The following is a 140774-nucleotide window of genomic DNA, read 5'->3' on the forward strand; positions in this document are numbered from 1 at the left end:
TGTAACATTTTAATCCTAAAGACAGAATGGACAGGAATACAAATACTGAAGTGGGTTTAACAGAAGCATTGCAAAATACTGATGCAGATAGAAAGTTGTGTGTCCCAAACATTGTCAGCAATTACAAATTGTCAGCAAAGTAATTTCAATCAGTAGATCAAAATACGCTCTGACCAACAGAAACCGATCAGTCTGCAGCAGGTGAAGTTTAGGCTGAGACATGCGCCCATGTTATGCTTTGAGCATATTTTATGAGCATGCAGCTTATTCTGGAAAATAATCTGGACAGAATGCAACATTGTTTTGGATAGTTGCAATAATAATAACATACCTTTGCACAAAGCAAGCATATTTGTTCACTTCCAAGTTAATAAGAACATTAAATACTACACAGAACTTTTTAAAATTTTTTAAAAATGAAAATCAGACTAAGATGGCCGCTGCATACAGTGATCCCAGCCATCTCTGCTCTGGTACAAGGCGGCAGGCTACATGGAAGGAAGGAAGACATAGATGATTTAGTCATGCTATAGACATTCGGATGATTCACAGCTGGCCCATGGTGCACTGACTTCTCTGTCTCATGATTTCTGAGAAGGCACTACGGGTCAGCTGGGTTACTGCAAAGGAGGGGAGAGACCAAAACAGGAACATGTTTTGTTGTAACTCTGACTCTCAGGTGGACAATAAAGCCTTCCTTTCATCTTCTCAGATCCATCATGACATTTAGCTGAGGGTGCTCTACCCTGTGGACTGAGCCAGTGAAGAGACATTCATATATTGGGAATAATGGCTGATTGTGAAACGGTTGCAAGAGGATACTGCTTGACTCTCAGTTTGTGATTATTTGAGAATGAAGCACATGGTCTCATGATGCCTTCCTGCTTGCCGCTTGTCCTCCCTTCTCCATCCCCATTTGCCCTTGGGCTTTTATTTGGGTTTTGCATATCAAGGCACACTAACCCCTGTCCCTGTAACCCATTTTTTCCTGCTTATATAACAAAGAAAGACCTCTGTTTTCAACAACAATATGTTTCTAATGCTTTCTAATGCTGTGTAATGCTTTCTAATACAGCATAGCTGCCTTTTTAGGGCCTTTAAACCCAGTCAGGTTAGCATACTGCTGGAATGCTAAACACAGCTGTGAGGAAATTGTGAGGATCAAAATTAACCCTGTGGGAATTAAGTGTATTTTGGACTTTGATAGGTTAAACTGAAAAGAGTGACAGGATCTCATGTGTCAAGAGCATCTGTAACCCCTTCCATGCTTGACCCTCTGTGCAATCATTCAATGTCTGCAAATACACACACGCACACACACACACAACCACACACACTGCATGTGAGTCTAGGGTTGCAACATGTTCCATCCTCTTCCCTTCTCCCAGAACTCTCTAACAAACAAACACATCCTTCCTCCCCGCATGTGTGTTGTGTATTTTCACTTTATGTACACTATGATGTGTGTGTGTATCTATTTGTGTGTATTTGCAAACAACACAGCCCTCTGGCAGTTGAAGGACCCACAGAATAACTGTCCCGTGATGCAGAGTTCTGGCTGATATTAAGAGGATCAAATTCTGGGTCTGCACTTACACAACAAGAGCATTAGGTAAACCACAGTTCTTGCACTAAGGCCCCCAACCCCCATCCTTCCTTTCTGTGCAGGTTATACAGGTTGTGTTACTTCTTGGGGTCCCACATCATTTGTGTGGCAATTCAGAGTTAAAAAAAATCATCATTATTAGCTTCAAATCAAATGACCTTATTTCAGGCCACTGTGAGCAGGATATTACATGTTTACACATTGTAGTACATGTCAATAAACATGTCTGCTACAGACAAATGAAACAACATTCAGTGAAACTTACTTACATAAACATGCAAAACAAAATATTTTAACAAACACTGGTAGGCCACTAAATCAGAGCGTAAACATGAGTCTGTAGCAATTACTGAGCTGACTGACCAGCTGCTACATGAAGGATAACAGAGGAACCAAAAACTTCGCCGACTGGGGCAGAAAATGGTCAGCACAACAAAGTGTAACTGAATGCCCATCCCTTGCAAAACAACACAGATTTCACTGTACCAACTGATTCTATTAACAATCTATGTCTCCTCAGTAATCTTAGCAAGCTACTTCTAGCATAAAATGTAACTGCATAGCTTTCTGATTTATCCTTATTCCACTGTAACACAAGCAAGGAACAGTTGTCAGATTAATTTTTCCTCTTAAAAATGCTGTTTTAGATGTTATTCTGAAAGGTTAGTTTTTAATTAGCTTGCATGTTGTCGCTAAAGAAACAAATTAGTGGAAATGCATGGCTCATTGCCGAGCTTCATGTACACTCTATGATGAAAATACAGACACAGCCAGATTACACCCCTGGAGACTAAGAGAAACAAATAAAATCATGTTAGGGACCTCGCTTCTATGAGCTCTGAGCTTAAAACAAATTAGTGTAGTGCCAATTTGGATAATAATCCTGGAATTGGTGTATATTGAGACACACATAAGAACATCAACACGTTAAATCCCAGGCCAGAGCCTTTTTGTGGTGATCTCTAAAATCATTTTGATAAGAACTAAAGTACAGTAAGAACCGAAGTTTCCCAATATGTTCTCCGAGGGCCATGCAAGCGAAGAACATCTACATTCTGATTGGTTGTCAATGCAGAAATGTGTCATAGCTAATTTGCTATCTATAAACTGTCTTCAACTTGTTTTAGTAGCTCTAGTCGCTCAAATTTCCTGGTCAAGTTTTTCTATTGCAAACCCTGAATTAAAAAGGCTAAGACGGCATCACCAAATTGTTGGCTTGTGCCTACACCATTCAGAGACTGAATACCAACACTATTACTGAAACAATAACAGCATAATATGCACAATAGTACCACATTTTATTAGCAACAAAACAGTCAAACATAACATAAACATCCAGAACACAAATCAATTAAATATAAACACAGCACAGCTTTTAAAAAAACAGTTAAAAAAATGCAACTGGGCTCGTAAATCATGAGGCTCATAAGTCAAATTAACATAAACATCTATATCATAAAAGAAAATACAGACACACAAGCACAGTGCATGATGATGTGTGCCAAGTAATAGATTTTTCACCAGAAAAAACAGCATGTTTACTTTTTCCGGCTTGAGCAGGGTACGTTGTGGACTGACAACGGTACCTGCAGTGCTAAAAACCTGCTCTGATGGTGAGCATGAGGCACAGACGCACAGGTACTTTCGGGCCGGTTGCAACATCTGTGGAAAACACATGGCAGCACATTTACACCAGAGAAGTGGGTCCTTGTCCCCTTGAATAACAGGCTCCAAACAGTAGGCTTTGGCTCAGTTCTGTAAACTGCACTAACCATCTTTCTCATGTCTCTCTTCTTCGCACTGTCACGTAAGGACGTCACTATCATAAACTTTATTGAACATCTCCAAAAGTTAAACATCTCCAAAGGTTAAACATTATACTGCTAAAGGAAAACTGAAAATTCAACCACACAAGGCATTAAATAAACGTTGTTTAATATTTAATCCTTATCTCCTATAATGAGGGCTTTGCATTGTTTTTTTACTGAAGGTATCGAAACTGATACCTTTGCTATTTTTAAGACACGCTATATCTTATTACCGCCAAAACGACCAGCAACCCAAAGAAAACTCATCACAGTACCGGTACTTGTGTCACATTCCTGCCATGTGTGAGACAGACTGGTTAAATACACACATACTTTGTTTAGCAACAACAACAACAAAAGTCAATAATGTCTGTATGCCACACTTGGTACTTTGAATTAATGCAGTATGTTATTTAGAACCTGATTTGAGTATTGTACAAATTGTGTTAATGCATAACTGTGTTCATTCCTTAATCTGTGCATTAGAGTGGATTTTCATAGAGAAACCATTTTGAATTCCTAAAGTCCAGAGTATTTAGTCAGTGTTTGAATCCAGCAGGGGAATAGGATTCCAATAAATTATTATTTGAGCCTAATCGTTTTTCCCTTTTGCCATACTGGTAATAGATGTTCCAGATTGAGTGTCTTCTGTTCTGATACTTCTGACACTGGTACAGTAAGCTGCTCTGAAACCAGGAAATACAGCAAAACCTGTTCAACAACAGATCAGACAACAGCCGTCACAGACAGAATTATCTGCACATAATCTCTTTTTTCAGGCTCTAGAATCTGCTTTATTTATAGACAGGAGTCATTTTAACAAAAAATGTAGTCTCTAAAATGGACTAAACTCTTTATGTTTTAGTCTCTTTTTTTAGTTGCTGCAAACAGCTCATGCAGGTGTGATTTACCGGAACAGATCCGGAAGAACACAGTAACGACAACATTAAACCGACACCTCACTGCAAATATGCTGTTGGTCAAGTTAACAGGTAAAGGAGGAAACTGCCTTAAACTAAGAGTTAGTGTGTAATTATTCAGTGCGCAGGTTTATTTTCAGCAAACATGAAGAAAGCAAGAGGTGAGTCCTTAAAAAAGACTGACACGGTTAATAAGTGATGTCTGCTGTTCTGTATATTCATGTTATTGTCTCTTGTGTCTCTCAGAGTTGAATGTGGTGCTTCTGGGATCAAAAAGCTCACAGAAATGTCATGTGGGAAACATCATTTTTAGAGAACAGATGTTTGATTCAAGAGATGTCAGATCAGACTGTGAGAGAGGAGAGGGAGAAGTGTGTGGTAGAAAAGTCACGATGGTCAGAACCCCCGGGTGGTATCGAGGATATCCTCTCTGTGATACACCAGAACTTTTCAAGACAGCAGTGATCCTCAGCGTTACAGAGTGTCCACCTCCACTACATGCTTTTATCATGGTGATTAATGCTGAAATGACTTTCAAAGACAAATACAAGAAGGCAACACAGGAGCACATGCAGCACTGTTTTGGTGAGAAGGTGTGGGCTCACACTATAGTGGTCTTCAGCCACAGTGGCTGTCTAGGACATAAAACCATTGAGGATTACATCAAGGAAGAAGGGGGGCCACTGCAGTGGGTTCTGAAGGCCTGTGGTAACAGATACCATACTCTTTGTATTGATGGGACAGAAAACAGTGAGAAAGTCAAAGAGCTGTTTGACAAGATTGACGCCATGGTGGCAGAAAACAGCCATTATGAACCTGACATGACGCTGGTGCAGAATGCGGAGGCAAAATGGAAAGAGGTGGAGAAAAAAGCGGAGGAGCTGCGTCTGCTGTCACAGCAACAAAGACAGAAACTCAGAGGTCTCCTGACAGGTCAGCTGAGTTCCTTTGATTCCATAATGATATGGTAGGAGCTGTATGAACAAGTTTATTATGGTAATTTGATTTAAACATTTAAGACTACTAATTTGGGTTTTGATATTATTTAAGTAAGAAGTAAGCAATGTACATGATTATAATTTAGTCAAAATAATATGATTGTTGTTATTTACATGGTCAGAAGAAAATAGAGCGTGTAGGTTTACGGGAGGAAGGAGGGGCAGATGGCGTAGGAGTTGGGGAGATTCAGGTGGGAGAGGTGTGGCTATAGGAGCCGAGAGGAGCACACGGTTTCTGACCGTGTGATGGGATGTGATACCGTGAGGTGAATGTGAGAAAGTGGGGGATAAGACAAGCCAAGTTAAGTTTACGTTACATTTTTGTGGAGCTGGCAAGCAGCAAGTTATTTTTGGTTTTGTTGGATCCGTGTTTTTGTTCACGAGTTCAATAAAAACAAGGGAAGAAATCACTGTGGAGGACACATGCTTTTTTTTTGTACACGCGCCAGCCATAAGCTCCAGAGGAAGGTTTTACTGGAAAACCTAAACAGATATGTTGAATCTTAAATCTGGAGTTCTTCTTATTGTTGGCTGGAGTCTGAAAGTGTATTCTTGACTTTTTCAGAAATCAAAGCTTTTAAGTTACATAGTAAATGCCTGTTAATAGTTATAATGTAAGAATTAGCAAACCATTAACTTTACTTATTTGCAAATGATTGCCTTATAAAACTTTTTAAACAGAAATTAAAGGTTATATAGACAAGCATTGTACCATGACACCATTTATTATACAGCATTATATTAAATACACTGCTCAAAAAAATAAAGGGAACACTTCAACGCAATGTAACTCCAAGTCAGTCACACTGGCTTGGAGTTACAAGCCAGTAACTGGCCTGCCAGTTCCCCAGACCTGAATCCAATCCAGCACATCTGGCACATCATGTTTCGTTCGATCCACCAACACCACGTTGCACCACAGACTGTCTAGGAGTTGACCGATGCTTTAATCCAGGTCTGGGAGGAGATCCCTAAGAACTACATCCGCCGCCTCATCAGGAGCATGCCCAGGCGTTGTAGGCAGGTCATACAGGCACATGGAGGCCACACACACTACTGAGCCTCATTCTGACTTGTCTTGAGGAACTTCCACTCAAGTTGGATCAGCCTGTAATGTGATTTTAAACTTTCATTTTGACTATGGTTCCAAATCCAGACCTCTATGGGTTAATAATTTTGATTTACATTGATCATTTTTATGTTATTTTGTTCTCAACGTATTCCACTATTTAATGAATGAAGATTTTCAGCTTGAATATTTTTCTTATTGTAACCTAGGATGTGTTATTTTAGTGTTCCCATTATTTTTTTGAGCAGTGTATATAATGTATCCTAAAACACATTAGCTCATAAAATTACCATAGCAAGCTGGTATCACTGAGCAGGACACTCAAGAGCATAAAAATCACTTGGATTTGTATTGAAATTGGAGGTCACCATTGAGTGGAAATAGATCACCAAGAACAAAACTTTAATGTAATAAAATGATTTGGGTGTTATCTTGTTGTCAATCCAGGTGGTGAACAGGCTGTGAACTTTTTAACCCTTTGTCTTGTTTTGCAGACCCTATGCCCAGTCTGAGAGTCCTGATGGTGGGCTGGGTGTTTTCTGGGAAGAGTGCCACTGGAAACCATATTTTGAGTGGGGATGCGTTTCAGTCTGGTGAGAGAACGGTGAAAGCTTTAAAGAAAAGTGGCATGGTGGCTGGAAGACAGGTTGTCCTGGTGGACACTCCCGGATGGTGGAAATTCTTCCCCCCATCATTTAACCCTTCATCTTTGAAGTCTGAGATCATGAGAGGGGTGTCTCTCTGCTCTCCATCACCAAATGTCATTTTACTGATAATACCGTGTGCCACATCATTTACTGTAGGGCAAAGAAGAATCACAGAGAGCAACATGAAGCTCTTTGGAGAAGAAGTGTGGAGACATGTGATTGTGTTGTTTACAGATGCAGATGTTTTGCAAACCAAAACTATTGAGCAATACATTGTAAGTGAGGGAGAGCCTCTTAGCTGGCTTATTGAGAAATGTGGTAACAGGTATCATGTCCTCGACATTATTAACAAATCTGAAGGTCCAGTAACAGAGCTGCTGGAGAAGATGGATGAGATGGTGGCAGGAAACCTTTTTTTTAACGTCAGTGACCACCATGAAACAAAAGATCTACAGCCTGTGGACAGAAGTGATCCATTAACAGAAAAAGATGAGAACACAAAGAAGGAGATCACTGAACAACTCATCCTGGAATGGGATCGTAGGAACTGGGAAAAACGACACATTTTTAAAACGGACAGCAGTATGAAAACACTACTTACTTGTAAGTATCCAGGCAAGGGTCTAATTCTTGTGTCTGACTACTCAGTGCCTTCAATGACCTAAAATGAGCCATTGGTGGTCCACTGGAACATTTATCATGTATTATTTATCAAAGTTGAGTATTTAAGATGTCAATGCCCTGTTGTAGTGTGTGTAAATTATATATCCTTTAAAAGGAGAAGAAAAAAAACATGTCAATTAAAAGTTTTATCTATTGAACAAAAACATTTTTTTCTGTTTAGTTAAAGGAGTCGGGAAGGCTTTATCTTCAGATGAAGATGAAGGAATTAAGCCTGATGATGACCAGTCTGACTGTTTTGGTCCTGAAATGATGAACGAGGATCAAACAGGAGCCGAATATCAGAAGTTATGTATGAGACTTCTGGAGAGAGAGTGGGCCAGACGAGAGGCCACCATGGAAGAGGCAGGCTGGACACTGTTCTACAGTGGAACACCTGCAGGTGACTATTCAGTATGTGTAATTCACTTCTATCTAGTATTTGTGCTGGTTTCCACATTCTGTTTTCTTTCTTCACAGGTGAGAGAGCAATGTCTGAACCAGATAGAGATCAAGTGCTGCAATCAAGACAGAAAGTATCACAGTGGCTGAAAAAACTAGCAACCAGTTCAGACTATAGCAGCGAGTAATCAGAGTAATAGATCATAGCTACTCCTTCTGACTTCCCTTTAATTAGCCCATGACAATAAAAATATTCTCTTTTGCATGTTACAACACAGAATGAGGGAAATTACCAGAGGGTCAGCTGTGTAGCCTTACACAGGAGATATTGTGTATATATGTGGTATATATAGTATTCATGATACATGGATTATTGTTTCTAGATTCGTTTGAACATAGTATTGTTTATGTTTTTGGTGTACTACTGTTACATGGCTAGAAACTGAAAATATTTTTGGGAATGACAATAATGATAATTTCTGAGATTTATGGTTTATATAGCATATAGAGATGTATGATTAATCAGCTAATAGGACAAACTAATTTATACTAGTTTTATATAGTGTACAGCTGAATTAGTCTCTATACAACATAACACTGTTGAACTCTGTACACCCTTTAATTTACTTCAGTCTTAGTGAAAATGTGTGTAGATGAATGCTGTGGCAGATGTGCATGTTAAACACTGAGTTCTTTGTCACCAACAAATTTGACTTACAGTTAATATAATCTTTATTGAAGAACTTGAAGCAAGGTACCTGCACTTGTGTTTCCTGCTTCAAGCTCTTGGATGAAAATGACCTGCATAACTAAGAAGCTTCATCAGTATATATTTTTTATATTTGTCAATGATTTTATGTTTATATGGGTTTTATGCCTTATCATGTGTTACAATATATCAAAGACACTGTGTAAGAATTAACACTGTGTAAGAATTAACATGACTGCAAATAAGATGTCCGACTTCCTCAGTTACAACCAACATAAGCTATTTTGTGGTTGTGTGTTACTAAATAAACTGGCAGAGGCGGAAACTGATAAAGCTGACAGAAACAAATTGATTTGATACATTTCATACATCCCTTTATCGCAGCCTCAAACTTAGCCTTTGTATGTCAGAAAAAACAAGCATCTGTTCTCTGGGCAGCAAGTGTCCTAAGCTGTTATATGCATTTACACTTAGAAGAAAGAAGAATCACAGACAGCAACATGAAGCTCTTTGTAAAAGAAGTGTGAGGACATGTGATTGTGTTGTTTACAGATGGAGACACTTTGGGAACCAAAATTATCAGGGTTTCCCATACATAGACCAATTTGTGGCAGGGGGCTACACAATCAAATTGATTATGTGTTTTTTTTTTTTTATTTCCCCCAACGCGATTTTAAAATATAGCTATCCTCCCGTTCATTCAACTCCGCACATATGAGCACACATGAATGCACATATACCGACAGCTGATTCATCCGCTCCTCATCCATGTGCAATGCCTGATGTCTATACACTACTGAAGGAAAACCTGAATCAGCGGATATTTGCACAGAGAAGATTGTCAGTGATATCTGGAGTTTAGTTAACATTGATAATGGATGGAATGAGAATGGACCTCAGTGACCGCCATGAAACGAAAGATCCACAGCCTGTGGACAGAGGTGATCCATTAGTAGAAAGAATATTTGAGGACACAAAGAAGGAGATTCATGGACAACTAGTCCTGGAATGGGATCTTAGGAACTGGCAAAAACATTTTTAAAACAGACAGCAGCCTTGAGGTACCACAGGTGAGAGAGCAACCAGATAGAGATCAAGTGCTGGAATCAAGAGAGAAAGTGGCATCACAGTGGCTGAAAAAACTTGCTTAACTCACTGTATTGGTAAATCATCAAATTAAGGCTATGTTGTTTTATATTGAGCTGTAGCATACCAGCAGAACCAAATGAAATTAATGGAACAAAGTCATATAAAAGTAAGATGGAAAGTGACGAAAAATGTTGTCATGGCAGTTCAAAACTTATCTGATTTTGGTCATCAAAGGTCACAGACATGGATAAAAACTGTCCAAATCACCAAATTGCTGCCTTATTCTTGTTTGCCTCTGCCTCCATTCATGTATCCCAAGACTATCAGAACATAGTATTTTAATTTTTTTACAATTACACTGTGCTGCTTGCACTTCATTTTATTGTATTAGTTGGGTAGAATTCTGTCAAATATAAAGAAAAGTCCCTGAAACTTTTCTAGATATTTCATATTTACAGGTTAAATCATGAGCAGAAAATTCTTTTCTGAGGTCCCAGTGACCTTACACCTTCTGCAGTCTGCACTGTAAAGTGCTATTATGTTCAGAGCATGCTCATGTATGCCAGCACAAAGGCATAAAAACATTATTTGCACAGAGATGTGCAGGCAGGAGGAAGATTGCAGAGAATGTCTTTTGTAGAAAGTAGGTGTTGACTTGCAGGGTGACGATGAATGAAACGGACGACATGACTTAACGACAACAAAACAGCCAGTGCATGTAAATTTGATGGTAGTCATTAAGAAAAAGACATCTGTCAGTCCTGTGCACTCTTCACATAAAAAGAAAACATATTAAATTAAAATGGCTACAAATCAAAATGACACAGTGGGGAGTAAGATGAGATAAGAGGGCATGTCAAAACTGACAAACAGCAAGCTGGACTCTTGTCAGCATGTATACAAAAGGATGAAAAGAAGAGATTAGGTGATAGTGACTGAATGAGGTTAAAGGAAAAAAATAATAATCACCAGGTTTTTGGGGAAATAACAAAAGTAAAAACTGACTTTGCTGGAGAAGGCAGTGTCAGATAAGCCTTTCTGTTCTCAGTTGACCCTGGAGGTGAAACATGTAGAGTTGGACTACATTGTGATTTAGAAAAGCATACTGGTGGAGCAGATCATGGCTGAAAGCACAGCCACATCCAAACATTAGTTTTAAAACAGAGCAGCTATTTTTTTCTTATTTAACAAACAAGACAGTATTTTTTTTCAATCTTAATCATAGAATCATATGGAATTAAACTGATTAGTTATTCAACTTAAAAAAATAAATACAGCATGTTCCAAAATTCCATTTTGTCCAGACTTAAGTTTTCAGACCATATTTGTCTTTTAAATGCCTTCAAACGTTTTGACAAGTGTTGTGTAATCAATCTATTACATAACATGAATATTTAATTAAATTTGTGCTTTAGAAAAACCCAAATATGTTATCATCTTGTTGTGCATGTATCTAGCAATTGCGTGGGCTGGTTTAAAGTTAGTTAGTTGTGCTTTGTTGCACAATTATACAATATCCAATGTGGAGTCTTGCCAACACATCAAAAAGGAAGCATGGGAAGACTGATAAGAAAGGAATCTATCTCTATGGAGATCATGTAGCGTTTGAATGTAAATATCACACTGAGCCTGTTTAATCTGGTTAACAAGATGCCAAGCTTGCATCCTGAATGTCAACAAACATGTTTTTAGCCAACTTACATTTGGCCATTTTTGTATTGCATGCTTGTAATGCATACTATACACACACACACACAAGACCCAATCTGGATAGTTCCTACTGTTCATCCAATTATGCCTGTGCCAAAGGGGATGGGGGTGAAGACAATTCAGCTGGTTAGCAAAGAAATTGATCCAATCCAATTCATCAATCATCAATCAATAGCATTTACTGGCTTTTCCATGAATGTATGTCAGCAGTCAGAATGATCGAATGTCATTCTAGTGGAAGAATGTTGTTCTAGCATTACTAGCCAACAAACACCTCGCCACTTAAGAGATAAAGCACGAATACCATGGTGCCATCCATTTTGGAAAAAATATTGTAAATGTCTTATTATTTTAATCCTACATAATATATTACACAGTTGTTTAGAGGGAGTCAGTGTTTCATGTGCCAACAAGCTTTATTAGAATAGCTACTGGCAGGGTATATGACTGATACACGTCTTTATGAAACAACATTGTCAGTTCTAGCTACCTTCTGTAGTCTGAAACCAGTCATTTTGCAGTTCTCTGCACCTGGTCAATTAAAAAAAAATTTGGCCTGGTTCTTAGCTTCTGTATGAATACACAGTAGTTTGTGTTATACAACTTAAGTCTGCCAAGAGTCCACTTCTCATACATTCACAATGCACAGCATCAGCTCTTTCTGGTCCATTTTCCCCCCACATTGTCTTGTATATTTGAATGTATGTTGCAAGGTGACGTTGGCACTATACATATAACTTGCCAATCAATGTGACCCTCACCTGACTTGGTTGCTTTTTTTTTATATTAAAAAGGACTTTTTTCCCCTTCAGGTAATGTCTCAATCGATTGGCTTCAGTGTCTTATTCATAAAATGTCCTCTGGCTGAGACTGCCGTGTGAGTGACAGCTGGGAACAGTTAAGCCACTTGACTTAGAGGGATGAAGTGAAGAGATATGAGGTGTTGGAGGGAAAAGACAGAGGATGTAAAAAGGGGGAACAGGACAATTTGGAAGCATTGTAAATGCCTAGAAAAAACGTCTGAGAGATAAAGAGAAAGGCTGACACCAGAGGCAAAGATGAATAAGTGACAAGTAAATGTAGTGAAAGATTGCAGGAATTGTGATAAAAACCCATACAGAGGTGAGATATTGATTTGCAGCCACTCTGTTACCACTGTCACCTCTGATGCCACAGTCCTTTCCATTAAAACTAATGTCAATACTACACCAGGATAAGGGGAATGGAGGTAGTGGGAAGATACAAAAGACATGATGGAACAAGGGAGTCAAAAATAGGGTGGAAGAAGAAAGGAAGTGCTCCATTATGCGTGGAGAGTGGATGGCCTTGGCATTGAGCATTACTGTGACAGATTAAGGGTTATTGTCTAACTGGGGGTTCCTAATAGAGTGGAATACTTCCATCATGCACACACAGAGGGGACCGAGCAAGCTGCCGAGGACTGAAATCAAAACCAGCAATTCTGATGATAATAATTTCAGTGATTTCTACTTGTTCACATATCGCCAGCCATTATTCCTGCTGTTTGATTTTTTTTTCCTAGCCAACTGTGCATTAATCACTTCAATCTCTGTCAGCAAGCAGCACTGTGGAGGGAAGAAAAAACACTCCCACACTTGGAATTACAGATAGACTGCTGCAGAAAATGTCATCAAAACTCCTGATGGGAGCTTTGACTTATTTTGTAAGGCTGGGGTTTGTGTGTGTAGTTGTGTGGCTGTCTTTGTGAAGACCTGTTTGAGTTTTAGACCTACAAAATAAGCATCTGGTGGAAGTTTAAGGCATACACTTCATTTCCACTGTCACATTTTGAATGGAAATAAACAATATAAACTAGTTGTTTTTCTCCCTATGTTCTGGTAACAGTAAAGAACATCTGTCACATAACAAGCACTGTGTAACTGTGAGCGGTGACATAAAATTAAAAATGCAAGCGACTGAAAATTACTGTTGCATTGAATAACAACATCTGCCTTGAAATCATACGAATGGTGTTGACCTCTGTTGTGATCTGGCGCATAAAGAAAATAAAGATTATAAAGGCACTGGGGGTGGAGGGGGAGTTGATTACTTGCCAACTCAGTGACCAATGATGAGATGAGCCTGACTATTATTAGATTGCCCAAGTGGTACATAGCAAATTGTACTTTCTAAGATTTGAAATAAATGACAATGAATATTGCATATAGGGCATTATATATATATTGGTATCTTTTTTTTATTTTTTTATTTTAGATACTGTATTAATCCCAGAGGGGAAATTCGTTACGGCTGCTGCACAAGCAGTGTCATACAATGACTAGCAAGGCGCGCCACAGGCTAGGGTGAAGTGTCTTGCCCAAGAACACACAACAGTGACTAGGGAGGAGTTGGGATCGAACCCTGGGATCGAACCCTGGACAACCCTGCTATCCCACTGCGCCACTGTTGCCCCTATCATTTCCCCATCACATCGAATCGTAGCATACTGAACTGTATCGAAGTACAAATTGTAACATGGTCCATGTATCGAGGTATGTACTGTACAATACCCAGCCCTAACTGTTACAGGTAAAAAAAAACCTGTTCTGTAAATGACATCTTCACTTTTACCCTTTGAATCAATAGACTCAAGACCTACCATTCATCTAGCCAATGGGCTGAGCAGTAAAAACAACAACAACATGTGACACAGTTACAGGACTGCTCAGTTAATGGGCTTGATTATTAATCATTGCGACCTCACTCCTAGTAAACCAGTTATAAGTCTGGAGAGGTTGTGTAAGATGTAATGTTGTACTGTCCATTTTTTATATAATATAAAGCAAATAATGACTGAATTTTTTCAGACTGTATGAAACTCCAGGCAGGCTATTTGAGCATAGTTTGAATTTATTTAAAGGTAGGGTAGGAGATTTTGAAAACTCAGTGAGAGTCAGCCAGAATTCGAAAGTAAACACACGCCCCTTTCTCTTGGAGCTCACCCCTGAGCCACGCCTCCCAATCACATGGACGCGCATTACCTGAAAATGAGCTGTGGTCTGTGACTTCGGCCATCATGCACGTACCTCTCTGGTGCACACAGAGCAGGAAGAGTGTGACAACCAGCCAATACTCCGCGCAGGGTCGTCCTGGAGGATTGGCTGATGATTTTAGCGTTTTATAGCTTCCACAGATGATTAATATTCTTCATTTTAATGCGAAACTGCCAAACTAATTGGTTGCTATCAGATTGTAAAGAGAAGTTACACTAATTTAACAAGTGCATCAGAATGAAATCTCCTACCCTACCTTTAACAAACTGTTCTCTGTAATCACCTATTCTGTGTTGTATTGAGACTAATTTGCCATTTTGGAGATCTCGTTTACAAATTCCACTGTTTCTGTGTTTAGACAATGCACTGCGTACCTTGATTTGGAAGTTAGGAAAAATTTATACACACACTGTCATCAAAGATGAGTAGAGAAAAGAAAAAGCATCAATGAATGAATGGAGAAAATGAATGACCAACTCCATGTAAAAAACATAATGGATATGGTTGCTATAGTAACAGTGCTGTCTCTAAGGAATATATACTCTATACTATAACTATGTTAAGCTCCTTCACAAACATTCATTCACAATCATATTGGCTTTGGTGTGAATTAGCAAGTGGTGATGTGTTAACATGTTTGGCTCAAATGCTAACATTAACAGCACTGAGTCATAAATTTTAGAACTTGTTAGGGGTTGTAGTCAGGGAGGTTGCACACAGATAAAAATAGATTAATAAATGAAAAAAGGGATGAAGAAGAAGTCACGACCGAGACACAGCAGTGGGGATGCATGAGGTAAAAATATCTCCAATGTTTCTACTTTTTAGTGCTGTAGTCTTCTCCACCTCCTCTCCCTCCTCTGCCAGTATGCTATTTTTAGCTTGCAAAGACTCGCAACTGACGAGAGCGTGAGTGCCCGTCTGCCACCACACTGCACGTGTGGAGGATTCACGTGCAGTTCCTTCTGTGACAGGCAGCTTGGGCGACAGACACAACCCCGCTCTGCTGCAGCCACCGATGGCAGCAGCAGAGCAGAAAAGATGGAAGAAAGACAAAAGACAGATGGCTGCCTCTACTTAGCAAAGAATACTCATGTATATAAATATTAAGTAAAATGTAAATGACCAAAAATGAAAATATGGATGTCCATGAAAGTGGTGTTTCATGGACAAATATTAGTAATAAAAATATGTAGTACTGATTAAAAAGGTTCAATATGCAAGAACTTGAAGAATAAATTGAGAGCATTTAAAACCATTTTCAGGGCTCTAGACCAACTTTTTTTCCCACTGCATCACACAATACCACAGTTTTTTGTTTTGTTTTTTTAAATTTGCTGTCCATATATTTTCAGACAGACCAGGCCTTAACTTAACATCCATCTTAACAAAAAAATTCTTTTCACCTTTTCTAATTATTTGGACCTTGTTTATTGAACACAAAACATATTTGAAATCTACTCATAGCACATTTCATAGTACAAACTATTGGCAAACTAGTCAGCATGTCTACATGTCAGAAATCCTGCTGGCATCAGTACTGTTAGCTTAGTGTAGTCAATGGAGTTCAGTCTATGCAACTACCACATCATGAGCTATCTGCTGCTGGGAGCGTGCTCACCTGTATGTGTGAGCCCCCCTTAATATAATGGTATGGGAAACACTAAATACATTACATTAAGGATGAACCGATTTGAATTGTGGCAAAAGTATCCTTGTGTTGATGTATTGCTGGTTTCTGGCTGACAGCTTCTTTGAAAAGAAGGAACATTTCCATGGACAGGTTACAGAAATTAAAGAAAGCTTCTAATGCTTTTCAAATTGTCTAGTTTTACCACATGTATATGTTTTTTCATATGTTGCATGTTAATATCCTCTCAATGCATTTTTCCAGCTGTGTTGTGGTGGTCTAAGAGCTTGATTGATGTAGACGACATTTGTAAGACAGACTTCCACTTCTCCTAGCAACATCTCATTACCTAATTAAATAAGGCATGACTAGGATTTCCTGCCCCTGGACACATCTCGGACACATGGCTTCAAAAACACAATGTTCTGTTTTCTAAGTGTTACAACTAGTGCTCGTTTCCACTGTGGCATTACACAAATGCTGTACTGTGAAAGATGACAAAACTGTAGAAGAGGAAGACCAGAGCAGCTGAGGGGCATTGACAGAGGCCCTTTGCTGAGTTCACTGAGGCACAAGCACACACATGTACACATCAGCTGAAAATTTCTCCACATCGTTATAGAAACAAGCCTGAGATTTTTAAAGGAAGCACACGTATATTCACCTCACCACACATTTTAAACACCCACAGGGAAAGTGTGTATGTGCCGCTTTTACACATGACTTAAAAACTGAAAAAAAGGAAAATTCAAACACTTAAAAAGAGTAGTCATAATTTAGGTTACAAATGAGACAAAATCATTTTCTTTAGCAGGCAAATTAAATTAGAGCCAATGTTTACATGATATTCCTCACTTTACATTCTTTCCAGACTTTTTCTAGAACAAAGAGGCAGTGGTTTGATTCCTGGAGCTAGCTGATAACATGGTACATATGCACCCTGACCTACACACACTTTGAATAAGTGTAAACAAACTCATACGCATGTCAACTGATCACCTGTTTATTCAGCGTAAAAAGCATATTATGTTTTTGTTTTTGCATTTGCAGACCAAATATTACCAATACTGTAAACTGAATGCATGCAAAACAGAAGACTGGACCATTAAAAATGTATTGATTGCAAATTTAGGGGATAGTAAAAACTATAAACACACACACATACATAAAAACACAATTAAATGTACTCTCTTTGTACCAGAGAGAGGTGTATGTCAAATGGCTATTGATTTCATGTTTTTCTCCGGTCTGCTCTGCAGGGATTTCCCCTTTTTCTTTCTCCTGTTTCCTCAAAAAAAGCTTTTTGAGCACCACTATAAAAGATTTACTTTGACAACAAAAGGCTCTCTGGGTATCTAAAATGGTTTTACTATGTATGTGAAGCTGTGCCAAGAGTGATGACAGGGTGTCAAAATATGGTACTGCATGGACACATGGCAGGCCAGTGAAACACCGCTTACATCTAGTGGCACCTGAACAAACTGCATTGCCTTCTTCTTTCTTACTGTACACTGCATTAGATGGAGTGTGTATCTCACCTGTTGGGTGAGGCTGTTGGCGGTCCAGCGTTGTAGGTGTCCACCACTTAGCCATGGTCCATCAGCCACCAGTATGTGTCGAGGTTGAAGGAGTTGTTTCATCATCCTATGAAGTTTTAAAGGAAAATTAGAGGTAAATTCCCATCAAAACCCAAATATGTTCTAACTGGTAGGCTAGCTTACTATTAAGCGGGGACATTTTCTATAAATTCTATTTTTATAAAAAATACATTCTTATTTTTTTATACCACTTCAACACTGTGCCATTTGCTTCTTGTTTGAATTAAATGTTCAAGTTGTTGTCATTGGTTGCTTAATTTTCATTGTAACAGCTTAGCTTAGTGTTAAGTGTTAAAATGTTAACTGCTGCATGCTAGTTGTCGTAAATGCACATGACTAACTTAATAATGTAGTTTTTGCTTTGCTGCTCAGAATACTGTACCTTCTCTCGGGCCAAAGTATGGCTCACTCACACACGGCCTATGAAAACTACACTTTAACTATAGAAGTGTAAAAACAGGTGTTTTGTTTTATACATATTTTTTTCTGCGCTAAATTGCATATGCCTAGCAGTGAGTAAAAGCATTTCCACTGACTGAATACTGAGAATTACCTAAATAAGAGACATACGCTTGCTTATTATTGTAACTTACCTAAACCAGAGCGGAAAAGACAGCTCTGACCTAAACAGCTGCCGACATAACCGGACATTTTCACACCTTAACCCCCTTTGGGAAATGTTTGCTACTATAAGCTAACAGCTTGCACAGGCCGACATACACACCTTAGAGCTGTTAGGTCAAATGACGCGTCACTGTATTTCCTGATGAAACCCTCGCGCCCAAAATATCCCAGGATTCATTGCGCACAGGTGACTGTCCTAGAGCCATAGCTCTGGACTGTCCAAAAGATAACACTTAATTTTGTTGGATTACTAAAAACATGAAATAAATACAACTTAATACATCTGCATTTAAATCATCAAATCATAAACAATGATCTAGATTCGTAGGGTAATTGTGAAGAAAAAGTATTTATTTGTTGTTATTCTTATTGTCTTATGTAATTTTTTAATAAAACACACGTCTCACTTTTAACAATCATTTTATTAGCAGTCCCAAGAGGCAATGAAAAAGGAACAGAAATTAAGATTACAGTCGAGACGGTGGGTCAATCAAAGTCCATGAAGGTAGATGGAACAGAGGGCTGCACACACACACACACCAAACACAAAATCACATTGTTTAAAAAAGGAACAGAAAGTGATTAAATGAAGACTCAGTTTAATCTCATGGGTAGTATGTGTGTGTTGGCTGATCCCTCTGTTCCTCATGAGAAATTCACCAGGACCGTCCCCACATTCACACACACACAGAGCTACCTCACACTCTCACATACATATCAAAAAAAGCCCATCTTCCTCTGTTCAGTAAAAGTCATGATTTTAATATTTCGGCTATTTGTGACAGAAAAACAAACCACAGCTGTTCAGGCAGATCTTTTAAAATTGTTATCTTCTATGATTCTGTACAGATTATATATTTTATTTACACACTGAAATTGAACTTTTCAGTGCTGAGACAACTCATTTACTATTCTGTGCTCATTTCTGTCTTCCTCTTTTGGACATCTACACTTTTGGATTATTAATATAAAGTCTGCAGCACTACACGTCACAATCATTCACAGGAGGCTGAAATGAAAATCTTTAGTCGTCTCCAGTATTCTCAGCGCTGCATAGACTTTAATGAGAGCATCCTCACGCAACAGTAATCCGTCTTGATTTCTAATCTTAGGGCTTTGCACCTGGGAAAACACCTGGGTGATGGGCAGCTAATCCTCTCACACACACATATTATGGATGATTGGAGCAGCATGGGGAGGGGGTACTAAGGCCATGATTAAAGTGGGTAAGAGAAGAGAAAGAACAGCATTTTCCATGTGTAGATTTCCTCCACACCAACGGGATCCAATCATATAAAAAGTGTTTGCTCTCTGCCTTTCAGTGCCATTAATACAGACCGACTACAGACAAAATCAGCCATCACTCCCTCAGTCGGTTGCATACATTAAATGTTCACTTGTGTGTATATACATTACCCTCCCTCGTCAGTTATTTTGCTCCTGCTGTGTTGGAGCAGCAGATTTTGAGGCAGAGTAAAGCTTTCTCTCTCTCTCTCTCTCTCTCTCTCACACACACACACACACACACATACACAGTCACTCTGTGTGTGTCTGCCAGCTGGTCTCTGGATCTCAGCAGACAGACAGCAAAGGAGAGCTTTAGTTTATTAGGTTAAAAAACCGGGATAAAGCGTTTTCTTTCACATGGAGGGGTGAAAGGTGACCAGGTGGAGGCGGGGAGTGGCTCATACAGGTAAAGGTGTAAGAACTAGCTAAGAAGCTGGCGGATCTCCTTGTGCATGTGACACAAGAAGTCCACATATGATGCTCCCCCGCTGGTGCTCTTATCCTCCACCAAGAAGTGCCGGAATATCAGCTCGGCTCTGTCTTCCTGTTTGACCACCATCAGCTGCGTAAAGGAGGATGAGGAGGGAGAAGGTGAGACAGGCGCATCAGGTTGCAGCTTTGATCAATCAAAAGCTGTTGAGAAGAGCTGTTGAGTGTTTGCAGTAATAAAAGTGGCAAAGCCTTTGGTGAAAACGAGGTCTGAGGAAATAATCTGACCAACACGTAATAAAATCTTAAAAAAAAAAAACTTTAAAAAAAAAATACTAAAAACATAACATACAAAGTTACGATTGTTTTTGGCAAGTAAAATGTATTGCCTCCCTTGGATGAAAAGCCACTTGCTGGGTGAAACACCTGCACTGAATTTAGAGGAGCTAAACAAATTGTATGGATTTAGCATAGTTTTGTGTAAAAGGAAGAAAGGTGGAACAGCAGCAGAGCATTTTGTTGCTGTATTGAGCGCTATGAGAAAGAGCAAGCAGACAAAGCAGGCAGGGCCCACCTCTGATTGCAGACACTCTTTGAAAGTGTGCACTGGGGCGGCATTTGACATTTGTGAATGAGCAAAGGGGCAATAAGGAGGGTGTCTTCAGAGATTTACAGTGCCATCTTTGTGTGAACATGGCTTTTAAGAAACACCCTTCAGTTGCAGGACAGAAAAATAACATGAGGGTGAAAAGGGAAAAAGAGGAGACTTGCCTTCATGTATCGTGACCGCTGAGCTCTGAAAGAGTCGATCATCTCTCTTAATCTCTGAGAGAATGGGTTTTCCAGAACTGGCAGACTTGTCTGAAACAGAATGCAATGGATGCATAATTTTGTAACCATGTGCATCACGTTTGGAAAATGTGTCCAAAATCTAAGTAATATTGTGTATTTCCCAACCATCACTTTATCACTAAAAATTTTGCATCAACAAAATTTTGTGAAAAACGACTAATTCTGCACTCCTCATTTCACCTAGAAAACCAAGATTGTCAGACTTGTGACCAGCAGTCAGGTGAAAAATTTCAGCATCTGATCAGTAGGCATTCGATTTGCATACTGGTTCAAAATACTGCTTTGTAAACACTGCAAAAATGCAAGCAGTTAAATATCTGTGATCACTGACCTTTGGCAGTAGGTCAGTCAGTCACTTAAACATAATATTTATCCATTCCTCTCACCATGCTTGAGTCGATCTGGCTGAAACTCGGCGTGCCAAAGATGTTGTGCAGCAACTCCTGCTGAACGCTGGCTCCCACCCACAGGAAGAGGTGGAGTCCCGTCTCCATGAGGTAAACGCCACCTTTTGACAACCTTTCCTCCGAGTCCCTCACTGCCACCGGCAACGAGCCGCTCTCCAACTTCATCTGGAACATTGAAGAGATTTGAGTTCATTGAAAGAATAACATTTTTGACACACAGAATTTGTCATCCACACAATTCACAATTCAGAGCAGGAGGTACATCATCTGAGCTGCTACTCTTACATCACTAAAATATGTAACGAACTTTGTGTTGCAGCCCTAGTAGCCTCACCAGTGGCAGCAAGCGGGGGTAGAAGAAGACATGGGTCTCTGCTACATCCATGCAGCTGATCATTTGCCTAAGGTATGCCCGGTCATCCAACGAAACGTCTGCTCCCGGCAGCAACACATCACTCTTCAGCACACAGTTCAAATAAACCGGGAGCAGCTTCATGCACTCTGGGAGAATCAGCTGGAAAACACAGAGTAAGGGTTTTAAAATATATAGAAATAAATCCAAAAAAACTGTAATGAAATTTTGTTTGCATTTAAGGACTCTTGTTTTGATTTTGATGGTTTTTGTTAGATGAGTCTTGTGGTAGAAGATGTTTTGCTGCTGGCTCATCCACAGCAGTTTATCTTTAACTTAATATTAAGACAATCTAGATCATGGCAACACAGAACTAAAAAAGCATTGAAGCTGTATAGTACCTGCCCAGCAGATGACGGACTGGCACAGTTTTTCCGGTAGCAGGCCAGAATTTGAGCACACTGGTTGACGAGAGTGTCTCTCACTGCTTTCGTAGGGTTGTTCAGGACACCACGGAAAGCTGTGCAACACGAAAACACATTCACAGATATATTACATGTAGGACCTTCAGCTTTCTCCTTCTTGCTCAAAAACCTGAGGGATTGTGAGCTAATAATACCGTATAGTAGGATGACACTGAGATACTTTGCTGAAAGTGTGTCAGACTCACCATATTTGGAAAAGAAGTTGATGATTGTGTCTGTCTCGCAGTTGCGGTAGAGGTCAGCCAGCTGAGAGCAGCAGTTGACCGCCATGTTGTGGATGCGGAGACGTCGCTGGCCACTACAGCTGGTGTACAGCACAGCACACTGCAGCAAAACAAGCAGGACAGAGATACAAATGAGTTGGCTTTGTTTACACAGTATGTATAAATACTAGCAGAGGGTGGAATGCCCAATCAGCAAGAATCAGTCAATGAGCTTAAGTGAATCATAGTTAGACCAGTCAAACACAAACAACTGTTTTACACACCTGTATGAGTGCCCCTGTCTCTTCACTGAGCTTGTCATCATGTTTGAACTCGACAGTGATGGCTTTGTCACAATCCAGGCCTGCCAGCTCCACATCTGTGGTGTTACTCATGAAAAAGGAGCCAAAGAAGTCTGTTGCTCGGATACCTGAAGGACAGAAAGCAAAGACTCATCAGGTCAATGTTTACATGCTACATCTTTAAACCTTCTTGTCAACATCTGAAATGCTGAAGTCTCACCTGTGCTTGTTCGCACCCTCATAACAGCATCGAACCCTACGAGTTTCTGAACGTCTCGTCTGAGGTCGTTGAGGAATCGCTCTTGATCTGACTGAGCCTGGAAGAAAAGGAAACACACATGGGTTAAGTGCAAATACATATAACTCATATTTATAGATTGGAGGTAGCTTAGCTTGTTGCTACGAACAACTAACAACTGATAAGAGCCACGGAAATAGAATTATGATTTGTAGTTTGTTTAACAAATTGGGATCTCTGTGTGCATGGGAGATAGATCCACAGCAGACATATAAACATGGAGGAAATTTAGAATGAGACTCACCTGGAAGTAGGTGTATTTGTAGATCGAACCTCCAGTGGAAACAGGAACCACGCCTAATGTAGCAACATCCACATACTGATTGGGAAAGAGGAAAAGATCCACACAGCAGCCCTGAGCCACACACTCCTTAGCCAGGGTGTTGTAGAAGCTAACCTGTGGCTGAAAAAGAGACTGCGGACATGTGGAGAGTGAGCGTGGGAGTCATCTATTAGAACACTAACTAACTTGTTATGTTTACCTTCTCCTTGTCTGTCCCGATCAGTTTCTTGTCTTCTCTGTTCTTTAGTTTTCCGGGAGCTTCTGCGATAGGCAGAGAGGTGTGGAAAACAAACAGCTTCCCTGCACAGTCAGCAGCCTGACAAAATAAAACAGCACTAATTAACTAGCAGCACTACATGCTTATGCCACATGAACCTGTAAAAAAAAAAACCTGTCACCTTCAGTGCCTCCAGTCCAGCCTGGATGACGGGTCCAAACACTGTCTCCGTCTCTCTAGTGTCTGCAAACATCTCTGGAATCTGATCAAGCAAACTGAGCAACACAAGCAGAGCTTCGTTTATCAGCTCGATCTGTCTGTAGGTGTTAAAATGTACGAAAGTAGTCTTTGCTGTTCACCCACCTCTCAATGACCTGCCGGCTTTCATTTACATTGACCAAGAAACCGTCGAGCAGCGGTACAAACATGTCTGACACATCCGACACCACTAACATCTGCGGCTGGGCCAGGCTCGACTTGACATTGTAGAAATGCAAAACCTTGTTGTAAGTGACAAAACCCACCCTCACCACAGAGTCCATCTCTGGGTTTTCCCTGAAGCAGAAAATAAGGAAGGAAAATGTGAGTGTGCAAAATAACGCAGCACTGATTTTCCATTTCATCCACCCTTTTTATCAGTTATCAGACCTGGGCAGGTAGTCCAGCAGGGTCTTGAGCTCCTGGCAGACGATGCTGACCATGCCGCTCTTCACTGCGTTGTAGGACACATCGATAAGAAAGATGAAGGCTGGAGGCTGAGGAATCTTGTTGTTCTGTGTAAACAACAGCACCATATAAGCTTACGTATGAGTGCAAGGAAAAAGTACATTGAGGAAAAATCCCAGATCCTCACCTTACAGTAGTCAACAGTGGCCAGGAACTCATAGCTGCCCAGCGAAAGCTCCGGCCTGTCATAACAGTCCACCCTCTTACCAGTGTGGTCCAGATGTTGGAAGTAATGTGGAGGCACTGTGGCATTGGATAAGGATTTAGAAATACAGCATCCTATATGCTTTCACACCTTAACAAATATATCACTCACCCTCTGTGACACAGCTGCAGAAGCCACACTGGAAGCGGCGACCTCCTTCTATAAACTGCATGTATGGGCACATGTATGCCTTGCAGCGATTACAGCGGATAGGACCGCCCTCACCGTGGTCCACCAGGTATGGAGGGGTCTAAAAGAAGAGGGCATACCATTAGGCCAGCCGCGATTATTCGACGTAATCGACGTCATCAACATTAATATTTTTAATCGACGCGTTTTATTTATATTACTGTAAGGGAACGGCTGTTTTCCTCCGCATCACTAGTGTGCGCTACTATCTTGACGTCAGCCACATTTGGCTCCAGTCGGCCCTGTCTAAACCTTTTTCAAAGTAATGGCAGCTAGAGGAGATGAGTTGTGCTCGGCGTCTGACGAGTGTCCTAATAAACGTTTCCAAAGACCGAAGGGTTCTAAAGTGTGGCAGTATTTCAGGTTAGCCGATAATAAAAAAGTGGTTAGCACTCTTTGTAAGGTGTCGCTAGCATACCATAGCAGTACAACCGCAATGCATGAGCACCTGAAGAGGAAACACACGGGAGCAATTCAGGATGATGAGCCGCCTGAAAAGGCACCGTAAGTGAATCACCTTTCGTAGTCAAACCGCTATTTTTTAAGCTGCTAAATACACTTCGAAGCTGGGAATGTTCTCTGTCAGTGAATAAATGTAGGAAACATTTAGGGTAGAACCTATCTTCAAGGCCAAAATAAAATTAACTAAATTAAATGTCCCTCCCAGGGGGGGGGTGCGAAAAATGAATCGTTTAGATTATTCGATTAATTGATAAATTAGTCGATAGATTAATCGATATAAAAATAATAATTAGTGGCAGCCCTACATACCATATAAAAATCAAAGACGGAAAAATGTCACCCACTTTTCTCCACAGTTTTTTCCTGCAACAAAAATCTAATCCATTCCAAATGAAAGACAGAATGAAAGGTCAACACAGCCACTCCCACATGTGCATGTCTGAGAGATTATCCCACTGACATTCCAGGCATCCTCTGATAATATCCACGCATCGGGCATTTTTATAAAAACTAATCTCTTGTTCAAATCCTAGTGAAAACTGTCCACCTGTTACAGCTGCTGTGTGTAAAATTCAGGCTAAATTTCTACTATCCTTCAGCACTTTCAAAATACATCAATCACAACACAGAGGAGGCACACGGGAGTGGTAAAATGTGGCATCATTGCTCACCTCGTCTTGTGGCAGTGTGGCAAGAGGCTTGATAACAGCAGCCAGTGGCACCTGAGACTGCTTGGCCATGTCGGCTGTGCAAGGCATGTTGTAGGCCGTACAGCGAACAAACCTGGGACTGGCATTTCCTAAACAAACAGGCAGTTCTCCATAAGTTGTCAGAAGAAAAATACATTTTAAAAAACTTTTCTAGGAAAGAGCTGGGGAACAGAATTGGTCTTAAAGTGACAGTCCACCCCAAGACCCTGTGGCCTGTCGTGCTGTATATCCATCTATGTATGAGGTACTAGGCTTGATGTGCTGAAAGTGTCAAAAAATACTTCTTTGACCACAGGAGAGTGTAATTTGATTGTTTTTGGGGTGAACTGTGTCTTTAAAAACATTTGAAGGTTTAACTGGATGTAGCAGGACTGACCTTGGTCTTTGACCTGGAAGTTGGTGGTGACCAGTGGCGGGGCCTGACCCCTGACCCCTGTTGTGAATGGCTCGGTGCACTTAGCCTTGTCATCTTCTATTACTTGGATCTAAAAAAAAAGGAGACAGTAACGTGTGATCCCTGACTTTTATGGCATCACAACAAAGCATGCAGTGCCCAGGTCTTATGTCTACAAGATGAACATTAAACACCCATGCAGGAGAGGACTATCACACAACTCTCACAAGCACCAATAAAACCATGTGGATAGATTGTTTCACAGCGAAGGTGAGATATGGTACAAACTGTTGCTCGAGCAGCAGTTTATTATTATTCACAAATAATATTACAACTACATGGAATCAGGCATGCTTTTAACACAAGGAGCTGTAGGCAAGTCAAAACGTTGCAGGTTAGCATGCAGGTCATGGAAAAGGATTACGGTGGAGCAGGCTGACTGTCTAAACTTCCCACAAGATTTTCTTAAACAGACAAGCTGGGCTGCATGAAAATCGTGATTCGACACACAAACTGAAGTGGGAATGGGATCCAGTGAGGAAGTTGCATAATTAGTAGGTTTTTTTTAACTATATTAAATCATTCATTGTGGTCTAAAACTTGTGATACTCCTAAAAACATATTTCAAAAAATTACTTTTTTCTACTTGCCTCAATTGAAAATGTGGAAAAAATAAATCAGTGTACTGACTGAAAACACCATGGACAGTAAAAAGCTGGTTTATGGAGGTTGTAAAGGTTTTTTTTCTCCAAAATTGATAACGCTTAAAAATTGCTGTTTGCAGTTTATTCTAATTTTTGTAAATCAATAAGAAATTCAGCTTGTTTTTCTCTGATTTATGTCTTTATATTTTTTTCCTGTCTTTGAATCTGTGCTATCAAAAACAAAGGCATGTTTAAGTTCTTATTACTTATAGCCATATTTGTTTCCATAGAGCTGCAGGACTTAATACTACAGTCAAACATGAACCCACTGTGACTTAAAATGTGACAACCCAACAGATATTTGAGTTATCACCAGTATATATTAAAAACCAAAATGCATATGCCATGTACACCCCCGGAGCCCAGCTTTCACTTTATCGCTGAAGTTAAGGGGGTTACGGGAAAAGGACAGGAGGCGGGTTAGTGCAAGCAGAGGACGAGGCAGGCACACAGGAAACTTACTGGGCTGGGGATAGCATCAGGATCTATTCTATGTCTTGATTTCTGCACAGCCGGCATGTCAGACGCTTGCTTTACATTCAAATTTTGTCCAGCAATTTGTGCAAAACAGGACAAAATGAATAATTACAAAGATTGAAAAAAAGGACGAGAGGAGCGTGAGAGGAGAAATCTCTGTGCGGAACGGCAGACAGAACTCTTGTTAATAAAACAAAAACTGATCAGTAGTATTATAGATCATAGATTAGTAGCATTGATGACTTTGATAGTCAAGTGCAAGTACATTTAAAAGTAATGTGTGCCAAACATGCTAAGCATTGTGTTGTAAACCCAAACATTTTGAGTGAAGCTGTGTGTACATTTTTTTTGTCTTCTTACCGGACTAGGAATGGCATCAGGGTCCAGTCTTTTCTGTGCAGGTGGAGCAGGGGCTGGTGCAGGAGCTCCATAGTTGGGTTGCCCAGGATAAGGACCTGCATAGCCAGGTTGTGGGCCTCTTACCTGTCCAAATGCACCTGCAGAGAAAAAAAAAGGATGAATGATAGCAAGTGTCTTTAACTTCCAATCATCTACTGGCTACTCACCATTCTGCTGAGGAGGGTAACCAGGCTGCATGCCAGGCTGTGGTGGAGGCTGCTGCAGGGCCCCAGGAGGGCCTGGTGGGCCCTGTGGTCCTGGAGGCAGGTGGTTGCTCTGGGCCATTGAGGTGAGAGGCATCTGAGCTCTGGGAGGCGGGGGCCCTGAGTGATAGGGGGATGGCTGGGATGGAGGGGGTTGCTGTTGCGGTGGCATGGGACCCGGGTACTGACAAGAAGGTGCTGAGGTGGGAGGAGGACCGGGGGGAGGAAAAGACCCAGGCTGAGAGGAAGGAGGAGGTGCCCGGGGTGGGAAGGAACCTTGGGCAGGAGGAGGCGGGCCAGAGGAGAAGGCAGGCTGACTGAGAGGTGGAGGTGCTGAGGAGAAAGGAGGCTGAGGTGGAGGGAAGGACTGCTGTGGCTGGGAAACTGGGGGAGGAGGAGCTTGACTGGGTGGAGGCACAGGACCTGAGTAGGAAGAGGGAGGTAAGGTTTGCTGAGAAGCAGGAGGAGGCGGTACAGAAGAGGTGAACTGCTGTTGAGAGGTAGGGGGAAGAGAAGAGTTGAATGGCTGTTGAGAAGGAGGTGGTGGGCCTCCATAGTATTGCTGAGAAGTGGCAGGGGCACTGGGAGGCGGTGGCTGAGTAGGAGCAGAGGACACAGGAAGAGGGGCTTGGGTGTAGGAAGGCGCAGGTGCGGCAGAGTAGGGAGTACTGACAGGAGGCTGGGAGCTGTGAGGGGGAGCTAAACAGACAACAGTGTGATTAATCCAATGATAAACATTGAACATATTCAAGTTTGGTACACATCAACTTATATTTACCATATCCCGGTCCCGCGGGGGTCGGTGGTCCAGAGGTGATCTGCATCCCTGTCATCTGGTTGGTGACCTGTTGCATTGTGGGTGGTGGCCCATAGTGTTGGGGATAGGAGGGTTGCGACAGGTTCATAGCTCCTGGGTTGTATGGCTGAGAAACAGCAGGCCTGGAAACATATGTTTTGGTGTGGTCACATGAATTTTGAACCCCCTTTTGTACCATTAGAAGGCGAGTAGTATCAAATCAAACCCTCACACAGCCCCTTTTAAGTTTGAAATAAAATATACATTGACCATTCTCACAATGACCAGTTTTGTTCAAAACCCACAACCTCTGGCAGTGGCATTTAAAAATCATGTGTTCTTTCCGACTCACTTATGCCCTTCAGTTTTATGATTTATGTCTTTATGACTGTGTTATACTGCACAAAGGCATGTTTGAGTTCTCTCTACTCCTAGCCATGATTGACCTCAAAGGAAATCCTAACGAATTAGACTTTAAAAAGTCATAAACAAATGTGTAATTACCTGGGAGGTGCCTGTGTCATTGGTGGGGGTCCATTCTGCATGTCCCCTTGACTGTGACTGTACTGATTATACTGCAGAGGTGCTGAAGCAGGAGGGGGTCCAGAAGCAGGGGGACCTCTGGCGGGACCTGAAACACACAAATAAACTATCACACAACTGACCACACAAAAAAAGACAAACCTGCCTTAAAAGGTATCTAAAATTAAATGTGATAAAATGAGCGTGGCTAAACCTGGCTACAGGCAGCAGCGGCCAACACACATTTTTAGAACTAACTGATTACTTTCCCAGATTTTGTCTCTGGGGTTAGAATCACATCCAGCATTGCAATGACTGTCTGCTCTGAGTGTCAGTCATAGATAAATGTTCAGGTCAAGGCTGGAAATAAACATTGGACAATTTTAGAATGATGCATACTGAGCTTAAATTCTCCCGTTACCTTATGTGGCTGAGTACATAAAAGTGTAACTTTCTTTTCACTGATATTACTACACATTGAGAAAACAGCAGGGCTGCAGAGGTTTTGATGATTTCAGGGCATGTGGAGTGTGAAATGAGCAAGAAACAGAGATGAGGTAGTTACCTAAGTCAAGAGGAGAGGAGAGGTCAGAGACTGGGTTAGCTGCCACAGCCTTAGAGGGAAAGCTTGTGAAAGGAGAATAACCTGAAATACAAGATGATGTAGAGAAGTGTGTGAAGCCAAATGAAGGAATGAAAAGGCAGTTGAGATCAGCAGGTTGGGCTTTGAATACTTAAAAGAGCATCACGAGTGAGTTGCTTCGCACACATGTTGAGAAGCTGCTCTTTACCTTGCTGTGGAACTCCAGATTGATAAGCTGAAGCAGGGCCGTTGTAAGGTGCATAAGGAGTCGGGTAGCCCCCATCCAGGGGAGCATAAGTGGGCTGGCCATAGCCAGGTTGGGGCTGGCCATACGGAGAGGCCATTGGAGTGTGCTGGTTTACATTCATCTTCAGTTCATCCCTAAATCTGAAAAAAATGGGACATGTTCATAAACATTTTTATTATGTTATTTAAAACTGAACTCAATTAACCTCTAGGCGTGGGAAACAAATCATAGGACAGTAGCAAGGTTAAATCCTCTGAAGCTAGGATGGTAACAAAGTGAAAGGAGCTGAAACGAGTCTGTGCCTTCCTGGTCTTCTGTGCTGTGGGTGCCAAAGAGGAAATATGGTCCAAAAAATGTGTGTGATTTAATGTTTTCCAAATTGTCATTGACGTCTTTTTTTGTTTCTTGCCCCTCAATTAGGTCTGCACCTGACCTAACAAACGACTGAATTAATTCCCCTCTGGAATTGATAAATATTTCTGATTTCAAACACTGTCAGCTGTGAACATTTCTGCACAAGTCTGTGACATTAATATTTCCTGGTTTGGTGACAAACATCTTTATTGGCTTTTCATGTTTGAGTTGGACACACCCTCAGATTGCATTATTATTTCAAACAATGACTACTACACATGGAAAAACTTCTACAGAGACCAGATCAACCGTTTGGAGCCTCTCCAGGTGAGATCCACTACAGACATTAGTTGGTCAATCAACTTTATGAGGATGATTACTCCCAAACATCACTTGTCAACCTTGCCAACAGTTGGAATGAGTGATGTTACTTATTTACATGGTTTCTGGAGACTGGCCTGAACTATATGACGGAGTATCATCTAACAGACAAACACGGGCTAAACGAGCGGGGCCTTTGAATAATTGAGCAGTGCAGGTGCCACAACGAGAAATACAATCGCCGGAGCCGTGCAGCTATTTAGTAAGTCAGGCCTACCGACTGACCCACATCGGCTCCCTTGGAGTTGCACACTAACAGAACTCGGTTAGCAATTTCTGTTAAACACCGTAAAACAATCCAAAACTCACAAAATGAGTCACTGAATAAAAAACACATATTAGGAAAAAATATCACAGACCAAGTAAGCATAAAAGCTAAGCCGAGTGTGCCGCATAATTATTAGCTCGCAAGCTAGCTGACATTAGCAAGATAACATGTCAACTAAAACCTTCAACACACACCATGGTTGACACATGACAAAGCTAACAGCTACGAGTCAAACTAATACTATAAACCGCTACTAAGTCCATTTCATCAACTTCCAATGCGTGTTAGCTAACTTAGCATGCTAATGTTAGCAACCGGACAACTTGAATCATGATGACAGCAGCAGTGGTTGAATCAGCTGTGACCAAATCGCCACCGCTAGAGCTAACAAATGTTAGCCGACCTAGCTAAGCTAGTAACCTCCAGCTACATTTCGCATAGCGCTGCTAGCAGTTCCTTTTAGCATCAGCTAGCATTAGCAAGCGTAGCGAAATCCAAGACCCCCTCTCAGGCCGGGTAAAGATGTCAGCCGTGAACTGCTCTCAAATAGAAACCTACCTCCCAGGTGGTGTGAATTGTAAGGCTATCTTTTGTTCGTGGTAAACGGTGAAACCCGGCGGCCGACAAACTAAGAAGCCGATCGTCCCAGGGTGTCGCTCACTAATCCCTTCTTGGTATCAGAAGCGGACATTCAGCGGAACTACTGCAGCGCTATGCCACGTCCACATCCGGACACCGCAGAGCGACTTCCTCCGCCTTCTGTGCTGGATAGAGAGCACCACGCCGGCTGCCGAGCCGTCCAAGGCAGAGGATGAGAGGCTTGAAAGCAGACGTTTATTTAAAGATTTCCTCTGTAGCTTCAGAGAGGAACTACATCAAAGTTTTATTAGTCAACTATTCAACTATTAGTCTACCTAGTTGTAGAAAACTGCATCCAAAATGAATCCATGCAGGCAGTGGCGTATTAACCATAAAAAATGTGTGTGTGTGTGTGTGGGGGGGGGGGGGGGGGGGGGGGTGAAAAAAAGTAAATTAGTATATTATGAAATATAATATAATGATATGAAGTAATTGCAATTTCCTGCAATTACTTCATATTATATCATACTATTTTACCTACAGAAGTAAACACTTAACTCAATGACTATTTCAAAGAAAGACTCAAACTCAAAACAAAAACTCATTGATTTTAAAACACAGTGACATACAGAAACTAATTCCAAGTAAAGTGTCAACCATACTGGTGGCACTACACTAACAGATTATACAAAACCTCCATATCTGCCACCTTCTCTCATTTACAGAGACAAAAGACTGGCAAATCTCCCTGCCCACCTGATTGAGTTTTCCCCATCATCATGATGGCCCTGCCTCTGACTCACTCTCAGAATCAACCTCAGATACAACTCAGGGATTTAAATGCTATCTAGGTATTTAGATATATTTAGAACTTACAACCAATATAGCTTCCTCCCAACTTTTCTAAGTTGATTTAACATCAATTTACCATCACCACAAAACAGTAAGGCTTTAGCATGAGTTGGACTTTGTGGGATGACACTGACGTTACCTCCTCCAGCTTCGAGCAGCACTGACGGTTCTCTTTGCAGTGTTTTACGCTCTCTTGTTTGTTAGCTCCGTTACTATAGTAATGGTATTGCAGCGCTGTGGTAACCAGGAGTGGAGTGGATTTTAAGCTGGATCCATACTCCGCGAGACAAAGACATTTTTCCCCCCTGCAGACGTTACGCCCACAAAATGACGTCATTTTTTGTCTCTGACCGCCCGCTGATCCGCACTCCTGTGCACAGGGTCCGGGCCGAACTTTGTCTTTCAAGGCTGTGCGGCAACCATGCTGTGATTGGTCGGAATTTATTGTGGGCGTGATGAAAGTGGAGAAGCGCAAGAGCCTCTCCAGGTATATAGGTAGGTGTATAAACAGCGCTGATTCAACAGATTTAGATAAGACCATACCGGTTTTGCATGATGAGCAATAAAAGAAAGAAAGAAAGGCAAGTCAGGGTGATTTGTCACCAATAACTCCAGACAGCCGTTCACACATACCAGATGGTGACTGTTATTACCATTCTATATACTCCTACATACCCGGGCATAACAGGCTCGTTAACAATGTCTGTATATCTTTGCTATTGTTACTTTTAATGTCGCATCTTCACAGCTCATCACCGGACAGTTTGAAGTATCGCAGGCACATTGGAACACAGTAGATGTGCAAATGTGGTCATAAAGGCACAAACACTGAATCTTTGCTATTGTTACTTTTAATGTCGCATTTTCACAACTCATCGCCGGACATCTCACGCTGTTGCAGGCACCCTCTCTGTATAATGCCCTCTTGCCATGGCACAAGTCCTTGTGGTGTGTTAAAAAACTCAGTAAAGTCTTTCCTTATAGTTTAGTGGGCGGGCCGTATGAGGAGTTCTGCACACACGCGTCTCGCGGAGTATGGTACCTCAGTGCGGAAAAGACCTTTTTTTGTATCTCTTACCACCCGTGGAGCGCGTTCTCCGCTCTTTGTCTCGCGGAGTATGGATCCAGCTTTAGCGACGGGTCATTTTAAAATTGGGGGGGGGGCTCCGTCCCCCTCTGATATACTGGTGGCTACGCCTATGCATGCAGGGGTGTCATGTAGCTGGACTCACGTACCTTTCTGTCTTTCTTCTTTTTGAAGTGGGTATAGTGTAATGAGGGTGCTATCCAATCCAGTGCAATTTTCTTCTCACATAAAAAAAAACATTAAGGTCATTCATCATAAATAAAACAATGTTTAATGTACAATGGTCCAAGGTGTACTCAAATAATGTTGATTGTGTCAGATGGATGAGATGGAAATCATTAAAAAAAGGTTTTAAAGTATTTTCTTGATTTGGTATTTTACCAGAGAGTGATTAGTCCACAAACATATTTTCCTGTGAGGCACTGGAGTACCGGCAGGGAAACAGTTGTGCAGTTGTTGTGCAGTTAGTGAACTCTTGGAAGTTGGGGTGCTTTGTGGTGGCTGCTGGCCAGTCTGTCTGTGTTGGGGGTCAAAGAGGGAGTGGTGCCGATGGTTATTTCTGGAGGGTATATCAGCAAGCATCCTGTCCTGTACAGGGTGCTTGAGAGTGACATGGCAAGTGTTGAATACAAGGGGATGAACACACACACACACACTTTTTCCCCCTTGTCACCATTCTGAGCACCCACCCTCTGACACAGCATTCCACTATAAGCAGATGAAAGCCAACCCTAACCCTTACCCCCACCACACACACACACACACTTCCATCTCATGGGTGGAGTGAGTGGCACGTAGAGCAGTGAGATGACTGCTCACTCATTGATTCTCGCAGAAGAACCGAAGAACGTTCACAGCAGGCTGTGACCTGGCGGCGGGCATGGTGGCAGAGGAGATAGCAGTCTCCCTCTCTGGAGGAGCTCCATGGGGGTTCAGACTGCAGGGGGGAGCAGAGCAGCAAAAACCTCTACAGGTGGCAAAGGTATGGTGGAAAAGTGCGTGCATGAAAGAAAGATAACATGAGTAAGAACTCAGGAGGCTGCAGCTGTTAATCGTGATCTCAAGAGTTCATGGCTGAATCTTTATAGTCAAAATAAAATGTGAATAAACTTGTGACACTAGGTGTACTTGTGAATACATTATAAAGTACAAGATACTTGTACTTTGTTCTGAACCAATATAAATATGACCTGTAAAAGTAATATTGAAATGTTTAATGGTTCATTCACACAACGTACCTGCATATAGAGTGCTCATTTCACCTGTTGTGATAGAGTTTGTGTGTCAACACGTTTGTTTGGAGTGGGGGTTGGATTTGACTGCAGTTCGTTCATTGATTCCTGATGACGGATTGGGATTGGGATTTGCGGAAATATTTAGTATGGACACTTTTAAAATGTTCTATAGAATTTATAGATGCAAAAACTCACATATACTGAATTTGAAAACAGCACCAACATAGCTAGAAGTAGAAAGATTTCAAATATTTTCTTTTAGATTAAACAGTCACAATGCAATCCATGCATAAATAACATAACATAAAATGTTTTAATTATTAATCTGGATCTTGTGTTACAGACATTTTACCATTTGTATTTTCACATCAGTTATAAACCAGTTTTACTTTACTTCTAATTCTACAGACCAGGCTAAAACACACAGAATTGTTGTTGAATTGTTGGGTGTTTTTCTAAACACAATCCTGTCAGTGAAAATGGCTTATTTTGGTACATTTTAAATCAGGTTTGGAGTGATTTTGATTTGGTTCGTAGGAAAACAGATAAACTTCTTAAACTTGGATAAATGTGGTAATTTTGGCCATTTTTAACATGCTTAGCTTGCTAACCTTTTGCAATGCTAACAAGCTGATCTAATAGCTGATCAGCTTGTAGGTTTTGCAAGCAGTGAGCTTGCTAAGTAGCAGTTTGGCCAGCAAGTGATCCCTTTATGTAATTTCTTGGTTTTAAGAATGTCACTGTAACTGTCACAATAGTAACTTTATAACTTCAGATTTTACACCAAAGACCTGTCTGGCATCCGTATTGGAAGTTTGTAAGTCTGTTCTTCCTGTAGTTGCTTTATGTGTGTGTGTGTGTGTGTGGTTGGGCATACCACAGATAAGCCCATTTGGGAATGTAGCGCAAACTGGAGGATCAGAATAGCTCATCTAAGAGGAGCTGGAAGCGTACCATGGAAAAAAGGCCGACCTCTTGTTCACACACAGAAACACACACACACAATCAGTTTCTCTGTTAATTCTCATACTGTGTGTGTGTTTAGCGTTTGCCATCACAGTAGCGCCTGTCTTTCTCCGTCTGTCTAGGAATGCGGTTGATTTTCCTGCAAGGTTTTATTTCGGGTATGTGGGGAACATATGGTGAATGACAGGCATGCCCTCTGGTCCAGACTGGTGATGCAGCTGTTCAAACCCCCCCGCTTTCATGATGCTCACTTGTGTGTGTGTGTATGTGTGGGTACATTTTTCCCAGTGGGACAGAGAGGTGGCTTGCCCTTGCCCTGTGTGTATGACCATAGAGTGGGTTTATTGGGTCAAGAGGCACTGATAAAAGCACATACTTCAAGTAGATGCTTGAACACACTCAACATTGTTAGTGATAATGTGTCTGTGTGTGATGGGAGGGCCTTATCTAATTCTTTTAGAGCCAACTGTAATCTCGTGTACAAGAATACTCACCTTGCCATCTCTCGGCCTCACCCCCACAGACATGCTTCCTGGAGGATCCTATGACATCATCTCATAGCGACCTCCAGCAGCAGCTGCATGACTTCATTAGTTATTTTGATGACCCAAGGCTGTTTAAACCTCACTTTATGTGAGTGCCAATGCTCATATAGCTCCTTACAACCTGCAGCCCTTTACAGGCAGTACACTGAGGTATTAGTGTCTTTTCTGTCGAAGTTTTAAAGTAATGCTTGAGTCTTTTGACTGTCTTGAAAGGGGCAGGGACCCAAAAAGACATGCAGGACATGACATTTGTCATAAGTATATGTACATATTTACATAATACCCAATCTCTCACACACTGAGGAGGCCAAACTGAGCTTTATAGATGGAAGGATGGATGGAAAAATGGAAAAAAAATAATGTGAAATATTGCTCATGCAGATTAAAATTATTCTAAAAAGTCAGAAAATAATTAACCCCTTTCTTCTCTTTAGGTACGCAGGCGAAGCAAAGCATGCCGAGCTGGACTGAAGGAGCATGATGAGCTGGTTGCTATTGGTGACCAAATGTGTGCAGAGCTCAGTCATGCTCAAGCCATGGACCTCATAGATACACAGAGCACTACTCTCAACCTGAGGGTCAAAAGGTCAGTGCATGGACATGCACACATATTACACTGCCTTTGACCTCTGTGACTCATCAGACAAGCTGATACGTCTTTTGCATTTTCACAACTTGTGTGTTTGTAGGACCCCCTCTGGATTTCACTCCTCATCTAGTCGCTCTGCATCGCCACGCTCCTCCATTAGGGTCCTGTCTCCTCCCACAGCCTCCTTTAACTCCAAGGTCCTCTCCTCCACTGAGATACCTCGGGGCATTACGTCTCCTCCTGACAGCGAGGCTTACTATGGAGAAACAGACAGTGATGCAGACACTCAATCACGAACGCATCGGCGCCATCGTCGCACACCTCCTCATGCCCGCTCACCTGCACGCTATGACAACCAAGATGAAGAGACCTCAGAGATGAGTGGGTAAGAGATGTGATGCATGACTGCCACAAAATGGCACAAAACAACAACATAAACTTGCCAAACTACCACACTAACACAACAAGAAACAACTGCCACAGAGACAAAAGAAAAACCACAAAGACTCACCAAATGACCAGCAAGAAACAAACTCTAGAACAGACACGGTCCTTTAAAGTGTTAAAGCCTGTTAAATCTTTTTTGTATCATCTTTGTTGTAAGGTATGAGAGTGCTACAGATGCAGGAATCACCGTGCAGTGGGATGGTCAGTGTCTCCCTGGTGTCCCTCGCAGAGAGCTCATCTACAAGCCACTCCAGACAGAGTGGACCACTCCAGCACACACACCACACACTCTGACCCCTCACACCCTCACCCCAACTCCTGACCAGGGCTTGGTGGAGGCAGAAGGAGAAGGGGACAGTGGCTTCCAGGAAGCAGGGGGCTGCATCGGGCTGACCTGCCCACCCTTAGTATCTCCAGAACGGGCCAAAGAGGCGCTGATGCTGGGCTCTGGTAAACACCTGGTGCCCATGGTGGGACCACAGCAGATGCCTGTAAGCGAAGAACTCTCCACCACCTACATGGACAAAGCACGGCAGGCCAGTGAGTATATCAGTTAATACAAAGCACTTTAGGTGCTGTCCACATCGATTTGTAGTCTTAATCTTCAGCTACACCACCCCCTTGTGGTTATTTCCTCCTACTGCAGTATCTGGTTACACTCCCAGGCTGGTGGTGATGGGTGAGATATACCAGATACAGACGAGGTATTTCACCTCCCCCTCTCCAGCCGTCTAGCTGTTCTGTCAGTATTCTGGGCATCTTCCCTCACAGGCTGTATTTATAGGTATTGAAACTTCTGATGGACAGTGTGGACACAATTCTGACTTACATGCAAGCTACAACTATGTGCTACATGAGTGTTGTGTTCATTCGTTGGTATGAATGTGTATCAATACATCAAAATAACTGATTGATCAATCAGTATATTTGGAGGTCTGAGGGGCTACCCTTGTTTTTTAGTTGTGATGGGCATTTCCCAATATTTTCTGACATTTGTATAGGTTAAACAATGATTTTGTTGTTTTTATTCTTTATAAACATAAACTGCAGTGCCCTCTCTGCATTGGAAACTACTTTGTAAGTTTTTCCACCCTTTGTGCTAAGCTAAAGCTAACTTTTGTCTGGCCCGTTCTCAACAAGGCGGTAATGGCAGCTAATTAAACTATTACACACTCACGCTGTAGAAGGGACTGAATGACTTTACTGCAGGATGACAGCTTTGCTACAGGACAAATGATGACTGTGGTGTCCAGGGACCTGCCCTTTCTCAGGTTACCAACAAACACACAGATGCTGTGGATAAGGGATTGTTGTAGGTGCGAGGTGTTAGCAACAGAGTGCAGCACACCAGCACAGAGTTATGACCTCACTATTTCTCTTATAACCTATAAATCTATAACCTATAGTTGTCTAGTGAACTCACACACACTCAGTGACACTGCTGTGAGGGGTCTTCATATCTTTGTGTGTGTATGAGACAGAGACTGGACAGGTGTTTGATGCCTGTCAGACAGACAGGAATAGAGGGGTGACATCATGTATTGGTTTGGGTTGCTGGACACAGACAAAGGTCTTTACATGGGCTGTGCACTGGAGGCTGGACGACACACTAAATGATTCCCCACTGTGTGCGTGTGGGAGGGACTGGGGGAGGTAAAGAACAGACTCTTTGCAGACTATGTGAGATGAGGGACTTCACATCTCCTTCAGGTTCAGACGTAGGTGGTCACACAGTGGTGTTCGCAGGTAAGACACATTTACCCTTTGGATACACACTGAATTCACATTAGACAAACATTAGAGTTTATGAAGAAAGTGATTTGCCATTGTTTATCAGGCTGAACTGAGTTGTGTTGACAGATCTGTTCCTACTCTGGATGTTTAATACAAATTATGAATAGAAAAGTTTTGGATGATTTATTTTTAGCCTCTCTGAGATGGCCAGCGGATGGATTTGTATGTCAGTTTAGTCCAGACTGAAAAAAATTCAACAGCTAATTTTGAACAGATGTTTATGATCCACCATGTTGACAATCACTTGACTTTACTTGTAACAGCACTCTGATTGTCATTTTGTTTTTACATGTCATTTATGTGACACCTCGCGTATGAATCGGCATGAAATTCGCAACACATGCTTACCTGACTGATGGTCACGGTTGTGCCAGTATGACACATTTGACGTAATCTTTCTATAGGGTGATGGTCGTAAACACCACCAAAATCAGCAGATGATGCTTCAGACCTTTGCATGTTTGCAATTGTAAACATTTTGCTACATGTAAAACATTTTTTGCTACCATGGTTAAGTCCTATCCCCAAATAACACATTACTCAAAGTGATACGGCCACAGGTGGCTTCCTATAGTGCACAGTGATCATTTCAACACTTTTCATGTTTTTGTAGGCTGACAGGCTGGAAATTAGTGCAGCCATTCATGTTCCTAATGGTCTGAGTGACATAATTTGGTTTTACAGTGTATCTGACTTGCTCAGCACAGAGACATTAATTGGTGTCAGGTTTTTTGTCTATTCCACACAGCATGTTGTTGCATAAAAAGAACAAATTCCACTTTGTGCCACAAGATACGATAGTGAATTAATGGACAGGGAGTCAATGAATGAAGTTATATTAATAGTAATGTCCTGTATCAGTCTATAGTTATGCAGTAAGCATATTTATGTGAGCTGAGCCAAGACAGTAAAAAGACCAAGACTTGGACTAAGTAGAGGACACATTCACACACACAGTGGTGTTTCCATCACTTCACAGGAAGTTATACTGACTTATCCTGCACTTAACCCTCAGAAACCTGGGTAAAGCCACTGTATGAGGATTAAACCTTTGTAATTAGGTTAATGCCTGCATAATATGAGTAATACCACACACACACAGCTGATTTTTATGCAGCAGAGACACTGTAATCTAACCTTCCCAGAGTGTGTATGTGACTCAGCTCTGAAGAGCACCAGGAATTCTTTGTTCTAATTCCATGACACACACTCCTGTCTATCACTGTGATAATGGCGTGTGTTACTCACAGCAGTCAGTTAACTGTCATTGTTCCTGCTCTTATTTAACACATTTATTTTAGTGTCTCTTTGTGTCTTGCAGAGTTGCAGCGTGGGGAGAGTTTGGTGGAGAAACAGGTGAAAGAAGCTCGCACCAAATGTCGCTCCATTGCCTCTCTGCTGACTGATGCTCCCAACCCCAACTCCAAAGGGGTGCTTATGTTCAAGAAACGCCGGCAAAGAGCCAAGAAGTACACACTTACCTGCTTTGGCAAAGCTGAGGGAGAAGGAGGGGGGGAGACAGAGGGAGAGACAGGAGGAGAGACCGAGGAGGAAGGAGGGAGCTCCATACCAAGTGGCTCAGAAGTTGATGAAGAGGGATTCTTAGCATCATTTGACCCAACGTGGGATACTGGTTATCTGGACCTGCTGGACAGGAGGAGCTCTGCCTGCCCATCAACCACACCAACAACTCCGACAACACCAACAGTCAATCACACCCCAGGACTGGACACATCAATTTATCAGACTCCAGGACCAGTTACTTCTGCTAATCAAAGTCTAGGATTGGAGGTTTCAGGGCTGGAGAGCTTGGCCTATCAGGGCTCAAGGCTGGAGAGCAGTATCTCAAAGCAGCAAATAACTAACCATTCTGCACCCATGTCTCCTCCAGCTGTAGTGTTGACCAATGGGGGGTCAGTAGCAGTCAGTCGGGCTAGTGTTGTCCTAAGCCCGCCCTCTCAAACACCCCTTCAGAGTCAAAATGACAATGACCTCAGCCCAAGTCCAGTCACAGACTCACACTCCAGTGTGCTAAACCGCACTGCACGTCCCTTCACCCCTGGCCAGACTCCTTCTCGACCCACTGTAACCTCTGTCATGTTCCGTCCTCCCCAACCCAAACCCACTTCTATAACCATGGCGACCAATCCCATGGCAGCTGTCTCCATGGTGACTATACCACCTCCTCAACATCTATCAGGACCAGATGCGAGGAGAGCAGTGTCTAGCACCTCTCTGTATATCCCTCCAAGAAATAACAACAGCAACACTCCCCTCTCTGTTAACTCTCCCCCATCAGTTTTCTCACCTCCCCCCTCTCTGCCTTCTACACCCTTTTCTCCACCTCCCCCTGCTAATTCACAAACCTTTTCTCCTCAGCCTGCAGTGCATGCCTCCCCTCCAACCCGTTTTGCTGCTCAACCCTTTTCCCCTCCAGGGCCTCCACCTTACCTCTCCACTCCTTCTCCTACCTATCCACCACCCTCCTTCCCCACCCCACTCACCAGCCCTCCTGCTCCTCTTGTGGCTCAACCTCCTCCATTAACATCTACCCATCCCTACAGTAATATGATGGGTGCAGTGACTCCGGGCCCCCAAACTCCCCAAGCCGGCGCTGCTGATTCTCTGGTGACACGTGAGCAGCGCATCTCTGTCCCAGCTGCTCGCACTGGCATCCTGCATGATTCCCGTCATCGAAGCAACAAAAAGCCTATGTTCAGTGCAGTCCAAAAAAAAGATGTTTCTCCAAACCCTGACTTGCTGTCAATGGTGCAGAACATGGATGATCGCTTTGTGAGAACCCCGGGTACTGAATCTGGACTGGCACCCAGTGGAGAGGCTGGGCATGAATCAGGACCTGAAGAAGACTGGCTGAGGCTTGGGGCAGAGGCCTGCAACTTTATGCAGGCTCAGCGTGGACCCAGACCACCCCCTGTAGCCCCCAAACCGCAGGCCCCTCAGGTGCTACAGCTGGCAGGGAAGGGAGGTCAGCTGTTTGCCCGCAGACAGAACAGGATGGATCGATATGTTGTGGAGAGATCTCCATCTGTTGCTGCAGCCCCTTACTCTCCTGCCCAAACGAGGGAGCCATCACCCACACCTTCCCTCCCGGCCACTTGGAAGTACTCATCAAACATTCGTGCTCCACCACCCATCAGCTACAATCCACTCCTCTCTCCCTCCTGCCCTCTTAAGGCCCAGAAGAAATCTGAGGTGATAAAGCCTGGAACAGCTGTGTCCAAGGGGCAGAAAGCAGGCATGAAGCCTGTGGACATTATGAACCACCAGCCTCACCAGCTCAACTCTTCTCTGTTCAGCTATACAGGCGGGGTTCCCCAGGACACCACCTATCAGCAGCAGCTGAGAGGGATGGCAGGTGGCCCTCAGAAGACAGCAAGAGTTTACGAGGTGAAGCGTTTTTCTACACCCCCTCCAACTGCCACGGGCCCCGCCCTCAAAGTTATTGCACCTCGATCAGCTACCACACTTGGAGAACCAATGTGGCGCTCTGATGTCATGTCTCCTCCGCCTGCTCCCTACAGTGAGGCTCCGCCTCAACCTTACCAGCCTCAGTGGGCCTCCTCCCCTCTGTCTCCACCACCGCCTCCTGCTCCTACTGCCCCACTCCCTCAGCTTCCTACTTTCTCTTCTGCACCAATCCCAGCCCAGCCACCCAAATGTTCCCATCCACAGCCCTCCAACACTGCACAGGTCAACAGGCAGTTTAAGAGTGCCCCAAATCTAAGTCCTGTGGGTCCCACCTGTGCTACTCAGCAGACACCCAACAGCGCTCCATCCTCCAGGGTCCCTAGGCCGAGGTTCAGCACTTCCAACCTGGGTCTGCAGCCCTGCGTATGGCGTCCTGGATCCACTGCACTTTGAACAGATTCTAGTCTCATCTCTATGGAAACATAAGGCAACGATGGCTCAACTATAAGTTTTATTCGACATTACAAGATCTGCATGGATCAACCACACAGTTACTCTTGTTGACTTATTTTATCCTATGCAATGTCATGTAATTTTAAAGGGACAGTTACCCCAAAATCAAATATTCATCTTTTCTCTTTGGTCCAAAGAGGTTAAGTGAGTTTTCTGCCTTCTCTCCGAAGAAATTTACTAGGTGAACTAGGTGGCACTTGGCATGTGGGGCACTTTCCAATAATATTGTGGGCAATTTCATTTAGGAAATATTTACCACAAACATTATGGCTTAGAAGGAATGCTGCTTTCTGTGAAGCCACATGTTGTTGAGTATAGTTCAGCATGGGCACTATGAAACTGTCACGTTGTTTGAAATCTCCACCATTACAATGCTACAGGTTAAATATGTATGTTTGATTTTGGAAGCTGAGGTGTAGTTTGGAAATCTCAAGGTTTAAGATATGGAACAACAGGCTGAAAAGGCAGAAAGAAATGTTGGGGAAATGAAATTCTGTAAATATCCTGCTGATATTTGATGAAATGAAATAATAAAAAAGAAGAATCGAGGATGTGTATGATAAGACTTCAGAGATGTGGAAGAGGTTGAGAAAAAGATGGAAATTTGTCAGTGTACTCCTCCCTCCTGTTGTATAACCTAGGGATTTATATTTTAATGATTGATGTGTGTTTTTGTAGCTACACAGTGTGTGCTTTGTTTTCCATAGTTTCTTCTGTGCGAGTCTTTTATATTAGACGTGATATTTCATCTGTTGATGTGAAACAAGAGAGGTATAACATGTCTGTTTAGCTGTGAGACATGAAGAGGATGAATAAAAATAGACATGAGTCACCTCAGCTGTCAATGTTTCTTCCTGTGTCATCTACGTCACCACCCACTCCCACACTGAAGCCTGGGATCTCCTCATTCCTTTTGTGTTTTTATTCTCTTCCAAGCCTTCACCTCAGAATTCTTATTGTTCTCTCGGGTTGTTGGATATTACAGATACTTTAGTTTCTTTAATAGTAGTTTGTAGCTTTCACCACATGGAGGCGCTGTAGGATTTGTCACCCAGACTCTCAGCACATTGTCTCTGATTTTACATTGCTTAAAAACCACAAACACTTAATGCACCTCTTTAATAGATTTATTGTATTACATCTAGCTAAGAGATATACATTTTTTAAATGCACAAAATGCCTTAAAAGATTGTCCTATTATTATTATAATTATTATTATTTGCTCCTGTGTTAGACAATGCTGTGGCCTACAGCGCTGTTTGACAGCAGCCTGATGGCCTTGAAGCTGTTGAAACCCAACCATGGCCTAACCTTTGACCCCTGACTGGTATCAGTTGACAGACAGAGGCTAACTTTAGCTGCTAAGTTTAGTCCTGTTCAGGTTTTGCTGCCATGCAATACTGGAAGGGAAAATACACACAACATCCTTGCAGTACTTTATTTAACCACACCTGCACCATTAATCTAACAAACAGCACATTTCACCTATTTTTAGAGCTGGTAATCTCCAGCTATTTGGCCTGCTGCTAAATCCTGATGGCTTTTTTTTAACAATGTGATTAGAAGGGAAGCACTACCTCACATTATGCCCCATTTCATCTTGAGCTCTGAGGCTTTTTACTTCTATATCTGTGTTTCTGGGTCAGCAAAGTCATGTGCTTGGGGTCACGGGTCAAGGTTTAGTGGCAGGTCGGATCATTCTTGGTCTTGTGCAGATCAATCATTGCACTGTTTTATAATTCTTTAATAAGTGATTTGGCTGAGTAGAAGAGTAGTCCCAGGGGTAAGTCTGTGATAGGAAACTCTAACTGAAACTGAGATCCCCTGATTGATTTACAGCCCAGCCCAGCCACGCACACATGTCTGTGTCAAGGCCAATAGACCTGGGCATTCTGTTGGGTAGGTTCACTCACCACAGTGGTTCAGAATGAAATATTCAGACACCTTGTTCTACAACAGAAACTACTTTGATTAATACCACCGGCTGCCATCTAAACTCGCAGTTTGTAATTTGAAACTGCAGCTCCTCTAATGGCCACTTGAGGCTTCAAACGTAAAGCAATCCCCACAGACCTCCATGTTTATAGACTGGTAAAACAAATATCAACAGTGTGAATTCTTTGAGTGACAGGTGGGTGCCAACCTAGATTACAAGGCTTCCAACTTTCACCTCAGCCCTGCCCACTTCACCTCTTTGCCTGTATTTGGAGCAACCAAGAGTCAGGTGGAGTCTGAAGAAGCCAGAACCTCCCATTTCAGCATCATGAAAGGTTCATATTAGTCTGTCCCAAACTGATGGCTACATTGACTCACTAGGTCATCTAGTGGTACAAAGTAGAATTAGTTGGTTAGTATGCTCTCTTGGACTTGAATATGGACTAGTATAAAGGTTAATATTGTTCAACAGTTTTTTTATATCCATCCATCCAGCTGATATTGGTGGCCTACAGCTGCCAACATCTGCAACACCGTGCTGCCATCTTTGCTACCATGTTTCATATTGTCATAATCAATCAATAAAAATCAATACTTCTACTGTCAGTCAGATTTACCATTACCACACCCTCCTCCCTCTATAACCCTACTAAATTCAACCCCCACCCCTCGCCATTCCCACCCCCCAGGCCTGGTCCATAGTGCAGCAGCCCTGCTGATAGGGTTTCACTCTCTGCAGGGCGACGAGGAGGCAGGCAGTACAATACAAGCTCTGGGATACAAATCTACCTGGGAATCTAGATTTTTTTCCCCCTTGGAATCCTTGTCTTCCTCCGTAGGTAAGACATTAGAGAGGTGAAATTATGTCAGAGTGTTGATAAAACCCAAAGAAATCTGTCTCACACGTGCCTTGAATGTTTGTGGATTATCTGGAATTGCTATGGAAATAATTTGGGATCATGTTTGAGTTCAAGAGGGCAATTTGAGTTCTAGAGAGCCCTTATGTGTTTCCTGTGGAGACCGAATGAACTAACGAAGGCCAAAATCAATAGCAGATGCTCAACAGTGTGCTGCCGACTGTTTGTTGTGTTTTATATTTATTCAGAATTCAATATTTGACATTTAAATCTGTAAATTTTTTATCAGTTTAGTCAAGTATGAATTATGGGATCCAGTTGGTGTACAGATTGCTCCTCTTCCACCTTCCAGCTCTTACCTAACAGTACGGTTGGCAAGGAATGTGGCCCTCTGTGGTGGAGTTTTTAGTTCGCAAGGATGTATGTGTGTATTCGGGAATGTGCTGACTGATGCCCTTCCTTCCCAGCTGTCCCCTCGAGATTTATCTGGAGCTAAAACAGGCTGGTTGTGAGGGACAGGAGCGCCTCCTCACTTAGAGAAGCAGTAACAGGACCCAGGCCCTTCACACACAGCTCCTGAAGTCAGCGCAACAGTTCAGCTCCATCTTGCATTTCCTAGAACATCCAAAACACCTGTAATCCCCAGTTTTTAATCCAGTCTCACATTAATCGCACGGGAAAAGCTATTTTGTGTGCACATCTATGTGTGTGTTTGTGTGTGTGTGTCTGTACATGCGGTTCATGTATGTTTCGTGCTGATGACAGTCCCACTCACAGGAGTGCTATAGAACACTGGCTCATAAAAATAGCTCACACAGGACTGAATCCCCGGCTAGGAAATGAGCTTCAATTACAGTGGATGAAAAGCAATTACATTAACTGTCTCCCTGTAGACGGGCCCTCCTGCTTTTTATTCTTGTGCTGGGACTCACCTCCAGCTTTACATAATTGCTTTCGACCTGTGCAATTGACAGCAACATACTGCCAGACCCTGTCTGAGCAGTTAGTCAAGACAGACACAAGTTGCCACTGAGAATTAGTGTCCTGAAGGCGGGGGTTACACACAGTGTTTAAAGTGTGCTTAACTTCATTAGGAAACCCAGTGATGTTGAGTGAGCCGGATTTGGAATCATGTGACTAGTCCCCTACAGGGTGAGAAGTTTTCTATTAGTTTTCAACATGAATGGTAGTCTGATGGACCTTCATGATAGTGTTTTAGCAGCAGGAACAAACGCCATGAGACTGTCAGTGTCTCTACAGCATGCAGACAGTGCACATTTAAGTCCCGCCCACAAGAAAGATATGGGTGGGGTTTAATTGAAATCTGTGTGTGTCATCACTAAGCGGCAACCTTCGGGGCTGAAGCCCATGCGGAAGTATCAAAACTTGTAGTTCACTCCGCAACCACTGGGGGCTGGCTCCAGAAGCGAGTAATTTCCCATAGACTCCCATGTTAAAATGGTCACAGCAGAAATAAACATGTTTACAGCCTGGTACAAAAAAACCATTCTGGTCTCAAATGATAGGTTCTCTTTTAGTGTTAATTGTACGGGGGGGGTTGGGGGGGGGGTTTATAACTCACTTGTTTTAATCATATTCGGACTTAAAATTACGCATAGTTATGGGCGTTGCCGCTTTGAGCGACAGGCGGTCGTATCACAGCGCGAGTTTCCTGCTTCTGCGATTGCCCGACCTCCTAAACTCCGCTCGTGCTCCCCCTCTTTGTCCGTATTTGAAGTTTTCATGGACTGTGTCAGAGCGTCCCGGAGCCTCCCACCGAGCTTAAAAACGGCTCTTCAGAAACAAACGGGTGACGTCACAGAAGCTCTGTCCATAGTTTTTACTGTCAATGGTCGTCACCCTCAGTGGGGTATAGTATGCTCTGGGTCATCTTGACAGAGTCCAGAGTAACTCCTCATTATTCCATGAAGAAAGCATGGAGTCTAAGTAGAACTAAGACGGAAAAGACAGCAGCCACCTGTCACTCAACTAGATACAAAAAGCCAAATGGCTCAAAGTGGTGACCAGCCCTCTGTGTGTCACCTGATAGTATTGGTTGGAATTAGGGATGATGTAAGCAGCGCTCATTCAAGGAAGTGTACAGAAATACTTCTCTGGGCAGCATTACTTCCTCTTCTTTTTGGATTAAGATGCTGCTAACACTCTTTAGCCCATCTAGTGGTACAAAGTGGTATTACAAAATTGTGCAGTTCTGGCAGTAGGAGGTTAGCATGTTCAACACAATTTTTAAAAATTATACCATTGTACATACCAAAACGTTTCTTGTCTGAGAACTGATTCCATTTTTTTACTGGCAAACCTTGAAATTCTTAGACTGTATTTTTGTTTGAGAAGTTTGAATGGTTAATGGTGATTATTATTATGAAGACATGATTTGCCTTTTCTATCTTTCAGCCATGCCTCTCACAACTGCTGCACCTTCTAACAAGAGGAAGAAGGCCAACAAGATCATCACTGACTTGTCTAACGTCAGCCAGAATGGTAAAATCACACAGCACATTCAGATACATAAGTCCCCACTGTATCTCCCATGTGATCTCATTATTCAGTCCGGTAAATGTCACATCTTTAGTGTCTGTCTGCTAAATGTGTGCAGAATTGAACTGTGTGGGTGTAAATCACTGCACAAGGTTGTATGTTACCACAATTAAATAGAGACACACTCATTCCAAGCATATCGAACATGCATGTGGCATCTCCTGGAGGGATGCAGGGGTCATTATCAGATGGCAGTTCAGCCACAAATCTGTCACCATTAAACTGTAGGGACAACATGGAATCACGGATGGTGACTCAGCTATCACTGTATTTCTATGATGCTTTGTGCAAGCCGCAGCTAAATTGGAATCAATGTTGTCTGTGAAAATGTGGGAGATCATGTCATGACATTAAACTCTTAAATACAAAACTGAATTTCAGAAGTTCAGTGGTCATCACTGAGCTCTAATTATGTGCTGCTTGTTTGATATTCTGTCACTTTATTTATACTGTTCCTTATATTATTGCATCCAAAAATCACTTCCTGTGCATCAAAGATTTGAAAAACTGTAGGAAGCACCTAGTCTTTGCCAGACCCACCAGTTGGTCCATCTGTTCAGACTGTCGCTGTGCCACTTAAAATGAACTTTATTTCTTATTATAGGTGAGATCCCAAAGTTTACAAAAATATCAGAAGTAATAGGAGCTAATATGTAGTTTTTGGTTCACTGTCAAGCTGTTAGCGCAACTGACTAACTATCAGACAGAAGAACAGACTTTCAGATTCCTCTCATGAATTTTTGTGCAGTATTCTTATCAGGTCATCTTCATTTGTTTAGTAGCTTTTGGGGTACCAGCACAACTAAAGGTATTCCTTAAAGCGCTGGATAAAGCTAATCAGCAAACATTTGCCTGCTAATAATATGGGTATAATAATAATACCCATTGTACAGCTTAATAAATATTCTTTCAATTAATCCCAGTCAGTATTTGTCAGTAAAGTTTGATAGCTCCTAGCAGGTAGACATGTTCCTGCTAGTACTGCTAACAAGGCAGCTGAACAACATCAGTCATCAGACATCTCAGTCATTATAAGACCAGAAAACATTCTGTAGCTTCTATAGTTATGCTGTCACCAAGGCACTTCCAGATGCTTTACAAACATACTTTGCAAACATGTGCTGGAAAAAAGCTCAACCACAGCTGAATTAAAAGGTGCATTTGCTGCAACTATATAAGAGCTTGACAATGACCAACCAAAATTTCTAACCGTAATCTTTCTCCTGCCTCATGCTCCCTGGCAATGGACACAGCCCACCTTGAAATGGCTAACATAGCCAACGTAGTCAAAAAAAAAGTGTTGCATTAGATAAAATGAGCTGTGTCAAAGGTTACATTTGATGACCTTGTTCCTTTAAAGTAGTACACTTTTGAATCATGACTGCTAAGTGATCCAACATCTGGTGACCTGTGAAGAGGAAATCCTTTAAGTTCCTCCCTTATAAGCAAGATCCTCTAATATGACAACTTAGTGAGCATTTAGCATAAAGGCTATTACAGAGCTGGTAGCATGGCTCAGCATATTTTTATTTGACATTTACTTTTTGCATCACACCACTCATTAAAAACCTACTACAGTTCTAATCTCTGAGCATGTTTGCATCTGTTGATGTCTTTGCTGGTTTCGGCATCAGTCCTTCTGCTCTCACATCTGCAGCCACATCTGTATTTTTCCACCAGGTTGTTTTCTGTCAGTTTTTCAGGAGCTTATCCTGCTTATCCCTTATTTTGCTCCAGTCAATGCCCACACATCTCTTCATTATCCCCGCCAATGACTGTTGGTCCCATGCATCTGTCAGTCTGTCCACCCCCCTGCTTCTGTTAGTCTGTCCTGTTTCCTCCCAGTCAGCAGTCAGCTCCAATTTCACATTCCTCTGAATTAACACTCTAATCAATATCCCCATGGCAGAGCTCGCTCTGCTCGGCACCTTAATTATTCTCTCTCTCTCTCACACACACACACAGACACACACACATACACTTAACACACACCTACTTGAACACGTTTGATTTACGAGGTAATGCTAACAGCTCTCTGCAGCATTGCAATGCCAACTCCCCTCTTTATAGATGTGTTCGTGCCTGTGTGTGTGTGTTTATGGCTGAACTCCAGGTGTTATGAGTGATATCAGAGTGTATGTGGTGGATGAGAGGAGTGTTTTATGAGGGGCTCTGTGAAGCAGTAAAATCCATCAGATCTCTCCAGCACTGGATGAGAGGGTGGGGAGAGACAGTGTGTTATAAGGATTTCCCTTCGTAAATGGTTCTACCAGATAACCTGGCATGATTATTCCCCCCTGCCCTTTTCCTCCAAAATCCCTTTTCCGAGTAACCTCTACAACTCCCCCAGTTTAACATGACACATCCTCTAATACCATACCATAGTGGGTTTCTCCAATTGATCACTACAAGCATGGCCTTGAAGCTGGATGATAAAAACATGCCCTTTACAGGCTTATACGTCCTTCATTCAGTATCAGACATGTACTGGAACATAAACCAACTTTTTAATTTTCCAGATGGGTGTAGGAGGTGAACATATCTCTGCCACTGACAAGGCTGCTCAGAAATATTATTGTTCAACCCTCAGAACAGCCAAAACTTGCCAAAATGACACCCTTTATCACAGAAAGGAAAGTCATCTATGTCATAAAACACAACCTATGCTAAACATTGAGATATTTCACCCATAAACCATAATTAACTTGCTTGCAACCAAAAGTCATGTGTCAGTGAGTATTTTGCTGATCTGCAGGCTTTAAGTGTGGAGAATAGAATTCACGATTCATTAATATCTGTGTTACACAAGGCCTGTTGAAGCTCTCTCTACTTGTAGCCATGATTGTGTTGTATTTTTATAGAGGTGCAGGACTTTATGGTGCAAAAAAGGAGCCTAGAGTAACTAAAAATATGACAGGAATGGAAAAGATCATCTAACAGCTTTTGGCTCTGAGGGTTGAGAATACCACTACTTTTACACTGCCTGGTGGATTCTCCACCATCTTATCAAAAACAACTCTAGTGCCTCTGATCGTTTTGTCGCCCTCCTGTTCTTCTTCCTGTCAGAGGATGAGTCAGACGCTGAGGCTGAGTTCGACCTGGGCACCAAAATCAAGACGCCCAAAGATGTGATGCTGGAGGAGCTGTCCCTGCTCAAAAACAAGGGGTCCAAGATGTTCAGGATGAGGCAGCAGAGAGTTGAGAAGTTCATTGTGACCAATGAGAACATGGTGAGAGCGAGAAATGGAAACGCAGTGCTCGTGTTGAGTGTGTTCTCATCAGATTATTCCATCTGTTTTTATCTTCCAGCAGAACCTCCAGAACCTCCTCATGTCCCCTCCTCCCATCCCACCAAAGCCTGAGTTGCCAAAGGAAGAATGTAGGACCACAGGCATCGTATTCAAGAAGTTTGAACTTTGCATTTTATGTTTTATCTGGTCTCCTCATCTTTGCAATTTCTGTGTGTTTTAGTAGTTGAGGAGACGGTGAATGAGGAAGAAGAGAGAGAGAGGAGGAGGAAGGAGTATGTACGCACATATGTATCACCATGGGAACGGGCCATGAAGGGCAACGACGAGCTGAAAGCCACCATGAAGCCTTCTATGCCGGGACCCATCCAGATCCACCCAGAACTGCCTCAGTACAAGAGCTTCAACAAGTACACTGAGACACATTACTATTACTGAACGTTGTTGTTGTTTAGTGTCTGTGTGTCTCTTGATGTTTTTGGTGGTTTACTGTCACTCTTGTGTCTCGTTTGTCTTGTTTGGTATCTCTGATTTGTTCATGTCTTTTTGTAGGTGTTTGGTGTCTCTTGTGTGTGTTGTTCTTGTTGACACTGTGTTTTGGTTCCACCACTGCAGCTAGTAAAACTCAGCTCTCTGTGTCTGACTCTGTCCTCCCCAGGACGGCCCTGCCATACGGCGGCTACGACAAGGCATCCAGGATGCTCACCTTTGAGCTCCCTGAGATCAATGTTGCCACCGAGGAGCCGGAGCCTCTGCCTACCCTGCAGGCCGACATCCGCTCACGCCCCTCGTTCAACCGCACGCCTATCGGCTGGGTCTGCAGTGAGGACAGCTCACACATCCACATGGATGTGGACAACATCCCCTTTGATGGAGAGACGGATGACCTGTGAACACGCACACAGACACAGGCTTATTCACACCATGCGTAGCCTGACACAAGATTTGCTGGAACTTACAAACATACATGAAGAACACGACTTCACACCTGTCATCTGTTAGAACTGATGACAGGCATTTTAACTGCATGGAAACAAAAGATTTAAAAAAGGGAAAAGTATCTTCTTGATCTCTGTGCGCTTTCGCACCTTTTCATCCTCAACTCTGAGTCTTACTATGACTGTGCATACTGTGAGCTAATGTGAGACATGTGTGAATAGATAAGCACTCTGCACTCTTAAAAAAAACCCAATGTATTTATGCAATAAACGTCCCATTTACAGAACGTCTGACAGCTTCTATTTCAGTCTTTGATACTGGATCCTTGTTACAAAAGAAAACCAGAAGAAATATTATTATTGGATTAAATATTTGCAACACAGGGTGCACTAATTAGATGTTTAATTAGATTACAAGTTTATGACCATCTGATTCTTTCTGCTACAAAATAAAACTGAAAATAATCATATAAAGTTGATATCACAAAAAGCTTTTTACAAATGCAACTTTTCCCTTTTGAAATCATATTTTCTAAACATAACCAAACACTTAGCATACATGCCATGGCTCCTTTTGTTGGCCTATATATCAGCCATGCTGGTAGATGTGTCACTGTGGTCATCTGAGGAGAATGTGACATATTATGGATGTCGCCTGTAAACAACTGGAAGTGTGTCACATTGATCTGAATTTCAACCTGCTCCTTTAAATGTCTGACAGCGAGAGTTTTCTTCACTGCCAGACTAAACGCTGTCCCGTGACCTCTCACCTGCTCTATGAATAGTCCCTGTTAGTGTAAACTGGCGCTGGCAGTGTACACAAAGTAAACAGATGTCCTCTGCATGCTGCTGCCGGCAGGAAACATCTGAGAGACAGAAAAGAGAGGAGAGGAGCATGCGTGCTCAAACAGGTAACAAGCCACACACTGCATGGAGCTACGGGATGACATCATCACCACTACCATCCTCGCCTCGCGCCCAGAAGGCGGCGGTATCGGGCTGTACATTTAAACCTGATTAAAAACCGCGACGTCACACACGCGATCGGACAGTGCTCGAGGAGAATGCGCACGGGTTATCGCGAGAGCGGAGTGCCGCGACCGCAGCGCTGGATGGCGCTGGTGGGGGCTAGATGCGCCCACGGCTCGCCCTCTCTCCCGTTAAATCACACGGTAGCACACGCGATCGGACGGAGACTGGCGGCGACAGCAGCCCGGGTGAGTAAAAAGCTGCACACTGCACGAGCTCCATCACAGATAGAAAAGATAAAGACAGCACCGGACACGAGTAGCTAAGGTGTGTGTGTGGGTGTATGCTATATGTGTGTGTGAGTGTGTTATGAGGGGCAGTCAGCGTGTCAGCCAGATGTGATCCTCTCCAGATGTGTTCCCGTGACAATCTCTGAGGACGGCTGTCTGCTTCCTTTCCATCATCATCATCACACTATCAGAGTGGGCTTTGAGGTTTTCTATCTTCTCTAAAGTGTATCAGATCAGGTGGGCTTTAATTCGCCTCGTGCCGTTACAGGTGTTATTGTTCACCTCATCCCATCCGGCTACTCAGGTGGGCGCATGCCACTATTGAGCGCGTGGCTCCCATCCTGGCTGCGCGTGTTTTGCTTGCCGTGGCGAAGTGTTTGGTGGACCGTGCGGACTTGTTGATGGATGGCCGAGAGTCCGCAGCCTTTTACCGAGGCGGACTCACGCTCCGCTGTCAGCGCTCCCGGGGGCCTCTAGTGATTTAATGTTGCGGTTTCGATCCGCGTGATTGATGACATTGGCCCGCATCTCCGCCAGCCTCACAGCGCCGTCACATTATAGGGATGGTGACACAGCCTTCTGCCTCGTGCCTCGTGCGCGCACGCTCACACGTGAATGTTACAGTAAAAATATGAACACTGGACCTCTCATTACAGTAAGCAGGAACACACGCACATTAGATTTTAGCTATGTGTGAGAGCAGTGCAATGATCTTTTCTTCCTTTTTTTACCATAACCTTTAACCTTGTAGCACACACACACACACACTCATGTCTTTACACCTTCACCCTCCAAAGAGATCTGAAATGTCACCCTGACATTAAACTTCATTAGTTTCTGTTCTGAATCTATGTGGAGGCTCCAGCATCTAAATTGTGGCAGTCCATCTAAATTAATAAGTTAATCTAAATACAGGAAAAGCAGTGCAGCACAAAGAGATCGTATGTGGGCGGGCAGCTTATGGTATAAGTCAGCACCCACCTGTCACTCAAAACAGTCACGCCAGTAATTATGGGAAATTCTTAATATAATAAGATGAGTGAGTTATATAAAAAAAATCTTATCTTATTGAAAACAATCAGGCTGTAAACATATAGTTTATTCCTGCTGTAAATTAGGACAACATAGAGCACTATGGAGACTGACTCACTTTTGGAGCCAGCCTCAAGTGGACACTCGAGGAATTACAATTTTTTTGACAGAAATTAAGGTCTGTTGTTAACACAAGGTCATGTTTTTTTTGTTTTTTTTTAATATTTTTGTTCGACACCATAAGTTAATATACAACCGAATGATTTTTTTAATTAGTCTTTTAAGCAATGTTTGCTAACAAGTGGCTACACAAACCACAGAGGTCTTTGCACTATGAAGGTCAAATGTGCTATGCGTAGTGGTTGTGGTGAGGCCAGGCAATTATTTTTACATCTGGTGTCTGTACTTACATTTCAGAAACCATCAAAGGGATGTTCATTTGTAAATATGATCTTGTCAGTACTTGTTATCCACAGAGCTTATTTTCTGCCATAATCAAAAGGCAATGAGGTGCTTACAGATACATCATCCCTGCAGCACCATATGGCTCTTACCACTTGTTATTTAATGAAATAGTTGCCGCTTGTTTCTATCTTAGTATATAACAATAGGCTGAATAGGTGCATTATCATTTGCCATGAAGACACTTTTTTTGCTATTTATAAAGACCTATAGTCAGGGTTACTTACTATCAATGATGATAATACATGATAACAAACCTTCTGGCATTAGTATGAGAATAACAAAGTGAGATATGATGAAAGACTCTGAACAGCAGAGTTCAAGGCACTTTAACACAACATGTCCTTACATACACTTACATTTCTATATTTGATGATCTGCCTTTGTAGCTGCAATGCCTGGACAGGGTCCTCGGCTGTAGAAGCTTTTACATCCACAAGGAGCTGACTTGTCAAGCCGAGCAATTTCCCTCTTTACAGCGGGACCTTTTAAATACTTAAACCAATCGCGGTGATTTATGTGATGTTGTGTGGTGCCAAGGCGGGCAGCTTAATACGTTAGATGTGACCGTCCTCACGGTTGATGCTGAAGATCTCCATGTTTAGTGGTTTTACCTTTGGCTCTGATTTTAAAGGTAGACAAATGGCCATTTGCTAAAATGATTGGGAAGATAAGTCCATAAAGTCATTAACTGGTTTGACATGAGTTGGTAATGTGACTGATGGTGTTTATAGAACTAAGATTGACATTTCAGGCTCACTGGTCAGTGCTGGGTCCACATGTGAGGGATGGTAAGAGGGTATAAGTTATGAGGAGAAGCAGGTTAAATACGATAAATGAGAAGGCACTACAAGTTTCCTGTGACCTTTACCATCCACTGTCGCCTTTTCATTTTTTTCATTTCATTTCTCACAGCCATGTTTATTCAAACTAATGTCCCACTTATCCCCCTTCTGTTCAAGCCCTAATTGTATTTTCTATCACTCTTTATTTCTTTACTCCCTCCACTCTTCTTCCACTCCTAATTCCTTCATTTCCCCCGATCTTTTGTCCTATTTCCCTTTCCTTCTCTTATCTCAGCCTTTTTTCCAACTTCACTTTTTCTCTGTCCTTCTCTTTCATTTTTCTCTTTCTCTTATATATTTCCCCTCCTTTTTCTTTTCCTATATTCAACACCCTTCCCTTCATTTCCCTTCCTTTGCTTTCCTGAACTGTAAAAAAACTCCCAGCATACATGATAAATGAGGATGGTTATGTAATACCCCAAATATTAAGCAAATATTCACCCCTCTCTAAATTTTCTGCTAATGGGATTGGTGTGCACGTGTGCCACGGTCATAATGGGTTGCATCTAGGTTATGGAGCGCACGTGTGTGTGTGTTTGTGCACATACTGCATGTGTATGTTCTCCTATCTATACTGGAGTGTTACAAGAGTCTAAGCGGAGAAATGACCTTGAAGCTTGCAAAAAAAGTAGTCTCAGTAATATGCACACACATGCTGCTGCACGTGTGCCTACCGCATGTTCACACACACATATATGAAACACACAACTTAGTGAGTGGAAAAAAGGGGTGAAGAGGAGCAGCATGGAGGGAAGGATGAACTCTGGGCTCTCCCTATTGTCAAACATGGCTATTTGAAGTTACACATAACCCAGTTACAGGGAAACCACTGTGTGTGTGTAAGTACATGCATGTGAAGTTTTTCAGAGACAAAGAAGAAAGTCGTTGATGAATGGGGCAAGAAGTGCAGGAAAAAGAATAAATGGAAAATAGAGGTCAGTGGAAGAAAGTGAGAGAGAGGGCAGGAATGAAGGAGTGCTCTCACAGCCGTGTATAAATATACTTCTCGCCTTTTTGTTTGCCTCAGAGGCAGGGAGACGTGTGAGAGACAGGGTATTGTCCTCAGGGACAATATCAGCTCTTTGTTCAGCTAGCTTGACACTGGTGTCACTGTCACCAAGCCACACTGACCCACAGAGAAGCAGAGAGACGGTAGATTCAGATTGTAAAGAGATGTCATTATTTGATTTTCATCAACGCTGAGGTCACGCTGTGAATTATGGAGCGTCTTCTTCACAGCTGAGTGGAATAAACCAGATAACAAAATAGGAAACAAATGGCTAAATGAGACTATTAAGAACCTGTTCGGCTCAGTACCTTGGATACAAGTAAAGGTGCTGTGTAAAAATTGTTTATGGACATATAATCATACTAAGAGAAGTGGTTGGAGACAAATAGTGGTCAGGCTGGGTTAAAGACTGTGGTGAGAGCATATCTTAGGTGTACACCGACTCTTAGTTCTGATTTCAGGCTGTTAGTGTATACTCAAGCATCACCTGAGTGCTGTCCACACTCTGCTGATGCCACATCCCAGACCGTCTCATTTAACTTCTCCGTAAACATCATTTGTTTTGTAGGATCCAGCCCCCACAGAACAGATATCTGACAAGGATCATCCCATACATGCATTCATCGCAGTCTGACAGCCAATAATCAGTACCACAAGGTACCACAAAGTTGTCCCAAGAGTTTAAATCGAGGCAACTGGTTACGGTAACTTAGGTTGTTTTCCTGTCACAGCCTGACTTTTATACACCTAAGTGCTGTGTCATATCTTAAAATAAGACAAAAAAAAGCACAGAAAAATGATCAGCACACAGACCCAACCCTGTCCGACATCTTTGATATGGCCGCGAGCCAGGCTTCTTTACCCAACAGTTGGTGACCTCATTAATACTCTTGCAGCAGTTCCTTACAGTCAGGATCCAAAATCTAGGAAGCCTGAAACCAGAAGAACTTAGTAGTATATTATTATTATTATTTGCAGGATTTTACTCAGTGTTTGTTCAGGTTAGGCATTAAAAACTACTAATTCATGGTTTGACCCTTTCACATGTTGAAGGCAAATTTCTCCATGCAACAAGCTTCTCTGCCATTTTCTTGGCTAGCATGGTGGCCCGCTCTGACAGGGAGTTTTATGTTTTGGCTGCATGTTAAATACTAAAACACAACAGATCCAGTACAAACTACAGTAAAATTGTGAGGAAATGAAACAAGCAATAGAGGTTAGGAGAGAGAAAGAATGCTTGAACCATGTGTCACATGTGGCTCTGCTGGCGGATGTTGAGGCGGGATGACAGATGGATGTGGAATAGGTCCTGAAAACCACCAGCATGTCTTGAGAATATGAGGAAGGGGAACTCTACCATGTGTGTTCACTGTCTGGGCCACATTCAGAGGTCCTGGTTTCCTTATGCCTGCAAGTGCAGGGTCAGGGAATTTGATTGACTTGTGCCTTGACTCACTCTGGCTTCCAGGAAGTCTCCACCATCAATACACATCATCATCACTCGCCAGCCCTGTGTGTGTGTGTGTGTGCTTTCTCAACCAGTGCAGCAGAGTGTGTCTCTCTGTTAAATCACATGGTTCGGATTTTTCCCCCGCGTGCCTGCTGCTTGGCCTATTTCCATGGTAACTAGCCGAAGATGTGGGGTCTCACACACACACACACACACACACAAATACAGTTCACATCAACAGAGGTTGTGCGAGTGCTTGCCAGAGCAATCTCGGTTGTGTGTGTGGCTGTAGGGTGCAGTCAGAGAAAGGATGTGTGATCACACACTCCACACGGGCTCAGCGGGACACACATACACTGTATGCTGAGACAGAAGCTTGGGATGCTGTGCTGTAGAGGGAAAATGGCACACAGGGGCACACCAGCCAAATCTGTTTATAAATCCTCTGGCAATTTCAGATTTGTATTTATAGATAGATAGATAGATAGATAGATAGATAGATAGATAGATAGATAGATAGATAGATAGATAGATAGATAGATAGATAGATAGATGAACTGACATTGCAATATTGCATAATGTTTTCTTATATATATCATATTAACATTTCACTTACTATCTTTGTCCATTCTACCTTCATCTTATCCCCATTCCCATGTGGTCATCACCATAACAACTGTTCCCAATGCTTACCTGCCCAGCATCCCAGCGCCCTCTGGCTTTTGGCCAAGGGGGAGCTGTGGCGGTAACGCAACTCGGCAATCAGGCAAGGGAGCTTTGCCAAAAAGTGGAAAGCTATAGGGGAAGAAAGGAAGGGAGGGTGGAGGGGGGCACTGCGGATCTGTTAGCTACTGCCCTGTGATGTTGTGCATTTACATGTACATATGCACATATTGTAGACTGACAAAAACACACACTGCCTTTTTTTATCATCTCTCTCTCACACACACATGTTCGGAAGCTGTCCATAGTGATGCTTGAACTAGCATAAGCTCCTGTTAATGTCCCTAAGTACCGATTATGAAATGACATAACAGATTTCATGTCATGTCATAGATGTAATGTTGCTCTGACTGACATTGTTCATATGATGATTTACAGGATTCAGCTGTGGTGCAAAAGCAACCAGACTGAAACGTTTAAAGCTACAGTAACAGATTTGAGCTCCCTGTGGTACCACCAGCTTACATAGGCATCATGTTCAGTGTGTTAGCAAACAGACAGCAAGCAACAATATTATTCCTCTATGTGCTCTGTTTTTGGTCTGTACCACTGAAAACAATATTATTTACCTCAAAATATTCAATTATCGTAAATAGCTAGCTGTTATTTAAGATTAAGATTAACCTAATCCCCAGAGGAAAATTAGGTTGTTGGTTGCTGTTGTGGCTAAATTATTGAGATCTATGAGCGATTTTCCACTGTGATACAACAATCAGTTAATGCTGATGGTTCAATAGGCTAAACTAAAACTTTAGGCTAGTAGACTGGTAGCACCTTTTGACCACCTAAAACAATTAAGCCTGGCTAATCAAGCTAGGCTCAACATCTTTAGAGCTAAGCTACCACAACAATGCCAGGCTTTAAGTTTATTTAAGGTAATTTGTGCACTTCCAGTTTTATTTTAACTACAGACTTTAGTATTATTCCTTGCAAGTTGTTTTGTGTGTGGAATTCTAACAGGTTGGTCTTTTTCTTGCAGGCCCAGTGAAAGAGGAGAAGAAGGCATCGAAGGAGTCCCCACATGGGAGCAGCAGTGCTGTCTAATCCACTTTTATCTGACAGAATCTGCCAAAGGACTCTTTGGAAACATTCTCATGTCTTCAAACATAAACTGCTAAATCCAAGGAGCTAAAAACAGAAAAACAAAAAGCCGGCTGCTGGCTCTCGCAAGTGGACAGATTTAAAAGTAAAAACACGGCTGGAGAGGGGGAGGGTTGTATGGGTGCCAAATCCTCATCCAAGACACACCACATCTCCTTAATCTACGGCCTCCTCCCTCCTCTTACTGCTTCCATTTCCTCCTTCTCCTCTGCTTTTGTCTCATTCTCCCTCTTTCTCTCTCATGGGAGTGACATAGAGGCCATCACCTGGTCTGCTGCCCCGCCCCTTCTCCGCCTCACCTTGGAAACAAGGGAGTCCAGGTAGTGATGTCGTGGAAGAGGAACTACTTTGCGTCCGGTGGCGGAGCAGTAGGCGGGGTACAGGGGCTGGTGACCCCGAGAACCATGACCTCCATTGCACCTAGCAAAGGCCTGAGCAACGAGCCGGGACAAAACAGCTGCTTTCTCAACAGCGCTCTGCAGGTCAGTCAGATAAACACCAACATAAAATTTGGGTCAAGTGTTGAAGGTTGATGTGGTTTTCATGTAGCAGTCTCAACACACGTGTTTGGGTTATGTTTAGTCAGGTGAGTCATCTCCACACTGAAAAAATACAAATTCCTGAATACTCTGTAGCTCAGTTAGCCATTGTTTCAAGGCCTCTGGGGTGTGGGCCTGTAACACATATAAATACCAACAAAGATGTGGAAGATGAAGAATGGCTGCCATATGTATGAGCCGTACGCAGCTCAGACTCCTAATTCCATCCTGCACAAGTTTAATGCTTGTTTGCAAATTCTTACTTATTGTACATAAAAACGTCTGAGTCACCCTAGCTAAAACCATGCAACCTGACTAACACTGCTGAACCTTATTAATACTGTAGCCTTAGTAAAACTAGAGAGCCTAGCTAACATTAGACATCCTTGCTAACGACAACACTATAGACCCAACCTAGGGCTGCAGCCTTTAAAGGATGCATTTGTAGCATGACTGTGGCGCGACAAGGCTGTGCCATTTTTTAGTCTTCTTCAGATGCAGTGGACAAATGCATATTTATATTCCCTTGTAAAAAGAAATTCTAGTTTAAAAAAGGTTTGTGCATTCTCTGAAGTGATTTAGCATGTGATTTGGAACACACCTGCTATAGAGCCCACCTGAAACTATAGAGTCAAGCAATGATGCTTCACTAGCACCATAAATCCTGGCTAACAAGAGCCAACCTAAAACTACTGTGTCAACATAACACTGTTGTGTTAACACTATAAAATCTAGCTATCACCATCACTTGCTTCTACTGTCAGCTGATTTCAGTCTCCGGCCCTTGTGGTAATCCCTTGTAGTGTTGGGGCCTGTGTGCTACTGTTTTTTTTTTGTTGGTGGTGAATTAATTGTAGAACAATAACCCAAAGCAACAAACTCTCTTTAGTTCAAAGGGTTCATCTTTTGATGCCTATAACCTCACATTCCTCACATTTGTATGTACATATATATAAGTTCTGTACATGTTTACAATGATTAAATGTAAAGTTGTAGATTTGTGGTCTAGGTACAAAAAATCTTTATAAAATACAAAACTTTATGTGTATACTGCACCTATATTTTAGTGATTTGCACTGAAAGCATGATGCCAACCCACATTCACACACCCACACTGCAGTAAATTGCTATAAAGTGCAACAGGGATAAGATTAGTGCCATATTAACGAGTGTTTGCGTGTTGTGGTGGGTTTTGGCATCACTGCCTGTCTGGCCTCAGTATGGACATCCACTCTGTGTGTGTGTGGGTGGCGATGCTTATGCTGCGCTGCTGTTGCTGCATCTCCTCTCTCTCTCTCTCTCTCTCTCTCTCTCTCTCTCACTCTTCACACACATAAAGACTCTGTTCCCTCCTCACAAAGCTCCCAGCTGGCACAAACATACCTACACACACATTAATGCCTCTTGACTAGTGGCTTCTTGAAAGGGTAAGAGAAGAGGGAAGAAAGGAGGGAGTAAGAGGGGAGGGAGTTGTAGGGGCAGAAGCTTAGGGAGAGTTGAAGAGAGCAGAGGGATAGATGCTAAGGAGAAGAAAGAGGGATGAGGAGTATACAGTATGAAGCAGCCGAGGAGAGCACTACAGAGGATGGTGCTGGGAGAAGGAGAGGAGTTAAAGAGTCCAGAAAGGTAAGAGGAGCGCTTGTGAAGAAAGACAAAGTGAAGGACGTAGAGTTTATTTGTGAATCGAAGAAACTGCTTCAACAAAGACATCCAAAGCAGCGAGAGAAGTGGGCCACTTCAAGGACATGCTCACACACAGAGGAGGTTTAGCAGGGCTATGATGAGAGAGGATAAAAGTGTGTATTTTGTTCGTGTGCTGAGGGTTTTCAAAGAGTTCAGAGTTAAGATAGTCTGAGCAGTAAATCTGCAAATAAACGAATCAATAGATTACATTTTTTTGCCTTTTATATTAGCTTATCAAGCATCGGCTGAAGGTTCTGCTCTGTCTACATTACTACTCGTGTACTGATAGTAAGTATAACACACTAACCTGCCCCTGAGGGCCCCGTGGGCAAGAAAGTTAACCCTGCAGAGGAGCTGCTGTGTGGCAGCAGCAGCAGCAGCAGCAGCAGCAATGTGGATAATTTAACAAGAGAGAAGCAGGGTGCTGTGAGGTGAAGTGAACGTTCATGCTCAGCAACTTTTGAGCATGTAAACGCAGGTAAAAATAAAATAGCTAAAGGAGGTTGACTGGCTTTATACATGGGTTCGTGTGTGTGTGTGTGTGTGTGTGTGAGAGAGAGAGAGAGAGAGAGAGTGTGTGTGCGTGATGCAGGATTTGGGAAGTGATGCCGCATTCCTTTTTACACACTTGAAAGCAAAGTTATAACTGTAGACGTGTGTTTCTGCAGTGTTTAATAACTTTTTAGCAGAGTGCGTGTTTTGTCAGCAGATTGAAAAGTAGATTAAGTCTACATTTTCACTGCACTGTATGGGATGCAGCATTTTTTGTATCTATTGGAAGCACACAGAACAGGAGAGCCTGACATGCTTTTAATCACCCATTTTTGCATATTAAAGCTTATATCAAACATTCTGTAGGAAACAAAAAAATCTGTACTCTGGTAGGCCATGACTGACTGACGTCTGACCTGCAGCCATGTAATACAAATCCATTATTATTTTATCAAACAATGAAATTCAACAATTTTTTGACTGTACGTCATTATACCTGTGTTATACTGCATAACAGCTTCCCCTGCCTCTTTGGTTGAAGCCAACACAGAAATGTGAAAAACTGCAGTTTCTCTAATGGCCACTTGAGGCTGACTCCAAATGTGAGTCAATCCTCATAGACCTTCCTGTTAAAACGGTATGGTGTACAGAAAAACCTTTGAATTTTTATTTGCAACTTTTTTCATTTTTTTTTCTTAATACAAGCTATAAAAAATAGTAGCAATGGCAGCAGTATAATGTGATAAACTAAAAGCACAGGAAAAGAGATGACATTAGCAGATGTGGTAATTGGAGACTAGAACAGGAGGAGCCAGGGACACTGAGGGCAGAAATCAGCCACTAACAGCAGAATAAAGGCAGGTGGTGCAGAGTTTATCAGATCATAAAGACCTACTTATTGTCTGTGGTGCTTGTTGGAGTCTGATTGGTGTTTATAGGAGTCAGCAGATGTACAGGAAACCCTGCACTGATACGGATTCATAAATAACTGCAGCTGCAGTTTTGTGGATGTATTGGTGCTTTTTTTAATTGTTCGCAATCGCCGTCCTCCTTCCAGTGTCAGACAGCAGTTATTTATCTATTTAAAGAGAGAAAATGTATGGGTGCAGATGTCACTTTGCGAGATGTGTCGCTGTGATCGACAACGTTCATTTAATCTATGTCATCACCGCAGTGTGTATCGGTGGGACTTTAGTCATTGCAGTGCCGAGTCTGAAGTTTGGATGAGCAGTCATATTCAGACAGGGGCCTCTGTGAGTGAGAGCTAGGTGATTGTCTGCTATCAGGCACAGGTAGAGATCATTAACTGGTTCCATGGTGAGAGATCTCTGTAAGTTTGTCTGTAACACCATTCATCTGAAGTGCAGTGGTCATTTGGATGAGCAGCTGTCATGTGTTCTTGTTATTTACTCAAGTGGTTTTCAGTGTTTTGTTTGGTAGTGCACAGCCTGTGCCTATCGTATTTTTAATAGAATTTGGCAAGTTAGTATTGAATGGGAAGAAACAAATGAAACAAATAAAAAAGAAGCGGAGAAATAGAGGGAAGAGGAGGGGGAGCAGAGATGGATGGATAGCTGCTGATGGAGAGAGAGAGATGGGCATGGAGACAGTGTGCCCTCCTTGTGGCTGCTGCAGTGCTGTGCAGGGAGCCGATTCATCAGCCCTGAATAAACTACAGAGAGGAGGAAAGATAGAATGCATAGACTGGAGTCAGCACGCAGTCTGTCATCCACTGCCCCATCTTTCCTCTGCTTATCACTCTCAGTGCAGAGTCTGTATGGCAAAGATTCCCATGCATACAGTATTTGTGTTCACTGTATGCATTCTGCAGAGAAGCCTAAGGGACAGTGTTGTGTCAATATTATCTTTCTGCTGAATTAATGCACTAAGAGCTCTTTCCTCTGAGAGAAGGGCAGGAAGGAGGTAACCTCACTTTGTCTGTCTGTGCGTCTGACTCTCTTTTGTTGCTGAAAATATACAAAGTAGAAAGCGCGCTCAGTGGGAGCTGCTGGGAAAAACAATTAGCTGAAAATGGCTGAAAGCCACAGAGAGCTGCATACATGGGTCTTGATTCTCTGCAACCACTTCACATTACAGGAAGTCATTTGTGTGTGTGTGTTTTTTCAACTTATAGATTACTGAAGTTCAGACATCATCGGCTTTGGAGCTCAACACATGAACAGATGAAGTTGCTGAAGTTGCCATGGTGATATCTGAGCTACCTTAACTGTATTTCTTCTGAGACAGACAAGCCAGCTTAATTTGTTTTTCTACTACCAGGCTTTAAACATGTTTAATTCTGCTATAAAGTCAGCCTTGCCTGCCAGCATCAAGTGGCCACTCAAGAAACTACTTTTTGGTGCTTGGCTTCATTTCTCTGAGGTTCTTGCTTGGTCTCAACTCAGGTAGTTGCATCCTTATGAAAGTGTGCAGAGAAAGGCTCCACCCATGCAGACTGCAGCCAATCAAGAAGGGAATAAATACAGAGGCAAATACAATACATGTATGTAATACAAATTACATGTAAGACAAACTTGATCCCTAAATGTATTTTGATATAATTATTTCCTTAATGTGTAAAATTTAAGCATGTAACTAAACTGGGGGTGGGGGGTGCAGTTTACTTTTTAAAAACACAGCACCTGTACCCATGACTCTTCCTGATAATCTTTCCATCACCAGTTTCTATTTCTGACTGCTGCGCACCTGAAGAACTTACTTGCCAGAAACCGTGCTGTGTCACTATGGCAACCATGAGCTGTCACCCAAAATTAGCTTCACCATAAAAGCATATTTACTAACACTAATTGCACTCTGCAGATTTAAAACAATAACAACAAATGTAACCAACGCGTTGTTGCTCAGAAAAAAGAAGGGAAACTTTTCTCTTTCGGCAAATGAAAAGCCTGCGTCTGTTTTGTCTCCCAGGTTCTGTGGCATCTTGACATCTTCCGCAGAAGCTTTCGACAGCTGACCTCTCACAAGTGCATGGAGGACTCGTGCATCTTCTGTGCTCTAAAGGTAAAAACATGTCTTACACAACACATTACTCTGCTGTGATTCTCTGTACATCACTATGATGCCCATTTATGTCTGTGTATTCCTGTCAATACATTTAAAAGTCCCAAAATGACAATTATGTTTTGTGGGCAAGATTTGTGTGTGTGTGTTTTTGAACAAAACCTTTCTATAACTAAAATATTTAAAGGTTTGAAGTTATACATAGTTAAGGAAGAGGCTTCTTTGAGTGACAGATGTCTGCTCACATTTGTGTGCTATTAATATCTGCTATCAGCTGCATTATTAACCCATTCAATGGCTGTTTTCAGCGACATTATTAACCTATTAATTCAATGGCTGTTATTAGTTGTGTCATCTTCCTATTTATTGGTGCTATGAGTAGACATAACATCCCACAAATAACGGCTGTGTCACAATTGTTATCATCCCATTCAATGGTTGTTATCACTTTCATCAGCATCACCACAAATAACAATTCACTTATCATTTGCGTTTTCACCCCATAACTACCAGTTACACTCCACGTTATCATATAGTCTCTATTATCAACTCATGCAATGGCTGTTATCATTTGTGTTATCTGAATTGAAATGGACATTCAATTTGTAGTACTCTAATTTTGCATGCTTTTCAGTTTTCTTGTATTTATGTCACTCTTCATCCAAAAACAGAACTGGATAGGTTTGTAGTAGATCCATTCCCAAAAATCCGAAGGTGAATCTGCCCTCCATTTTTATGGTACTGCTGTGATAAAACCCATTCAGGCCTTCTAATTGACAAAACAATTATGTCTAGTGAATTTGTGAACATGAGTCCATTATTAACCTTCATTTTTATCTATATTTGCTTTCCTCTCCATTGACTGAATCATTGCTGTGTTAGTGGGTGCTAAGACAAAGTAACACAAGATGTGTGAAACCACTAGACCCTCATGATATGTGAGCCTCATGGAGCTCCGTTCTAGCCATTTGTTGCATCACCCATGACAAATACGTGTCTGAGTGAAGGGAAGGGTTCTGTCTAATGCTGTAGTATCATGTGTGTTTGTGTGTGTAGCAGTGTCGATGCATGTGTTCTACACACTGCTCTGTCTCTAGCGTTTCTCTGTAATTAATTGGCTGACTAAAAGCGCTGAGCTGGCAGAGCTCACCCCAGGATGCTACAAACACACACAAACACACAAATCTTACTTGCATGGCGTACAATTCTACACACATGCACCTTCAGATGCTTGCAAACGTTTCTTACTATGCTAAGATGTTATATACACGCACAGACTTGTGAGAGTGTGGTGTGTGAGTCAGCTGTGGGCGCAGAAATCAAAGGTATTGTCACTGTGTGAAGCGTTCACATTTTCCTGTCAGTTTTCATTAACCGCCTCGTCAACAAGCAGCTGTAACGTTGTGTTGTTCGAAGCTGTAGTCCCCACAGCAACAAGATAAAAGTTTTAAGAATAAGTGAGCAAGACCCACACCAAATGAAATTTATCGGTGTGTTAAATTTTCAAACAACCATTTTAGGGAACCAAAGAGATAAATGATGTTTATGGGTTCTTTTATTTTGGAGGGATTGTGTGTGGTTTATCTGCAGCAGTTGCTGTAGTAAACAGAAGTTCAGAGGCTGCCTCTGGCTATCCCTCTAGAAATCACTGCAACACTTCATCTCTTTCAGCAGCACAACACTTCTTAGATGCAGATACACACACACACAAACTACAATGAACATTAGCAGAGAAGAAGAATGAAGGAAGAGACAGTGGGAGAAAAGGAAGCAGAAAGATGAATGAATGTGGGAGATGGTGTTGATTGCTCCTGTCTTCACATTTAGACCAATGCATGGATCCACGTGGGCGTGCGCGCGCGCACACACACACATACACACACACACACACACACCTTCCTCTGTTACTCACTCTGCCTCATCCCTCCCTATTCTCCTCCTCCTCTCCTCCCTCCCTTTCTCAGTAGGGTATATTCCCCCTCCATTCTCCTTGGCGCATTGCTGCAGTCAGCACAGCCACCATAACACACACACACACACATATATACACACTCTCACTTTCCTTTTTTTCTTTATTCTCTTTCCCTGTTTCTCTCCCTCTCTCTCTGACACACACACAGTCCTCCTCTCTGTCATCACGACTGCATTACCTTTCCCGTTGCCAACCCTCAGCCTGCACACACACACTCACACACACATGCACTCACAGTGAATCCTATTGTTTTATAACATTCTCACTTCATACAGTTGCAGCCATCTTGGTTACAGTTTTTTCTGATTGCTTAAGCACATTTCTGTAACTATTGGATATTTGTGCACAACTCTACACACAAATTAAAAAACCTTACACCAAATCAGCAAAACATTGTAGATCTCTTGCAAAAGCTAATACATCTTGCTTAACTCTTCAAACCTTTGTAAAAATGGTATTTTTGTACCACACAGTTAACACAAACCATCATATTACTAAGCACACAATGTGCCAACTACACACTGATGGTATTAACTGAAAACACATCTGGCTTTTGCTTTCTCTGTGCACAAGGTCTGTCCATGTGAGGTCAAACTTTTGTCATAAATAGTTCTATAAACACACAGGGATTCAAATTTCAAGTATGAATGTTTATTCACACACATCAAAACAAACACAAGAAAACACAATTTCACTGAAAGAGAGAGAGAGAGAGAAAATCAGTCTCATTGTCTCTCTGGGTCCGGCCACAGAATTTCATCGTCTCATGCAATGTCTTCTAGTCCAAGTCACCGGGGAACATGTCTCCTGGAGTGCCGTATCCAGGCCTGACATGATGCCTGGTCCATATCCTCGCCTGCCTCCTTCCAGATGCTGGATGTCTAGTAATTCTGTGGAGAAACAGTTTCAGTTTTACATGTACAGTATTGATGTTTTTCTCATTAGAGTATGGTACACCTACAAAACTTAGTGTGAGGGAACTGTACTAACCGATTCTCATCAATATGTCCTTATGATGCTTGCTACAGTGTAGCGGCTCAGGCTGAACCCGTTGGCAGCTTCCCTCAGGGTCATTCCATGGTTGATCACATGATCCACTATTGTAGCTCCGATGACATCAGTAATTCTATTTCTTCTTACCCTTCCTCCTTCCTCTTCACCTCCTCGTCCTCTTCCTCTAAATTCACGTCTTTGTCAAGTCTTTGTCCTCCTCCTCTTCCTCTAATTCTCACTCTTCTCAGTTTTCTTCTCCCTCCATTGTTCTCCACACTGAAGTTTACCTGTGTCTTATTTACAGAGCTCATGCTGAATGCAAAGTGAACTAATGATGTAAAACAGTTCTCACATGTGACAGTGTAGCCAGACAGTTTCAAAATAGTGTAAATACCAGCCATAAATGTGTGTAGTTTTACTAGGAGTGTGTTGATCATTTGGATGTTGTGTGTAAAGCAGTGAGTTGTGTTTACAGTTCAGCAAAAAGATGCTGTGAAGTGGATTATATTTATACAATTGTAAATTGTGTGTTACAAAAGTGCAAATTGAGTGTAAAGCAGTTTTTTTGCTTTTAGTTTTGCAAACTCAGTGAGTGATTTTGTTAAAACTATTAATAGTTTTAGAAATTGTGCTATAAGAATCATTGATAGTGTTTAAGCAATCAGAAAAAACTGTAACTGCTTCCACAATGTCAAATATGGCACATAGAGCTAAGAAATGAGCAGCAGGAGAAGATGAGATAACTCTGTGGTAAAGAAAGGTCAACAAAATTTATATATGGTACTACTTATTTGCTTTGCCAAATATTTGTAAATTAACTGCACAGTCTTTTTGAGATTTTTGCCAAATGCAAAATTCATCTCATTCCTACATTACAGTTTTTCTCAATTGTTTACACACATTTTCTGAAAGCATGCCTCATATTCTCAGAACTCTACACACAAATCCAAAAAAACACACACAATTGGCAAAATCCCTCAATTCTGCAAAATGAAACATTACATTCTAAACAATGTTATTTCTTCTCAAAATGGGTTTATGTTTTCAAATGACACACACAAACCATCATATGAATAGACATTTATAAGAACCAGCTGAACACTGATGTGCTCAGTGTAAAACACTATGATGAATGGAGTGTTTTCCAATGACTTGGTTTTTTGGTTCAGTGTTACACTGACTACAGACAGTACATACATAAGTGTAAAATATTTGAGAACATTGTTTTTATACTCAGAACACATAAATACACGGTAACATTTTATTTTATTTTTCCCACAAAAACAATGTATACAGTGTACATCCCATTCCCATCCCCAACCAACAAGTTGCACATACACTACATACAAAACAACAGAAGAATTTTAGAGTACAAAACAAAAACCAAACAAAAAAAAAACCAATGCTGCATCCTCCCTTCTGTTGTGGTCTGGCCACAGCACCTCATCCACATCACAAGCAATGTTTTCCCTGGCTAAGCAGTGGGGGAAATATCGCCTAGCATGGCGAATCCAGCCATGAAAAGCATCAGCTGCCATATCTCCACATGCGTCCTCCATAGCTTGGAGAAGGGGAACACGCGTTTGTGGATTTCGGTCATACACTTTCCATCTCCAGGCAGAAAAAAATCCTCAATAGGTTTGAGGAATGGAGAATATGGAGGGAGATATACAACTAAAAAGCATGTGTGGGCAGTGAACCAGTTACGAACCAGAGCAGCCCTGTGGAATCTTACGTTATCCCAAATGACAACGTACCTGAGCTGCTCTGGGCCATCTGATCTGGTGGAATGAGTGTGTTGTGTAGGGTGTCCAGGAATGTGATCAGATGGGCGGTATTGTAGGGGCCAAGGGTAGCTACTGTACTACTGTACTCATTGAGGACTGTATTGATATGCAGTACTGCAATTGTCTAGTGAGAGTACACACACCAATCCATTGCTCCAAAACAGAAGAACCCTTTTATGCTAAAGCTCTGATTGCTCATTGTAAAACTATGTGATGGGTGTTTGCCCTTGTGATGAGTCAGTGTGCATATTTGAATGGCAGTGTGTTCCTTGTGAAAATAAGATATGTTCTGCATGAAAATTGTGCCAAAAGCAGAGAATTGTGTGTACTATTTTGAAAAAGTGTGTTTTAGAACTGCAATTTCAGTGTAAAGCTGGAATTGTGCTTGTAGTTTAGCAGAATTGGTTCAGGGGATTGGTAAATGAGTTACATGTTGTGGTCATTGTGTCTCAAGTACCAGAAATTGTGTGTAAACAATCGAGAAAAACTGTAAACAACTAAAAAGCCTGCGTGGGCAGTGAACCAGTTACGAACCAGAGCAGCCCTGTGGAAATGTTATCCCAAATGACAACGTACCTGAGCTGCTCTGGGCCTTCTATCTGATCTGGTGGAATGAGTGTGTTGTGTAGGGTGTCCAGGAATGTGATCAGATGGGCGGTGTTGTAGGGGCCAAGGGTAGCTACTGTACTACTGTACTCATTGAGTACTGTATTGATATGCAGTACTGCAATTTTCTAGTAAGAGTACACACACCAATCCATTGCTCCAAAACAGAAGAGCTCACCTGTTGCCCTTGTATGCTAAAGCTCTGATTGCTAATTGTAAAACTGTGTGATGGGTGTTTGCCCTTGTGATGAGTCAGTGTGCATATTTGAATGGCAGTGTGTTCCTTGTGAAAACAAGATATGTTCTACATGAAAATATGTTCTTGTGCCAAAAGCAGAGAATTGTGTGTACTGTTTTGAAATAAGTGTGTTTTAGAACTACTGCTTGTAGTTTAGCAGAATTGGGTAGGTTGGTAATTAAGTTACATGTTGTGTCCCAAGTACCAGAAATTGTGTGTAAACAATTGAGAAAAACTGTAATGCTGATGATGGTAAACCAAATGGATAGAGAAGTTTACAATTATTTCCATGGTTCATCAGACATAACCTATAAAAACAGGAATAATCATCAGATTTTCTAATGGTCCTAAAATGCATCATGTGACAACAACAGTTCTGTTGGAAAACAGTCTCAATTGAAAATTCAAGATAATTTGTTTTCACTAGCTAGATATGATATTTGACTGATATTTGACATGATATGCAGGCTTTCTACAGCTGATGCAGAATAACATGAAACACTGGTTTGTAAAATATTTTTTTTGCTGTGGACACTTGGGAATATGCTGCACATACTGTAACTGACTTTTGTAAAATCAATATTCAAAGAAATTTTGGGCTAAGTCTTTGTATTCTACACAAAGACATGTTTGAGTTCTTTCTACTTTTAGCCCTGAGTGTGCTGTTTCCATATAAGTGCTGCTATATGTGTTGGTGTCAAAGATAATTTCACATTTCTACTCAGGTTCCTGCTGGATGCCAAACTAAAATGGAATGCGCATAGACACGATGACACTTGGCTGATGAACTGTGACTATGTGAGAATATTCTGCTCCTAATGTAGGTTCTCTTGGTCCTGACGACACAGAGCACCTGCTGGGTTGTCAGTCTAGCTGTCACATCAGTGACTGAATCACTGCTGGGATGGAAACCAGCACAGCTCCAATCACTGCTTTCACATGTCAGGCCTACTTATGTTTTTTTTTTCAGTTAAGGCCAGAAATAGTAGCTTAGAATTCTTACTGACCAAAAAAAGGTTATTTTAATCTGTTGCTGATCTGGAGAAAGTCATTCATGCTTTCATGTCGACCTGTTTTGGGTACTGCAGCTCCCTCCCTGCCTCTGCTTGAACTCAGGGCTCTCATAAAGACTTGCATCACAACATTAAAGCTTCAGATTAAACAGGATTTAGTAGTAGTGCTGTAGTTGTTTTATTGTTACAACTACTGCAACTACTATCATTATTTACAATTATTGGCCAATGTTGGTTGGCTTGGTTGATTTCTTTTTTTTTGGATGTCACAGGATGACACATGTGACCCGCACCAAGGGGTGAAGAAGATTGGTGGTTTTAATTATATTAGATGGTCACTCGCATGGTTAAGGTTTGTGTTCCCTATGGGATCCTTGTTTATATATGTAGTTAAAAAGCTTCATGCTTCCCTCACAAAATTTACCTGGCAACTACTATGGTTAGGTTTGGGAAGGTATCAAGGTTTAGGTTAAAAGTGATCCTTTCAAATGCAATCATCAATTGTAGATCTAATAAACTGCAGCATTAAGATTTCCCATCTTTACAACCAAAAACAGACTAGCAGTATGCTAAAGTAGCACATGGTGTCCATTTACTTTTGATCACACAGGGTATGGTGGAAATATTACTGAGCTTTTACACTCCTTGTGAGGCAAAATTCTTATGTCATTTCAAATACAAACCAACTAATCAAAGGCTATCTACCTAGTGTGTGAGCATTATTGTTGTTACAGTAATCTATAGTGAAATGTATTTTAAAGGTAACCCTCCCAGCACTGAATTTTATTTTCAAATCTGATTGGCATGTCTACAAACAAACGTCTGATCCTCCTCTCCAGACTCAGAATGTTGCCCTCAAAACACACTTCAGTGGCCTAGCTTTCTGCAACAGTTTGATTTGCTCCCTGTTTCACTGCTACAAAGCACTCTCAGTGCTGTTTTTGTCAGAGATAAAAGTGCACTACAAATGGCATTTATTATTGATACAGTTTGATATTGAGGCCAGCCGGGTTGTGAGGCTCAGCCACAGTGTTTGTTTGGGTCCGGTTGGAGTTTACAGTGCACCACTTTGTCTCCTGACATGTTGACTGCTAGTTTCACTGGTTCTGTTTTATGGGTCAGAGCACGTTGCCCACTTAACTTAGTTCCAATCCAGAGAAGTAAACACTCCAATTTTTAGAAGAGGGCAGGGGTCTTGCAGGAAAAAAGTAGTGGTAGCACAGTGACATTAAACATTCATGGATCTCTATATGTCTGTGTTTCTGCAGAGCATCTTTGCTCAATTCCAGTTCAGCAGCGAGCGCGTCCTGCCATCAGATGCACTGCGGAGCGCGCTGGCCAAGACTTTTCAAGACGAACAGCGCTTTCAGCTGGGCATCATGGACGACGCTGCTGAGTGCTTTGTGAGTCTACAGCAACACACACTCACGTACACACTGTCACACATGTGAGAGGAGATGCCTAAAGGCTGATCTGTGTCTGAGGATCTCCCTCAGTCTGAAATCCTCAGAGGACTGATGATATCCAGCACAGAAGCCTCAGAGAAATATGTTGTCTGTCAAGCATATAATGTTCTACTTGTGTGTTCGTCAGGCTGAAGCCGTTGGAAAGCACAGACCTTATTGTAGCAACGTAATTATATAAACTGCTACTGAGAATCCTGCTGACTTGTTTAACAAAATGTACATATAAGCAGTCATTGATGCGATGGACTGGCTGCCGCTTCTTTCCCATTGACACCAGGGTTAGGTTTCAGTGCCCATGTGACCAATCTTTGTAAAAGTTGGCCTCTAAGCTTCCAAAAAGTGGCCCACTCTAGGGATGATGTGTCTGACAAAAAGAATCAGGTGAACAGAGCTGCTGTAGGGTGGTGGTAGACCTGTGGTCTATAACACTGTTCTCCTGTGGAATCCTGATGTTTGTCTCCTGTAGCTGTCTCAGAGATCTGCAGCCCCTGTCCTAGTGTGACCCTTTTGCAATAGCACTCAAGAAAGAGAGCCATCCCATTGATGCAGATCTCACAGACTAGCAGACGTATCCACCGTTTGGATTGTTCTTTGGGTGCTGGTTGGTGGACCCAAGTCTCATCCATTGTTACAAACACCTCTGAAATGGCAGATCCTCTCTTGATATGTTGAATCCAGGTTCAGAGAGATTTACCATCAAGCAAGCTGAAAATTTAGTCATTTGGAGTTCAACATGAATGCAATAAATAAGTTTTAGGTTTGATGCTTTTTCACTTCAGGATCCTGCTCACTTAAGCCCTTCCTGTTGTTTTCTCTCTACCACTTTCAGTCTTTCTTTCTGCCTCAAAGACCTGTGTGTCAGTGTGTGTGTGTGTGTGTTCTCTGCATGTGCCACAGTGGCTCTTTCTGATCGATTGGTAGTAAATGTGTTCAGTCAGGGAATCCGTCGGCTTCTTATGAAATATAGATGCTGCTCCCACGGTCAGATTAACAAGTGGGGAACCATCTACCACACACACACACACACACTGTACACATTGTACATATGTGTATGGTAGAAAAACAAGCCTGACCTAGCACATGTTAACTGTGCTACGTGTTTCCTCAGGAGAATCTTCTGATGCGTATCCACTTCCACATCAGCGCTGAGAGCAGAGAGGACATCTGCACAGCTAAACACTGCATACCACACCAGAAGTTTGCCATGACTCTGTTCGAGCAGGTAGGTGATTGGCCATTAATATTAAACGCTTCATTTTTTTATGAAATAAAAAAATAAGTCAGTTTGTTGTCCTGTGATGATTTTCCGTGTTTGCAGTGTGTGTGTAACAGCTGTGGAGCCACATCAGACCCCCTGCCCTTCATTCAGATGGTTCATTACATCTCCACCACATCCCTCTGGTAAGACCAGACACACACACACACACACACACACACACACTGCAGTAAATGTGACAGCAAGCTGTGGCTGGGTGGCAGTAAAGGATGGTACAACGTGTTCTCTACTTCCCTGCACGGGTCCCTGCTGAACACTGAACTGTGAACACACACACACACGTGTACATTCATGCATATGCAAGAGCAGGTGAGCATAATGTCTCCCCCACAATGCACACAGGTAAGTCCACACACACACGCAGAAGGAGGCATGTGTGCAGAGCTGTTACATAAAAATCACACACACACACACACACGCTCCAAGTCAGTGAAATAAGAAACAGGGGAAGTAATCAATCAGGTGTTTGATTCAGAAGACCCAGGGGGGCAACATAAATCTATAAGTGGAACAATGAGCTGGAAGAGGCAAGTAAGAAGGGAATGAGAGGAAATATCCCGCTGTGTGTCACAGCAGAAGAAATAGAGGAATGAATGGGGCACAGAAGAACAATAAACACTAAGTCAAGATGTTGCACTCAAAACATAAGAACAGGAGAGTTGATCAGATCAAGCCCCATGAACAAAGTAAACTGCAGCCGTGAGTGTTTCTGCTTCCCTAACCTTCCCTTACCACGTCTGACGAGGAGAAAGTAGGAGAGTTCAGTTCGGGCTAATGGAAGGGGTGCGGGGAGGAAGAGAAGAAGGAGGAGGGAGGAAGTCGAGGTCAGATTGGATGTTTTTTTAAATTTAGAAATTTATTTCTAAAGCAAAACTTTAGAAAAAAATAAATAAATAAAAATACATGCTGCTGATTCTTAGCACACATAATCCCATAGAGGTTACCAAGCCTGAGGCAGACTCGCACACAAGCTCATTTGGTATTCACAGAATAATAATGTATATTTGAGTCTGTCCTTTAGAGGACAATTGTATCAAAAGGGATAAACGCAGCTTAAACTGTCAGTGCTATAAGCCTTGCTGATAGAGATTGTTTTTTTAAAAAAAATAATTCTAATTCTTGACGAACCGCTCCTTTAATTGCAGCAATGTTTATGTACTGTTGAGTTTTCCACTGGTTTTATTTTGGTCCTGTATAATTATGAAGCTATCAAAGCAGATTAGGGCTCGTAGGATTGATTCGGAGTACAGATGGTATACGCACAATAAAAATCAATGAGTTATTAGACATCTCTTAAATACTTTACACTGCACATTGAAGGAATGTGGCTGTCACACAGTAGTGCAGTAAACAACATGCAGGTAAAAAAGAAATGAAAAATAGTAAAGATTTAAATAGCATTAGAATTTTTTTTAAAGTTGTTGCCAAAAAAAAAATGTGTTGTCTCATCAGTCCGAAGCGGTTCAGCTACACAGGACAATCATGAGTCCTGTACACACCACAAAGATGATTACTAGATAGTGCTGCTGCAGGTCGAGAGTCCGCTACTGACATGTTACAGGCAGAGAGCTGGACTTGTTGCTGTAACAGAGTTCTGGTCTATGGCGGTAAAAAAAAAAACAAGTTATATGACATAAAATCATATAAATACAAACACAACTGAATCATAACCAGCATTTTGCCCATGGCCACAAACAAGTAACATATTGAATATTTTTCTGTAAGGTGGGCAATTCAAAACAATATAGGCTACACCTGTAGTCCTTCTAAGGGACCCCAACATTTCCTAAAGCCAGTGCATGCAATACAGACAGAGGTGTCATCAATCCACTTTGAGATGTACCATCAGGGTGATTTTAAAAATACAGTTTGGAGGCTGAAATACTCCATCCTGTTGCTTTAACAATGTAAAACTCATTGCACATAGTTTATGTATGTTTTACTTTCTGCAGGGGTCTGTCTGATGTATAGTAAAAGTATAAATTCAGCAAGTAGTATAATAAGAATAGTCAATAATAACATTTATAGTGAGTACAATGACTGTGTAATCAGGGCTCAACACTGTCTGATCGTTTACTCTCCTTTATTTACTGAGTGTGTGTGGTTTTGTTGCGTGTCCACTGCTGCAGTAACCAGGCAGTGAGGATGCTGGAGTGCAGAGAGAAGCCCACACCGGACATGTTTGGAGAACTGCTCCGCAACGCCAGCAACATGGGAGACCTGCGCAACTGCCCTGTGAGAGCGCACACACACACACACACACACACACTTAGCATATATGCTGGAAAAGTGGCTTCCTGTTTGTCCTTTTTCATGTTTGGTTGAAAAGGTGGCATGAGGTTTTAAATATATGCTGCTCTGTAACGTCTTTCATGGTGGGTCTGTGTTACATAATCAGCTGCTCATTTGCATTTTTCTCCTCATTTTCTATTACCAGGAGCATTTTCTGAGTTGTCCTCGTTGACCTCCTTTATAGTGATGGCATCTTCTTGCAGCAGAAAAAGTGTGTGTTCAGGGGAAGATCAGTTTGTGTCTGAATGAGACAGAAAGAGATGGGCAGAGGTGAACGGTGCACGATTCCTTTGTTTTCCAGGTTTGTGTGTGCTACATGGTGAAGAGCCGCTGCTGAGCAGAAATGCAGTCTGGCTCCATGCACACCTAGCACTCTCTGCCAAAGTATCTGTACAAAGAGCTTCCTCTCTGGACATAGTCAAGCAGCTTTCTCCTCTCTTCACACAGCACCACACCAGTACACATCGCTGCTTTATTCACCATCCAAGCGTTGACATTATTGTGTGTGCAGTCCTGTGGGAGGCACACAACTTGCCTGTGTTTATCTTCCATCACTTGCAGCACTGATCTTTTGTTAATACCACCTTTGGACTTTGCTCAAACAAAGTGATGGTATTTAAATGGGAGGGAGGGTGGGAGACAGACTGAAGGTAGAATAGTGTGAGGATGATTGATCAGTGCCATGAAATTGCAGTTACTCTAATAGGCACATAAGACTGGTTCAGTCCCTACAGAGCACAGCAGAAATGAACATATTTATAGATGGGGACTATAGACAATGTTGCCCTGTGATGGACTACTGACCTGTCCAGCCCTGGACAGGCACACCCTGTAGATAGCTGGGATAGGCTCCAGCCCCCCGTGACCCTGCACTGCAGGACAAAGCAGGTTCAGATGATGGATGGATGGATGGCATAGCACAGTTGAGCTATTTGAGTTTTCTGCTGCCTGCTTTGTGTTCTTCTGCTTGGTGTTTAGATTAACTGGAAGGTCGAGGGTCACGGTCAGCCTCACTGTTGTGCATGGATAGTTTGGTTGGCCATTGTCTCCGGCTGTCAGACTGCTGTGATGCAACACACCAGATTCTTTGGCACCACTACCCACTCTGTCCTTCTGGTGATCCATGGCATCTCCTTTTTACCCACTAGCTTCTAGCTATTGTTGCTAGCTACTGTACAGTCAGACCATTGTTCGTAGGATCTGTCATCAACATACAAACATTTGTAGAATCCTGGCTGCAGCGTCTTTCCCGTGTCACCTCCTGTTCTATAATCTTTATGTTTCACTAGTTCCATCAGGCCACACACATTCCCCAAAGACAGCCAATAACCTGTGTTTAAAGGTTACCATGGCATAAGATGAGGATAGCCAGAACTACACAAACTGAGCCTTGAACCGTAAACACTATTGTTTAGACTGCTCAGATATGATTGGTGAACACTGCATGGACCACAAACTGTTGTCATATGCCTCATGATCTTATGCAAATATTTATGTGCATTACCTTTGAATAATGTCCACCCCTGCACACATATGTGATGGTTTTAATGTTCCCCTGTCCTACATTATCTGTCCCTTCTTCCTGCCACACTGATAAAAGTGGGATTGTCTTTTTATTTCGGTGCTTTGTGTGTTTCCAGGTAGCAAACATTTTCCCTCCAGTTGTTTCACTTTGCTCTGAAGAATGCCCCAATCAGCATTCTGCAAACCCACAGTATCATTTGACCAGCAGCTCTGTTATATAACTCACCGGCTCTGGGAAAGGTCTGCATAGTCACAGCGAAAAAGACAGAAACGATTTTGTGCAGATAAAATTGAGACTGCACCGATCAATGCTGTATTACGAAGCAGAGCGAATCTGTTTGTACAGTCGTTTGATGAATGATGCAGTGAGACAGCACAGAGGGATAACTGAAGCTGTGTGTCCCAAACAGATAGTCTGTGCCGTTTGGCTGCTGCTCGCCAGCTTGTGTTTGTGTCCCTTTCTGAGAATTGAGAAGCAGACCCTGGCAGAATACCTTCCTGCCATCTCTGCTGCCAGAGCAGGACGGCCCGCCGCCCACAAAGAGACTTGTGTGTGTGTGTGATTGTGTTGTGTTTGGCAAAATGTCTGGTTGCTAGGGTGTTCTCAGGCTGTTTCCGAGCCCGCTCTGCCAGCGCTGCGTGCATGCTTGTGTATGTAGGCTTTGTGTGTGTGTGTGTGTGTGTGTGTGTGTGTACCAGCTCTGCGGTGGGTCATGACTCAAAGGAAGGATTCAGAACACATGGTTCTGAACTCAACAGAAGGCCCAAGGGACAAATGCAACTCAGCATAGCACTTCTTTCTCTGTCACTCTCTCTTACAATCCTTTCATCATCTCTTTTCTCTTGCCTGTTATCTCTGCCCCTCATTCTCAGTTCATTCATGTGTGTTTGTGCCCTCACTGCCAGATAAAGGTAAGGTCCTAGCGATGTGCACACTCTGTACCTCATAACAGACAATGAATAAAGCTGTTTAATCACACACTGTGTATTTATTTTTTCCTCTTTTCGCCATCACAGAGTAACTGTGGGGAGGTGTTGCGTATCCGCCGGGTGCTGATGAACTCACCAGAGATTGTGTCCATTGGACTGGTGTGGGATTCAGACCACTCTGACCTCGTAGAGGACGTCATACACAGCCTGGGAACCTGCCTGCGTCTGGGAGATGTAAGAGCACAACATTAAACTTATCAAAGCATATTATACAGTTTATTACAATGTTGTGTTGAGTCTGTAATTCAAAACTAACTGTCAAACTAGCAAATATAACCCATGTTAGACCCCCTATGTTAACGGATGTTGGATCCTTTGTCACATGCTAAAATTTCTATCATACTCTTAAATGATACTATAGCCATACAGCAAACCTCTGTATAAAGAGGGATGAACCTTCCTGATGGCACCCATAGGTTTCCTGCAGTTACAGCAAAGTGTCGGAGGCTCTCTGGCTGTCTTGAGCCCCCCTAATACAAATACAAGCAAAGAGACTGAATCGCTTTTGGAGGTAGCATATAGTGGCATCTTGACTAACTGCACAAGTGAGCTCTAATATACAACAAAAAGGATAGTGATTAAGTAATACATGCTCTGCTTATAAAACAAACATTCTAGAGTATATCCATTTCTTTCTTTCACATAGAGGGTGTTGTTCCTCCATTGGCCTTTGCAGCTTTCACACCTCTCTCTCTCCCCATCGCACACACATGTTCGACCTCTGATACTCTGTGTCATGACTGAGTAATGTTGATGCACTTTAATGACACTGTAACATCTCCAGCCGCATTCTGAAGTGATACGTATGAATAATGGATCAGTGGATATGAGTGTGTGTTACAGTGAGTTGAGTTTCTCCGTCCCCTGCCTCCCTGCTGCTGTTAGCCAGGATACACAGAGGTTCATATGAACATGCTGGTGACCTTACTGAGAGATGTGTGCTATGTTTCTGCATCAGAAGCTGCAGTGTGTATGCAGCACTGTACAGTATGAGTGCAGTTCACAGTGAAGGATTACTGCATACAGCGTATACACTAGGTGAGCAAAAATGTGCTTCACATTAACTCCTCTGTCCCTCTCCCCCCTCCCTTCCCGTCTCCTCCCGCTCCCTCCCTCCTTCCCTTCTCTCTCTTTCCCTCTCTCTCTCTCTCCCTCTCTGTAGTTGTTCTACCGTGTGACAGAGGAGAGGGCTCGCCAGGCGGAGCTCTACTTGGTGGGCATGGTGTGCTACTATGGCAAGCACTACTCCACCTTCTTCTTCCAGACCAAGATACGCAAGTGGATGTACTTCGACGACGCCCATGTCAAAGAGGTGAGACGCCGTTTGGGGTCTGCATGCTGCAGCAGTAGCAGGAGGAGGGTATACTGTACTGTACGGCATCATCTGCTGCATCTTCACCGGTGCTTGTGAGAGCAGGGAGGACAGAAACTGTGCCGTGTGTCTGCACGGTCAGGTCTTTTGCAGCATTGATTATGTGTTTAGGGTTTAATCCCTGTATTTGTAGTGCTTAAATCTAAATGCTAAATCTCCTCTTGTGCTCTTAATGTGAATCTACATGTCCTTGACATCATCAGTACCTACCATATTAGATTTTAAGCTAGTGATAAAGTGTGATAATATGATACCAATAAGGACACACAGCAGCAGCAAATACAGCAGTGTGTTTGACCTTCTACTTTTTGGTGGAATATGCGTAATGTTATAGATTTAGTTTCTCTGTCTGTGTGTGTGTGCTTATATGTATGTTGGTGTGTGTGTGTTCCCCTTGCTGCACCTCTAGATTGGCCCGAAGTGGAAGGACGTAGTGTCTCGCTGTATCAAAGGCCACTATCAGCCCCTGCTGCTGCTCTACGCTGACCCCCGTGGGACGCCGGTGATACTGCAGGATAGCCCCAACCCCTGTACCAGCTCCAATCCGCAGCTGGAGCTCCAGCACTGCAGCAGCAAGGCCGGTTACGACAGTGAAGACTCTGGTACAGCAAAGATGATACACTCTGCTACAGATCAGATCAGATTACTTTGACTTTATCATCCGGGGGCGTTCGAGGTTACAGCTTTAAAGCTTCAACCTTCAACCCTGTAATCCTTTTCTGTTTCCGTACACTGCAGAGCCTGAACTCATTTTGACTGTAAACATATGCACACACAGGATTACCTCAAAGGTCGCCTCTCTTTTTCCTGCTCAGGTCGGGAGCCATCCATATCCAGTGACACACGCACCGACTCATCAACAGACAGCTCGAGCCACCGTGCGTCTCGCAGCAGATCCCTCCACCAGTCCACAGGCAGCCACCTCTCCAGTGATTCCCAGACCACGGTGGTCTGTAATTACGACATCAGCACACCACCACTTGGTGCTGACACTGGAGGTAATACTACAAGTCCAGAGGTTATCTCACAGAGAGCAGCTTCAGTGAAGAGACTAAAACAACAGCTCCGCGTGACTGCAGGCTTTTCAAGAAGAGCACTGCATTATTTGTTTTTGATACAGTTAAAAGTAAACAGCTTTAAGTGGAAATGAAGCGAGTCTTCATTCGCCGTGCTTCATCACTGCAGAATCCGTGCCTCGTTAGTGGTTATTCTCACGTTTATTTGCACTGCTGCCTACATAATTGTCCCCTGTGGGATAAATAAAAACGTTATTGGATTTACCTTCTCTTCCTTTCCCCTCCTCTCCCATGCTCAGAGTCAGCAGTGGAGGGTCCTCCTTGCCATCCCTCTCCTCCACTGCCGGAGTACAAGGAGACAGCCGTCTTCCTTCTCTCCTCCCGCAGGCCTCTCACATCTTCATCCTCTTCCTCTCGTCCCCTGTCCTCCTCATCTTCCTCAGGAGTGGGGGGCTGTGAGGGTGGGGTTGGGGGGCCCCACTGGGAGGATGAAAGCACCAGCAGTGAGAGCAAGTCCAGGTACCACAGTAGCACACTAGCTGTAGACATCCTATAAATTCACATACACGCCATGTTTAATTATCTTACAGCACTTTTCAAATGTTTTATCATCCACATCTGCCTGCCTGGTCCTCTAGTTCCTCTGGAGGCCGTTACAGGCCAACCTGGAGGCCCAGAAGAGAAGCCCTGAATATCGACAGCATCTTCACACGACAGAGAGGCTCCTCTGTGGGATACAACACTCTGCCAGGCCCCCCTCTCCCTCCTGAGTCCCAGGACTCCCTCCCCTCGGTGGGAACTGTTCCTCAGTTGGGGCTACAGGAAGTGGAAGGGAGGGAGATCGTAGAGTTGGAGGCAGGGTTTGGGCTGGTAGGGCAGCCCAGGTCTCTGGGCAGCGGGCGGACGATGGGTCCACCTGCCCCTCCACCTCTGAGAGGGGTGGAGCATCAGCCACGTCTGATCCAGAGGATGGAAAGTGGCTACGAGAGCAGTGAGAGGAACAGCAGCAGCCCCGACAGGTGGGGAATACTCAGGTTCTGCTGTTCATCGTGTTTCCTGCTCATTGTTTTTGGTCACTGTTCATAACCGAGACAACATTTTTTTGTTGATTTACCAACTTTTTGTGCCCTTTTTTTAAATTTTTCTGTTCCTCCTCTGTCTCTTCAGGGAGGTGGGGCAACAGAAAAGGACGCTAATGTCAGGACCTTCATGGCGTTCAGTGCCCAAGTCAAAGAGCAGCAGTGCCATCCTGCAGGAGCTGCCCCCACCTAGCTGGGCCGGTGGCACCAACGCAAGTATGTAATTGATATATCCACTGTAGCTTGTATGTAATCATTACATCTTCCATTGCTGTCTGTGTTTTTGTAAGGCTCAGGGCGCAGTGAGCTTGACGAGCTGCAGGAGGAGGTGGTGAGGAGAGCCCGCCAGCAGGAGCAGCTAAAGCGGAAGGAGGCGGAGCGCGAGGCAGCCATGGGTTTCAACCCCAAACCCAGCAAATTCATGGACCTGGACAAGCTCCAACACCAGGGTATGGAGGACACAGGGACAGAAAGAAAACAGAGAGTAAAAGTGGGGAGAGAATATGTATGTATGCATGAAAGTTAAATGAATTAGGGGAGGGTCTGCATGATGATGCAGTATAAATACTGTAAATATCTTCCACATTTTTCACAACTTCATAAGAAAGCAGAACAAAAAACCAAAATCAAAATTGCAAAGAATTTTTTCACATATGGCCCTTTTAAAAGCTAAATAAAAGAAAACATATTTTCTGTCTCACCTATAGTGGTATGTAGTTGTGGCTTTCTTTATGTTTTTGTCTGTCATTACACTTGAACATCCTCCTGTGAGTATTATGTATGTAAAAGTGTGTGATTTGATTTGAAGCTGCATCAGTTTCTTTACCCACTTAAAAAGAACAGTGTGTTTTTATGTTAAAATCTTGCAGGTGCAGCTTTAAGGTCACACCATCACCTGTTGTCTAGTTTAGCAGTCACAGTGCTTCTGTCTGACCTCGTCTTTGTCCTCGTTCCCATCTGTTAGTCTGTCACTCCATCTGTTTCCCTCTGTTGGTATTTTTTTTATTTGTCATTTAGTTCAGTGTGGTTTATGTCGGAATAAATGTGTGTGTGTGCCTGTGTGTGTGTGTGTAACAGTTTCAGCTGTGTTCAGTGTAGCTGAACAGAGCAGAGTAAATCCTGCCTCCCTGTCCCTTGTCAGTTTTTTGCTAACACGGAAACACTCTTGTGAAACATTCACTGACCAACAGAAAGTGGGAAACTATAGGTAATTCCAATTACCACAAACCTATTCTAAGTTCAGGGCTGCCTTGATGTCCTGGAATCTGTCCAGAGAGTTCTTAGTGTGTGTAAATAATCCTGTGTGTATTATATGTGCGTCTTCGTCTAAGTGTGTTGTGTGTTTTGGAGTCTTTAAGACTTTTTGTGGCAGGTTGTAAATTTGTAAAGTTGTTTATTTCTGCTGTAAAGTTGGGGGTCCTCACAGTTTGAAGCCTCAAGTGGTGAATTGAGGAATTGCATCTCCTGCCAGTTCACTTGGCTTTATATTTTAACTTAAAAAGTGTCTTCTTGATTACCACAAACATGTTTTTCTGCACTCTGTGCTGTGAAGTTTTTTATCTAATAGGAGCAAATGGTCATTATATTATACTTTTGCAAAAAAATAGAAGTAACTGACAGATCATGAATTGACTGAGGCCATATTTCTGTCTGTGTTTATGTCCATTTATATACCCAGAATATGTGTGTGTGTCTGTGTGTAAGAGAGGTTTGTATAAACTGCAGGTGTGCAGGTTTCCCCCTCCAACTCAGCGTTAACTAAATCAGGGATTATGATGTTGTGTCCTGTCTGTCCCACTGTGTGCTTCAGTGTGTTCAGCCTCATGTACGTGACACACACGCACGCCCCTGTGAGTACACTCAACCTTGATGAAGTGAAAGGATGACTTGTGAACGAGCAGATGGCATCACTATCAGAGTGATTATGTAACAGATTTTAGGTTCCCACATCCGTATCAATTCGAACAGTCTGCCTCAGTGTTTCAGAGGACGTTACAGCCAAACAGCAACAACAGAGCTGCCATCAACCTTCTTTATTTTGTCTTTATTACTCTATAAACTCCAGCCAACATGGGTGATGGCTGCTCTTTTGTTGTCCTCTTACTGTATGCTTCTTTTTGTTATAACCAACTAACACCATCCAGGGTACACAAAGGCTACACACGACAGAAAGCGACTCCTTAAATGTAGCCTCAGTTTTGCTCCTCACCTATCTAATGTTAACTTTTCGACTTATTAAGGATGCATTTACAGTAGAGTTGCAAAGTGGAAAGACACGCTTTTAAAATCTTGCACCTGAAAAATTTTGCTTGTCAGATATGTACACAAACATTCAAATTTTGTGACAAATCTAAAATCACAGGCTGATGTGTCAGTAAATTATCTATATTTTTTTTACTAAAAATGAACATATTTTGGAAGTTTGATGCTGCAGAACTTAAAAGGCAATATCTCAAGTTAAGCATCATTTGTAGTGTGTCCTAAAGTTTTCATTTTAGTGGCTTTAAAAGTGTCTACGCAGACAATTTGCCCCACTCTGCAACTCTACGTATATACATAGACAAAACATATGGACTTACAGTTGAGGAGCGTAATGCATGCCCACCTCATAAACCCTCATAACCACTCCTTCTGCTCTGCTTCTCTTTTCTCCTGTTATCTCACCTGTTTTTCAGCCACATATTTTGTCTTTCACTCTCCTTCTGTCTCGTGTTTTCTTTCCCATTACGTTCTCTTACTCTTTTTCGCTGCCACTCTGTCGTTATATCTTTCTGTCTTTTCTCTCCTTTTTATCTCTCCGCTCTGTTGTTAACATCCTCAGCTGTGCTCAGACCCCTGCATGAGGCTAACGCTCATAGCGGATTGGCTGTAGCTGCGTGCATGAGGAGCACTGGGGGCCCAATCAAACGCGGGCAGGAACAAGAAATGGAACGGGACACAGGAAGCACCCGTCTGCAGGGTCCTCGCAGGTACCATCACTGTAACCCCCTTCCCTTTTATGTGTCCACAGCGGTGCCCGTCTCCAAATCACCTCCTTGTCCCCTTCCTCACTTCGTGTGTGTCCTAGGCTCAGGCTGTCCTCAAACCCACCTCAGGACACCTCTGTGTGTGTGTTCTCTGGGTGCTGGCTGTCTTAAAACGCCTAAACACCCTTGTGTGTGTGTGTCTTCAGCTCTGGCTGGCACAACTTCCAGAACCCCTCTAGCACTGCACTCCTGCTGTATTTGTGTCTGTATGTGACACACATCACGGAAACTCCTCACTCCTGTATGTGTTTGTGTGTTTGTTGCAGTGCAGTAAAAACAAACCCTGCTTCGCTGGCCTCTGTGTTGCCGTTGAGAATCAAAAGAGAGACAGAGCTGCTCTCTACTTCATCGCTTCCCTTCATTGTTGTTGTGCTGCTCTGTGTAGCTGTGTGCACCTGTCCAGGCTGTGCTCTCTGTGTGCTGCTGTCCACCTGCAGTCCGTGCCTGTGTCTCTGTCCTGTGTGCTGCTGTGTGATTTCAGTCACCGATCCTGTGCTGTGGATTGTTGTCTCGCTCTTTGCTGCCGTGTTAGTGTCCTGTTTATTTAGCTGTGTGAAGAGAAGTAAAATTTAATGTTGACAAAGTTAAATGTTTAAAACAGGTTTATGAAGTGCACTTATAATAATAATATATATTGATAATAATAATAATAATAATAATTATTATTATTATTATTATAATTATTATTAATAATAATAATTATTATTATAATTATTATAATTATTATTATTATTATAATCACTGAGCACTGCATTTTAACACTATAGGTACCAGTTTAGCATCGGATTTGGGTGTGCAGGACAGAAGCTGGTTTTCACCCCTTAAACACTGCATGTTAGTGCTGATTGCATCACAGCAATCTTTTTTTCCCCAAATTTGAGCAAAGAGATGGAGAAAACATACTTATTTCATGAAGAGGGAAATCATCTATAGACAACAAAACTCATTTTTAGAGCCAGCCTCTAGTTTGGAGAACTGTAGCTTTTTATACTTGTATCCACTTGGGATGAAAGTGACATGAGACAGTAGACTAGCTGTTCCTTTTAATGCAGTTGACAAATTGGCTCAGTCAGTAAAATTACAAATTACACTAAAACCTTCTCCTGTTGGATTTGTAAGCAGTCTAACTTGATGGTAATTACTGGCAGAACCAATGATTGGATGTGCTAACATACGCATGTCAGTATTGATTTCAATTTCTAGTTTTATTAGAACTTAAACTGGGTAGAAACTGAAAAAATTCAACAAGCAGGACTGGAGGGAGAGAAAGAGGAGGTGGAGGTGAAGCTCAGCCTCTTTTATTACCTTCCTCCTCTCATCTATTGATCAACATAAGCCTCTGATTTATAGCTCACTGCTGCAAAGCCTGCTGGGTAATTACTAAGGCTGACAGAGACAGGAGAGTTAATGTGGGGGATGGGGAAATGTAGACACAAATTTACAGACTTGCTGTTCACACACTGACAATGTATCTGCAGTGAGGCACCCACTGTTATACATACACTACATGAGTGCATGCAGATCAATAAAGTGATAGAGAGGCTCTACCGTTATTGTCAGTGCTGATTGTTGACACGTTTTTGTGATCAACTTTGGGATCTGTTGGTCGATGCAGCTCAGCTTGTGCCTGCCTCATAAACAGCATGGCTGTGGCATTCCATATACACACAGTGATGCTCGCACAAGGCTGCATCGCTGTTTGTTCTGAGTGTGTGTGTTTATTCTGGTATGCTGTTGTGACCTTCCCTCTTTGCAGTAACTCACCTGACGTCAGAGCAGCTCTGTGTTTTCCTTTTTTTTGTCCTGACTGACACCCTCCCTCGCCTGTGTCCTCCAGTGAACAGCCTGGCCCGGTCCAAGTACTTTTGACGCCCAATCAGGAGGAGGAAGAGGACCAGGCAACGCCCAACCAGGACGCTGCTCTGGGCCAGGACCCACCCCCACCACCCTATCGGCCCCCTCCACCTCGACCCCCGCTCACACTCAGCATCGCTCACCCATGTGCCCCTTTCACCCAAGGGGAGGAGGAGGAGGGTAGATGTGCAGGGAGAAGAGGGGAGGAAGGAGAGGATGGGAGGGAGGGGATGGGGGTGAGGCTCTGTGAGCTGCTGCAGGCAGGAGGGGTGAGTGTTAGACCTTTGGGGAAGCACTTAGCCATCTCTCTGCCCTCGCTTCCTCTGCGTCTCTGGGATACACACACCACACACACCTCACGCTCCACGCACCTTGAACCTACGCACACATACCCTTCTCCTGCCTCCTCCACTCCTCCACCCTTGTCCCCTCTGGAAACTTCTGGGCAAAGAAAACCTCTCATGCCGCTCTGGCAGCCACCCCGGCCCCACTCCCCCACCGACACCACCCAGCATTGGCCAAGGTACGAAGCCACCTCAGATGGCAGCACACGTCATTGGTCCTCCTGGAGTTTGGACCGACCCGATGCCGTTGTGACGCCGTATGAGACGCCCCCAGACTGCTGCGTTCCCATCAGGCCGCAGACGTCCAGCCAGAGCTACAATTCCCAGCATGCCCCTGGCCGACACAGTGACCCCCTAGGTGACCGTGAAGAGGCTGAGCTGTCTGAGTTGGACTCCCTTTACCAGGCCAGTCTGCTGGCTGGAAAGACAGGTACACACACACAAACACACAAGTCATTCATTTTCCTATATTTACAAACTTTTGTTTAGAGAGCAAAGGTTTCTACTTCATATACACTGGGGTTGAAAATAGCAGCCACCAAACTCCACCTTCCTTTTGGTGAAGATGGTGGGTGTTGGACTATGGAAGCCATCACCACTGTGGATGTATGGTCTGTAGCACTGTCCTGGTGGAACAGCACTCCTCTGGCTGAATCTTGATGTTTTTCCCCCATAGCTGTCTCAGAGATCAGCGGCTCCTGTAGTGTGAGCCTTGATGCAGACCTTACTGATTTGCAGACTGTTTCCACTGTTTAGATGTTTATTTTCTTTGGTTGGTGGATACAACTCTCATCTGCAGTTTTAAACTGTTCCAGAACTCTGTCAGGGTCCCCTTCAAAAAAACACAGATTCTCTATCACTATTACCAGGTCAGGGAGGTTACAGGATCCAGCAAGTTGACACCTTGGTCTGTTGCAGTTAGTTTTTGACAACTGCATAGAAATGTTCCAGGGAGAGAACCAGCTCTCTTGTGGATTTTGAATCTAGCAGTCTTTACATGCTGGACGAAGGCACGCCCTCCACTAGCATGTTCCATAGACCTCCTTGAATAAGGACAGCTGTTATTCATCTGAATACCACAAAAAGTTACTGACTGAAAATTACACAGTAGATGTGTGAGCATGTAATAAGAAGCAAAATTTATATTTTGTATTTATATTTAAGTCACAAAAGTATTCTGTTCTAGTTGCTTACATGTACCATTTTGAATTTCTCACCAGTCCAAAAAGGTACATTATATTATCATTTCCATCCACAGCATTGGGATGAGGATTGAACCTGTTGTTTTTTTCAGGCTGCAGCCCATCAGAGAGGCTCATATCCAGGGTTGGAGGACAGGCTCGCTCCAAGACCCCCAATGCAGACATGGAGAGGAGTGTGTATGGGGCGGACTGCACCAGCACCCCCACCTACCTCAACAAGGTCTGTTTGCCAGAATTCCCTTCACATGGATCATTTTTCCAGCCTCTGACAAGTCATTTTTTTTCTCCGCAGCCAATGATGTTGCAGGATCTGCGTTTTGGGGTGGAGCCTGACGACGGGGAGAACCTGAGGCGGATTGGACGCAGCCTGAGTGGCACAGTAGTGACCTCGCGCCGCAGCCGGCTCACTGCAACCCGCAGCTTTGTAAGTGCTACATCCTATGCTCTGCTGCCCCTTTGTGGCTGGGCTGTTGAACTGCAGCTGCCTGCAGTTGCACTTTATGCATTGCTTTTTCCCTGTGCTCTTCTCCCCCCTGCTGTTTGTCTTGTTTCTTCCTTTTTGTGCTGCTTTTCTTTTTCCACTCTGTCCTCGTGCTCTCTGCTCTTCTTCCTCTGCTGTCTCTCTCAAAGGTGAAGCAGGCTGATGTCAGTGCCTCTCCTTGCTCACTTCCTCTCTTCTGAGTCCCTGTTGCTATTCCATCATCTCCATCCTCCTCATCACCAACACCTCCTCATCACCACCTCCCTCCACTGCTTCACAGGTAAACACTGCGCTGAGCTTGTATGAAGTTTTACCTTACCTGCATCAGCAGTATTCCTGCTTTGTGTGCCAGATGAGTGTTTGAGATGAACGTTTAACCCTCTGAAGGCAGAATCACCAGTTCACCTTTTATCCAACAGTCATGATCATCTCGATCATTTTATTCTACCAACCTGGAAATCTTGGAAAAATGTAAATACTGAAAATTCACAATATCACAATAAATCAATGAATCAATAAATCGTTTTAGAAATGTAACTTTTTCACTACACAGCAATTGTCTCTTCTTCTGGCCATGACTTTGTTGTTTCCAGGTGATGCAGGACTTTAAATTGCAGTAAATAATGACCCCACAGTGACTAAAAAAAACAGATTTTCCTCAGTTTCAATTTCACCTTCTGTCAAACCCAACTCATCTGGCACAAAAGTAGGCCAAGTCTCACTCTGCACAGGTCCTGGAAATGTACACTTTGTAGTAAGAGCCAAAAGTGACTATTATCCCTCTTACAAATCTGTCATATTTATTTAAAAAAAATCCTAAAGGAAGATTGCAATTTGCTAAGTTTTGCTCTTCATCTGTAAGCACATCCAATACAAGTGCAATGAGTGCGTCAGTGTTTTGTTGTTACTGCTATGGAAACACCACCAGCTGTCTCTGCTCTCTGGTAGCTGTGCACTGCTCTCACGGAAAGATGCAAAAAAAAGTGTAATATCTAATGTCTTTCTTCTCATCCAGGAGCTGTCGGGCAGTGCAGGGAGTTTCTGGTTGTGTCTGACTGGGGTTAAGTTGTCCTCTGACCAGAGTCCCGCTGTGCTCCACTAACATGTCCACCTTGACAGCCTCACCTTGACGGACCTGGAATTGGCTTTGGAGGATCAGATCGGCTCCTACCCCCTCCCTCAGACACATGCACGCACACATCTGCACTGACGTAGAGCACCTGCAGCACCCTGCTTAGCCCCTTTTTGCCTTCCCCCCTACCCTCTTCCTCTCCCTTTGACCCACTACTCTGTCTATGCAGTCACTCTGACCCCCAACTACAACCTCAACCTTCCCCTCTACTTCCTGGGACTGTTGTTTCTCTTCTCCCCCTGGGTTTTTGGAGGGTTTTCCCTGTGCAGTCATCTCAGCAGACTCAGCCCACAGGACCCTGAGCTCCGAGGGGGACTTTAACCAAGTAGCCACGCCTCTTTCTCTTTCTTCACGGGCATTTCCTGTTGGACGCACACTTACCTGAACATGGCCTGTTTTCAAATGGACTGCCATATTTTTTCTTTTAGTTTTTGTTTCTCTTCCTGTGTGTGTGCACAGTAAATCCACAAGACTGAACTCTCTAATAATGTTAAGTCATGTACAGAGAAACTCATGTAATTAATAAGACCTTATGGAATGTTGATAATGATAATTAACTAATATTGATAAACTAAAAGTGGTACTTCCTCATGTTCTGCATTTCAAATAGGAGTGGAGTGCACTTCACAAGTGTCTAGCTGGAGTTACCCACCCCCTCCCAACCCCCCCCCCCCCCCCCCCCCCCCCCCCGCCCCCGCCCGCCACCCAAACTGCCCGCTGACCTAATGACAGCTCTCCCGTTTCTACCGGGAGATTAAACAAGAAAAGCGCTTCCTTTTTTCCTGCTTCTTCTTTTGTCTCACTTTCTATCCTTCTCTCTTGCTCGCTTTGCTTTTGTTTTTTGTTTTTTTCCCTTTTGTTCCGAACAGGAAACAGTAGCAGCAGAAATAGGCCAGCAGGAGAGGATGATGAGAATGTAGGTTGGAAAACCCTTTATCAAAGAAAACAGATGACTTAAGTGCACTTTGCGAGGTTATGGTAACGTAGAAGTGCACTTTCTGAAGGCTATTTGACTGAGAGAAGTCTGTGGCATTTGTTTTACTTTAAGGCCTCAGGTGAACTTTAGTGGCACTTATTACTCCCCTCCGACTGAAAAAGGTTTTGAGACCTCAGAGGTGAATAGAAAAAGTCTGAGATGGTGTCCAATTTACTTTATAAGATATGTATGGACTACAGGTATATTTTTAGTGATCAGAGATGTCAACCATTCCTCAGTTGTATGAACAGTTCACATCCCCTTTATTGAGTAAAGTATTTAAATGTTTTATTAAATGAACAAAGTCCTTATAAAACAGCTGGCCACGTTCTTCAAGAATTGCTGATTGATCTAAACCAAAGGTGGGCACTGAACTCAGAGAGCGTCTTTTATTTTTGATTTAGGTTCTCATTTTGTTTGTTTGTTTGTTTTGGGCTTCTGTATGTGGGAGAATGTAGCCAATTGTAGCGCATGAGTCCGCTATGCAAATCAACCTTCCCTCACAGTCCTGTTTCAGAGACAGTCAGGAGGCTGACACACCCACCCATGAGCGCTTTCATGGACTTTGGCAGAGACATGGAGGCAACAAAGAAGAAGAAGAAGAAGTAGGATGAGGAGAGATCTCGTTTATTGCTGCTGGTGAACTTTGCTGTTCTGCATCTTCTGCTATGTTTCAGCCAATGGGATATAAAAAGAGAGCAACAAGGAGGCAGAGAGCGAATGAATGTAAAGAAATATGTGTGTGTGTTTATGAATGCCATGGTGGTTTGTAGCCAGAGAAGACAGCAGATGGAGAGTTAACCACTGGGAGATGGAAATTTGTGGGTGTGTGTTTGTGTAGACTATGTGTGTCAGTTCTGGGGTGGTCGTTGCTCGGGGAAAGAAGGGAACCTGTATTTTTGCAATAAAGTTATTACCAATGCACTCCCACAGGGGGCGTAACCACCGTAACCGTCTGCGTCATTTGTTTGTGGGTCAAACGTAAAGTACATAAAGCTTATATGCAATGCTACAACTGGCAAAGGGAGAGATCCAAAAGAACGACATACAGGCAGGGATCACAGTTCAGAAGGTTTACCTGGAATAATCATTGACAGCAGTCAAAAATCACAGGAGGCAATTCGAAAAAGGTCATTTACACTAAGCACAAACAGAAGGCTGGGATGCTTGGACACAAACAACCCAAGACACAAGTCATACAGAGAGCCTATCCACCTCAAAATTGTGCCTGCCCCCTGAATTTGATTTTAATCCACCTATGGGCGTTAGCAAGATAATTCATTATGAAACAGGGACAATTAAGCCAATATTTACTGTTTTATTTTAGTTATGGCTAAAATATGCTATAGCCATGGCTAATAGTATTTATTATATATTTTACATCTGGCATGTAAAAGTGCAAATATTTCTATACATGCAAATATTTCTATTCTACATGCTAGCATTCTTGTAATGGATGCTGATTGGTCAGCTCAAATTTCAGCTAATGGTGATATGATTCCCTCAGTGGCAGTCCTCATACATATAAAGTTTATACAATTTCTACAGTTCTGCAATATGACCCAAACCATCAGCCCATTTTTGAAGTCTTGATGACGGAAAAATTGAACCCAATCAAAGAAATTAAACAGAAACATTTTGTTTTGTCATTTATTTATTTAATAAAATGAACAAATGTTACAAATGTGTGTGGCAAAATATGTGAAGGATTAACAGTTTATCTGAAAAACTACAATGGGTCATAGATAGTACTGAAAGCAAACATTCCCATATATTTACCACCCATATGTATGTAATATTAGATGATTTTCCCTGAATAAATAAATGACAAAGTAAAATATTTTTTTTTATTTGTTTGATTGGGTTCTTTTTTTCTACTGTCAAGACTTGAGTGAAATTCAGCTGAAGTTTTGGATCATATTTTTGCAGAAATATAGAAGTTTATGAGCCCTGTAGCTTCTCTGTTTTTTCACTCCTATGTTTTAAAATTTCAAATAACAATGAATATACATCGCAACATAAGAGATTCATCATCATCATCAGTGTGCCATGTACCATTCGAAACACACTGTCTGGTCAATATGCAATTTGCTCATCAGCCACTAGATGTAAGCAAAGACACAGCGTCCTGCTACATGTGTTTGTGCAAGCACTGACCCTCACAACACACACTGTTTACACTAACTTCTTACACCATCTCTTAGTTTAGAATGCACGTAACATTTGAACATGACCTCAGCTGCCGCTGACTTTTAGGCAACAAAACAGGAACCCTAACATGCAACATTTGGTTTGTCCCCCAATGCACTGCCAGCTTTTAATTCTACAGACTTGATAACATTTTTGCATTTTCCTACTTTGCTACCAACAGATGAGATTCATTTATATAGCATCTGCTACACACCCATACATTTGCTGAAATGCTGTGAACCAGAGGGTGAAGAAAACAGGAACCTGTGTCTAAATATGGGAGTGCTTTCACAGTCCAGTTCAATTCAGAGTCATGGAATGTACAGGAGACATGCACACCACCTTACTCTGTTTGTGTGTGTATGTGTGAGAGAGAGAGACAGGTCAACAAAGGTCAGTGTGTGCATGTGTGTAAGCTAGCAGATCCAGCCCATGTGTACACGTGCTTACAGAGGGGGATCTGACTGAACCTGAAACCTTCATTTGTTCAATGGAAGAATCACAGAACTGTTTGTTTGTTTTTTAAAGCTCTGTCTTTAACCGTCTTGTAAAGTGTCTGAAGCAAAAACGAAAATCTCATTTGAATTTACTCAAAGTACTCTTATGATACTTAAAAGAGACTTACTTGATATGACTGGTCTGACATTTGTGTTTCCTCCTGACAGATCAGCCCAACCAGCTTGCACAATAAAACTCTTTAGAGCAAAGTTTATTGGAGGATTAGCGTGATAGGTATCTTGCTGACAGATGGGACATTTCTGAAACCTCTTGCCCTTCCACCAGCAGACCTTACAGAAGCTGTGGCTACACTGCAGCATCACAGGGTCAGAAAAAATATTTAGGATCTTGACATTACATCACAGTATTAGTATTAGTCAGTGACCAAACACAGTAAAAGATCCTGTAAGTGTCTGTAAGTGAGACATGTGGAGGAGCACAGTATAAAAGCTACATGCTCATTTTAATCTCTTTTTGTAAGACTTTTAAGAGAAAATGCTTCAATTAGTAAGGTGCTGTGTGCTTTGGTGGCCCTTCCTCAACGTGTGTGTTTACAAGTGTGGAGGGTGAAAGGAGAGAACAACAAAAATAGCTTCTGTGATATTTCAGCTATGTAAATATGTATAGATCAGTGCGTTTTCTAGTGGTGCACAAACAAAAAAAATATCTCTAGAAGTAGAAAGTCAATGTGCACATAAGAAAAAAATGAACCCTTATTTCTGTTGTTTTTGTATTTAAACATTTAAAACTGTTAATGTCCACCTTGTAATGTGAATGTGCCCAACATTAATTTTGAGCATCTTTAAACAGGCAAATTCATAATATTGAAGGAAACCAAGAAACTGATAGATGTTTTTCTGCAGATGTTTGATGGCCTTTATACATGACCAGATATGTCACCCAGAGCCATAAGAAGAACATGTTACCATGAGTGGTTGAAAGTCAATACAATCTGCTGCTCACAATAAAGCCCATACCAATATCCACCACAGAATTACCACCAATAAATAGTACGGTCTGGCAGCCTAATCAGCTTGGAGAGTGTTTGTTTCAGGAAATAGACGCCAGGTAATTTGTTGTTTCCTTTCTCGTCTGAGACTGAAAGGTGAATGATATCAGCACAGTTATTACAGATAACTGAGTGCTAGCAGCATACACTGATAGCAGAGAGAGAGAGAGAGAGAGAGAGAATGTGTTGCAGTAAGAGGGGTCTATATTGGCGATATGAATCGGCAGTGAAGCATTCTGGGGCTTCGTGTTACAGGCCTTATAGGGGCCAGGGTCCCTGTGTCTCTGCCTGTCTCAGCTATTCTTAGACCCTTAGCTGTCTGTCCCTCACCCTCAGCAACCCTGCAGGCAAGAAACTTTTCTCTTCCTTAAAATTAATTTTAAAGTTGACTCTTAAATGTGTTGAGACAGTAATTTGTTTTGAAGTGAGACTTTGAGAGTGTTTTCTGTTTCTCTGTTTGGCTCTGCTATCTCTGTCTGTGTCATCACTGTGTGTATGTGTGCGTGTGTCCATTTGTGTGTCTCAGAGGTCCCACAGCACCTGACCCACCCACCACCACCACCACCACCATCAGCAAGCTGCACCACCCCAGGGTGTTTGAGCTGGGAACAGACAAGGAGAGACGGTTGTGAAGCCAGGGACTGACGGAGGAGGAGCGAACAACCGAGGCACCACCGGCTGGGACAAAAGGATAGCAGGGGGTAGGACGGAGAACAAGGGCACACCAGACGGGAGGATACAGCACACAGGCAGCAGGAGTTGTTAGCAGGAGGAGTGTTGACGTTCAGCCGAAGATGAGTGCGTACACAGTGACTCTGAACGGCCCTGCTCCATGGGGCTTCAGACTACAGGGAGGAAAGGACTTCAACATGCCGCTCACCATCTCCAGGGTAAGAACAGCAATGCTGAGGGCATGGTGACTAATGATGATGCAAACTCAGCTGCTCCAAACACAATGCACTGCAGTGTAAACACACTGTGCATCAGCCTCTGAGCTTCACTTTTATCTGTCTTTATGGCATCATTATGCTGATGAATCATTTGGCAGCCATTTAAACAGCTAAATGTACCCTGGGCTTCACTGCTCGTCCTTGGTGTGCATTCATTGGGTGATATGTAGGTACCACAGTCCTTTAAACAATACATCTGCATGCCCGTTCCTATTTGCAACCCACATTTATTTTAAGTCATTCACCTGGCCTGGCGGTCTTGTGTCTGTGCATGTGCATACTGTGTGTGTGTGCACAGCAGTTATGTAATGTTGCTGTATGTGATGATGACATGAGGAGCTCCCTGAGAGGTTTTAGAATAGAGCAGCAGTAGAAAGACAGCAATATGTTGAGGTAACTTTTTCTGCTGTTGTGAGAAATCAGCCTCATAATTAATTGACTTAAATGATTTTTGATTCAGATTTACCTGGTCCAAAATGTCAAAAAAGTGTTTTTTCACGTAAAAATGAGGTTTTCTGAAAATATAAACAATATTTGGGCTTGTTTTCAGAACTATACTAATGAAAAAGTACTACTTATAAAATTTCTGAAAAAGTGGATTCATCTTTGTTCAGCAAAGACAGCCCACTCTCTCCCTCTCTGGTAGGACTGCTGGAGTATTTACAGCATTTCCTTTAAATAGCATTGGTGGAGAGGTGGATGGGGATAGGATGGGAAAGAGGCTAGGAGCAAGGGAAAGCTAGTGTTACCTTCAGTAAGCTTTATTCCCGCTTTCAGTTTCAGCTTTTGGCTGCAGATGGATGGAGGAAAATCCTGATTGATGCTCCGCTGGTGATCAGGCTGCAATGTGTCGATTGACAGCTGTGGGTTTATTGTCCTCTGATCCTTAGGCCTTAGCTGTGCTCTGCCCTGTCAGATTTGTGTTCATCCTGCGGTCTGTGATTGTTCCTGACAGGTTAACATAAAACACCATACAGCTTGATGTTAGAACTTAGGGTGACATTACAGTTTGACGTAACACGGTTTGGATTTCAGCTTACAAGAACTAAGAAAGGAAAGAGGACGAAGACTCATGGTAGCCTGGTGAAAAAGTAGAAGACTTGGAATTCAAATGATTTAAAAAGCTGCTGAAATGTTGACCTTCTGCGTATGTGTCACCCACTGCACCTCAGTCTTGGGATACTACTAAATGAGTGGACAGCTCTCAGGAGTTTGTGCGTGTGAAAAAGCAATATTAAAAGAAATCGAAGAACTAAAGCTGTACTAAAAACTAAACCTGCTGTACTAAATACACTTTAAAATGGTGTAAGGAACTTTAAACATTGACTAGTGCTGTATTTCCTGGGGCAGCTCGCCTGGTGGATGGCCCCTATGGCCTTTAGCCCTTCCCTGTGTGTTGTCCCCCTCTGCTTCCTGTCTATTTTAAATATCTAGACATCTAGAAATATCTATAATATAAGGCAAAAATGTCCAACAAATAATCTTTAAAAAGAAATACCTGCTTCTCCAGCTTATGTACACATGCGTGTGTGATGATAATCCAAAAATATGGGACCCAAAGAAAAGAAGAATTGAGGATAATTAATGTAAATAGTCCTGCATGAATGTCAGGGGCAGGTGTGTGTGTGTGTGTTTGAGGAATGGAAGGTGGTGCTGGTGTTGGTGGGGGCTCGGTGGGGTCAATCACAGTGAAGCCACAGGCATCAACAGCATTGCTTATTTTTAACTCTTTAACGAGTGTAAGTTTAGACCCAATACTGTGCACCCACCGAGGCTCTCCTAAACCTTCCCTCAGTGGACTTTAGCTGCTAAAATCTGGCTTTGTTGCAGAGTAGAGTGGTCGAGTGATGACTTGATGTTCAGTAATATAAGAAACAATAAAAGCAGGTTTTCTTTATCCATTATCTGCATCTACAGATTCATCAAATGAAAAATCATAATCAGGATAATAAACTTTCATACAACTTGTACTGAGTGTAACTGCATAATTTTTCAGTCACCTGAGGTAGCAGTGTCTGTGTGTCCTGCATGTTGACCCCCTCAACAGATAACTCCGGGCAGCAAGGCAGCGGGCGGCAGCCTGGCCCAGGGCGACATCATCTCGGCCATCGACGGGGTCAGCACCGATGGGATGTCACACCTGGAGGCCCAGAACAAGATCAAGTGTGCTACCATTAAACTGGCTCTCACAATGCAGAAGTAAACAAACCACCCACACTCGCCTGCTGAACACACCCTGACACACACACGTAACATTCACAGCTCAGGAGTGTTAAAAACACAAGTGAAGGTTTATTTTGTTGCATTAATTGACAGATCCAGACGTCCTGCCCCAGTCCCCACGGCAACACCAAGAATGGACTCACCCATGCCAGTCATCCCCCACCAGAAGGTATAAACATATGTAAACAGAAACAACATCATGTCTGTTAAATTCTGTTTGTTTGTGTACATGTCTGTCCTGTGTGTGAGGAGTGTAATGGTGCTGCCCACTGGTGTATCTATAGGGATGTCAGAGGTCAGGAGCACTAAAGAGCCAGCTCCTTCATTCTGATTTATCAGCTTCTTTTTCTATTCATATGTTGACATTTTTCTGTTTTTGAAGGAAGAAAATTTTGTAGGAGAAAAGGAGGATAAATGGTCTTGCAAAAGAAATCTCTTCCCAGCTGCAGGATCTCCTCCAGGCCAGCATGGGCAGTACAACTCCCCAATCGGGCTTTACTCCCCTGAAACCCTCAGAGAAATGATGCACATGCAGGGCAAGTTAGGCGAGGGGTCTGCAGCTGCTTTGGGAGTTTCACCATTTGGGTATGTTAGCTCCTGTTAGCTTCTACCTCTAGCACAGGAGTCAAGTCACACCTCTCTTTCTCTAACCTCACGTTATCAGGGACTCAGAACTTTCCGTTGCCATCCCAGCATTCATATTTTATCACACGTGGTGCTATTTTGGGAGCATACACACAAGCATACCTGGCCCGCATCCAGGTAACGGAATATCAGGGGATCAGGCTCGCTAAAGGGAGAAGTGGCCTTCCAAAAATATGAGATTGAAGTGGTGCAGCTCTTGTGACACATTTATTGTGGAATAAAAAAGCTACTCAAGAATTGTTCAGCTGCTCCTGATGAAGGGAGAACTACTCTATGCTTCTCTAAACCTCCCTTCACAAACTTTGGATTAAAAAAGACAAGTCGGGCTGCTATATCTATTCCAGTAAACCTTCTTGCAGAGACTGAACTGTACTGTATCTTTCAGTTTAGCACGAGTTAATTTGTGGCCTCTGTGGAGGGGACAGAGGTTAATTCAGGATGTAAGCTGTTTGGCCTCTGACATATCACATCCAGATATCAGTCTCCACTAATGTCTTTCCCCTCTGGAGCCGAGCTGCTGTACAGTAATGGTAAGTCAGGTGTCGGGAAACGTGCTTGGGCCAGAGCACAGGGGCGATGACGGCACTGTCATGCCAAGATCCCCACCTCACTGCGTACATGCAGACACACACACACACACACACTGGACAGAGCAGCTGTTGTACAGGGACATGGAATGTTCCGCTCTGGTTACACACCATCATCCTGAATCCCCTGAATACTGAACCTGAGATCCTGTCGTTCATCTGTAGAGAGATGTTCCACGTGTGACATGTTACCTTCTGCACCCGGATCACATCCAGGTGTCACGTGGGACGACATTCAGCCTGATTTATTTTGGTTTTGCATGAGAAACTCGGACTCATCTTCAGCGTGTGTCCATCGAAGTTTAAATCCGCGTGACGTAGTAAATGAATGTCTATTGATTAGTGTGCTACTGTGGTGGAATATCTGCCCACAGCACAATGCTGTGCACAAAACTACCAAAACATTTCTGAGAAAATGTTGGTCCCAACTCTCGTCTGTACATTTAAAAAATGACAGTTGAAAAGAAAATCACCAAACTGTCAGGAAAAAGAGAAAGTGCGTCTCCTGTTTGAATTGTTTGAAGTCAGACTACTACACATTTGTAGGCCTGGCTGTCTGTGGCATTTAAACGTACATTGGCTGCCATCAGAGTTGTCACGAATGGAGACATCATCTTAAGAGATGAGAGAGAATATGTTCAGTTATTTCTGTTGTTTCCATAGAACATTGTCAAAACACTGCAAAAATCACCAAGGCTTAGTCAAAGGTTGCAGATAGGACACAGGCCAGGGGTTTGTCAGCTGTCACTTAATAGCTTATGCTATAAAACTATGTTGTTGTTTTTTTCAGATGTACTGATTTCTTGGTGGAAGACCCGTTACAGTGCTGATGTAAAATGTAAAATGCTGTAATGCAGTGTCTGTAATAGCTGTAGTTCTGATATAAGTGGGTCGGGTGATTTGTGTTGTGTGTTTCTGTGGTTGTGTACATTTCTGTCTGTCCTGTGCTAAATGTGTCTTTGCCCCCCCCCCCCCCAATCCCGTGTCATGTGACTAAAGTGCTCCTGCTCTTGTCAGTCACTCTGGAGGATGCAGGGGGAGCAGAGAAATGTCCCCATGATGACAAACGGCTGCTAACCAGTACTTTGGATTACACAGAGCACTGTCATCAGATAGATTCCCACAATGCACCCGAGACTATTGTCACCACCGAAATACTTCCAGTGATTCATTACATTCTCTGTTAATTTCTTTTCTGTCTGTCTTTTATTTTGATGTGTTTCAGGTTATTGCAAACACAGCTGCAAAGTCAGTACCAATGCATTTCATGTGCATGAAGTAAACTTCAGTGTTTATCTGCCAGTGGTAGTATTGGTGTGCAGTGAAGGGCAACATGGATCCATGTGTGTGCAGTTGAACTAAAGCTTTGTGATGTATTGCTGCAGTGCATCAAGTGTGTTGGTTATTTGTTTCTAGCTGGAAACAAGTGTTCATGTTATGTTATTAACAGCATCTGATGGTCCACTGAGGTGGAAATGATAGAAAATCTGAGCAACTTCAGACTAACCACTAGCAGGAGAGCACTGAAAAAGCTGCAGGCCTAAGAGGCTAGATAAGAGTAAGCATACTGCAATTACTCTTGGTCTCTGATATTATTACTTAGCACCAATGCCAACTTATTTTAGATGTACCCCCCATAGCAGACACTCTCATAATACCTGGCAGGTAACTGGATGAACAGTTATTCTCTCACGAAGTTCTTAGCAAAGGTCTTTCCATAATGCATTGTGGGATATGTTGAGAAGTTAGATTTTCTTAAAGCAGACACTTGTAAAAAAATCCTTGGCAGCTGATTGGATGAAACATCTGTCAGTTTTGAGTGATGTACTGTATGTGCACAGTATGTAGATTGGTTTTCCACCTCTGCTGGTCCTTTTTAGCAGTTTGCCATTCATTGCTGTATGTACATAAGTGCATGAGCAATGACATGAGTGTGGTTTATACATTCTTGTGTATGTGTGTATCAAAACACATTTTTTTGTGATTTCTTGACATGACAGTTTAGCTTGCTGGATTTCTTTTAGTGTGTTGGGTTTCTTTGAATGTGAATGTCCTCTTTTTTACAGTGTCATTCAGCAGGAAGCCATGATAGAAAGAGATCTTAAAGAGATTTTATCAGGCCTGTCCTAATCCCATTTAAATTAATGAATGCAATTGTAATTCTTTGCTATAATGCACACACAGTAAATGAACATTTGCCCAATCTAATTGATATTTCCTTCTTCTTAAAATAGTGGCAATAAAATACAAAGTTAGTTTTCCCACCAGTAGAGGGCGCATTAGTGGCTATAACAGCAATGAAACCACAGGCTATGAATGAGGATGGACAATGCATAGATTTGATGAAGAGCAGTTTTATCAAGCTCAGCTGTTTTTGTACCACATTGTAAAGTCATTGTAACACGGAAGTCTATGAGGACCGACTCACTGTAAGAACCAGCCTCTAGTGGCTACTCAAGGTACTGCACCTTCATTTAAATTAAATTTTCATTAGTTCTTTCTATCTGGACACAGCTGCTACATGTTTAAAAACTAAATACCGCCCACTTTCTGTCAGTTGCATTGCTACACATCGACCCGATGTCCTTCCTTTGCTTTCTCTGTCCTCTCAAACTCCTCTGTCCTTTCCTCGTCTCATGTTTTTAAACCTATCCCTTGCACTTGAAATCTCCCTCTCTGACTCACTGACCTTTAACCACCCCCTCCTCCTGCTCTGACAGTGTGGAATACACTCCCAGCTTCAACCCCATAGCTCTGAAAGACTCTGCCCTGTCCACCCACAAGCCCATTGAGGTGAGGGGTCCAGGAGGAAAGGCCACTATCATTCACGCTCAGTACAACACACCGATTAGCATGTACTCACAGGACGCCATCATGGATGCCATCGCAGGACAGTCACAGGCCAAGGGACACGACAGGTGAGGTAACACAGTGAACTAGTTCCCTCTTCGTTTTTTGTCCCCGTCTCCACACACACACTTCATAACAGCGTACATCACACTTATCAAATCAGTCCACCCAATGTACAAAAAAAAGCTCTCAGTAGTAGCCGTAGTAGTAGGCCTGGGCTTTTCCTTGTTGTCTGTGTCCGTTCCACGAACTCCTCTGTGCCTTTCACCCACTTTCCTCTGCTCATTTCATTCAACCAACCAACCACACCTGTGCCGTCCTCCACCCATCCCTCCCCATCCTTCCCTCCTGATTGTGACCTCAGTGAGGAGGCAGGCTCCCCCTTGGCGTAAGTACAGTGAAGCTGCTTTTCCGTCCCACCTCTCCTCATACACGTGTCTTCTTTGTCGTACGACTTCATAACAGCTTGTGCATTGCTCCATATGTCTCGAGATTAATCTCCCGCTGAAAAATACAACAGCAGCCCCATGTTTATGTGTTTCTGAGGCGTGTCAAACCAAAGCATTTGATGGAAACACTCACTAACCATCATGGACTCAGTCATGTGTGTGGAAATACTTACAGATACTTTGGTTAAAGTGTGGGAGTGTAGGTCGTGTTGGAGTCCTCTGGTGAAAAAAATCTGCCAGTTGCATCACAACATTTGGGAATCTGATGGGATTTTGATGGCATGGGAATGTTCTGAGTATCCAATCACAGGTTTTTAAATGACTACTGCCCAATCAATATCGACTCACTTTCTAACTCAGTTAAGAATGCTGGAGGAGCACTTTCCTTTTCTGTTCTGTGTTAACCCCAGTATGTGATAGTTAAACTTGCTGTCATGTGTCACTCCCCTGGGGTTGTAAGTGACTGTGTATCATGGGCCTTTAATACATCAATTTTAACATTTTCGACCTTTACACACAGTCTCAGAGAGGTAACATTACATTATTCTGCCCTGTAGTGGAGCTCTGCCTGTCAAGGACCCTGTCATAGACTGTGCATCTCCGGTGTACCAGGCCGTGATCAGGCCAGGAGAGACAAACCAGGACATGACTGAATGGGCTCGCCGTGCTGCCAACCTGCAGTCTAAGAGCTTCAGGATCCTCGCCCACATCACTGGCACTGAGTACCGTCAGTACACTGTTTGATACTACTCTCTGCTAATCCTCATCTTTTTCAGTTATTGATGGTTTCTCACTTAAGTTTTTTTATCCATACAGTGCAAGATCCAGATGAGGAAGCCCTGCAGAGGTCGAGGTAAAAGACGCCATTTAATCTCTCCTAAGTGTGCATTCATCAGACACCATACAATTAGAGGGAAAGACTAAATACACTAGTCCCCCTTAAAGAACCACTTGAAGCTGAAGTCAAAACTGGGACAAGTTAATGTTAGCTTGAAAGGACAGGAGGAAGCAGCTATAGGCTGACTAGTACTAGTACTAGCTCATCACTCTTTAACACACTGTGTACCATATTTATTTAATTTTAATTGTAAGAACCACACAAGCCTTATCAGGAAGGAGATAATGGACAGCACTGTGTTTTCAGTGTTTATGCCATGCTACAATCACCCAACACAAAATGTGTTTAGTGGCAGATTTTTAATGTAACAAGAACAATTGTTTACAAATCTGTGCTCTGTCCTGTGGTTGTGTGAATGACTACATGTAAAATCTGGTATGGTAGAGGTTTGTCACCATGGTAACTAAGAAAAAGTGATGCAGAACCTCAATGCAGTTGGCCAAACCAGCTGCAGTATTTGCATGACATCAGACATGAACAAGAAAACAAACAAAAGCATTGCTTTTTTAAAGATGGTCGAGCCATGCTACTTATAGTTGATCTGTCTTTTCACAAGTCAGCGAGAATGATACGAGTTGATCAAGTCTTTTAAAAACGTGCACATACCTGATGTAACAGTTGTTGATCCGCCTTCCTCCCCATCAGAGAGAAGTTTGAGTCAGAGGTGAAAGGGCCCCGCTTTGCCAAGCTGAAGAACTGGCACCACGGGCTGTCTGCACAGATCCTCAATATCCAGGAATAAAGAGGTGAAGCAGAGAAAAACACAGAGAGAGAGAGGTGGACATGTTAAGATAACATGGAAAACAGCACAGGAAGAGGGGATACATTCTGGAGAGAGAAAAAAGGAGCAGGAGGAGGAGGAAACTCCTCAGGAATGTGAGATAGTGTTTAGCCTAGAACAGTAGTATGTGAGTTAGTCAGTGTTAGTGTGAGAATGCTATGTGTTCATAAGCTTATATATCATCAAATGTATCTGTCCACCGCCAAGACCTGATCTCGCATTTGGGCTTTTTTTCTTTCTGTCTTTATTTCCTGTTTGTTTGGATTCTGTCTCTCTTAAGTGAAAAATTGTATAAAAAAATATGTGAAAATGCAGGATTGATGATGTTTCTTGAACGCCTCCGGTGCACAAACAAATAAATTTTAAGACTAGGAGCATGTTTGTGAGGTGGCACACGAAGCAAAATACACACATATATAGAGATTTATCTATGCACAAACACAGTATGTAAAAATGCACTCAAAATGTACTGATATCAATGTGAATAAATGTTTTCTTTAAACCATACGGCTGAGAGAACTCTTACTGTTGCCACCTACCAATCATTCAACCATTGTTGAACTCTTTTTCTCAACACTTTTTCAGGATGACTTGGTGGTTTGATACAAACAGATTATCTGGTAAGCCTCAATGGTCCTTCTATAATGCTGTGTCATGATGTCCTGTGTACTGTGACCACCAGAGGGCAGAACAATAACATAGAGTAAAAACCCATCTCTCTCTCAGCACTTAAAGACCAACAATACAATTCTTCATTTTTTTTGTCCCCATAAATTGCATTTCACTTGTCATCCTGTTGCTTTAAAAAAAAAAAAAAGATGGAGCTACTGTCGCATCAGTGTCCTCATATACAGGATAGACATAGACAGGATACTGCGCTGCTGAGTCAGTTTGTCTGGGAGAAGCAGAAGGAGGACAAAGAGAAAGAGGAGGAGGAGGAGGGGAAGGAGGGCTGTGACTCATATAGGTGAAGATGACAAAGCACTTTCTCTCCTCTCACAGGCTGCAGGTGGTCTTCGCGTCTCTTCTTATTTTAAAGTATCATTTTCTTTGTATGACTTAGAGGTTCAGGGGTCTGATCTCTGGGATAGCTGTGGGATGTGATTACAGATTACATGAAAAAAAGCTCACAGGTCTGGTTATGTAACTGCACATCACAGGTTCAGCATCCTGAAAAGGTGTTTCAATCAAAATATTCAAACAGAACACCAGAGGCTGAGTGTGAGGAGCATCATAAGAAGGATGGATGAGAGTGGAGGGATGGATGAGGGGTGGGGCTGCTGGATGACATGAAAATGCTGCAGACTCTCCTCCTCCTCCCTCCTCTTCTCTCCATCCTGTGCACACCGGCTGTTTCCTCCTCCCTCAGTCTGCATGCTGTAGCCCTGCTGTGCGTTCCTCTCAGCCTCTCTGTTGTAGCACCAACAGGAGGAGGAGCTACGCATATTCACTCACATCCTCACATCCTCACATCATCTCCGCTCAACACTCACTATAACCACCAGCCAGCCAGCCAGCCAGGCCCGTTTGGAGCAGGGGATCCCAGCCGTCTCATCGCACAAGATGGATGTACTGATGAAAGGATTCTCCATGGCCAAGGAGGGGGTGGTGGCCGCTGCAGAGAAGACCAAAGCAGGCATGGAGGAGGCAGCAGCCAAGACCAAGGAAGGGGTGATGTATGTAGGTAGGTAACACTCCCTCACAGGGGGAAAAAGAAAGTTTTAGAGGACGATGCGTGTGTATGTCTAGGACCTGTCAGACGTTAGAGGAAAAGAGGGAGTAGGAGGTAGAGGAGGAAGAAAGGAAGGAGGGGATGGTGTGAGTGCTGGCAGGATACTGCTGCAGGACTGGTGCAGGGCAGAGGGAAGGTGGGGGGGTCTGAAAGAGTTGTGATGGATAGATTAAAATTGACCTACATTTGTTTGTAACTGTATGCACAGATAAATGAACGCTGTAATATATGAATTTGTACTCCATAATGAGAGAGGCTTTATTGTCCTGCTGCATTTCTAGCTAACTTTAGCTTTGACTCTAGCAGCTACTGCGTCACATCTCAAGGTTACCCCCGGTGTCCTGGGCCACCTGATAGGAGAGGCGGAGAGGGGAGGGAAGAGAGGAGGGTGAGGAGAGGCTGTCACTGACCCTCATCCAACACCTTTTAAATGATAGTTATGAGGAAAAGTGTGCATGTCAAGCTGCAAGTGTGAGGAGGGAGGAGGGGGGGTGAGTGGACTGGACAAGGATAACTTGAGCACTGCAGCAATCTGCTCTGCCACCCCCCCCCCCCCCCCAATCCCCTCACCTCCACCCCACCCTTGCATCTCCAGTGATGCAAGAATGTGTATGAGTCGGTGACGTTGAAGCAGCTGCAGGATTTGCCTGCATGCAAGTGCTGCTTCAATGATTAACCACCTTCCTCCCCCCCATAAAACTTAAACGACCCCCCCCCCCCTTCCAATCCCATGGAGGGATGCGGGGACAGACAGAGGGGAGGGAAGGTGGGGTGTTATGTCACAAAAAAAGCGTTGAGCTTCTAGTCTCCTGTGTGAACACATGGAGGGACGAGGAAGAGGAAGACAAGTGACATGAGGGATGATAGAGGTAGAAGGGGGTGGGGTAACACCTGTTTCACATAGTATGGGAGAGAAGAGGTGGAAGAGTAGTACGAATCACAGGAAGAGGGGAGAAGGGATGTGATCACTGAAGTGGAGCACCTGGCTGCCATAAACCAATGTAGCTGCCTGCAGCACAGTGCACACGTCAGCATGTGAACGTGGGTACACAGTATCAGGGTCTGCACACACAGACCAGAGCCAGACATGGACAGACTACTGTAATTAAATTAAAAGACAGACACACACGCACACACAGAGGCACAAAGACAAACACACACATACAGATTTCAAAGATTCTGGTAGATTCTCTGCATTGATGCGATTTGTGCTGCTGCAGTTTTATGCGATTAAAACAACTTAATTCAAGTCTCCCGATCTGTCAAGTTTCACTTGAGAGACATACGTATTTCTTAGTGTTATTATGGATTTATCGCATGAAGGTCTGATTATTGACCAAGTGCCTGTGGTCAGAAAGACACCTTAAGACATAGTGGGTGGAGCTTATGATTTCTAGGGTCTGCAAAGCTCTTTCAGACACACTGATTTTAACTGATGGAGAAAGGAAAGAAATGCATCATGGTCTATTCTTGTACTTTATGGGACTTTTACGATAATTATTTTCATACCTAATGAAAAGTGGAATTTTCATAAGAGCATTCATCTCATCAGGACTGCTAAACCCTGCCATATTTGTGTGTTAATACATTATTGTATGAGGAAGAAGCACCAAAACCCTTTAATCTATGCAATCTTCATCTATTCAGACAAGCTTCCATGGGGATTATAATTTATTATTAGGATTTTGCTGACATTGCCTTCTTGCTCTTGCTATATGATAGGCAGCATTCTGTGAGGCAGTTTTATTACACTTTGATTACATACAAGGGGTCTCGCTCAGCTGGCAGACAGAAAGAAGCTGTGTCATTGCAGCGTGTGCGTGCTGCAGTACTGCTCAGTACACAGGCACGTGGCTCATGTACCAGGGAGCGTGCAGAGAGATGGAGGGAAGCAGCGAGGACGGGTGGACACAGCCAGCATCTGTGTGACAGCACAGTCACTTTGCTCCACCTTTCCCTCTGTATTTTCTACCTCTCCTCCTCTTTTTTCATTCATCCTTTAGTGCAGATATCTCCCTCTGCAGATCCCTCACTCTGCTAGATTATATAACCACAATTTAATCTGCCTGGGATCATACCGTAATGAGCACAGGGCTGCGTGCAGGGAGCAGGGAGGACTGCACAGAGAGGCGCTGCAGTTCACAGGATGTTGTCACATTTAGAGCTCTTAGGCATCAAACACTGAGCAGATTTTTCAAAAGAACACAGGAGCCTTAATTTAGAAACAGTGACGGCTACTGCTGACCTGACGTTAAGGGCGAGCTAATATTACTATATTATTACACCTACTCATTATAGGAAAACAGCATTACAAATTTCCAGGTAGAAAGTTATAAAAATGTGGAAATGAACTAAAAGAGAATATGCTCTTATTTGCAGGCAATAAGACAAAAGAGGGAGTTGTGTCATCAGTAAACACAGGTAAGAAAATCTACATGTTTTGGTGCTCGCATAAGAGATTATGACCAGCTTGCTGGTGAGTGGTAATTAAGGTCTCAAACGGATCCTGTTCAGTATGTGCTTGTTTTCTCATTGTGATTCAGTTTAGTTAACAAACGTCCTCTCTTATTGTCTCAGTGGCCAACAGGACCGTGGATCAGGCCAACATTGTTGGAGATACAGCCGTTGCAGGGGCCAACGAAGTGTCACAGGCAACCGTGGAGGGAGTTGAGAACGTTGCCGCGTCAACCGGTCTGGTCAACCAGGTCAGTTACTATGGAGTTACTAGAACAACTCGATTTCTTTATAAAGACATCTGAAATAAGGGCTGAAAATATTAGTGTTTTTAAAGTCAGCTACTACCTTGTATAACAACTTTCATAGGGCTTTCATAGGGCTCCATCTAGTGGCTTTCCAAAATACAAAAACCAGCCACTACAGTTTAAGTGTTGACCAGAGAGGTGAATGACAATGAATATCTAGATATCCTGTCACCTCAAAGTTAACCTGTTAGAATACTGCAAAAGCTGCAGCTCTTGTGGGATGGTGGGGTATTCCTGGCTTTTGATGGGCAGTACCTTCAAAAGTGGTCCAAAGACGGAAAAGCAGCGAGGTGGTGATATGGTCATGTGGGGCCACACGTCTCTGATAGATGTGGTGAAGGCTCTGAAAAAACAACAAAAACACCACTGTCAACTTTTCTCTTCCCTAACAATAAAAATCTACCTGGTGGCGATAGGCACCGTCAGCACCATGCGATCTCATTAAGACCAAAACTTCCAACTAAGATGTTATGTGTTCTCACATTTAACATCTGTAAACACATGTCTGCTTCTTTTTTGTAGCCATGTTTCTGTCTTCACGTTGTGCTGTGCTCACCTTTGTTTGTTGTTTATGTTGTGTGTGTCTCATCTGTGTTTCCCTGATAGGAGGAGCCAGTATACGAGGTTGGACAGAGCAGAGTGGGGTCATAGGCCAACATAAGGGAGTGTGTGTGTGTGTGTGTGTGTGTGTGGGTGCGTGTGTGTGTGTGTACGCATGTGGATAGACAGGGGGCACTTTGCATGCTAGTAACTAATTTATATAATAATTACTTCAATGTCTGCAGAATTGTAATTTGCAAGGTTGTTGTGTTGGTGTATGTTACACAACAAACCTTGTCCTCATAGCAACATGTCCTCACCATAAAAATGACTAAATCAATGCCAAATCAATGTATAGTAGAGAATGTGCTTTGTAACATGAGCTGTGATAACATCTGTTTAATTGATGGAGTTTTTCTGAACCTAACCAAGTGACTTGATTACAAAAGCAGGCACTTGTGTTTTAGTTTAACCTGCTGTTTTTTCTTATTTTTTGCAACACACCGTGCTTTCCAAAGATGCCCCCCACAGCATCTCCCCACCCATACATGTACCACAGACAAACACACAGACACACACATGCACTCCTTTCAATTGTATAAGCAAGTTAAAAACAAAGGACCATATTTGGCAATAATGTTTTTTGGAGTCTGTAACATTTCAACATTTTCTGTCATTCATGTGTGAGGACCTGTTGGAGCCTCAGGACAGGAAATGACAGAAGCTGCTGGTCACATTCCTGCAGGATGCCAGCATTTTCCTCTGTGACACTCACTAACCTAGCATTGGTACTAAAACCTCTGACCATGTAGCTCCTCTGTATGACACAGAAACCCCTCAGTCGCACCAGGCAGTGAATAATACATACATGGCATGATGTACAAAAATAGCTTCCTGGATGGCTAAGGCTGAATAAAGCTTCAGAAGCCTAGCAGGTTTTACTTGTACATGTTGTAATAAACTAACAGACTGCTCCTCTATTCCCCTTTTCCCTTTAAAGGTAGGGTAGGAGATTTCATTCTGATGCACTTTTTGTTAAATTAGTGTAACTTCTCTTTACAACCCGATAGCAACTGATTACTTAGGCAGTTTCGCTTCAAAACAAAGAATATTAATCATCTGTGGAAGCTTTAAAACGCTAAAAACATCAGCCAATCATGCGAGGTGCCCCTGCGCAGAGAGTTGGCTGCTCTCTTCCTGCTCTGCACGCACCAGAGAGGTACGTGCATGATGGCCTAAGTCACAGACCACAGCTCGTTCTCAGGTAATGTGATTGGGAGGTGTGGCTTCGGGGTGAGATCCAAGAGAAGGGGGCGTGTGTTTACTTTTAAAATCTGAGTTTTCAAAATTTCCTACCCTACCTTTAAGACTTTGGCATGGTCGCACAGGTTTATCCAGCAGTGCAGCATGTTTCCAAACAACTGCCTTATTATATTAAAGCTGCATTAAAGAGAAAGCTAAGTAGTGATTGGTGCTTGAGGCCCTCCACCCTGGCATCAACTCATCATTGTTCTGTGGCAGAAAATGTGGCATCCACCTCTCTTTGGTATGTGATTTGTTCTCATTCTTCTTGTCCTTCCCCTGCAGGGAGAGTACGGAGGAATGGAGCAAGGCGGGGAAGGAGGAGAGGTAAGAAAACAAGCCTGAGAGGGACACGATTTACTATATAATTTATGAGCAGTCAACACTAAACAACACTAAAAAGTTCTAAGAGGTAGATTATTATAAAATGATAGTAATATGTTTATGTAAGTCTGACTGTGGTATTCTAGCAAATACATTGCATATACTGCTTTGTTGCAGGCTGCACCTGATACATAGAATCAAATCAGGACATTGCAGCTATGACCCACTGTCACATCAAAATAAAACCCACCCCTATTAATAATTAAAATAACATATACATATTTATTCAAATTAAAGATTGCTTTCTTGTTTCTAAAAAAGACACAGTGTAAAAATATTTTAACATAAAAACATTTGGTTTAAACATGTCTGACACCACTGATATGTCTTCTTTGCTTCCTTCCTTCTAGGGCTACTAGCCGTCTTCAAGACCCTCCCATCTTCTCCTGCACCCCTGCCGTCCTTGCCTACCTGTACCAGATTCCAGATGTTCAACATATTTTTTTGAGACTTTATGGAACCAAAATCAACTAAAGACTTCTGGATGATGCACTCCGCCCCTAACCCCACCCCACACCCCACGCCCCCGGCCCCCTAACCTCAGCCCCCAGCCCCCTTCTCTAATTTTTTGCAGCCTGTAGCTTCTCTTACTACTGCCCATCTTACCCCCCTGCCTCACCTGTGTGTTAGTGTTGTCCTGTTATGAACCCCGGTGCTGTTAACACCCCACGCCTACCAATCCATAGCAAAATCTTACACACACACACCAACAAAAGGAGACACACCATCATTTTGGCCCATGCAGGAAACACATACAGTACATACAGCTCACACTGGGCAAATAAGTTTTGTGTTGACTGTCAGGTTATGAGAGGTCGTGTGAGTTGCAGTCAGTGTGGCCCCATGTCTATGTTAGTTCTTATATGTGAGTGCATGTGTAGCTGCTGTTGTATAAAATAAATCTCCAGAAGCTTCTGCAGGGATCCGTGCATTGAGGACACATGAATCTGTCCAGTAGTTTAGTCCACTGCATGATCAGATGTGTAGAATGACTGTAGTAGCAGCTGTTGTGTGTAGCTTTGTATGGCTTAGTGTGTCAGTGATTAGAAGCACTGCTGTTACAGTGTTCATTTGTGTCAGCAGCCACTTCAAATTGTGTTTCAACTAGAAATGGATGAATTCAGTCAGGCTTCCTGACAAACACTGATTCTGATTATTGGATTGCTAAGTCAAATGAGCAGTGTTCCTTCAGAGTTACTGGCCTTCCTCACATATATGTGTAACTTTCACAAAAAAGGGACGGATGTGAAGTCACAGCGGCCTTTGACGACCAAATTCAAATCAGTTTGTCCTCAAGTCTGAATGAAGTTCTGTGCCAAATATGAGAAAAAAATCTCCCTCCTGACATTCCTGAGATGTCACACTCGTGATTACAATACATGTGAAAGAATTATACAGCTGCGGCAAAAGTGGCAAACACACACTGCCAGACTGTAATCAGTACACCCATGAATGTCTGTGCCAGAAATAATGAAGTTTCTTAGTATCTGCTTCATGAGAATGGGATAGTTCTTAACCACAACCAAAGCTACTTAATGGGAAATTAACATAAAAAGTCTATTCTAGGTGAAAATACAATCCTTCCTGTGTAGATGCTTTTCAGTCTTTGTGAAACGTGCATGCCTCTGAGAGAAATAAGTTACATAGATTTAAAATCCAGCATCTATTCAGTCCTCTGTAAAAGACCAGAATGAAGGTTTCATAGATCAGCACTGTGTGTGTACTTCTCTGTGTGTAACTTTTTTCTGGGATGTGTAAATGTTTATTTCACACACAGGCTGCTCTGCAGCTCCCGCCCACCAGCTGTCTCAGCCAATCAGATGATTCCTCTCTACTGTCACTCATTCCACTCTTCCTGCTTCATTGTGTGTCTGTACGCATTGTACGTGTGTGCATATACACACACACGTATATTTATATATGCATGTGTGTGTGTGTGTGTGTTGACATGGAAGAGTTTTAGCCAGCAGAGTCTGTGTGTGTGTGTGTGTGTGTGTGTGTGCGCGCGTGTGTGTGTGTATGTGTATTTTCACTTTGAGTCCAATGGAAACTGATGACTGCATGTTGCCTTATTAAGCAATTTCACATTCACACACACACACACACACACACTACACAACACATACATTAACACACACACGCCACACTGAATAACACACAATCCCAACACAATTACACAATCATGAATCATGCACCATGTTTAAGTCAAGCAGGCTGGCTGATTTTATAAACAGTACCAGTGGAATTAAAATGTTTTGTTGAAATCCAACAACAGTGTCAAGACTTTATTTGGGGAGGTAGACCCCTGAGCTGTGGGACTTTGCACCGTTTACCTGAAATAATTATCAACCTCATAACCCTCCAGTTACTGATTGTGGACTACAAATCTGCACAAAAACAGATAACATCTTTAATGTACATCATGTAATTTCCTCAATAGATTAAGTGAAGTTACTTTGAGGTCCTTTCCTTTCATTATAGTGTTACTGCTGGTAACTTCAACAGTTAACCAGATGCCCGTAATTCTGCCTTTTACAGTTACCTGCTGTCATAACAGGTTTTATATGAGCAGCTGCTGGCTGGAGCAGAGAGATGCTGCTTAACCTCTCACCTTCGGCCACTATGAAAAACTACACATACAGTGCGGCTTGAAAGTTTGTTTTGAACCCTGAAGAATTTTCTATATGTCCAAAACATCAGACAATTCTTTTTTTTCTTCTTTTTTTTGATGCCAGCATTTTCCTCTGTGACGCTCACTAACCTGTGTGGTTGAGGCAGCATTGGTACTAAAACCTCTGACCATGTAGCTCCTCTGTATGACACAGAAACCCCTAAGCCAGGCAGTAAATAATACATACATAGCATGATGTACAAAAATAGCTTCCTGGATGGCTCGGGCTGCATAAGGCATTAGAAGCCTGGCAGATTGTACTTGTACATGTTTAACTAAATGTCCCTCATGGCATTTTGTGGGGAGTATGGGGTCTGTGGCACTTTGTTAAGGGCTGTCAGGTCCCTGTATGACAGGAGCAGGATTTTGGTTCACATTGCCGGTCAGTCAGACCTTTTCCCAGTGCATGTTGGACTCTGGCAGGGCTGCCCTTTGTCACCGGTTCTGTTCATAATTTTTATGGACAGAATTTCTAGGCGCAGCGAGGGACCGGAGGGGGTCTGGTTCGGGAACCACAGGATTTCATCTCTGCTTTTTGCAGATGATGTTGTCCTGTTGGCTTCATCGAGCCAGGACCTCCAGTGTGCACTGGGACGGTTTGCAGCCGAGTGTGAAGCGGCTGAGATGAGAATCAGCACCTCCATGTCTGAGGCCATGGTTCTCGACTGGAAAAAGGTGGCTTGTCCTCTCTGGGTGGGAGGAGAGATCCTGCCCCAAGTGGAGGAGATTGTGTATCCTGGGGTCTCGTTCACGAGTGAGGGAAAAATGGAGCGGGAGATTGACAGGCGAAACGGTGTGGCCTCCGCAGTAATGCGGTTGCTGTACGGGTCTGTCGTGGTGAAGAAGGAGCTGAGCCAAAAGGCGAAGCTCTCGATTTACCCATCAATCTACGTTCCTACCCTCATCTATGGTCATGAGCTAGGTAGTGACCAAAAGAATGAGATCACGAATACAAGCGGCCAAAATGAGTTTCTTTCGTAGGGTGACTGGGCGCTTCCTTTAGAGTGAGGGTGAGAAGCTCGGTCACCCGAGAGGAGCTCGGAGTAGAGCCGCTGCCCCTCCACATTGAGAGGAGTCAGCTGAGGTGGCTCGGGCATCTGTTTTAGATGCCTCCTGGACGCCTCCCTGGGGATGTGTTCTGGGCATGTCCCACTGGGAAAAGACCCCGGGGAAGACCCAGGACTTGGTGGAGGAACTATGTCTCATCGGCTGGCCTGGGAACGCCTCAGGATTCCCCCAGAAGAGCTGGAGGAAGTGTCCAGTGAGAGGGAAGTCTGGGTGTCCTTGCTTAGACTGCTGCCCCCGCGACCCGGCCCCGGATAAGCGGTAGAAGATAGATGGATGGATGGATGTTAAACTAAACTAAACAGACTGCTCTTCCATTCACCTTTAAGACTTTGGCATGGTAGCACAGGTTTATCCAGCAGTGCAGCATGTTTCCAAACAACTGCCTTATTAAATTAAATCTGTATTAAAGAGAAAGCTAAGCAGTGATTGGTGCTTGAGGCCCTCCACCCTGGCATCAACTTATCATTGTTCTGCGGCAGAAAATGTGGCATCCACCTCTCTTTGGTATGTGATTTGGTTTCATTCTTGTTCTTCCCCTGCAGGGAGAGTAGTACTACTGATACTGTCAACTGATCAGCCACACAGATTCAGCGAAGACAGTAGTATTATTATTATTATTATTATTAATAATAATTATTTGAAAGGGGGATGCCCTTCAAACTCAAAATTGTATGTTTTCAGCAATTCAGATCAAAACACTAAGCATCTGCTTTATTTTTTAATTTTTCCTATTAAAAATATATTACCAACCTTGTTACTGGTAAATAAGGATTTTATTAATCCTTGCTGTGACACTTGTTCATTGCTTTACTCTTTACAGACCTTTTTGCAGGATCCACTTCACAGAAAGAGACTTTCTGCTGTAAAAGAATTCCTCAAAGCCAAGCATCACAAGCCCAAGAGAAATACAATGGTAGGGCACAGGTCAGATCAGATTTATTGCAGACTAATTTGATTGTATAGTTCATAGCCTGATAGTTTATCTTACAAAAAGTATTCCTTTTATCCTTTATCACAGATGCATGCTAGAGATTTTGATTATCCTGAAGGATCGACAACAGATGAAAAAAAAGCCTTCAAAGAACAAACCCTCAAGGGTAATCCAGATGTCCTCTATTGTGACAGAAAAAAAAATCCGTCAATATGCAACCTGATTTTCTTTACCCGGTTTCAAGACAACTGGAGAGCTGTGATACATGATGAATATCCTTGGACCATTACCCATGTGCTGGAAGACAAAGTCCCTGATGAAAAGACAGAGCTCCCTGATGAAAAAGGTCCCCCATATATATGCATATATCCCAAGGGAAAGATTGTGATTCAAGGTAAATTTGAAAACCTTCAAGAATTTGACCAGAACTTTAATATACTGAGAGAACAAATGGAAATGAGAACATTACAGAGACACGTCGATGACATAAGACTTGAAGATTCTGATTCTGAAACAGGAGATTAGCCTGCAAACAACAGAGGAGAGTAATATTTGTGAAGGAATTTTCAATATTCCTTCCTTAGAATGTTTCTTTACATATTTTCTTATGAGTGACTAGTCTTACTAGTCACCAGTCAAGTCAAGTCAAGTCAAGTCAAGTCAGCTTTATTGTCAACTCTGCTATATGTGCTGAACATACAGAGAATCGAAATTGCGTTACTCTTCACTCCGCAACATATAACATGTAACTAAAAACTAAAGATAAATATAAAGTGTAAAAAAATGTACCTACAATGAGGCACACACAAAATACAAGGCACATAATGAAGGCACAATGCAGTAAGAGTGCAAAAGATGTATAGTGCAAGTCAGTGCAGTTGGCATAATATAAACAGGAATGGTTTAACTTATAACAGCTTATTGAGACTGGTATGAGAGTGCAAAAGATGCAATGGTGCAAGTCAGTGCAGTTGGCATAATGTAACAGTCCAGGAATAGTTTAAGTTATAGCAGCTTATATGAGACTGGTGTGACATGACAGGGTAAAAAGTGACTGGTGCACAGAGTTCCTTTGGTAAAGTGGCTGGTACAAAGAGTTCCTATCTTGGGTGGTGGTAGGGGTGAGGGGATGGTGGTAGGGGTAGGGGGTGGGGGGTGGTGTCAGGGAAGGGGGAGAAAGTGGGGCACAGCAGGGAGAGAGTTCAGCTTCCTGACAGCCTGGTGGATGAAGCTGTCCCTCAGTCTGCTGGTCCTGGCCCGGAGGCTGCGCAGTCTCTTTCCTGATGGCAGCAGACTGAAGAAGCGGTGTGAAGGGTGGGTGGGGTCTCCTGTGATGCGGAGGGCCTTTCGGGTGAGACGGCTGTCGTAGAGGTCTTGGAGGGAGGGGAGAGGGACGCCGGTGATCCTCTCAGCTGCTCTCACTATGCGATGAAGCGTCTTCCTGCAGGTGGCGGTGCAGGCTCCGTACCACACAGTGATGCAACTGGACAGGATGCTCTCAACAGCCCCTCTGTAGAAGGTGCACAGGATGGAGGGAGGGGCTCTGGCTCTTTTGAGCTTGCGGAGGAAGTAGAGGCGCTGCTGTGCCTTCTTGGTCAGGGATGCAGTGTTGTTAGTCCAGGAGAGGTCCTCAGTGATGTGCACACCCAGGAACTTGGTGCTGCTCACCTGCTCCACAGCAGCACCGTCGATGGTCAGAGGGGTGTGCTGACTCTGTGCTCTCCTGTAGTCCACAACCATCTCCTTTGTCTTCTCCACATTCAGGGAGAGGCTGTGGTCTCTGCACCACCCAGCCAGAAGGTGCACCTCATTCCTGTAGTATGTTTCATCTCCACCAGAGATGAGACCCACCACAGTTGTGTCGTCCGCAAACTTCACAAAGATGTTGGTGTTGTGTGTTGGCGTGCAGTCATGGGTCAGCAGAGTGAAGAGGAGGGGGCTCAGCACACATCCTTGGGGAGCCCCGGTGTTCATTATGATGGTGCTGGATGTGTTTCTGCCGACCCGCACTGTCTGAGGTCTCCCGGTGAGGAAGTCCAGCAGCCAGTTGCACAGCAAGGAGTTCAGCCCCAGCTGGTCCAGTTTGTTGATGAGCTGCTGTGGGATGATGGTGTTGAATGCTGAGCTGAAGTCTATGAACAGCATTCGAACGTATGAGTCTTTATTTTCCAGGTGGGTGAGAGCTGTGTGGAGTGCTGTGGAAACAGCATCACTGGTTGACCGGTTGGGCCGATATGCAAACTGGAAGGGGTCCAGAGAGGGAGGAAGGGCCGTCTTGATGTGTTTCATGACTAACCGTTCAAAGCACTTCATGATGATGGGTGTGAGTGCTACTGGACGGTAGTCATTGAAGCAGGCGGGGGTGGACTTCTTCGGCACAGGGATGATCGTGGTGGCTTTGAAGCAGGTGGGGACAACAGCCTGGCTCAGTGAGATGTTGAAGATGTCTGTAAACACCTCAGCGAGCTCCTCAGCACAGTCTCTGAGCACACGGCCAGGTATGTTGTCAGGACCGGGAGCTTTGCGTGTGTTGATCTGGCTGAGAGATGTCTTCACGCTGGCGCGGGACAGGGAAAATACCTGGTCAGTGTGATATGAGCCATTGTATATGTCTGTAATATTGAATATTACAATATAAGCACAAATGAAAATGTCACGTCACCTGTTGTGCTGTGGCTGATGGGAGAGCATAGAATAAAAATGGCTACCAAGAAAAGCTCCTTGTGTCTCCCTTGCTTCCCACACCCTTTGTCAGTTAACACTAAGTGAAGTAAGGTTAGTTAGAATAACCTCGTCTTTGGATGTTGTATATTGAAATGTAACAGTAGTTGTCTTATAATCACTGGTAAAAGTTTGGAACGGCCATCAGTGTGTGTAAAACAAACCGTATATGAATGCCATACATTGTAAAACAATTTTTCAATGGAATGTATTAAATTAGAAAACAATTCAGAAGCATGGAAAACATGTTAATCAGAGAGTTTCCTGGCTCCTTTCAGACCTCGGTTCTACACCAAAACCTCTTCTGAGGGCACCATAATGCTGTAATCTAATGGAAAGGTGGTTTTACATGGCACATACCAACAGCTAACCAACCAATAACCAACAGCTTGGTCTCAGCTAACAGAGGTAATTTCAAGGGAAGTTTGAGGACCTGAAAGCTAGAGTGGAGAGTGAGGAAGAAACATTACGACAACTGGATAAAGAAATGGCAGACTGGGTTTAGGCAGCAATGAGGAATAGAGTTAAACTGATCACTGAAAAAGTCTTTTCTGCTTTTGGTGTTTCATTTGTCATGATGTCACAGGAGTAGTGGTGCTGCCATACATCCATCCATCCATCCATTTTTGGAATCTCTTTGTCCTGTAGTACAAGGTCAAGGGGGCTGGAGCCTAGCTATCTCATATTTTATTAATTTATTCTACTTGATCGAGTAAAATTAGCTCTGATACACTGAGTAGAGGTTAATTGGATTTGATCAGGAATGCAAAAAATGCAGAAAATTGATGGATTTTACTCATAGGGAGCTATTTGGTTTCAATCACTTTAACTTCCACCCTGTTTCTGCCCACTGCATTTTGCGCAGACATCCTCACTCTGCAAGAGCTGCAGTCATCCATCTTTCGACAGGTAAGACCATTGTATTGATGTAGAACTTTTTCGCTCAGGGGCCACATTGACTTTTAAAATTTTGCACACATATCAAACATAAACATAAAAAGGCATTACAGTGTTATTACTTACATGAACTTTTAGTGAGAACAGTGTTGCTGATCACCCATTTTTGCCAGTGCATCAAAGTCTGGTGTCAGTTTTGTTGTGGCAATTCTCAGAACAGATCTGAGGTGTTCATCACTCAACTGGGATCTGTGGGGTGCTTTGTTGGTGTTCATCACACTAAAAGTCTGTTCACACACATATGTAGAGCCAAACAATACCAACATCCTCTGTGCTATCTTCTGGATGTTTGGAAATTTTGCTGCACATCAATGAAGCATAAAACTCATCCAGTTTAACAGAGTTGAACTTCTCCTTCATGACAATGTCACATTGGAGATCAATCAGTTCCAACTGCAACTCTTCTGGTGCTGTTTCAGGATCTTGTGTGAAGGGACATGACACCAGCTGAAGTGAAGTGTCAATTTTTTCAAAATCAGATAACCGACGGCAGAATTCTCCATGCAGGTCATCCAGTGATTTCCTGTATTTTTTCACATGTCGAGGGGCCTCTTTCAGGGTCGCCAGTGTGGAGAAAGGAGTGAATGACTTGTTTGACATTTGTTTTGAGAATAAGGCGAGCTTGGTTTTGAAGGCTCTGACGTTTGTTTACATATCATGCACAAACTGGTCTTTCCCTTGTAGCTTTACATTCAGCTCGTTCATGTACATCAGTATGTCTACAGCAAACGCTAAATCACAAAGTCAATCTGTGTCACTGAGCTCAGGAAAATCGTCAGCTTTCTCAAGTAGCTCCAAAAATGAGATAATCTCCTGTTTAAGCTCCCACACTCGTTGACACACTTTCCCCAAACTTAACCAGCGAACATTGGAGTAGTAAAGCAAGTCCTGGTGATCGGCGTCAGTTTCGAATAAAGTTTACCGGTTTTACAACTGGCTTCACTACGTGGTCAAGCTGCAAAACAGATTTACACAGTGCTTCCTGGTGTATTATGCAGTGTAAGAAAACTACTTCCTGCTCAGGGTTGTCCTCTTTCACCTGGTCCTGGATTCTTTTGAGCAATCCGACATTTTTTCCAGTCAGATTTGGCGATCCATCTGTGGTAACGTTGACGAGCGTACTCCAAGGTAGCTTGTGCCTTTATCTCAAAATGGTCATTAATCCCTCTGATAAAAATTAAAAGCTGAGCGGTGTCCTTTATGTCATTACTTTCGTCCAGTGCCAAAGAATATAATGTAAATGACTCCGCTTGTTTGTTTAGCTTGCTAGCTAAATCTTCATCAAATAGCTCAACACGGCGAGTCACTGTCCTGCGTGATAAGCTTATTTTTTCAAATTTGTTCTTGCTCTCAGGACACAAAATAGCTGCTGCCTCTATCATGCACTCTCTGAGGAACTCTCCTTCGGAGAAAGGCTTACTGGTCTTTGCCAATTTGAATGCCAGTAAATAACTTGCCTTCGTGCTTGATTCTTGGATGGCAGTTTGTCGGGTAAAGGTGTTTTGCTGAGCCTGCAAACTAGCTGTCAATCTCTGTGCGATAGCTTCCCTTTCTTGGGTTGACTGGTTGCTAGCATAATTAGCATGCTTGGTTTCGCAACGGTTTCTTGACAAATAAGACATACAGCCTTTGACCGGACTTCAGTGAAAAAGTATTTAGTTGTCCATTCCTTATTAAACACTCGACACTCACTGTCGACTTTTCTTTTCTTTGGCCCACTCATTGCTTCAGATGGGTTCAGAACAGTAGCAGAGTAATAACAGAGAGCAGCCCAGGCACCTCAAAATCAAGTCAATGTATCGCTGCGCCTAATGCGCCACCTGGTGGAATGCCAGGTATTACAGGAAAAGGTCAAATGAATGTTGTCACAATTATGATATTTGATTTGAGCAATTCTGTTCCAATCTTTGGCGGGCCGCATGAAGAAGGCAAACGGGCCGTATGTGGCCCGCGGGCCGTAGTTTGCCCACCCCTGATTATTATTCACCGCGCTGTAAGTTTGAATGTAGCTGTATAGTAATGCATCAGTCAAACGCATGGGTAAGCCCTGTAGCTAGCATGGTGTGGCACGAGAGTGTTATTTTGCGACCAAGTAGCCTTTTTAAAGTAGCGTTAGCATGTTAGCGTAGCTATCACTACATCGTGTAACTATGTTACGTGTGTACAATGTTTGAGAGGGATTGGCGCAGGAGTGCAATCCAAATTAAGGAGCGTGATGCTTGTGCGGCAGCAAACAGCTTGTGTTATGCATAAGATGCTCCACTTTCCGGAAGTAGCATGCCGCTAGCCGGATTCGCTAGCCACATTTGCGTTCACACCTGAGCCACATTTAAGCCAATCCGGCTAGATCCACCTCTCATGGGTGGATCTAGCCGGATTGAAATCAAACTGGATACTGCCGGATTCGAGGTGTTCACACTCAGAAAAAACACATCTGGATAGGCCCGAATCCTTTTATAATTATTTATTTATTTTATTTATAAATTATTTATAATTCTGATTAAAACAAACAAAACAGTGAAACTAAAATTAGGAAAAAAAATGGGTTTGCAGGTGAAGATAATTTACGAAAGACAAGTGCAGTACATAGTGGTTACCGTGGTTACAGTTGACACTAAACACAGTGCCTCTCTCTTTAGGGTTCTGTTCGTTGTGTAGCAACGATAAACTAAAACTCACAACAAGTGTGTGGTGATTTCAGAGATGTTTAAGAACACATTTCAGAGTGGATTTTTGTCCATTTTATACAGCATCGGCAGTAAACCACTGCAGATATGGGACAAAAAGGTAAAGGCTAACAGAATTAATGCTATTTACCAAAACTAGATAAGTTTCTTTACCTAATCGTGCTAATGTCAGCTAGCATTGTGCGTTTACGTGTTTATCGAAGAACAATTTGTATTTTTTTTTTTTCACTTCAGTTGTAATGTGTTTTGCGTCAGGTGCTCAAAATGTTTACTACACGTTGTGCGTGATAGCGCTTTTGCCCGTTAATAGTTGCAAAATAAGTGCATGAACATGAGCCAACTGGAAATTAATAGACGTGTGATGCTAATAAATGTGGAAATGTATACGTTACTCTGACAAAACCAGGTCTCAAAGATAAAATGTAGTCTTTTTAGTATTCGCCATTAACACAACTGCGTTTTCAAAAAAACGGATAAGACATATACACCAGTACAGGTAGTGTACCCTCTTCATTCTCAGTAGCCTAAATTTGTCCCAGGCATGTTAAACTCTGGGGGGTACAACATCCTCTGTACCGAAACTGCTGAATATGTAATGTGTAGAAAACTGAACAATGGTGGCAGCTCAGTTTTGCTCGTAAGAAATGCCTGGATTTCTTTATACAAAACAATACTCGTGTTCTCAGGTGAGAAATGGCCACATTAAGAGGGTTACGGATGCTGACATACACTCAGCAGTGTTGGAGGTTGTGGGAGCAAATGTCAGGTGAGTTTGCCTCATTCCTTATTCATTAATACTTTAAGGTTAGCTTATCCAGCCTTTCTAACCGTTGTCCAACCATCTACTCCCTACAGTACCACCTATATTACATGCCCTGCGGACCCCCAAAAAACACTGGGCATCAAACTTCCTTTTTTGGTAATGATCATTAAGAACCTGGAGAAGTATTTAACTTTTGAAGTTCAGGTATGAATATGTCTCACATCTTCTGTCACATAGTAAAACTTGGAATCATGCTTATCTGTATTCCTCTCTTCTCAACCATTAGGTGTTAGATGATAAAAATGTTCGCCGGCGTTTTCGGGCAAGTAACTATCAAAGCACTACACGAGTGAAGCCTTTTATCTGCACCATGCCCCTGAGGCTCGATGACGGCTGGAACCAGATTCAGTTCGACCTATCCGACTTTACCAGGAGAGCTTTTAGAACCAATTATACTGAGACACTGCGTGTACAGGTTAGTGATAGGACAATTCGATTATCTCTACAAAAAATGTTAAAGGTTGTATTTGTTTTCCCTTTTGCTTATATTTCACATATGTTCTTCTTAGATTCATGCCAACTGTTGTATAAGGAGGGTGTTTTTCTCAGACAGACTGTACTCTGTGGATGAGCTCCCAGCAGAATTTAAGCTCTACCAGCCTGTTCAGAACCAGAAGGCCAAGGTGAGAACAGTAGTAATAGTAGTGTTAGCATTTGTAGCAGTAGACAGAGAAATATTGCTCCTATGTTTGTCTAACAGTTGTGTGTTTCTTTCAGCAGTAGACCTTCTTCACCTGCGCTGTTGCCCCAGATGTGACGTGGAGTTCAGCTGTGAAACATTCTGTGTGTAGAAACACCTTTTGTGCTGACCTCTGCAAAATAAAGTTTTTTATGGAGTCATACTGAAGTATCTGTCAGTACACATTTTACTGGCAAATTCTGTTGTTGTTATTGAATTATATGTCCTCATGTCGCACTGGAAAGTTGAACACTGTTGACTTACCTTGTGGAAGAAGGAAGACAGGTGCACATCATGCTACCATGGCAACCCAGATACATCAATATTTAGGATCTGATGTAAACTGTAGCAGCACTGCTCCTTTTGAGAGGGTGGGGGGTGTGGCCAAGAAGAGAGAGGCTGAGGAGCAGGACCTGAGTGCACCTGTGTGAGTGTGTGGCAGCAGCAGGAGAGACTGGGAGCAGAGGACAGAGGGAGAAAAGCCAGAAAACAAAGTGCATAAGAAGAGGAGGTCAAAACCAACACCAACTGCCCAAAATCACCGCCACAGCATGGCTCAAAGACACAGGAGAGCAGGTGCAACAACCTAAGTGCTCTTCGACAATCAAAAAGGAAAGTAATAATGCAGTGGATGTGCAAGTGGAGTGGTGGTGGCTTTCTAGGACATGTGAGAAGACTTTGTGTTGCAGCCTGATCTCTCCTCACCTCTGTGATCTCCCTGACCCCCCCTTAGAACCTTAGTTTGGATTTCCTTTGACAGAGACTGCTGAAATTTTATTTTTATGGAACTGAATCTCTTGGTCCTGTTTGGACTCTCCCTTAGTTTATAATTTAATTTGGAGTCAGATTTTGACTTATTTACTTTATATTTGTTAAATTGAAAATAATGACTTGTTCACAGCATTTCTGAGTCCGTCTTTTTTGTTAAATTTGTTTGTAGTGTGGGGCTAAAAGGTAATCTAGTAACTTAAAAGTGACAAACTAAATTTTGTCTGGTGCCCAACTTAATTTGAATTTTGATAAGTTTCCTTTGGGCTCCCCGTAACGCTACAGAAATGGCGCCCAACGTGGGGCACGACAGTCATTCATTTTCATAAGTTCCTGCCTGATCAGGGGATCTTTATAATTATGTCTGATCCAGACCCAGTACAATCAAATTCAGTGTTTCAAGATACAGAGGCCCCTGAAGCAACTAATATTCACACCCCTATGCACATTTCTTCTGAAAGAGAGAACTTGCCAAGCCTCCCGACACACCCCTTAACGCCTCTTCAGTCCATAGTCAGACAAGCTGGACGCATGTTGATGAAGATTCTCAGTCATCCAGGTCATCATACGTAGAGAAGATTGAAGCAAGGCGTCTGGACTTGTAGAGTTTTCTAGAAGACGTTTCGCTGCTCATCCAAGCAGCTTCATCAGTTCTAACTGTTTGGTGGGGAAACATGGTTTATATGTGGTTACAGACCTATGTGGGTGGGTCTGGGTAAAAACTTACAAACAATAGCACTAAATGTTTCCATACTTACCTGTGATGTTCTGGCTGACTGGGCCAGGTGTGTCTAACGACTGGCTAACGACTATGAAACTGCCGGAGGGGGACTGATTGACAGCCCTTTGTTCTTACTGTGAGTATGTGTAAACTTCCTGGGAATGGATGGAATCACTGCATTGTATGTGGTAGAAAGATGATGTCTGAGGCCACCACCTCTGTTAAGGGAAGGTTTTTCCAGCTTAACATAGATGGCTTCCTTGACTCCTCTTTCATACCACCTTTCCTCCCTGTCTAAAATGTGAACGTTGTTGTCCTCAAAGGAGTGTCCTTTGTCTTTGAGGTGGAGGTGAACAGCTGAGTCTTGTCATGAGGAGGTGGCTCTCCTGTGCTGAGCCATTCTTCTGTGGAGTGGTTGTTTAGTGTCTCCAATGTACAGATCAGAGCATTCCTCACTGCACTGGACTGCATATATCACATTGCTGTGTTTCTCCCTGGGAATCTTATCCTTCGGGTGAACCAGTCTCTGTCTCAGTGTTGTCATAGGTTTGAAATGGACCGGGATATCATGGTTGTTGAAGATCCTGCGGAGTTTCTCTGATACTCCTGACACATATGGAATGGAGATGTTCTTTCTCCGCCTGGTGTTGTCCTTCTTCTTGTTGTTGGGGGGTCTTGTTTTTGTGGCTTTGATGAGTGCCCACTTCGGGTAGCCACATGTTTGCAGGGCCTTCCTGATGTGGTGTTGCTCCTTCTTCTTCCCCTCTGAGCTGGTGGGTACAGTTTGTGCTCTGTGCTGCAGGGTCCTGATGACTCCCAGTTTGTGTTCCAGTGGGTGGTGTGAATCAAACAACAGGTTCTGGTCCGTGTGTGTGGGTTTCCTGTACACTTCCACATTGAGGCTCCTGTCCTCCTCAATATGTACTGTGCAGTCCAAGAAGGCCAGATTGTTGTCCTTGGTGTCCTCGCGAGTGAACTTGATGTTGTTATCCACTGCGTTGATGTGTTCTGTGAACTGTTATATGCATGTGTGTGTGTGTGTTGACATGGAAGAGTTTTAGCCAGCAGAGTCTGTGTGTGTGTGTGTGTGTGTGTGTGTGTGTGCGCGCGTGTGTGTGTATGTGTATTTTCACTTTGAGTCCAATGGAAACTGATGACTGCATGTTGCCTTATTAAGCAATTTCACATTCACACACACACACACACACACTACACAACACATACATTAACACACACACGCCACACTGAATAACACACAATCCCAACACAATTACACAATCATGAATCATGCACCATGTTTAAGTCAAGCAGGCTGGCTGATTTTATAAACAGTACCAGTGGAATTAAAATGTTTTGTTGAAATCCAACAACAGTGTCAAGACTTTATTTGGGGAGGTAGACCCCTGAGCTGTGGGACTTTGCACCGTTTACCTGAAATAATTATCAACCTCATAACCCTCCAGTTACTGATTGTGGACTACAAATCTGCGCAAAAACAGATAACATCTTTAATGTAATTTCCCCAATAGATTAAGTGAAGTTACTTTGAGGTCCTTTCCTTTCATTATAGTGTTACTGCTGGTAACTTCAACAGTTAACCAGATGCCCGTAATTCTGCCTTTTACAGTTACCTGCTGTCATAACAGGTTTTATATGAGCAGCTGCTGGCTGGAGCAGAGAGATGCTGCTTAACCTCTCACCTTCGGCCACTATGAAAAACTACACATACAGTGCTGCTTGAAAGTTTGTTTTGAACCCTGAAGAATTTTCTATATGTCCAAAACATCAGACAATTCTTTTTTTTCTTCTTTTTTTTGATGCCAGCATTTTCCTCTGTGACGCTCACTAACCTGTGTGGTTGAGGCAGCATTGGTACTAAAACCTCTGACCATGTAGCTCCTCTGTATGACACAGAAACCCCTAAGCCAGGCAGTAAATAATACATACATAGCATGATGTACAAAAATAGCTTCCTGGATGGCTCGGGCTGCATAAGGCATTAGAAGCCTGGCAGATTGTACTTGTACATGTTTAACTAAATGTCCCTCATGGCATTTTGTGGGGAGTATGGGGTCTGTGGCACTTTGTTAAGGGCTGTCAGGTCCCTGTATGACGGGAGCAGGATTTTGGTTCACATTGCCGGTCAGTCAGACCTTTTCCCGGTGCATGTTGGACTCTGGCAGGGCTGCCCTTTGTCACCGGTTCTGTTCATAATTTTTATGGACAGAATTTCTAGGCGCAGCGAGGGACCGGAGGGGGTCTGGTTCGGGAACCACAGGATTTCATCTCTGCTTTTTGCAGATGATGTTGTCCTGTTGGCTTCATCGAGCCAGGACCTCCAGTGTGCACTGGGACGGTTTGCAGCCGAGTGTGAAGCGGCTGAGATGAGAATCAGCACCTCCATGTCTGAGGCCATGGTTCTCGACTGGAAAAAGGTGGCTTGTCCTCTCTGGGTGGGAGGAGAGATCCTGCCCCAAGTGGAGGAGATTGTGTATCCTGGGGTCTCGTTCACGAGTGAGGGAAAAATGGAGCGGGAGATTGACAGGCGAAACGGTGTGGCCTCCGCAGTAATGCGGTTGCTGTACGGGTCTGTCGTGGTGAAGAAGGAGCTGAGCCAAAAGGCGAAGCTCTCGATTTACCCATCAATCTACGTTCCTACCCTCATCTATGGTCATGAGCTAGGTAGTGACCAAAAGAATGAGATCACGAATACAAGCGGCCAAAATGAGTTTCTTTCGTAGGGTGACTGGGCGCTTCCTTTAGAGTGAGGGTGAGAAGCTCGGTCACCCGAGAGGAGCTCGGAGTAGAGCCGCTGCTCCTCCACATTGAGAGGAGTCAGCTGAGGTGGCTCGGGCATCTGTTTTAGATGCCTCCTGGACGCCTCCCTGGGGATGTGTTCTGGGCATGTCCCACTGGGAAAAGACCCCGGGGAAGACCCAGGACTTGGTGGAGGAACTATGTCTCATCGGCTGGCCTGGGAACGCCTCAAGATTCCCCCAGAAGAGCTGGAGGAAGTGTCCAGTGAGAGGGAAGTCTGGGTGTCCTTGCTTAGACTGCTGCCCCCGCGACCCGGCCCCGGATAAGCGGTAGAAGATAGATGGATGGATGGATGTTAAACTAAACTAAACAGACTGCTCTTCCATTCACCTTTAAGACTTTGGCATGGTAGCACAGGTTTATCCAGCAGTGCAGCATGTTTCCAAACAACTGCCTTATTAAATTAAATCTGTATTAAAGAGAAAGCTAAGCAGTGATTGGTGCTTGAGGCCCTCCACCCTGGCATCAACTTATCATTGTTCTGCGGCAGAAAATGTGGCATCCACCTCTCTTTGGTATGTGATTTGGTTTCATTCTTGTTCTTCCCCTGCAGGGAAAGTAGTACTACTGATACTGTCAACTGATCAGCCACACAGATTCAGCGAAGACAGTAGTATTATTATTATTATTATTATTATTAATAATAATTATTTGAAAGGGGGATGCCCTTCAAACTCAAAATTGTATGTTTTCAGCAATTCAGATCAAAACACTAAGCATCTGCTTTATTTTTTAATTTTTCCTATTAAAAATATATTACCAACCTTGTTACTGGTAAATAAGGATTTTATTAATCCTTGCTGTGACACTTGTTCATTGCTTTACTCTTTACAGACCTTTTTGCAGGATCCACTTCACAGAAAGAGACTTTCTGCTGTAAAAGAATTCCTCAAAGCCAAGCATCACAAGCCCAAGAGAAATACAATGGTAGGGCACAGGTCAGATCAGATTTATTGCAGACTAATTTGATTGTATAGTTCATAGCCTGATAGTTTATCTTACAAAAAGTATTCCTTTTATCCTTTATCACAGATGCATGCTAGAGATTTTGATTATCCTGAAGGATCGACAACAGATGAAAAAAAAGCCTTCAAAGAACAAACCCTTAAGGGTAATCCAGATGTCCTCTATTGTGACAGAAAAAAAAATCCGTCAATATGCAACCTGATTTTCTTTACCCGGTTTCAAGACAACTGGAGAGCTGTGATACATGATGAATATCCTTGGACCATTACCCATGTGCTGGAAGACAAAGTCCCTGATGAAAAGACAGAGCTCCCTGATGAAAAGGTCCCCCATATATATGCATATATCCCAAGGGAAAGATTGTGATTCAAGGTAAATTTGAAAACCTTCAAGAATTTGACCAGAACTTTAATATACTGAGAGAACAAATGGAAATGAGAACATTACAGAGACACGTCGATGACATAAGACTTGAAGATTCTGATTCTGAAACAGGAGATTAGCCTGCAAACAACAGAGGAGAGTAATATTTGTGAAGGAATTTTCAATATTCCTTCCTTAGAATGTTTCTTTACATATTTTCTTATGAGTGACTAGTCTTACTAGTCACCAGTGTGATATGAGCCATTGTATATGTCTGTAATATTGAATATTACAATATAAGCACAAATGAAAATGTCACGTCACCTGTTGTGCTGTGGCTGATGGGAGAGCATAGAATAAAAATGGCTACCAAGAAAAGCTCCTTGTGTCTCCCTTGCTTCCCACACCCTTTGTCAGTTAACCCTAAGTGAAGTAAGGTTAGTTAGAATAACCTCGTCTTTGGATGTTGTATATTGAAATGTAACAGTAGTTGTCTTATAATCACTGGTAAAAGTTTGGAACGGCCATCAGTGTGTGTAAAACAAACCGTATATGAATGCCATACATTGTAAAACAATTTTTCAATGGAATGTATTAAATTAGAAAACAATTCAGAAGCATGGAAAACATGTTAATCAGAGAGTTTCCTGGCTCCTTTCAGACCTCGGTTCTACACCAAAACCTCTTCTGAGGGCACCATAATGCTGTAATCTAATGGAAAGGTGGTTTTACATGGCACATACCAACAGCTAACCAACCAATAACCAACAGCTTGGTCTCAGCTAACAGAGGTAATTTCAAGGGAAGTTTGAGGACCTGAAAGCTAGAGTGGAGAGTGAGGAAGAAACATTACGACAACTGGATAAAGAAATGGCAGACTGGGTTTAGGCAGCAATGAGGAATAGAGTTAAACTGATCACTGAAAAAGTCTTTTCTGCTTTTGGTGTTTCATTTGTCATGATGTCACAGGAGTAGTGGTGCTGCCATACATCCATCCATCCATCCATTTTTGGAATCTCTTTGTCCTGTAGTACAAGGTCAAGGGGGCTGGAGCCTAGCTATCTCATATTTTATTAATTTATTCTCCTTGATCGAGTAAAATTAGCTCTGATACACTGAGTAGAGGTTAATTGGATTTGATCAGGAATGCAAAAAATGCAGAAAATTGATGGATTTTACTCATAGGGAGCTATTTGGTTTCAATCACTTTAACTTCCACCCTGTTTCTGCCCACTGCATTTTGCGCAGACATCCTCACTCTGCAAGAGCTGCAGTCATCCATCTTTCGACAGGTAAGACCATTGTATTGATGTAGAACTTTTTCGCTCAGGGGCCACATTGACTTTTAAAATTTTGCACACATATCAAACATAAACATAAAAAGGCATTACAGTGTTATTACTTACATGAACTTTTAGTGAGAACAGTGTTGCTGATCACCCATTTTTGCCAGTGCATCAAAGTCTGGTGTCAGTTTTGTTGTGGCAATTCTCAGAACAGATCTGAGGTGTTCATCACTCAACTGGGATCTGTGGGGTGCTTTGTTGGTGTTCATCACACTAAAAGTCTGTTCACACACATATGTAGAGCCAAACAATACCAACATCCTCTGTGCTATCTTCTGGATGTTTGGAAATTTTGCTGCACATCAATGAAGCATAAAACTCATCCAGTTTAACAGAGTTGAACTTCTCCTTCATGACAATGTCACATTGGAGATCAATCAGTTCCAACTGCAACTCTTCTGGTGCTGTTTCAGGATCTTGTGTGAAGGGACATGACACCAGCTGAAGTGAAGTGTCAATTTTTTCAAAATCAGATAACCGACGGCAGAATTCTCCATGCAGGTCATCCAGTGATTTCCTGTATTTTTTCACATGTCGAGGGGCCTCTTTCAGGGTCGCCAGTGTGGAGAAAGGAGTGAATGACTTGTTTGACATTTGTTTTGAGAATAAGGCGAGCTTGGTTTTGAAGGCTCTGACGTTTGTTTACATATCATGCACAAACTGGTCTTTCCCTTGTAGCTTTACATTCAGCTCGTTCATGTACATCAGTATGTCTACAGCAAACGCTAAATCACAAAGTCAATCTGTGTCACTGAGCTCAGGAAAATCGTCAGCTTTCTCAAGTAGCTCCAAAAATGAGATAATCTCCTGTTTGAGCTCCCACACTCGTTGACACACTTTCCCCAAACTTAACCAGCGAACATTGGAGTAGTAAAGCAAGTCCTGGTGATCGGCGTCAGTTTCGAATAAAGTTTACCGGTTTTACAACTGGCTTCACTACGTGGTCAAGCTGCAAAACAGATTTACACAGTGCTTCCTGGTGTATTATGCAGTGTAAGAAAACTACTTCCTGCTCAGGGTTGTCCTCTTTCACCTGGTCCTGGATTCTTTTGAGCAATCCGACATTTTTTCCAGTCAGATTTGGCGATCCATCTGTGGTAACGTTGACGAGCGTACTCCAAGGTAGCTTGTGCCTCTATCTCAAAATGGTCATTAATCCCTCTGATAAAAATTAAAAGCTGAGCGGTGTCCTTTATGTCATTACTTTCGTCCAGTGCCAAAGAATATAATGTAAATGACTCCGCTTGTTTGTTTAGCTTGCTAGCTAAATCTTCATCAAATAGCTCAACACGGCGAGTCACTGTCCTGCGTGATAAGCTTATTTTTTCAAATTTGTTCTTGCTCTCAGGACACAAAATAGCTGCTGCCTCTATCATGCACTCTCTGAGGAACTCTCCTTCGGAGAAAGGCTTACTGGTCTTTGCCAATTTGAATGCCAGTAAATAACTTGCCTTCGTGCTTGATTCTTGGATGGCAGTTTGTCGGGTAAAGGTGTTTTGCTGAGCCTGCAAACTAGCTGTCAATCTCTGTGCGATAGCTTCCCTTTCTTGGGTTGACTGGTTGTTAGCATAATTAGCATGCTTGGTTTCGCAACGGTTTCTTGACAAATAAGACATACAGCCTTTGACCGGACTTCAGTGAAAAAGTATTTAGTTGTCCATTCCTTATTAAACACTCGACACTCACTGTCGACTTTTCTTTTCTTTGGCCCACTCATTGCTTCAGATGGGTTCAGAACAGTAGCAGAGTAATAACAGAGAGCAGCCCAGGCACCTCAAAATCAAGTCAATGTATCGCTGCGCCTAATGCGCCACCTGGTGGAATGCCAGGTATTACAGGAAAAGGTCAAATGAATGTTGTCACAATTATGATATTTGATTTGAGCAATTCTGTTCCAATCTTTGGCGGGCCGCATGAAGAAGGCAAACGGGCCGTATGTGGCCCGCGGGCCGTAGTTTGCCCACCCCTGATTATTATTCACCGCGCTGTAAGTTTGAATGTAGCTGTATAGTAATGCATCAGTCAAACGCATGGGTAAGCCCTGTAGCTAGCATGGTGTGACACGAGAGTGTTATTTTGCGACCAAGTAGCCTTTTTAAAGTAGCGTTAGCATGTTAGCGTAGCTATCACTACATCGTGTAACTATGTTACGTGTGTACAATGTTTGAGAGGGATTGGAGCAGGAGTGCAATCCAAATTAAGGAGCGTGATGCTTGTGCGGCAGCAAACAGCTTGTGTTATGCATAAGATGCTCCACTTTCCGGAAGTAGCATGCCGCTAGCCGGATTCGCTAGCCACATTTGCGTTCACACCTGAGCCACATTTAAGCCAATCCGGCTAGATCCACCTCTCATGGGTGGATCTAGCCGGATTGAAATCAAACTGGATACTGCCGGATTCGAGGTGTTCACACTCAGAAAAAACACATCTGGATAGGCCCGAATCCTTTTATAATTATTTATTTATTTTATTTATAAATTATTTATAATTCTGATTAAAACAAACAAAACAGTGAAACTAAAATTAGAAAAAAAAATGGGTTTGCAGGTGAAGATAATTTACGAAAGACAAGTGCAGTACATAGTGGTTACCGTGGTTACAGTTGACACTAAACACAGTGCCTCTCTCTTTAGGGTTCTGTTCGTTGTGTAGCAACGATAAACTAAAACTCACAACAAGTGTGTGGTGATTTCAGAGATGTTTAAGAACACATTTCAGAGTGGATTTTTGTCCATTTTATACAGCATCGGCAGTAAACCACTGCAGATATGGGACAAAAAGGTAAAGGCTAACAGAATTAATGCTATTTACCAAAACTAGATAAGTTTCTTTACCTAATCGTGCTAATGTCAGCTAGCATTGTGCGTTTACGTGTTTATCGAAGAACAATTTGTATTTTTTTTTTTTCACTTCAGTTGTAATGTGTTTTGCGTCAGGTGCTCAAAATGTTTACTACAGGTTGTGCGTGATAGCGCTTTTGCCCGTTAATAGTTGCAAAATAAGTGCATGAACATGAGCCAACTGGAAATTAATAGACGTGTGATGCTAATAAATGTGGAAATGTATACGTTACTCTGACAAAACCAGGTCTCAAAGATAAAATGTAGTCTTTTTAGTATTCGCCATTAACACAACTGCGTTTTCAAAAAAACGGATAAGACATATACACCAGTACAGGTAGTGTACCCTCTTCATTCTCAGTAGCCTAAATTTGTCCCAGGCATGTTAAACTCTGGGGGGTACAACATCCTCTGTACTGAAACTGCTGAATATGTAATGTGTAGAAAACTGAACAATGGTGGCAGCTCAGTTTTGCTCGTAAGAAATGCCTGGATTTCTTTATACAAAACAATACTCGTGTTCTCAGGTGAGAAATGGCCACATTAAGAGGGTTACGGATGCTGACATACACTCAGCAGTGTTGGAGGTTGTGGGAGCAAATGTCAGGTGAGTTTGCCTCATTCCTTATTCATTAATACTTTAAGGTTAGCTTATCCAGCCTTTCTAACCGTTGTCCAACCATCTACTCCCTACAGTACCACCTATATTACATGCCCTGCGGACCCCCAAAAAACACTGGGCATCAAACTTCCTTTTTTGGTAATGATCATTAAGAACCTGGAGAAGTATTTAACTTTTGAAGTTCAGGTATGAATATGTCTCACATCTTCTGTCACATAGTAAAACTTGGAATCATGCTTATCTGTATTCCTCTCTTCTCAACCATTAGGTGTTAGATGATAAAAATGTTCGCCGGCGTTTTCGGGCAAGTAACTATCAAAGCACTACACAAGTGAAGCCTTTTATCTGCACCATGCCCCTGAGGCTCGATGACGGCTGGAACCAGATTCAGTTCGACCTATCCGACTTTACCAGGAGAGCTTTTAGAACCAATTATACTGAGACACTGCGTGTACAGGTTAGTGATAGGACAATTCGATTATCTCTACAAAAAATGTTAAAGGTTGTATTTGTTTTCCCTTTTGCTTATATTTCACATATGTTCTTCTTAGATTCATGCCAACTGTTGTATAAGGAGGGTGTTTTTCTCAGACAGACTGTACTCTGTGGATGAGCTCTCAGCAGAATTTAAGCTCTACCAGCCTGTTCAGAACCAGAAGGCCAAGGTGAGAACAGTAGTAATAGTAGTGTTAGCATTTGTAGCAGTAGACAGAGAAATATTGCTCCTATGTTTGTCTAACAGTTGTGTGTTTCTTTCAGCAGTAGACCTTCTTCACCTGCGCTGTTGCCCCAGATGTGACGTGGAGTTCAGCTGTGAAACATTCTGTGTGTAGAAACACCTTTTGTGCTGACCTCTGCAAAATAAAGTTTTTTATGGAGTCATACTGAAATCGTCAGTACACATTTTACTGGCAAATTCTGTTGTTGTTATTGAATTATATGTCCTCATGTCGCACTGGAAAGTTGAACACTGTTGACTTACCTTGTGGAAGAAGGAAGACAGGTGCACATCATGCTACCATGGCAACCCAGATACATCAATATTTAGGATCTGATGTAAACTGTAGCAGCACTGCTCCTTTTGAGAGGGTGGGGGGTGTGGCCAAGAAGAGAGGCTGAGGAGCAGGACCTGAGTGCACCTGTGTGAGTGTGTGGCAGCAGCAGGAGAGACTGGGAGCAGAGGACAGAGGGAGAAAAGCCAGAAAACAAAGTGCATAAGAAGAGGAGGTCAAAACCAACACCAACTGCCCAAAATCACCGCCACAGCATGGCTCAAAGACACAGGAGAGCAGGTGCAACAACCTAAGTGCTCTTCGACAATCAAAAAGGAAAGTAATAATGCAGTGGATGTGCAAGTGGAGTGGTGGTGGCTTTCTAGGACATGTGAGAAGACTTTGTGTTGCAGCCTGATCTCTCCTCACCTCTGTGATCTCCCTGACCCCCCCTTAGAACCTTAGTTTGGATTTCCTTTGACAGAGACTGCTGAAATTTTATTTTTATGGAACTGAATCTCTTGATCCTGTTTGGACTCTCCCTTAGTTTATAATTTAATTTGGAGTCAGATTTTGACTTATTTACTTTATATTTGTTAAATTGAAAATAATGACTTGTTCACAGCATTTCTGAGTCCGTCTTTTTTGTTAAATTTGTTTGTAGTGTGGGGCTAAAAGGTAATCTAGTAACTTAAAAGTGACAAACTAAATTTTGTCTGGTGCCCAACTTAATTTGAATTTTGATAAGTTTCCTTTGGGCTCCCCGTAACGCTACAGAAATGGCGCCCAACGTGGGGCACGACAGTCATTCATTTTCATAAGTTCCTGCCTGATCAGGGGATCTTTATAATTATGTCTGATCCAGACCAGTACAATCAAATTCAGTGTTTCAAGATACAGAGGCCCCTGAAGCAACTAATATTCACACCCCTATGCACATTTCTTCTGAAAGAGAGAACTTGCCAAGCCTCCCGACACACCCCTTAACGCCTCTTCAGTCCATAGTCAGACAAGCTGGACGCATGTTGATGAAGATTCTCAGTCATCCAGGTCATCATACGTAGAGAAGATTGAAGCAAGGCGTCTGGACTTGTAGAGTTTTCTAGAAGACGTTTCGCTGCTCATCCAAGCAGCTTCATCAGTTCTAACTGTTTGGTGGGGAAACATGGTTTATATGTGGTTACAGACCTATGTGGGTGGGTCTGGGTAAAACTTTAAAAAACTTACAAACAATAGCACTAAATGTTTCCATACTTACCTGTGATGTTCTGGCTGACTGGGCCAGGTGTGTCTAACGACTGGCTAACGACTATGAAACTGCCGGAGGGGGACTGGTTGACAGCCCTTTGTTCTTACTGTGAGTATGTGCAAACTTCCTGGGAATGGATGGAATCACTGCATTGTATGTGGTAGAAAGATGATGTCTGAGGCCACCACCTCTGTTAAGGGAAGGTTTTTCCAGCTTAACATAGATGGCTTCCTTGACTCCTCTTTCATACCACCTTTCCTCCCTGTCTAAAATGTGAACGTTGTTGTCCTCAAAGGAGTGTCCTTTGTCTTTGAGGTGGAGGTGAACAGCTGAGTCTTGTCCTGAGGAGGTGGCTCTCCTGTGCTGAGCCATTCTTCTGTGGAGTGGTTGTTTAGTTTCTCCAATGTACAGATCAGAGCATTCCTCACTGCACTGGACTGCATATATCACATTGCTGTGTTTCTCCCTGGGAATCTTATCCTTCGGGTGAACCAGTCTCTGTCTCAGTGTTGTCATAGGTTTGAAATGGACCGGGATGTCATGGTTGTTGAAGATCCTGCGGAGTTTCTCTGATACTCCTGACACATATGGAATGGAGATGTTCTTTCTCCGCCTGGTGTTGTCCTTCTTCTTGTTGTTGGGGGGTCTTGTTTTTGTGGCTTTGATGAGTGCCCACTTCGGGTAGCCACATGTTTGCAGGGCCTTCCTGATGTGGTGTTGCTCCTTCTTCTTCCCCTCTGAGCTGGTGGGTACAGTTTGTGCTCTGTGCTGCAGGGTCCTGATGACTCCCAGTTTGTGTTCCAGTGGGTGGTGTGAATCAAACAACAGGTACTGGTCCGTGTGTGTGGGTTTCCTGTACACTTCCACATTGAGGCTCCTGTCCTCCTCAATATGTACTGTGCAGTCCAAGAAGGCCAGATTGTTGTCCTTGGTGTCCTCGCGAGTGAACTTGATGTTGTTATCCACTGCGTTGATGTGTTCTGTGAACCGTTCCACTTCGTTGGTCTTGATTTTGACCCAGGTGTCATCCACATATCTAAACCAGTGGGTGGGGGTGGTTCCAGGATAGGAACTCAGGGCTCTTCTCTCCACTTCTTCCATGTAGAGGTTGGCCACAATAGGAGACACAGGTGATCCCATCGCACAGCCGTGCTTCTGTCTGTAAAAGTTCCCATTGTACTGGAAATAAGTGGTGGTCAGGCAGAGGTCCAGTAGGTCACAGATGTGGTCTGGTGTTAGGTTGGTTCTCTCCTTGAGTGTGCTGTCTTGTGTGAGGCAAGTCCTTACCATCTCTGTGGCTTCTGATGTAGGGATGCAGGTGAACAAGGAGGTGACATCAAATGAGACCATGGTGTCATCTGGGTCCATTTGGATCTTCTCCACCTTGTTCACAAAGTCCTGCGAGTTGTGAATGTGATGTGGTGTGTCACCTACCAGTGGTGTCAGGAGTTCAGCCAAGTGCTTAGCCACGTTGTATGTGACTGAGTTTGTGCTGCTGACGATGGGTCTGAGGGGGACTCCTTCCTTGTGTATCTTGGGGAGTCCATACAGGCGTGGAGTGGCTTCCCCAGGATACAGTCGAAAATAGAGCTTGCGGTTGATGATTTGGTCCTTCTCCAGTTTTTGTAGGTAGCTGACTAGTTTCTTCTTGTAGTTTCCGGTGGGGTCCCTCTTCAGTGTCTCATATGTGGCTGTGTCACTGAGGAGTTCTGTCACTTTGGCGTGGTAGTCCTGTGTGTTGAGCACCACTGTGCATCTTCCTTTGTCTGCTGATAAGATGGTGATGTCCCGGTCCTTTTGTAGTGCAATCAGGGCCTTCCTTTCATCACTGGAGAGGTTGGATGGCGGTGCTTTGGCAGTGGAGAGTGTGGCTGTGACCTTCAAGCGGAGTTGCTCAGCTTCTGTGTCTGTCAGGTTGTTGTTCTTGATGGCTGACTCTGTGGCTGTGATGAGGTCCACCACTGGAATCTGCTCTGGCGAGATGGCAAAGTTGAGTCCTTTGGCCAACACGTCTTTTTCCGGCTGGCTCAGTTGTCTGTCTGAAAGGTTCTTTACCCATTTGTCCTGGGTGTCCTGCTGTGGCAGTGAGTGGTCTTCCCTCCTCCATGTGTGAAGGTTAGCTGCATTTTTAACAGAGAAAACAGTTTTCAACTTATGGAATTTGCGTTTTTGTCGTTCCTTACCCCTTCCTTATAGGTTTAGATATGTGGATGACACCTGGGTCAAAATCAAGACCAACGAAGTGGAACGGTTCACAGAACACATCAACGCAGTGGATAACAACATCAAGTTCACTCGCGAGGACACCAAGGACAACAATCTGGCCTTCTTGGACTGCACAGTACATATTGAGGAGGACAGGAGCCTCAATGTGGAAGTGTACAGGAAACCCACACACACGGACCAGTACCTGTTGTTTGATTCACACCACCCACTGGAACACAAACTGGGAGTCATCAGGACCCTGCAGCACAGAGCACAAACTGTACCCACCAGCTCAGAGGGGAAGAAGAAGGAGCAACACCACATCAGGAAGGCCCTGCAAACATGTGGCTACCCGAAGTGGGCACTCATCAAAGCCACAAAAACAAGACCCCCCAACAACAAGAAGAAGGACAACACCAGGCGGAGAAAGAACATCTCCATTCCATATGTGTCAGGAGTATCAGAGAAACTCCGCAGGATCTTCAACAACCATGACATCCC

At 42.9% G+C, this 140774-nt stretch overlaps 9 protein-coding genes and 2 long non-coding RNA genes across 22 annotated transcripts; 10 read left to right on the forward strand and 1 right to left on the reverse strand.

Annotated features, from left to right (window-relative positions):
- Positions 1 to 4375: 4375 nt before the first annotated feature.
- On the forward strand, positions 4376 to 9132 carry LOC114451339 (GTPase IMAP family member 8-like). The gene is made up of 5 exons (XM_028429859.1): positions 4376 to 4495; positions 4581 to 5267; positions 6896 to 7651; positions 7893 to 8111; positions 8189 to 9132. The coding sequence occupies exons 1-5, from the start codon at positions 4480 to 4482 to the stop codon at positions 8296 to 8298; spliced, it is 1788 nt and encodes a 595-aa protein (XP_028285660.1). The 5' UTR covers positions 4376 to 4479; the 3' UTR covers positions 8299 to 9132.
- Positions 9133 to 18903: 9771 nt separating this feature from the next.
- sec24c (SEC24 homolog C, COPII coat complex component) lies at positions 18904 to 32001 on the reverse strand. Of its 4 annotated transcripts, XM_028430150.1 has the most exons (25): positions 31778 to 32001; positions 30178 to 30356; positions 29952 to 30032; positions 29369 to 29495; positions 28847 to 29007; positions 28033 to 28767; positions 27827 to 27963; positions 27452 to 27520; positions 26268 to 26376; positions 25853 to 25980; positions 24642 to 24780; positions 24453 to 24568; positions 24248 to 24372; positions 23963 to 24154; positions 23781 to 23874; positions 23582 to 23698; positions 23344 to 23514; positions 23022 to 23118; positions 22784 to 22929; positions 22482 to 22620; positions 22213 to 22331; positions 21794 to 21973; positions 21439 to 21624; positions 20972 to 21061; positions 18904 to 20333 (listed from the first exon to the last, which is right to left on the reverse strand). In XM_028430150.1, exons 2-25 carry the CDS (start codon positions 30335 to 30337, stop codon positions 20193 to 20195), a joined length of 3759 nt encoding a protein of 1252 aa, XP_028285951.1. In that variant the 5' UTR covers positions 30338 to 30356; positions 31778 to 32001; the 3' UTR covers positions 18904 to 20192. The 4 variants fall into 4 exon arrangements, with proteins under 4 accessions (XP_028285951.1, XP_028285954.1, XP_028285953.1 ...); XM_028430152.1 differs by lacking the exon at positions 29952 to 30032 and having other exon boundaries at positions 20193 to 20333; XM_028430151.1 differs by lacking the exon at positions 27452 to 27520 and having other exon boundaries at positions 20193 to 20333; positions 31778 to 32000.
- A 2588-nt stretch (positions 32002 to 34589) lies between these two features.
- Positions 34590 to 44057, forward strand: LOC114451505 (synaptopodin 2-like protein). The gene is made up of 5 exons (XM_028430154.1): positions 34590 to 34719; positions 36918 to 37069; positions 37173 to 37457; positions 37677 to 38059; positions 40635 to 44057. The coding sequence occupies exons 1-5, from the start codon at positions 34618 to 34620 to the stop codon at positions 43193 to 43195; spliced, it is 3483 nt and encodes a 1160-aa protein (XP_028285955.1). The 5' UTR covers positions 34590 to 34617; the 3' UTR covers positions 43196 to 44057.
- Positions 44058 to 45890: 1833 nt separating this feature from the next.
- Positions 45891 to 53083, forward strand: myoz1b (myozenin 1b). 4 transcript variants are annotated; one of them, XM_028431389.1, is made up of 6 exons: positions 45891 to 46029; positions 48463 to 48549; positions 51673 to 51836; positions 51916 to 51985; positions 52078 to 52264; positions 52513 to 53083. In XM_028431389.1, exons 2-6 carry the CDS (start codon positions 48465 to 48467, stop codon positions 52745 to 52747), a joined length of 741 nt encoding a protein of 246 aa, XP_028287190.1. In that variant the 5' UTR covers positions 45891 to 46029; positions 48463 to 48464; the 3' UTR covers positions 52748 to 53083. The 4 variants fall into 4 exon arrangements, with proteins under 4 accessions (XP_028287190.1, XP_028287192.1, XP_028287191.1 ...); XM_028431391.1 differs by having other exon boundaries at positions 52081 to 52264; XM_028431390.1 differs by having other exon boundaries at positions 51919 to 51985.
- Positions 53084 to 53885: 802 nt separating this feature from the next.
- Positions 53886 to 93993, forward strand: usp54b (ubiquitin specific peptidase 54b). 4 transcript variants are annotated; one of them, XR_003672219.1, is made up of 21 exons: positions 53886 to 54009; positions 60552 to 61155; positions 66316 to 66408; positions 74286 to 74420; positions 75592 to 75705; positions 75802 to 75884; positions 77889 to 77994; positions 80593 to 80739; positions 81728 to 81877; positions 82347 to 82539; positions 82753 to 82935; positions 83253 to 83472; positions 83592 to 83972; positions 84121 to 84248; positions 84323 to 84481; positions 86854 to 87001; positions 88896 to 89686; positions 90551 to 90678; positions 90751 to 90882; positions 91089 to 91219; positions 91955 to 93993. XR_003672219.1 is itself a non-coding variant. In XM_028430813.1 (20 exons), the coding sequence occupies exons 2-20, from the start codon at positions 61000 to 61002 to the stop codon at positions 92039 to 92041; spliced, it is 3534 nt and encodes a 1177-aa protein (XP_028286614.1). In that variant the 5' UTR covers positions 53886 to 54009; positions 60552 to 60999; the 3' UTR covers positions 92042 to 93993. The 4 variants fall into 4 exon arrangements, 3 of the variants coding, with proteins under 3 accessions (XP_028286614.1, XP_028286612.1, XP_028286613.1); XM_028430813.1 differs by lacking the exon at positions 91089 to 91219; XM_028430811.1 differs by lacking the exon at positions 91955 to 93993 and having other exon boundaries at positions 90751 to 91194.
- Positions 93994 to 97270: 3277 nt separating this feature from the next.
- On the forward strand, positions 97271 to 106442 carry ldb3b (LIM domain binding 3b). 2 transcript variants are annotated; one of them, XM_028430815.1, is made up of 9 exons: positions 97271 to 97634; positions 99742 to 99893; positions 100011 to 100086; positions 102375 to 102397; positions 103870 to 104067; positions 104364 to 104387; positions 105006 to 105175; positions 105265 to 105301; positions 105992 to 106442. In XM_028430815.1, the coding sequence occupies exons 1-9, from the start codon at positions 97539 to 97541 to the stop codon at positions 106086 to 106088; spliced, it is 873 nt and encodes a 290-aa protein (XP_028286616.1). In that variant the 5' UTR covers positions 97271 to 97538; the 3' UTR covers positions 106089 to 106442. The 2 variants fall into 2 exon arrangements, with proteins under 2 accessions (XP_028286616.1, XP_028286617.1); XM_028430816.1 differs by lacking the exon at positions 104364 to 104387.
- A 999-nt stretch (positions 106443 to 107441) lies between these two features.
- On the forward strand, positions 107442 to 115116 carry sncgb (synuclein, gamma b (breast cancer-specific protein 1)). Of its 2 annotated transcripts, XM_028431088.1 has the most exons (6): positions 107443 to 107811; positions 110239 to 110280; positions 110437 to 110564; positions 111228 to 111245; positions 112749 to 112790; positions 113198 to 115116. In XM_028431088.1, exons 1-6 carry the CDS (start codon positions 107691 to 107693, stop codon positions 113204 to 113206), a joined length of 360 nt encoding a protein of 119 aa, XP_028286889.1. In that variant the 5' UTR covers positions 107443 to 107690; the 3' UTR covers positions 113207 to 115116. The 2 variants fall into 2 exon arrangements, with proteins under 2 accessions (XP_028286890.1, XP_028286889.1); XM_028431089.1 differs by lacking the exon at positions 111228 to 111245 and having other exon boundaries at positions 107442 to 107811.
- A 2027-nt stretch (positions 115117 to 117143) lies between these two features.
- LOC114452460 (uncharacterized) lies at positions 117144 to 117858 on the forward strand. The gene is made up of 3 exons (XR_003672266.1): positions 117144 to 117185; positions 117407 to 117499; positions 117605 to 117858. It is a non-coding gene; the product is annotated as an uncharacterized LOC114452460 (long non-coding RNA).
- Positions 117859 to 123898: 6040 nt separating this feature from the next.
- On the forward strand, positions 123899 to 125456 carry LOC114452301 (cilia- and flagella-associated protein 20-like). The gene is made up of 6 exons (XM_028431549.1): positions 123899 to 123982; positions 124569 to 124648; positions 124738 to 124849; positions 124932 to 125120; positions 125215 to 125328; positions 125423 to 125456. The coding sequence occupies exons 1-6, from the start codon at positions 123899 to 123901 to the stop codon at positions 125426 to 125428; spliced, it is 585 nt and encodes a 194-aa protein (XP_028287350.1). The 3' UTR covers positions 125429 to 125456.
- A 4802-nt stretch (positions 125457 to 130258) lies between these two features.
- Positions 130259 to 130966, forward strand: LOC114452453 (uncharacterized). Its single transcript, XR_003672264.1, has 3 exons — positions 130259 to 130300; positions 130525 to 130617; positions 130723 to 130966. It is a non-coding gene; the product is annotated as an uncharacterized LOC114452453 (long non-coding RNA).
- A 4096-nt stretch (positions 130967 to 135062) lies between these two features.
- On the forward strand, positions 135063 to 136592 carry LOC114451620 (cilia- and flagella-associated protein 20-like). The gene is made up of 6 exons (XM_028430383.1): positions 135063 to 135146; positions 135733 to 135812; positions 135902 to 136013; positions 136096 to 136284; positions 136379 to 136501; positions 136587 to 136592. Exons 1-6 carry the CDS (start codon positions 135063 to 135065, stop codon positions 136590 to 136592), a joined length of 594 nt encoding a protein of 197 aa, XP_028286184.1.
- The last annotated feature ends 4182 nt before the right edge of the window (positions 136593 to 140774 follow it).

The sequence above is a fragment of the Parambassis ranga genome, chromosome 19 (genome assembly GCF_900634625.1).
Source record: "Parambassis ranga chromosome 19, fParRan2.1, whole genome shotgun sequence".
In the NCBI taxonomy this organism is placed as follows: Eukaryota; Metazoa; Chordata; class Actinopteri; family Ambassidae; genus Parambassis; species Parambassis ranga.

Excerpts from the sequence above, each read along its gene's own strand:
- ldb3b (XM_028430815.1), top strand. The coding sequence starts at position 97,539 with ATGAGTGCGTACACAGTGACTCTGAACGGCCCTGCTCCATGGGGCTTC. Across the intron at positions 99,894-100,010 it reads CTGGCTCTCACAATGCAGAA|ATCCAGACGTCCTGCCCCAG; the intron begins GTAAACAAACCA and ends ATTAATTGACAG. Across the intron at positions 105,176-105,264 it reads CATCACTGGCACTGAGTACC|TGCAAGATCCAGATGAGGAA; the intron begins GTCAGTACACTG and ends TTATCCATACAG.
- LOC114451505 (XM_028430154.1), top strand. The coding sequence starts at position 34,618 with ATGGTGGCAGAGGAGATAGCAGTCTCCCTCTCTGGAGGAGCTCCATGG. Across the intron at positions 37,070-37,172 it reads CTCAACCTGAGGGTCAAAAG|GACCCCCTCTGGATTTCACT; the intron begins GTCAGTGCATGG and ends GTGTGTTTGTAG. Across the intron at positions 38,060-40,634 it reads GGACAAAGCACGGCAGGCCA|AGTTGCAGCGTGGGGAGAGT; the intron begins GTGAGTATATCA and ends TGTGTCTTGCAG.
- usp54b (XM_028430811.1), top strand. The coding sequence starts at position 61,000 with ATGTCGTGGAAGAGGAACTACTTTGCGTCCGGTGGCGGAGCAGTAGGC. Across the intron at positions 84,482-86,853 it reads GGACAAGCTCCAACACCAGG|CTGTGCTCAGACCCCTGCAT; the intron begins GTATGGAGGACA and ends TAACATCCTCAG. Across the intron at positions 89,687-90,550 it reads TCTGCTGGCTGGAAAGACAG|GCTGCAGCCCATCAGAGAGG; the intron begins GTACACACACAC and ends TGTTTTTTTCAG.
- sncgb (XM_028431088.1), top strand. The coding sequence starts at position 107,691 with ATGGATGTACTGATGAAAGGATTCTCCATGGCCAAGGAGGGGGTGGTG. Across the intron at positions 107,812-110,238 it reads GGAAGGGGTGATGTATGTAG|GCAATAAGACAAAAGAGGGA; the intron begins GTAGGTAACACT and ends TCTTATTTGCAG. Across the intron at positions 110,281-110,436 it reads TGTGTCATCAGTAAACACAG|TGGCCAACAGGACCGTGGAT; the intron begins GTAAGAAAATCT and ends TTATTGTCTCAG.
- LOC114451620 (XM_028430383.1), top strand. The coding sequence starts at position 135,063 with ATGTTTAAGAACACATTTCAGAGTGGATTTTTGTCCATTTTATACAGC. Across the intron at positions 135,147-135,732 it reads TGCAGATATGGGACAAAAAG|GTGAGAAATGGCCACATTAA; the intron begins GTAAAGGCTAAC and ends TCGTGTTCTCAG. Across the intron at positions 135,813-135,901 it reads GTTGTGGGAGCAAATGTCAG|TACCACCTATATTACATGCC; the intron begins GTGAGTTTGCCT and ends TACTCCCTACAG.
- sec24c (XM_028430150.1), bottom strand. The coding sequence starts at position 30,337 with ATGAATGTAAACCAGCACACTCCAATGGCCTCTCCGTATGGCCAGCCC. Across the intron at positions 24,781-25,852 it reads CCACACTGCCACAAGACGAG|ACCCCTCCATACCTGGTGGA; the intron begins GTGAGCAATGAT and ends CTCTTCTTTTAG. Across the intron at positions 24,569-24,641 it reads CTGCAGCTGTGTCACAGAGG|TGCCTCCACATTACTTCCAA; the intron begins GTGAGTGATATA and ends CCAATGCCACAG.
- LOC114451339 (XM_028429859.1), top strand. Across the intron at positions 5,268-6,895 it reads ACTCAGAGGTCTCCTGACAG|ACCCTATGCCCAGTCTGAGA; the intron begins GTCAGCTGAGTT and ends CTTGTTTTGCAG. Across the intron at positions 8,112-8,188 it reads CTACAGTGGAACACCTGCAG|GTGAGAGAGCAATGTCTGAA; the intron begins GTGACTATTCAG and ends CTTTCTTCACAG.
- myoz1b (XM_028431389.1), top strand. The coding sequence starts at position 48,465 with ATGCCTCTCACAACTGCTGCACCTTCTAACAAGAGGAAGAAGGCCAAC. Across the intron at positions 51,837-51,915 it reads TTGTGACCAATGAGAACATG|CAGAACCTCCAGAACCTCCT; the intron begins GTGAGAGCGAGA and ends TTTATCTTCCAG. Across the intron at positions 52,265-52,512 it reads CAGTACAAGAGCTTCAACAA|GACGGCCCTGCCATACGGCG; the intron begins GTACACTGAGAC and ends TGTCCTCCCCAG.
- LOC114452301 (XM_028431549.1), top strand. The coding sequence starts at position 123,899 with ATGTTTAAGAACACATTTCAGAGTGGATTTTTGTCCATTTTATACAGC. Across the intron at positions 123,983-124,568 it reads TGCAGATATGGGACAAAAAG|GTGAGAAATGGCCACATTAA; the intron begins GTAAAGGCTAAC and ends TCGTGTTCTCAG. Across the intron at positions 124,649-124,737 it reads GTTGTGGGAGCAAATGTCAG|TACCACCTATATTACATGCC; the intron begins GTGAGTTTGCCT and ends TACTCCCTACAG.